Genomic DNA, 144179 nt, shown 5'->3' with positions numbered 1-144179 from the left:
AGGGCCTGGAGCAAGAAGGCCCTGGAGCAAGGGCTTGGTGTACGAGCTATAGTCAAAGACCCAGGCTCAGACATAATTGCACAGGCCTAAAAAGCATTGCATTTGTTTTATCGTGCACGGCTTGGCCGTGTTCATGATAGCTTCAGCCCTCTCTGGGGTTATCTTTTTCCCTTCATGAGAGATTAGTTGCCCTATGTACAGCACTTCCTGCTGACAGTATTGCAACTTTTCCTTATCAACTTTGTACCCCTTCTCAGACAGTATCGTTAGTAGCTGGACAGAGTCACTCCTGCATTGCTCTTTAGTGGTGCTGCAGATCAGAATGTCATCTACATACTGCAAAACAACACTGTCTACCGCAATATTGCTTAGGTCCATTTCAGGACTCCATGGATGGGGACTCACAATACCCCTGTGGCAGCCTTGTGCTTTTCAGGCACATTTGCCTGAACGTAAATGATGTCAAGTCTTGCGAGTCACGGTGCAACGGAATTGAGAACAACAAGTTACTTTCTCACCTGGTAACGTTCTTTCGATGGGATGGTCCGACGACGTATTCCATTTCTATGACAGGTAGTCACCACAGCTGTGCTGCTTTGGAAACTTTTTTCGGCGTCTGCGTCCTGCGTCGATGACGTTGATGCGCCGTCGCCGAGGACCTCCTCCGACGTCTGACGTCATCCGATGTGATAAGTAGGACGCACGACGCTCGTAGCCTCAGTTGTAGTTTTTTTCCCCCAGAACGTGTGACATTAGTCTACTGCCAGTCAGACACAAAGCCTTGCGGAACGTAAGCTGCAATCGCATAAGAAATTCTGCAGCGAATACGTCGTCGGACCATCCCATCGAAAGAACGTTACCAGGTAAGAAAGTAACTTGTTCTTCGAGGGGATTGGGTCCTCCGACGTATTCCATATCTATGACAGACTCCCAAAGCAGTACCAGAGCAAGGAGGAGGGAAAGAATTTAGAATTAAAATTTAGAATTGCCAATCAAATAGCAGAGCAAAGGAGCGCCTTGCCAAAGGCCAGATCCTGTCCTCGGATGGAATCGAGGGAATAGTGACGTACAAATGGATGTACTGAAGCCCAGGTGGCTGCATCACAGATGTTGCGAATAGGAACACCCCTCTGCAGGGCAGTATATGCAGCCATACTCCTGGTAGAATGGGCCCGCAAGCCAGCCGGCGGGTCCTTACCCGCCAAGCGGTAACACTCCGAGATGGCCAAAATAATCCAGCGAGACAAAGTCTGTTTCGTCACAGCTTGTCCCAAACGCTTTCCAACGTAACCAATAAAGAGTTGATCGTCCACTCTGACCCGGGACATGCGTGAAACATAAAAGCTTAAAGCTCTCCTAGGATCAAGCCTATGGAGCCTCTCCTCTTCCTTACCAGGATGCGGAGGAGGATAAAATGCCGGAAGAACAACCTTCTGGGCCAAATGTAATTCCGAAACCACCTTCGGAAGAAAAGAAGGACGAACTCGAAGGACAACCCTGTCCTTGTGAAATACAGTGAAGGGTGGCTTAACTGAAAGTGCCTGTAACTCACTCACTCTGCGAGTGGAAGTAACCGGAACTAAAAACACAGTTTTCAGAGTTGACAGCCTCAAAGGGCAAGAATGTAAAGGCTCAAACGGAGCACCCATAAGAAACTTAAGAACAAGGTTTAAATCCCAACCGGGCACCAGGAAAGGTGACGGAGGGAACACATTAGTGAGCCCTTTCAGAAACTGTGAAATTAAAGGGATTTTAAAGTAGGAACACTCTTCAGACGAGCGCTTAAAGATGGACAGCGCCACCAGGTAACCTTTAATGGTACCCACTTGCAAGCCCCTGTGGGCCAAAGAAAGTAAAAAGGACAGAACCATGGGGATGTCACATGCAAAAGGATCCACATTCTGAACTCTGCACCAGTCGCAGAATTTACGCCAACGGCAACGGTACAGAGACTTTGTTGCTGGCCGTCGGGCCGAGAGCAACACCTCCATCACGTCTTCAGGGAAGTCCCAATCCTTATACCTCAACCTTTCAGAAGCCAAGCGTGAAGGTTGAGGGATCTGACCTCTGGATAGAGAACCTGACCCCCCTCCCGTGAGAGCAGATCGTCTCGGTAGGGAAGACGATGTGGAGGGCAGATGGACAAGTCGAGAAGGTCCGGGTACCACGTCCTCCGAGCCCACGCCAGAGCAATGAGGATCATCCGGGAACCGAACTTCGGTAACCTCCGCAGCACTTGCGGGATGACGGGGACTGGAGGAAACACATACAGCAGCGGGAATGACCACTCCACCACAAACGCGTCTCCTAAGGCTCCTTTTGGAGGAAATTCCCGCGAGCAGAACCTCTCGCACTTCCGGGTTTACACTGGAGGCGAAGAGATCCACTTGAGGGGTCCCCCAAAGGGCAAAGATCTTCAGGAGAATCTCCTGAGCCAACTCCCACTCGTGAGAGATCGTGCTCTGCCTGCTCAGAGCGTCCGCCGTCACGTTTTCCTCTCTGGCCAGATGAACTGCCGAGATCGAAACTTCCTGCTGGATGGCCCAGAACTCGAGCTGCATCGCCTCCCTGCACAGAGGAAGTGACCCTGCCCCCCCCTTTTTGTTGAGGTAATGCATGGCCACTGTGTTGTCCGTCAGGATCAGGACTTTCTTTCCTCGCACAGTCGGCAGAAAAGCCTTCAGGGCTAGCCTGACTAGCCTGACGGCCCTCAGCTCCAACAGATTGATATGGAGTCTGGACTCCGACGGAGACCAACGACCGCTGACTGTCAGCTTGTTGGCATGAGCTCCCCATCCCGTGAGGGATGCATCCGTCACGATCGTCACCTCCGGCCAGGGAAGCCAAAATGGAGCCCCCTTCATCAAGTTGCCTTCGACGGCCCACCACAGAAGGTCCCGGGCGACCGAGGGCGGCACCTGAACCGAGTCAGACATCCTGCCGGAGGACTGCGACCATTGCATCTTGAGATCTCATCCGCAGGCGAGCCTCTGGCACCAGAAGAATACAGGATGCCATGAGGCCGAGCAACCTCAAGAACTCGAACGCTGGGAGCGTCTGGGCATGCTGAAACTTGTGCACCATCTGCTGAATGTGAAGAGCCCTCACCTGGGGAGGAAAACACTGCCCCAGGGAAGAGTCGAGCACTGCTCCGATGTACTGGAGCCGCTGTGTTGGCGTCAAATGGGACTTCTTTAATTTGAGGGAGAAGCCCAGCCTGTGAAGGGAGTGGCAGGTGACGGACAGATGATCCAGGACTTGCTCGGGAGAGCTCCCCCTGATCAACCAATCGTCCAGGTAGGGGTAGACGTGAATCCCCCCTTGCCTGAGATGCGCTGCCACCACCACCATGTGCTTGGTGAAAACCCTCGGGCGGAGGTCAATCCAAACGGCAGGACCCGAAAGTGCGAGTCGCCAACCACGAACCTCAGGTACTTCTTGTGCTTGGGATGGATTGGCACATGGAAGTAAGCATCCTTGAGGTCGAGAGACACCAACCAGTCCTGAAGCTGAAGGGCCTGGAGGACTTGAGAGAGAGTAACCATCTTGAACTTGTCCTTCCTGAGGAGTTTGTTCAAACCGCGCAAGTCCATGATGGGTCTCAATCCCCCGTCTTTCTTTGAAATCAAAAAACAAGGGGAATACCATCCCTCGTTCCTCTCCGCTACAGGCAACAGTTCTATGGCGCCTTTCTCCAGCAGGGCTTGAATTTCGTGCACAAGGAGCGGATCCGGACTCTGCAAAGAGAGGTTCCCCGGTGGATTGTCGTGAGGCCTCTGCCTGGGTTATGATCTCCAGAACCCACACATCTGAAGTAATGGCACGCCACTCTACAAGATGCTGCGCCAGCCTTCTCCCAACCTGCGAACCATGGGACATGGCCTCATGACTGAGTGGCAGCGGCTGCGGCGTTACCTGAGGGCAAAGAGGCAACTGCCCGAGCGGCCTTGGCACCACGGGTACCCTTTCGTCCACCTCTGGTACCCCTGCGTTGGCCTCTGACTGCCAGCTCCTTTCACTTTATTGAAGGACGAGTAATAGCGAAAGGAACCACCCCACCATTGCTCTCCCATAGGACGAAAAGGCGGAGGTTGGCGAACTGCAGCGCCCAACGACTTTGCCGCAGCTTTGGAGGTCTGCAACCTCTCAAGGCTCTCGTCAGCCTTGCTGCCAAAAAGGTGTTCACCGTCAAAGGGCATGTTGAGGAGCCGGGCTTGCACATCAGGAGCAAACCCCGACTTCCGCAACCACGCAAACCTGCGTATCACGGTGCTCGCCGCCATGGACCTGCTGATGCATTCAGCCATGTCCAAACCCGACTGAACACATGGCATCCTTACCATCCTGGACCATAGCAAGGAAACCATCCTGTTCGTCCCCTTCGGGAATATGTTCTACAGAGTGTGTGTGAAACGAGACAAGGCACAAATGGAGTTGGCCGCCTGAAGCGCCATACCACCTGAAGAAAACACTTTCTTCGCCCAGCCATCAAAACGTTTGTCGTCCCTATCAGGAGGGATGGTAGGGTACGACGCCTGCTTTGCTTAGGCCGTGGCCGCCTGCACCACCAAACTCTCCGGAGTGGGGTGCCTGGTCAAGTAGCAGGGGTCGCTACTGGCTGGACGGTATTTTCGCGACAAGGACCTGCCCACCGCCGGGAGACTCTCCGGAGAAGTCCAAGCCGCCGCCACCCTTCTCTGTAGAGCCATATGAAACGGCAGTACCGGGTCAGTTGGGAGACCAACATCAAGGATGTCCGTGAGATCATCCTACACAAATTCCCCTGGGGAAGCAGACCATCCCAAGTACTCGGAGACCCTAGCCATAAGGCGCCGTTACAAGGAATCGGCATGAGAGCCAGGCTCAGGCCTACAAAACTCTACCTCCGGAGAGGTGTCCTTTCCACTGGCATCATGCAGTGACTGCCTCAAATCGTCAAATTGGCTATGGCCCGAGACCATCTCATCTGGAACCTGACTAGGGACCAGGCCATCAGAATCCTCATCCACCTCCGAAATATATTCCAGGTGGCAAAAAGAAGGCACCCGAGAGTGCTTGCTCTTAACCAGAGCCTTCCTAGGGGGTTCCCCAGTGCCACGGGGTACCTCCGACACCCCGGCCTGGAAAGGCGTCGAGTGAATCGGCGCCGGCGTCGAGAGAACAGGCATCGGCGCCGAGAGGATCTGCGTCAACGTCGAGTAAATCGGTGTCGACGTCAGATGCAGCGCCGCCAGCATCGACGGCGTCGACACAGTCCTCGAAGCCGGAGCTCCGCGCGTGGCCTTCGACGACCGAAGCGTCGACGTCTTCGACGACTTCCTCGGAGCCGGAGTCTCGAGAAAGCCTGTCGACGCCCTCGACACCTCAGGTGTCAATGTCTTCCTCGAAGACATCACAGGTGCACACGGTCTCGAACGCGTCGGGGACCGGGACCTGGAACGGGTACGTCGAGAACGAGTCCCCTTGTCCGAACGGGACCTCTCCCGTTACTCGTGCCGACCACTCTTGCGAGCGGTGTCTCTCGACCTCTCACGGCCGACCCCACTCGGGGGCGCGGACGGCTTAGTACCCTGCGACTCGAGAATCGCCAGCATTTTCTTCCCGAAGGAAGCCCATTCCTCTGGCGTCGCACCGGCTGGTGGGGTAAGCGACGTGCCGGGCAGAGTCCTCAGAAGAGGACCTGGAAGACGACAGCTGTCGGCGCTTCCGAGAATGCCTCGAAGAGGCCGAGGAGTGGCGAGACCGACTCCTAGAAGGAGACCCAGGAGACTTCCGACAACGACGCGGAGAGTCACCTCTCGAATCATCCGTCGAAAGCCCTGCAGACTTCGACTTCCGGGGCTTGGACACCCGACCTACCGACAACTACTTCTTACGTTCCCGTAAGGCTTTGGACGTGAGCGACTGGCAGTCGATACAGTCATCTGTGTCGTGGGCCTCCCCGAGGCACCAGAGGCAGGCGTTGTGTGAGTCCGTCACCGACATCTTGGACCCACACTCCACGCACTTCTTGAAGCCCGGACGCGGGGTCGAAGACGAAGTAGAAGACATCTTCACACAAAGGATTTTGTCACAAAAACGAACAGGTTCGAAGAACCGAGAAGAACAGAACTCCAAAGAGTCGAGGCGTAACCGAGATTCACGAAGCAACACGTTCGCGGAAAAAACGGAACTGAGGCTACGGGCGTTGTGCGTCCTACTTATCACATTGGATGACGTCGGACGTCGGAGGAGGTCCTCGGCGACGGCGCAGGACGCAGAAAAAAGTTTCCGAAGCAGCACAGCTGTGGTGATTACCTGTCATAGATATGGAATACGTCGGAGGACCCAATCCCCTCGAAAAATGCATTTTTCAAATCGATCACCGTGAAATATTTTGCCTCAGTGGGTATGTTACACAGAATTGTAGATGGGTTAGGGACTAGAGGGAACTCGGCTTCGACAATGTCATTTAATGCCCTTAAATCTGGGATTAAACGCCAAGACCCTCCCTTCGATTTCTTGACGGGATAGATCACCGTGTTACAGGGCGATTCTGACGTCACTAGGATGCCCTGTTCCATCATGGCGGAAATTGTCTTGGCGATCCCCTCATCCGCTTCTCTGGACATGGGATATTGTCGCACTCTTGGTAAGATCGCTCCTGGCTTTAGTTTGATTCTCACCTCTCCCGCCCCTTTCAGGAGTCCTACGTCATAAGGCCCTGTTGTCCATACCGTGACAGGCACCTGGGCCATGTCATCCTCAAAGTATTCTGGGCGTACCATCGCCAACATCATTCTCTGCGGCACTTCTCGTTTGATAATTTTGACCCAGAATATGAGACTTACTTCCACTCTCGTCTCCTCTAAGTCAGGGTGTTCTTCTAACAGATCGTCATCTGTGACGTCAGTCACTCGATACCCTTCTTCAATGACGATAATAGCACACCATTGCCTTCCTTCGTTATCTTATCCTTCTACCAGGACAACCTTCCCCCTTACAGCGGCAGATTGTATTTCCAAGGGAAATATTTGTCCCTCTTCTTCATGCATGGGTATCCTTGGTCTAAATAGAAATTCGTCAGGGGTTCTCATAGTTTTGTCTGCAAGGCCTGGCAATCCCGCCATAAGCACTCGCACGCCATATGCAAAAATGTCTGGCCCCAGCGGTATAGCTCTCATGGCTGCACGTCCAGAGTATGCTCTGATCATATCACACACATTATAATAATGCGTTCCTGGTGTGGAGCACACTATACCATCCTCAGTAAATGAGATTGTCATTCAACTTTGTCATCAAATCTCGACCCATGATGTTCAATGGGGACTGACGTGAGTACAATAAGGGCACATTAATTTCACGCTCTCCCACTGAGACTGGGAGTGTGTCTGTAAAGGGAACTCTGCTATGAGCTCCAGTGAAACTGAGTATCTATAGCCTCGCCGGACAAGGAAAACTTGCCTTCTGTTATGCACGAATGCATCGCACCCGTGTCAACTAAGAAGGAATATCCTTTAACCCTATGGTGACATTTACCCTGGGTTCCATATTAGGGTCTGGTATCACTGATAGGATAGAGCACATCAGAGTTTCCAGTGAGCTGTCCTATTTTATGTATAGGTTCGGCCCACTGTAAGTTTGTGGACCAGCCCCATTCCCGGGGTTAGTTCCCCCTCCAGAGTTCATTCCTTGGCAGTGGTGCCTGTTGGGGCTGCCCCTGTTGCAAATTTCCCATATTCGAAGGTTGGAACCCTTGTTGTGCATCCTGAGGCAAGCCTATAGCCTGCTGTTGCACTGTGTACCCCTGTGCACCGCCTTGTTGTAAGACGGTAGGCTGATTAACCAAACCTGTCCCCATCCCTTGCCCATTTTGCCACTTGCATTGGTTTCTGCAGATGCGCGCCACATGTCTTGTTATTCTCCACAGCCAGCATACTGGGGGTGGTCGAACCATCTGCCCATCCGGCATGGCTTGACCGCCCATCTGTTCATTCTGAAATCCACCTTGGTTATTTTGAAAACCTCCCTGATTACCATGGAAAGCTCCCTGGCCACCTTGCCATCCTCTTCCTCTAAATCCTCTACCCCTCGGGTAATATCCCGTATTAGCTTGGTTATTTACTTGCTGCGTGCTGGGCTCGGCTGGGCTGGTCAACATGGCTCCCTCGAGAGTATACTTCGAGAGCTTCTTTTGCACCAGCTTCGCTTCCTCCCCTTTACGGGTTGCTTCCTTTTTTCGATTCTTTTCCTGTAACAATCTGCAGTAGTGTGCAATTGTCAATTTAATTTCGGCCCACGGTTTGGCTTCTATCCCTACCAATTTCTTGAGCTGTTTTTGCACCAGTTCAGGCAACCCTTGACACAGTATGTGGTGAAAGACAGGGATAGACTTTGATCAAGACTCATGCGTTTCGAGCACCCACGCGTCTTGAAAATTCTGGATATAAATCAACGGAACCTCTGACTCTTTCATTTTCCGAGGCATTATAGCTCCCATGTCTGATGTGTCTGGGTATAGCGTTTGCAGCGCTTTCCACACTGCTGCTCTACAATTGTTGAACGGGGCTCCGTCATGGGTAGTGTTAGTTATTGTTACCCTGGGATACCCGGCCCGTTTCCACACATTGTCAGCCCTTTCACCAAGTATGGCGATCAAGAGGCCCTTAATGTCCCCTATTGCTAAGGTGACTCCCCCGGTCATCTTTTCTAACCCGTGTATCCATTTCCCAGCCCCCGATGTCAGCATTGGAAGCTTATTTTGTAAGTTTTCTCGGTCCATGTGTGGCCATGGAATGTATTGTGGCCTCTCTCCCCCTTTTTCTAGCAGCGGGAATTGAAAGGCGCAGTCTTCCTTTTCTTTTTCCCCAGCGCTTCCATCTACTGGCAGGGCAGTATTACCGCCTTGCCGTCTACCCGGCAATGCCCTTAATTTGCCTGTATAGGTGGATGCTGGCTCCCCCCTCTGATAGTGGGGTGTTCCCTAAGTTTGCCATGTGCCTTGGTAGGCTTCGATGTCCTAGGTCCAGATTCACTGGCGTCGGACCATCGTACCCCTTGGCCTCGAGGCAGCGGCTTTTCGCATCGCCTCCCTTCCTCATGTGCCTCATCCTCCGTATCCCCACCGGAGTCGGATACTGAATGATCCCAGTTTATGCAACTCCTTGCATCCTCTTCGTTCTGCCTGATCTCCAGTCTGTCAAGGGTCAGTCCCCTGCTCCCACTATCTTAGGTGGTATCCTCAATGTCATGTCAATGTGCTCTCTAAACGCTCATCTTCCCTTCCCCCTTGGTAAGCTACTTCTAGTCCCATTTCATCATATATTTTATCAATCGTTTCCCCGATGCTTCTGGTATCGAAGTCATCGTCAATATTTATCCCGCTTGTACCTGGTACCGCATCGCTTGCAGGAAATAATTCTTCTATGTCTTCCCATTCTACTGTAGGATTGGGTTTAACGACTACCTGCTCCAAATACTCAAGATCTCGTGCCCTTTGTCTGCGTTTTTGTTCCAATTCCTCATCTATCGTTTTTCGCTTCTTTGCTTCTTCTCTAGCCTTCTCTACCTCTCTCATTCGTTCATTTCTACATTCCTTGGCACTTCTAATCTCATCTTCCTGCTTTTTTACCTTTCTTTCGTGTACTCTCCTTTCTTCCTCCAACTTTAACATGTTCAGCCTGTATTTTTCATAGGCTGCATACTGTGTGCGACTGAGCGACGGTCCTTGCTCCTCGCGATATAGTTGTTCTCGCCTTAATCTATCCTTCTTTCTTGTCCTTTCATCCCTTGCTTCCTTCTCCTTTCTTTGCTCCTCCTCAGACCTTTCTCTCGTCCTTACATCATCACTTCCTTTTCCATCTAGCTTTAATAGCATCTGTTCTCTCATCCCTTCGTCTTTCGCGAATGTGTCTCATCACTTCCCTTCCGCTTCTTTCCCTCTCTCTCTTTGTCGAGACGCACTAGTCTGTGCCTGATCCTTTCTTCCATCGCCGCGCCTCTCCTTGTCCCTCGGGACCGTGGAGGCCAAATCAATTTCCTGCTCCTGTTCTCTAGTCTCGACACTACTACATGTAGGTCACTCATATGTGGGGTTACTATACCCTGTGGCTGCTTTGAGTTCTCGTAAGGGGTAAAGACCCTCTGACCTGCTTCCCTCAATGACTGGCTCCGGTGGGGCTGGTGGCGCAGTAGGCGCCTCAACCCCCTCATTGCATACATTTAATATCCAGTCTGCAGGTGGTGGTTCTTCCTTCGTTTGCTCAAACATCTTCCAAAGTTCGAGAACAGCAAGGCGTTTCTCAAGCTTCTTGCCAGTATATGTGGCATGTAGGAAGGTTGTCATGTGCTGTAAAACAGTCTTAGACAATGACCCGTCTGGGGTCAAGGCATAAACATCTTATTGGCAGTACCCTTAACCCACTCCTGGCTATAGTTTTTCAATTTCACTGCATGCTTGGGCAGTTGCTTGCACAAATGCACAAGTGGGGTAACCTCTTCCATTCTTAATTTCAACACCAACAATGTTCACACAGTTTTTTAATCTCTCTGCTAGTATGAGCGAGCACCACATACGCAAGTTCGAATCCAATTTTTCCCAAAATGTATACTATCAATTTACTCACAAGAAACCATCAATTCACTGGCGATTCCCTCTTAGTTACAGAATCGAGTAAAGCCAAAAATGCATTTCAATCAATCATCACTACAGTTATTGTACATTTAACATACAGCAAGACACATGTGACAGACACTTGACAGACTAGACAGACACCAGCTGGTCATACATATACCTGCCTTCTAATTAATACCCCACCATGGAATTGGAACGAACCCCGTTAATTACGTCCTTAAACGTTATCGTAGCCTAAATTGTCCCTGCTCTGTGGGCTCTGGGTCCACGTTCCTTCTGACCACTCTTTAAAGCGCAGGAACAAGGCGAATTCTCGTTTTTTTCTCGCATGTCCCCATCCCCGGTAATCCTTACGTTTTTGCTCAGGTGTCCCCCTGGTATTCTTTACGTTTTAGCTCAGGTGCCCCCCTGGTATTCTTTTTATACTCAAGTCATTAACCCTCTAAATATATACAGTCTTCTCCACTTCTAACTGCTTTATTTTTTCTCCGCCACCCTCTGTTACCTTTCCCCTTCTTACTCTAAGGCATATGAGACATTTGCCAAGGTAACGAGTTTCGTTGTTTCACGCACCGATCGCCTCTTTTCCTCTCTGGCACTTCGGGATCACCGCCCCTTCCTTTCCTGCTTTTTAAAATTTTCGTCCGAACGGCTGCCTGTGGGAATGAGAAGGGTTATGCTTGGAAAGGCGGGTTCCTTCAGACCCACTGCAGATTTCTTAAAATTTTACTCTATCATTGTCTACGGGGCGCTTCTCACCCTACTCAGCCGGAATGGAGAAAGGACTCATGATGTAACCGAAGGCCCAGAGTTACTTCGTGCCGTCGGTCTAAAGGTGTCTTATAACTATATCAATCGATTATTAGTAATCGATGGCCGAAACCATCCTCACGCTACCAAGTGTTCACGAGGAGAGGAAATTACTGATGGACCCATTGGTCAGTACTCACCCTCGAGAACTTGTCATACAAGATAGCTGCACCATGTGAGGACAAGGTGCAGGATTCACATACTCCAGCACAACTCAATAACCAGGACTCAATAAGTTGGCAAAGGGAAGTCCGTTTAATGATACATACATCAGCATATAGATATCAGCAGCATCGCAAACACCTGTGTCGCCCCGACTTCCGCGAACTTCTGTCAAACAGCCGTTTTTATAGGCAAATCTCGTCATCGTTGACGTCTAACTCTACAAAAAATCATCATGCAATATAAATGGTTGGGAAAGGTAACTTAAGTATAGGTGTTATATCTGTATATGACAACAGAGCATGTGGATTGGTGAACTCTTATCAGGTGGGCGTCTGCGCCCATCCCTCTACATCACATGTGATTGACGTCACTATAAGTACAACGTCCTATTGGTTACAGTGTCTATAGGACCCTAGATTACATGGTCCATTTTGATTGGGCCAGTTACACCCTTAAACATAAATCTCTACTTTAATTAGCAGCATGCAGAATAGACACCCAGGTGCCTAGGGTCCCAAGATTCACCCTGCCTCCCTTCCATCAATCAGTGGTTTTAGGGCGATGTGTCAATTATTTGGCTAAGGAAGGCCTCGAAACTGTAGTCTCTTATCAGGAAAAGGTATGGCACCCCTGGATCTGGGCGACATCAGACGGTGGTACATCTTCGCACCTGGCTGGTCACGTGTTGGTTCACCGTGAATCTGCTTCAGTTTCCCGCTTTTCGTGTATTTAATTCTCTTTGTAGCCTCACCCCCAGCCAGGGCCTCCTTATCTTGACCTTCACAGGGCAGGCTGGTATGCTCTGAAGTTTCAATTCTCCGTAGCTGAGCTTGCCTCCCCCTCTTGGGTTGACCTCGATTTCCCAGGCCTGAGCCATTCTTTGTTAAGTTTCAATTCCGCTCCTTTCCTTCGGCTTGGGCCTGGATATGTAACTCGGCCAGTCAGGCCTTGGCCGCCTGGGCATACTTCTGCTTTTACGAAATGGATTTTCACGTGTACATTGTGCTGTATCGAGGTAGATGTAGATAGTTGGCGCTTGCCGCTCTATTCTTCTACTAAACATTGCAGGCAGTATCAATTTCTTAGCTTCTTGCGTTTCAAGCTTATTTACACACATTAGCTGGTTCGATTCTTTCATCTTGGTTCTTCAGCTATGACGTTCTTACATTTCAACACTGTGTTGTCCTTCGTGTCTCTTGCACCTGTTTTCGTGGATACACGCATTCGCGTGTTGCCTTTTCTCATGCGTTAATCTGTCCAGGCCCTCTCCTCATCACTGTTTGCTTTCCATCAGGGCTCTTTGTGTCTCCTCATGAACAGTCTGCAAGTACGCATCGTTTCGTATCAGCGGCTGGTATGGTTGTCTGATTGGGTACCGTGCTGCCCAGAGCTGTCTGGTTATGGGCGCTTCAACAGTTACTGATCTTCTAATGTACACAAGGCAGAGGCCCATTGCAGCTCTCTGTGAGTACTTTACTGGGACCTCCTCTACAGGTATATCTGATAAGTGCAGAAGAAGAGTGGGGGACTGTATGGGTACAGATACAGATCCCAGTGGTGGCCCGGAGGCAGTGCAGGAGGGAGGCAGGGTGAGCAGGTACCTGGGCCCGAAGGACAGAGGGTGGCCAGGTGCATGGTGCCGAGAGAGAGAAACAGATCAGCAGGGGACAGGAGGGGTAAAGGCAGAAGAGGAAGGTCTTGAGGTGCTTCCAGAACCGAAGATGATTCTCCTCAAGTCAACCATGTTGAATACATATTGGTAGAATACATATTGTTTTTCAAGAACTAACTTCTTAGCTTGTGAAGTGGAACAAGCAACAATCTAGCAGAAAGGAGCAATTCCCTGGATATTGGAACAGTGTGACTTTGAAAGAGAACATTTCCTTTTATTAATACAACCATTGACTTTTGGAAATTTCCTTTGATGAAGGAGCTTCAGCATCAGTTTGAGAAGAGAACATCGTTGCACTTTACATTTATGCTATTGGTATTAGGGTCAGATTATTATTATTTTTTTACACGACTGTGACCAACGTTTAATTTGGCATTCTGACAGTTTCAATAGTTTTCTTTGTGGCAGGGAATCCCCCACCGCATTTAGGGACGGGGAGGCATTTTTCCAACCCTTAATTTACTTTAATAAAAATGTATGACAACACTCATGTCACCTCGGTGTCAGATCCTTCCTTCTGCGCCCTTACACACACTATAAATAAAGTATGCAAATCAGCACAACAGAGCGAACAACAAGGGATTTTGGCGGCAGCAATGGAACTGGTAGAAGATGGGCAAATTTCTGAGAATCAGCAGAACGTGGAAACAGGAGTAGGTGGCTATCCAGTAGAAGGTCTTTTTGAGGCTGAAGCCCATAGGATCACACAACTTTAATCAGGCTCACTGGGGGGTTTCAAATAAGAAAGAAAACATATCAAGGCTAACTATGCACAATTTACAGAAAATAGAACCAGACACACTAATGAGCTTGACCAACAGTCACTAAATGGTGATTGTAACTGGTGGTAAAGGAGGAGCAATTTTTCTTTATGGGATATCCTATTTTATCAGCCAAAAACTCTTGGACAATGGGTAACACTATGAATTATTGAAGGATGACCAATTAACAAATTAGATCGGATTGTAGAGATTACAAATAAATGAATTTTCATGCTTGCAAGAGATATATGACCCTAATAACGTTTCCATTTGGCCAACCAATTTGGTGTTACAATGGGCAGGACAGATAGAGAATGATGCACCTTGTTTGCTTTCCGGGTAAACGCAATTCTGATAAGGCCATAATTTACGGCAAACGTTCTATAAGATCAAACAATCATGCAGTGTTTAAAGCTTCGAATATGGAACTGCACAATAAAATAATAGGCGTCAAATGAAATGGAGGAGCTTTAAAAAGATGGGACAAAGATGAGCTGGGAGACATCTTCAAAGAAGCCCCCCAAACTGTATACAAGTAACCGAGAAACCTAGCAGTCTCTGAATAGGAGTACATTTCCACAAAAGATGATCCCCCTGCCTCCTCTCTATCGTCCCATACCTTACTCCACCACTGCCTCCAGTGGCAGTTAATGTAATCTTGTATATTTAATTAGTATTAGCACACTGGCGAGGACAGCCAGCAAATCAGGTGGCTAGGATCGCGGGCTGCAACTGCAGGTAAAAGCAGACCTTCTATCCCACCTGACAGTCAGCTCCCCCGGCTGATATCTTCCCCCAACCTCTGTCCCTTTTTTTTTTTATTTCCCCTTTCAGACCCCCCCACATTTACTGTATTTTTACAGCGGCGGCACTCCCCGCCGCCACCGCACCTTCGTCTTCGCTCCTGCAGGCCACCATGGAAAGGGAGGAGAGGCTCCATACGCAGCTCTGCTTTCCTTTCCATGGCGGCCATCTTTGTAAAGGATTTTCCTTCATTCAACAGGACTCACGCGGCTTTGCCGTGAACAAAGGAAAATCCTTTTTTCATTTTAGCACCCCAGGTTACCGCTTTGGCAACCCCGGGTGCTAATAGCCTTAATCCCCCGTTCCAAGGGCTGGAACAGAGATTAACGGCCAGAGCCCTCAATAATTTGGGCTGCCAGGCCATTAACCCCTGTTCCAGCCCTTGGAACGGGGGATTAACGCCAGACTCATCCTTAGTTTAAAGCACGTCTTGTTAAGATGGATTTCTAAAATCAACCCGGGGGGCGGGGGGGAAGGTCAGGAAGTCAGAGTTTATCCAAAACCCAATCAATGTACATGGAAGAGCAGTCAAGGCTTAGTCTCAGGAATTAGTGATCTAGGGCCTCAGTGATTCCACACAGAATAACCCAATTCATCTTAGACAGTCAATGTATAAAAATACAAATATTTATTAGGACTTGAACACTAAAAAATGAAGCTAGCAGCTAGTATCATACAAAACTATATATCACAAATATATACCTTTATCAGTAGGTTCACTTACATTTCATCAATCAATAATTAACCAGGTAAGCCAAATTCGTAATCGGATGCAGATACAATGAATAGAACCAATACAATCCCAATTCCCTTTTACTTAATTAGTCCAGGCCTAAGACGTATGGGGCCTAGTGACAAAAGTAATAGGTTCAAATACAGGTTTCTCCAGGGAAGGTATTCTTACAAAGGATGCAATGGTGTTAATTTAAAATGGTGTTAATCTAAAATGGTTCCAAACTATTTAAAAGTTAGCTATGTCTTTGTCCAAAGACAGTTAAGTTCTCTCAATCCCAGTCCCAACGCTAGCCGGGGATAGGATACTGGACCAAGGTTCGACAACTAAAGGTAAGCCCAAAGGGAGTTAGGGTAACATTGGGTGCACAGCCCATTGTCCCCTATCGAGGACTGAGTTTACTTAGCCCCCCTGACTCAGATTTTCCCAGGTCAGCCTGTGGATCATAAGGGGTTAGCTGGAGACATGATCTTCTGTCCTTTGTTTGGGTGAGGGGTGCCCAAGTGTGGCATGCTTGAGTGATTCTTCCGGTCGGGTCCAACTGCAAGATACAAAATCAGAACATTGATGAATGCAGACTGTCATGGTACAGAACCCTTCACAGGATAGAGGTAGATCCAGCAGTGGTCACCACTTGCAAGCGGCAACAGGGAATCTTCCAGGCGTGGTCACAGAAGCAGCTCCAGTTCACTCTCCTTTGATGCAAGGGTGCTGAAATTTCAAGAGAAGGTGACTTGTGGGACAAGCTGGCGACCACTAAAGTTCTGAGGTTTAATGGAGAATGGCGACAGCTGCAGCGAGGTAGCACACAAGGAAGATGACCAGTCCATCAGGCAGTCCAGGGACATTTCCAAAAGCTTTTGGGGCATGCACATAGGCAAAGTTGGTCCCACTAGTCCAAGGACTGAAGCACAGGTGAAGGTCTTCGGTGATCAGGCAGAGGGGCTGGGCTTCACCGGGCCAATGACTGGATATGATACTGGTCCACTGTAGAAGTTGTCCTCACACGCACACCCACATACTGTGAAAACCCAAAAGTCTCCCTGGCTAGTCCCCAGGGATCTGTCATCCAGGTGGCCAGGACACGGCCATCGCTATGGGATCCAGTTCCTGGGGGTGGGCCAGTAAGGGAGGATCACCTGGCTGGGGGTCCTTGGGGAGTGGGAGACCAACAGGCAAAACATGCTATCCCCCTTCTTTTAACACCTGTTCCCCTATCCGACCACATAGGATATTCCAAAACACTGCCCCCCCCCCCCTATATCCACACAAACACTTTCGCACAACACGAACAACAACGGACTAACACCAGAGCCGTTTACCTGACGTGTCCCAATACCAGAGTCGGGCGAAGCCAGGCAACTGACCAGAATCACATACACCCGACGGCTCTTTCCCTTCCACACAGCAATAAAAGGTGGAGCACAAAAGCACAGGACGAGCAAGGCAGACCGCACAACGTGAGGGCTAACTCAGCATGGCAGTCCAAGAGGAGGAGAAAGACAGCACAGACCGAGAGGGTGACAAGAAAAGAATCCACCTCTCCCTTTCCATCCAAGGCCTGCGAGACCTTCGCAGGTGGAAACATAAGTCTGCGCACAAGGCCAGCATGTGTTGCAGCAGATCTCAACGGCACAAGAGACCCTCATATGCTGATTACCAAGCGGGTGAGAGACGCTTGTCTCAGTGGTACCAAACTTGACTCCAAGGAAAGAGAAAGCCAAGCGGTTCATCACAGCCGGTGAGTCGAGGGAAGTGTCGATAAGAAACTGAACTGTGTTGAAAAAAAAGTTTCCAGCGGCTAAAATTGAACTTTGAAATGCAAAAGGCATTAATGAAACAGGGGGAAAGCCAGCCTGATAGAGTCAAGCACCACGTGAGTGTTCAGTCAAGAAACTCTAGGCGATTACCCTACTTATGAAACTATAATAACCAGAATGCCTTGGAAGAAGGCGAAAAGGGCCTCAAAGTGGTAACACAGGGTTCTTGCATAATCCTCTATACCATCGAAAGTCGACAAATGATTCTGAAGTGAAAGGGAAGCGAATCCCGCTTGGTGAAAGTGTGCGCTTGAACTGTTTCGTAAAGGTTGGCAAGAGTGAACCCGGCAGAGAGATGCTAACAAGAAGGAAGGGGCGAAATCTAAAGTCCTGTAATGAACTGCTGGTAAAAGTTGGCGAGAGTGAACCTGGCAGAGGGAAGCCGACAACGCAAAGTGTGTGGGACGAAGTGAAGCCGAACAAGGGGTGTGCACAGCAAACTGTCTGTAAATGTTGGTGAGAGTGAGCCCAGCAGATGCATGCCGACAACCAGGGGCAAAGTCCAAAGAACTGTTTAAAAAGACATTGAGATTTCTGAAAGCAGAGTCCGGCTGAGGGAGATCCCGGGATGGAAAGTCACCACCCAAAGTTCACTAAGAAAGTAACTATCTTGTTAATTGGTTGAATACGACTTGTGAGGGGTCTGCGCCCAGATGAGTATTCGTAGAACAAGAACTTTATGTTTGTTTGTTGAGAATATCAGGCCTTGAAGGCAAGAGACTTGTATTGAAAAGAGACTTAACCATCGAAGAACCCAATAGCTGATACGGAACTGTTTGTTCGTGCTGGCACGGCTCAAGCGTGTACTGTGCTCGAAAGGCCCACCTTGTCCCGTGCTAAAAACATGGGCAAGGGCTCCTCAAGGCAGTCACATCCTAACTTATTATTTATGAACACCCTTTCCTTTATTTGAACACCGTATCCCACACTCTCTGTAATTTAGTTGTAAGGAATTGGCAATAGTTATTTTTTTAGTATAGGACTTTTTACTTTGACAAGACACCGCAAGGACTGCTTTATTTATATTTATAAACACCCTTGAACTGTGATCACTTGTGTTTGTCTTTACTGTTGTCACCATGAGTTCCTTACAACAGACATACACGGGCACAGGCACACGCACACACAGACACAAAGATACACTGACACAGACGCACACAGACTTTCCCTGGCAGGTGCATGAACTTATATAACAATTCCTGACCTGAGATGGCAGGAAGAAGTGCATGAACGGGGAAAGAAGATGGCTATACAACATGGCCGAAAAAACAAGCGAAAAAAACGTGTGACGTGGCTGTCTTAGGCATAGTAATTAAAAACCTACAATAACAAAAGTGCACTGCACATTAAGGTGCTGCATGCAATATACAAAAAACAGGAATCCAAATGAGAACGTTTCTTAGTACTCACAGTCTTAGGGACTAGTCTGTTTCCCCATAACTATTCTATTATTGCTCAACAGCTTACAAAAAAACGTGCTCATACACAATTACACAAACAAGTGCATGTACAACTTACTAAAACATACAGATCACTAGAAAGAAAACAGATTACTAAAGAAAAAGAATAAAAAAATCTAATGATAGCTAAAACTAATTAAATGTGGTTGCCCCCTAAAATCAGATTCCGAAATTCTCTTGTTGAAGTATATTGTTCACAATTCTTAAAGTGCAGTAATGTCAACATGGTCCTTTTTTCACAATCACTTCAACCCTACAAAATCTGCAAAATCTCAATGCACAATGATATATGATATGGCATTTCTAACTCGCCTATACACAAGTGTTTCAAGGCACGACGTGGCAAGGAAGGGGGAACAGCGGGAGGACAGAGACAGCGATTTTACTAGGCCAAGTGACATTGAGATCATGCAATTGCATGGGAGGGGAAAAATGCCAGGGGACTGGGGAGGGGGCAGTGCTGTACATGGGATCAAAACAATAACAAGCAGTGCAGACAGCAGGTGTCCAAAAGTGCAGGTAGGGGGAACTGTAGGGTTACAGACACAGACCCAAGTGCAAGGGTTGCCAGGAGGCAATGCGGGTGTGCAACTGGGCGGGCAGCGTCCTGGCCCTGAAATCAGAGGGTAGCCAGGTGACCAGTGCAGTATCAGACAGGAAATCAACAGGGGAGAGGAAAAGAGAAGGCAGAAGCAGCGGAAGGTCTTGAGGTGCTTCCGGAACCGGAGATGGTTCTCCTCAAGTTTCAGAGAGGCAGGGAGGCTGTTCTAGAGGGAGGCCCCAGCTGAAGTAAGATCTACCACCAACTTGTTGCTTGGAGAAGCGACTGGCCCTGGGGGAGTTAGAGTGAAGAGCTAGAGTAGGAAGGTATTTACGAAGAGAGATGGAGGTATTTAGGACCCAGGCCACAGACAGCCTTGTGGCCAAAGCAGCATGTCTTGAACTTAATCCTTGTAGCCACTGGGACCCAATACAGAGATTTCAGTGCTGGAGAGTTACGATCCCTGGGCTTGAGGCCAAGGACAAGTCTTGCAGTCCTGTTCTGGATGAGTTGCAGAAGGCGTAGAGTAGAATCAGGCAGATTTAGAAAGAGGCTGTTACAGTAGTCCAGACTACAGAGAACTAGAACTCTAGAGACAGTGAACTTCTGGGGGGAAGGAGAAGAAAGGAAGAACACCTCTGAGGAGGTGCAGTTGGTAGTTTGACTTCTTAGAGATGTCAGAGATGTGAGGAGAAAAGGAGAATGTGGAGTCGAAGATGTCCCAGAGGTTCTTAGGCTCACAGGTGGGACCAGTAAGGTTGCCAAGGGAGGCCAGCCAGAGAGTGACAGGAAAGGAGGGTGTAGGTGTGCCGATGAGGAGAATCTCCATCTTACTGGCATTAAGGCAGAGATCGTTGGCGGCACACCACTCCTGGATAGCACACTGACGGTCAGAGATGAGAGAAGGAGAAGAGGTGGCAGAGGGGAGCCTGAAAATGAGGTGAGTGTCATCCGCATAGCACTGAAAGTTGGAGCAGAGCACGGCAATGTGGTGGGCGCGAGGTGCCAGGTATTGGTTGAACAGCCAGGGAGAGAGGTTAGACCCCTGGGGAACACCGCAGGTAGAGAGTGAGATAGAGGAAAGGGAGGACCCATGTTGGACCTGGGAGGGTCGATCAGAGAGCAACGAGGTCAGCCAGGCCACAGCCTGATTGGTGATAACCAGGTCATCACAGAGGCGATTGAGCAGGATGGCATGGTTGACCGTGTCAAAGGTAGAAGAGAGATCGAGTAAGATGAAGACAGAGGGGAGATTAGAATCAAGGTTAGAGCAGGTCTTCATGGATGTTCAGGAGAGCAGTTTCCGTGCTTCTGGCTGCTCTGAAGCCAGACTGATGGTCACGGAGACAACCAACAGATTCAGTGTGAAGATTAAGCTGGGAGATGGCTAGCTTTTCCAGGAGATTGCCCAGGAAAGGAGTGATGGAGATCGGGCGATAGTTAGCCAGGCAGGAGGGGTTGGCTGAGGTTTTCTGAAGAGGGTGCACAAGAGTGCTTCAGGGGGGAATGGAAGGCTGCAGTGGTGAAGGAGTGGCTGCAGAAGTCAGCCAGTGGAGGAGCGATGGTGTCAATGTGGTCCTTGATTGTTTTGGAAGAACAGGGAAGAAACTGTTTTGACGAGACTTTCATAGATCGGACTTGTCTAGAAACCTCGCATGGGGAGAACACAGGAAAGGAAGAGAAAGAGGGAGAGGAGAGAGTAGGGGGAGGAGGATGTCCTGGGTTTTAGAGATGAAATAAGAAGCCAGGGCCGTGCAGAGGGCCTGGGAGGGGACAGTAGAGGTAGAGAATGCAGCAGGATTGGCCAGCTCCTTGCAGATTTTAAAGAATCTGGCCAAGTTGTCAGATACAGCAGAGACGCAGGCTTGGATGTGGGCTCTCTTCTTAGTGCAGACAGAGCTGGTGGCAGGCCAGTTTGTCAGAGGATGCGCAAGAAGTTAGCCATTTCCTCTCAGCCACCCTGCACTTGTGTTTAAGGGTGACTAGGTCAGTCATACCAGGAGTTGCACTTGGCTTTGGGCTTCAAGCGGATCCTCATGACAGGGGCAAGAACATCAAGAGTATCAGAGATAGAAGAGTGGAGCATGGAAAGGGCTGTGTCGGGATGCGAGTCAGCCAGAGGAAGAGGAGGGGGGATAGAAAGTGGCAGAGAAAGCCTCAACTGACACGCTTCATGGGTCGGATGACTGAGAAGGTAGGTGACAGTGCTGGAGTTGGCATTGCCTGAGGGTTAGAGAGGGAGAGATGGGAGGAAAGGAGAAAGTGATCACTCCAGGAGAGAGAGGCCGGGGTGTGGCGTGCTCTGTACTCTAAGTAGCTTGAGTGGGGTGGCCCTCAGCATGGTTCGCAGGGGGGCCCCCAAATGTTTTGCTACGCCACTAATTGGGCTCTGCTCACCTTGATCTCATCCAAGTGTGATGGGAATGGTTGAGAGGGGCCGCAAAGTGGACCAGGATCCTGCTCTGCTGCAACACTGTTTAAGAAAATAAATGTTGGACACTGAGTCTCAGAAGTGAGAGAGCCATGGAGTGACCCACTCCTCCCCATGCAAACTCCTGCTTGGAAAGGGCTTTGTGGAAGCTTAATTCACGGGCCAGTCCTGGGGGGTGAGGGGTCATTGAATAACGCACCTCGTACATGGATCTCTGAAAATCGTAGATACGTTAAGCCCCACTCTGGAGAGAAGTGCAGCCCCATGCCCCACCTAACCCCATTAGAAAAGATTGAAGACTCATGTATCATAATATAGGACATTATGGTGTTAAGTTCGGCTCTGGGTTGTGGGGGACAACATGTGGTTGCTTGTCACATAACTTAAACATAAATGCACACTGAGACAGATGGCCTCAGCTTAAACCTGCACAATAAGTGTCTTCTATCGTAGTGGTAGCTGACTCAGATACATTTATAACCAGGGAATTGTGTTGATACTAAATCCTGGTCAATTATTTAATTTTCAGGCCTTGCTCATGCAGCATTTTGCTCCTGGTTAAACAGACAGTGCACACCTCCCCATGTCAGTACTTTTTTGGCTTGTTTAACACATCAATGCCACAGATGAGTACTTCTGTGTCAATTGATCTATAGATGTTTCATACTCTAGCTGTAGTCTGCGTTACAGATTTTGGCTACCCTGTTACAAAGTACTGCATTTGTTTATTTGATATAGCGCAAAACCACTCCGGCAGGTAGCCTGTGCGCAAACATTACAAGGATACTTGAGAACTTAGTTACAATGGAAAACAGAATAGGCAGTGGGACAGTTCAGCAGCGTTACAGTCTGAATATGCTTATACAAATGATGCGAGGTGTCAGGAGCATAAAGTGCTAAGTAACAATCAGCCACAATTTTGTAGTCCCGGAAGGATCCAGTGAGATTCCTCGATACTAGCAGTAGTAGACGGAAGTCCCTATGGGTGGTCAGGTTTAACAAAGGGTATAGTCGGGGGGTGACACTCAGGACGAGTAGTTCTGGTGAGAGAGGGTGATTACGTTAGATGTCATTCGATCATATCCATGAAAGAACCTTGCGCCTAGAACTTAGATAAGGTTGGTCCTTTCTAAGTTCTAAGGGGAGTTCATTCCATGTTTGGGCTGCTATGACTGCAAAGCTAGCGCCACCAGCTGTACTCTTTTTGTATCTAGGCACCATCAGGGTATAAGCGTTAGTCATTCTTGTAGGGCGGTTTGAAATTCTCTTGTTAATTATATTTGCTAGGTAGGAAGGAGCTATATTGTTGAGGCCTTTGGACGTGAGTGATAGAGTTTTGACGGTAATTCTGTCTTTAATTTTAAGCCAGTGGATGTTCCTTCTGGAAGTAGACATGGACTCTGTTGGGAATGTTTAAGGCTACTCTAAGAGCGTTATTTTGGAGTGTTTGGAGTTTGTCAAGGATATACTTGTTAGATCCCGCATATAGTGCCTTGCAGTAGTCCAATCTGGATATGATAAGTGCATTCGCTAAGGTAATACAGCTAGCCTCTGTTAGGAATGGTCTACATGCTCGGATCAGTTTACAAGTATAAGCTGTGGAGGAGGCTAGGGAATTAATTTGTTTCTTAAAAGTGAGTGCTGAGTCCAGATAAACCCCCAGGGTTTTGACTGCAGGCATCACTTTGATGACATTGTTGTCAATGTTAAACGAGGCATAGTTCGGGTCCAGTTTTTTAATCACTGTCTCTGTGCCGAGGATCAGAATCTCCATTTTGTCATCATTCAGGCAGAGGCCGTGGGATGCCATCCATGCCTGAATGAGGAGATGTATCTTGTTTACCAAAGCTGAGTCTTCCAGAAGTTATCCGAAAGGGGATGAGGATCTGAGTGTCATCTGCATAGTTAGTGTAGATGACGCCCAGTCTGTCCAACTTGTCGAACAAAGGTTTGGTAAAGATGTTGTAGATCGTGGGAGACACACATGATCCCTGGGGGACACTGCAGGAGACTTGTATGGGATCAGCAACTGCTAGGGTATCTGGAAAATGACATTCCCCAAATGTGTTATCGTGGACAAATCTCGCCTCCCTCTCTGCATCGGTTCTTATATCTGGCTGAATTGAGAGTGCCTGGAAACACAGGTGTTAGACGCATCTGAAGGTCATGTGCCATCACTTCCTGTGATGTCACTTGGGGGGAGGCAGGGTCAAATGACATCACTTCCTGTGATGGCAGGTCAAAGGCCGTATGATGTCATTTCTGCTACATCTGGCATTTTGGTGAAATGGCTTCTCTGGTTTTATGCCAAACTATGTTCACCTTTGAGCCCAGATCCAGCAAAGAGGGGGAGAACAGCCCATTGGTCCTGCATTTCATGCAATGAGGGTAACATCAAAGGGTCAGAAACCATACCAGCTAACTTCTTCGGAACAATTATTCCATAGTTCTCCGGTGCCGTTCCCATAAAGCCACAAAAAACATTAGCTGTCTTGGACAAGGGGCGGGGGGATAAAACATCCTGGTTAAGGTATAGCCTGTTCTCTAAGGGGTCAGGGGGACAGGGTCACCCCCAGTGGGATCACGTTTGTCCTGTTCCCTAGGGGGTATGAAGTTTAGCAGGATCACCTCCCTTGTCCCAAAGGGGTTGGCTCACAGAGGATGAATTCACTGGATTCACCACAGCACCCTATTACACCTTGTTTCCAGCCTGGCGAAGGTGCAGCTTCTAGTAGTGTATTAAGTCTTGAATGTCTGTGCTTGAATGGGTCACAAGTACAGCTCCTTGAGGATGGGGGCAATGTGGCTGAATTTTCTTAGTCCTCTGATGAGGTATGCTGAAGCCAAGGTGGCACCTGGGACTTATGCAAGTAGCATGTTGCTACTGTCCAGGTGGGAGATGACCAGGGCTTGGACAACTGTTTGACACTCAGGGCAGGGATGAAAGGCTTGACTTTGCTCAGGAAAGCAAAGCGGGTTAAACGCTCCTTGAGCCTTCCTTGGTGATTTCAGCTTTGAATGAAAGGTCAATCGATAGAAAACCCAAGACATTTTGCGCTTGATACGAGTCGAGGGGTCAATCATAGAGCATCATATCACTCCGCTAATTCTGCACTTGGGCATGCTTATTGGGTTCCCATGTAGAGCTCTAAGGTGACAGGGGACAGGATGGAACCCTGTATGACTCTGTAAATTACAAGGCATTGCTGGTATCAGTTGTTGCCTGTTTGGATGAGTTGGTTTCTGTTGGAAAGATATGGGGCGAACCACTGCAGGACTGTTTTTATCTAAACCAATGAGCATGACAAGGACTTTGAGGGATTAATGGTCAACTGCATCGTAGGCAGCAGAGAGACTGAACAAGTAAGCAGTGGTCCCCTTTGTCCAGGATATGAAGGTTACCCGCATTTCCCATCTTGGCGTTAGCAGGTGAGTGTGACTTGGTGTTTGTCCCTCCTGGGACTTGATTTAAAAAAAATAATAATAACTTGAAGGTCAACTGGTGCCCCCAGCCCGACCATCTTCCTGCTTCCTCGCTCCCACTTCCTCGTTGCCTCCCTGCTGATGCCTCCCAGCCCGCCCCTCCACCTGATTGGCCAGCAGTTCCTCTGTTGCCTGGCTCTTGTGCCGACACCGCACCCTGCCCGCCTTTCCCATCATGGTATTAGCAGGTGAGTGTGGCTTGGTGTTTGTCCCTCCTGGGACTTGATTTAAAAAAAATAACTTGCGCGTCAACTGGTGCCCCCAGCCCCGACCGTCTTACCGATTACCGCTCCCAATTTCTCGTTGCTTCCCTACTCACGCCTCCCAGCCTGCCCCTCCACCTGATTGGTTCAATTGTTGGTCTTAACTGACCCTCCCTGGGCAGCCCTCTGCCCGTGCAGCTCTTGTGGCTAAGGTCCCCAAGGCAAATGGTGGCTCCTACAGAGACGGCTCCTACAGATGCGGCTCCAGCTAGTGTCTGCAGGTGTCAGCAGGGGAAGCCAGTGGCCAGCCGTCAACCAGCAGCGACTTGTAAGGTAGGAGTGGGCCGGGTGAGGAATAGAGTCATCACTGTACCCTGAAAACCTTACCTACACTAGAATAATATTGGGAGTATTAGCCTGTGCCATGCTGGAATAGCACTGTGACATTTGTGAAAGTATTTTTTCCCCACTTTACAGGACTCTCAGACCTACGTGTGTTGTCTCCAGTGTTCTTTGGTTTGCCTTCCTAGCAAAGCATTCATCTAGCAAACTGTTCTACTATTGTCTGAGCTCCTGTCATCTTGTTCAATTGTCTACTATTGTCTCGTCTGCCTGAGCCCCTCTGTGTCCTTCCCTAGTGTTCTCCTCACCTGCACCCACCTCCCCACCCGACCCCCTTCCTCTTCTCTCCTCTCCCTACCTACTCTATGGTGCTCTCTGTTTCTCCCATCTTTTCCAACTGTTTATCGACTATCCTGCTCTCCTCACTAAATGTGGTAGGAAAAAGTTTAAAAAGGACATCCTGGTCTCCAACCCAGGCCTCCCTATCGCTGACAAATATACCAGTGCTTCCTCCAGGCAAACCCTCACCGACATCCTCTTTGTTGTTCCTTCACCAGACCTACGGCTTCTGTGCTCTCTCCTTTCTCTTCTTCTCCTATTAATGGTGGCATTTGGTGGGAGGCTCTCCTGGCCTCCTTCCACTCTTCTAATGTCATCATTAATGTTTACCTGAATGGTACCGTCTCGGTCCAAGGCCCTCAGGCTAACCACCTCTTTGATAGACGCTTCCCGTGCCTCATCAATTTCCTTTGTTCTCCTGCTGTCCCCACTTCCCTCCATGGCTTCCTTGCCTCCCCCTGCTGTCTCTTCTTGGCTACCTTGCCCTCTCTCCTCCTTCCTCTTCTGCTCCCCTCAGGCATCTTCTACACCTCCACAGGGCGTACCTCTGATTTGTACCCGTCCCTGGAAGTCTTTCAAGGACAGAAACCTTCACCATATTGCCGCTCTAAACTCTCGCTTAGCTGTCAAACACTCCTCTGACATCTGCCGCCTCGAAGAACTTGACCTTGATGTCCTCGGTCTCACTGAGCCATGGTTCACGGCCAGCTACGTCACAAGCTGTGACACTCTTCTCCCTGACGGCTACAAGATCCTCTCCACGGCCAGGTCCAATCGTTCCGAAGGGGGTGCAGCCCTGATCTTCCCCGAGTGGTTTCCTGCCTCTGTCATTCCTACGCATACCTACTCCTCTTTCGAATGTCTCGTCTACAGGCTCTCTCTCTCCTAGCCATTCCCTCACTGTGGCTACCATCTATCGGCCACGTGATCAGATCTCTTTCCTCTCCGAGTGGGCAGACCTCTCCTCTTCCCTCCTGGTCTTGACCACTCGACTCCTCGTTCTTAGAGACTTTAACATCCACCTGGATACTTCCTGTCCTTCCTCAGGACTCTTTTGCAACCTTTGTGATTCTCACTCTATCCTCCCCTCTGGCCCGACTCACTCTGCAGGTTCTGATCCCTACAGACCTTCCCCCTTCTATCCCTCTCACCACTCCTCTCTCTTGGAGTGATCACTTTCTCATTTCCTCCCAGCTCACTCTCTCCACCCCTCCGGTGAAGCCAACTCCAGCACTGCCTACCTTCTCGGTTATCCGACCCATGAAGCGTGTCAGTTGAGGCTTTCGCTGCCACTTTCTGGCCCCCTCGCCCCTTTTGGCTGACTAACACCCTGACACAGCCCTTTCTATGCTCCACTCTGCTATATCTGATACTCTTGATGTTCTTGCCCATGTCATGAGGATCTGCTTGAAGCCTAAAGCGAAGTGAAACTCCTGGTACGATTCAGACCATGTCACCCTTGAGTGCAAGGGCAGGGTGGCTGCGAGGAAATGGCGTGCTTCCTGTACATCCTCTGAGAAACTGGCCTGCCGCCTGCTCCAAACAATACCAGCTCTCTGTCCGCACCAACAAGAGAGCTCTCATCCAAGCCTGTATCTCTGCGGCACCCAACAACTCGGCCGAACTCTTTAAAATCTGCAAGGAGCTGGCCAATCCTGCTGCAGTCTCTACCTATCCTGTTCCTTCACAGGCCCTCTGCACAGCTGTGGTTTCTCATTTCATCTTTAAACCTTAGGACATCTTGTCCTCTCCCTCTTCCTTTTCTCCTCCCTCTCTTCCTCTGGCCCTTCTGTAGCCGCCTCTCCTCCTTCCTTCTCTGCCTTTCCCATGTTCTCAACAAACAAGGTTTCTAGAGAAGTCTGATATATGAGTCTCATCAAAAGAGGTTCTCTCCTGTTCCTCTAAAACCATCGAAGACCACATTGACACCATGGATCCTTCTTTGGCTGACTTCTGCAACCACTCCTTCACCACTGGAGTCTTCCCTTCCCCCCTGAAGCACTCCCTTGTGCACCCTCTTCTTTGAAAACCCTAAGCCGACCCCTCCTGCCCTGCTAACTACCACCCAATCTCCATCAGTCCTTTCCTGGGCAAACTCCTGGAAAAGCTGGCCATCTCCCAGCTTAATCTCCACACTGAATTGGTTGGTTGTCTCTATGATCATCAGTCTGGCTTCAGAGCTGCCAGAAGCATGGGAACTGCTCCCCTGAACATCCGGGAAGACCTGCTCTCCAACCTTGACTCCAATACCCTATGTGTCCTCATTTTACTTGCTCTCTCTTCTAACTTTGACACAGTCAACCATGCCATCCTGCTCAACGGTCTGCGTGATAACCTGAATATCACCGATCAGGCCCTGACTTTGCTGACCACGTTCCTCTCTGATCGACCCTGCCAAGTCCAACTTGGGTCATTCCTCTCCTCTATCCATCTCTACCTGTGGTGTTCCCCAGGGTTCTAACCTCTCTCCCTGGCTGTTCAACTAATACCTGGCACTTCTTGCCCACCGCATTGCCGCTCTCTGCCCCAACGTTCAGTGCTATGCGGGCGACACTCAGCTCGTTTTCAGGCTCCCTTCCACCACCTCTTCTTCTCCAATCTGTCTGACTGTCCACTATGCAGGAGTGGTGTGCCGCCAATGATCTCTGCCTTAATGCCAGTAAGACTGAGATTCTATTCATAGGCACACCTGCTCCCTCCTTTCCTGTCGCTCTCTGGCCGGCCTCTCTTGGCCCTCTTCCTTCTCCCACCTGTGAGGCTTAAAACCTCGGGGTCATCTTCGACTCCACTCTCTCCTCACATCTCTGACATCTCTAAGAAGTCTCACTAGCAGCTGCACCTCCTCAGAGGTGTTAGGGAGGATTCTCATAAATTGCTAATTTCCCTTACCTACCGAGTCCCTCAGCAGCTTTGCTGGATTCCTAGGATTTCTTTTTTTCACCTGGTAAGAGTGTGAGCCTTTTTTCCCCACTCTTACATGTGTTTTGCTGTGTGTGTTTTCACTTTTTGTGTGATCTTGGGCACTGGAGCCTCACCTACTTCATGGCCTCATTATCCATGTGTGTTACACAGCACCTTCAGTACAATGACACAGGGTTGTCTAAGACTTCCCCCTGACTCCATTTTCTGGGGCCGACTACTGTCCCCCAGAAAAGGTAACGTTGCCATTAACTTTATTTTAGTCACTTTAAACCACAGACCCAGTACGCCCCATCTTACATGGAGTATTTGAAAGGGTTAACTCTTATCCCTTTTTGTCTGTCTCTTGGAGCATTGTTTCGCTCCCTTTACATTAAGACTTGGCTGGTGGCAGTGGTAACTACCCTAACTTTTCTACCAAGATTATCTTATATAAACGTGGTACTGTTTTAGGCTATTACATTAGCCTCGAACATAAACCCGCTTGACCAAATACATTTTATTTTGGCTCAGGCTGGGTTTATTCGCCATTTCTTTTTGTGAAAGTCTTTCTCGCGTTTTTCTCGGCGCGCCAAACTGGTGATTATTCCTTTGTTCGCTGTCTTTTCGCAGGCTTCTGCACAGAAGCCCTCCTTAAGGCACCTGAAAGTCTAGGTAGGCAGTATGTGAGGGAGGGATCTTCGGACCCCTGACATGGGTTCCCTTGGTAACCCAAGTTGCACTCCTGTTTGTTTGGCTGAGGGGACTGTCCTTGCCAGGACAGCCACCCTGATGTGTGATTGACAGCCAGGCTGTATGAAAGGGGGAAAACTGCATAAAAATCAGGTCTCTGGGACTGGAAAGACAGAGTCGCCACTGGAAAGAAAGAACCAACGAGGAACTGGCAGAAGAGGATCCCTACAATGACTGAACCGCCCGGTGAAGCCCTGCTGCAGCTCCGAATCTCCAGAATCCGACGACAGAGACAATCCTCCAGGAAACTACTTCCCTTGAGCTGGTGGGACCAACCAGTTCGCCCATACTACAAGCCAGGACCCCTCCTCTGGTCGAATTCGCTGTACAGAGCTACAGTGGGCCAGATAGCCAGGAAGGTGGGACCCTGCTTGGGTTTTAAGGAGCGCACCTTTTATGTGTTGCTTTGCTCTGCTGCTGGTTTCTTCCATGGGTGGCTCAGGACCCTCCAGTCTTCCTACTTCGTGTCAGTCCGACAGTCGCTTCAGGAACCGTGAGCCTGCAGGAACCACCTGGAACGTCCACTTCAGCTACAGTTCCCTCTCCGTTTTAAGGTACTGTGCAAATCCGGTTGTCCGTTTCGTTCAACCACGGTGAAAGTGTTTGAAATCTTTCTCCAATCCGAGGGCTTGTCCTTCTCTTCTGTTTGAACTAACTTTTGTATCAACCAACCCCGTCCAGAAACAGTACCACGAACTTTACTGCAAACTACCCTGAACTGTATTATCTTGAGCAAAAGACTTTTGACCTATTGACTTTGGCCCTAAGCCTTTTCTATCTGATTTTATCACTGTAGCTCCTCTTGTTCAATTGCCCTGTTGGTGTGACTTAATTTCTATTAACTTTGTCTTTCCCTCCCTTTTAAATTGCTGGAGTGCCATTTTGCTCCCACTTCATTTTGTGAGCTTAACTTGTCTGGAATTTAAGGGAAGTGGTGTGGTGTATTAAGAGTGTGATTTTTAAACTGCTTATGATAGTGTAATGTTATACAACTGAAGAGTGAAATAAATGTATATTCTTTTACTTGAAAACCTTGAGTCAGTGTTTGCCTGAATCATAGTAATTGCTGTCCTTTGTGTAACTATTTGATACTGCTCACTTACTATTTAGATGAGTCTGGCTGCTCCGCTACTGCTGCCACTATAACTGTGTAGTACAGGCTTGTACCAAAGGTGAATTTGTACTGTCACTTGTAGTCTTAATTGTGTGTGGTGTTCCCAAAGGGTACTGCATATAATTCTGCCTAACAAGAGGTATGCTTCCTTTCCTCTCCTTCCGCCAGAAGCTCACTGTCTCCAGAGCTCTAGTTCTCTTTAGGCTGGACTACTACAACAGCCTCTTTCTAAATCTACCTGCTTCTACTCTACGCCCTCTGCTACTCATCCAGAACAGGACTGCGAGACTTGTCCTTGGCTTCAAGCCCAGGGATCGCATCTCTCCAGCACTGAAATCTCTGCACTGGCTCCCAGTGGCTGCGAGGATTTGTATTTGGTTTATTTATATTGCGCACCTGGCCCTGGGGCATCTTGGCGCATTTCTTGCAAAGGTTATAGGTTGCATCCTCCAATTACAATTCTTGGGGGTACATGGTATATAGAGGAATTACACTGTACATAGATTACATAATTTACATGGGAGTATACATTTACGTATAGTATATAAAGGATGTCAGCATATGAGAGTCTTAGCAATAAAAAAGTTGCAGGAATGTGACAGGAATTTACAATTAATACAGTTGCGGCAGCTAAGTCCTGCTCAGTTCTGAGAGTGTTGGGGAGTGTGTTCCAAATTTAGAGGCAAGGACTGGGAAACTTGACCCCCCCTGTTTTCTGTAGTTTAAATCTAGGTTTAGCAACTGAGTGGGTTTGGGCAGATCTGCGTGGTCGGGTGGCTGTGTGTGCAGTGAAATGGTTGGCCAGATATTCTGGTGCTTGGTTGGCTAAACACTTGTTTAAGTGCAAGAGTTTTGTGTGATATTCTGAGTGCAACGGGGAGCCAGTGGAGACTCTGTCTTGTGTCAGAGATGTGCGATTTTCTAGGGATATTGAGGGCTGCTCGGATCGCATTATTCTAAGTTACTTGTAGTTTGTTGATGTTCTTCTGGCTAGTCCCCAAGTAGAGGCCATTGCGGTAGTCAATTTTAACCATGATGAGAGTTCTTGCCAGGATAATGCAATTTGAGGCAGTGATGAAAGGTCTGCAAGCTGTCACAAATTTGCATGTATATGCTGATGCTGAGACCACTGCATTGATTTGTCTCGTCAAGGAGAGGGTAGAGTCCAGATGGAAACCAAGAGTGTTAGTATCAATAGACACCTTAATTGTGTTCCCGTAAATGATAAAAGCTTTAAAGGCGGGATCCAGTTTGTTAAGTCTTAGGTGGGATCCTAAGATAAATACCTCTGTTTTATCATCGTTTAAGCATAGTCTGTGATGTGCCATCCAGGCTTGAAAGACTGTATAGACCTCGTTGAGAGCTTTTGAATCAGTTACATAGTCACCAGTGATGGGAATGAGTATCTGAGTGTCATCCACATAGTTAGTGTAGGTGACACCCAGATAGTCGAGAATATCAAATAGTGGTTTTGTAAACACATTATACAGTGTGGGGGATACACATGACCCTTGCGGGACCCCACACGTGACTGGTGATGGATCAGCCGAGGCAGACGGGTTGAAGACATGCATGGTTCTGTTTGCCAGGAAAGATCTGGTCCAAGAGGTGGCCTCGTCTGAGAAGTGTGCAGTAGTTTTTAGGTGATGGCAAAGAATTTGATGATTGTCCAGGTCAAAAGCTGCAGAGAGGTCTAGTAGGAGTAATAGAGCTAGCTTGCCCTTGTCTTTAAGGTCCTCAATTTGCATTTTTAGGTCAATGTGGGCTGTCTCTGTACCATGTCTGGGGTGGAAGACTGTCAAACAAGGTCTTCTGGGGCCTCAATACCTCCAACTCTCTTCCTAAATATCTTCCTTCTTGAGCTATTCGCACATCTGCCTCCAACTCTCTCAGGGTCAGTCGCTTCTCCAAGCAACAAGTTGGTGGTAGATCTTTTTTCGGCTGGGGCCTCCCCCTGGAACAGCCTCCCTGAAACTTTAGGAGAACCATCTCTGGTCCGGAAGCACCTCAAGACCTTCCTCTTTGCTTCCACTTTCTCTCCATCTCTCCCCTGCTGAACTCCCAACTGAAACTGCCCTGGTCACCAGGCTACCCTCTGATCTCGGTCCCAGGTCCCCTCCCCCGCCACCTGCACACCTGCACACCTGCACTGCCTCCCGGACAACCCCTGCACTTGGGGGCTGTTTCTGTATCCCTTACAGTCCCCCCAGCTCTTGACACTTGATGTTGTATTTACCCCTACACTTGCCACTTGCTGTTATTTATTTTATTTATTCTTTAATGTTGCTACTATGTATTGCATAATATACAGAAATTGGTACCAGGAGGTAAGGAAACACTATAGAAAGAGGGCAAATGGATGCATAAATCAAATTATCATTTTCATTTTATTTAGAATTATATAAAACACAATATTAGGAAAACATTTAGATCATTATAAAAAACACTTTGCTACTCAGACATTCAAAAACATTCATTCAAATTATTTGCACATCTAAATGTTTATATAAATATACTAAAGTGCCATAAGAAATGTCATTTATTTCATTGGTACATTTCTTTTCAATGTGAACATAATAATTCAGAAAAACGAAAATAACAAAATTGTGGTTCATTCCAGAAAAATATATATGGTTGGCTACTATGTATTGCACCGCCCCCTTTCCCTTCCGGGCACTTTCCCTTTCCCCCCTCCCCTGCACTTGCGTGATCTCAATGTCACCTGGCCTATTAAGATAGTTGTCTTTGTCTTCCCTCTGTTCCCCCTCCCTTGCTGCGTTGCGCCATGAAACACTTGTGTATATGCGCGTTATAAATGCCATATCATATTATTGACAGCTTGGATGGTGGCGGTCTGTGCTGCATCATGTTCAGAAACCCGATAGGTAGTCCTGTAAGTGATCATGCTGCAAGGAAGTGAAACGGCAATGGTCTTCTTAATCACTTTGCAGATCAAAGGAAGATGGGTGATAGCTGGTCAAATTAGTTGAGTGTTTCTTCAGCAGTCGGAGGATCCATCTCAATTCCAGTGCCTCTGAAAAAATGTGCATTGTGCGGGGGATGCCTTGATGAGAAGTGACGAGTGCTTTAGGTTTGATGACCTTCTCGATAGAGGAGGGAATGTCATCTTTGTAGTTGGCAGGTTTGTGGTTTGCAAGGGTGTTGGCCAGATCTACTGAAAAAATTGTTCTGAATTCGGTCATTCTGGATATGCTTCAGGCTGTCACGGGTGGGATATCTGTGCTGCGTTTGGAGCTCTCAATGTGTTGCCTCATCTTGTCTGTGAAGAATATGTTGATGGCATAACTTTCAGTGGCTTGTGGTATTGCAGGGTCTGGCCTTGGCTTGATGCAGGGATTCCCGTTTAAAAGGGTACTCTGATCTTCTTGGATGCATCCATGATTGTTGTGCAGTAGTTTGTTTTGGCTGTGGAGATTAATCTCCCGCATGCTGGTCAGAGGGTGCTCATGGTGATGGGGTCTTCTTAGTTGGCAAGTTTTTCTCCAGACCTTTTCTTTTGAAGATTTTTTTATCTTTATGCCATGCTTGCTGTAGGTTAGTTCCTGTGTGGAGTTGTCATGTCTGTTTAATCAAGGTTTCAGTGGAGCGTTGGTGTTGGGGTAGGATTGAGCGTGTTGAGCTGGGCATAAACATTTACCAAGGGGTCGGATGTGAAGGTGAAGGTGAAAGTTTCCTTTCAGTGCATCCACGAGAAAGTCCTTGAAATGAGAAAGTCCTTGAATAGTGGGGCACCTTGGTCAGTTTGGGTTGCTCCGATGGGGTTGGGGATTGGAGCAGGATAGTTATGGTTGTGTGGTAGGTCTATTCCAAAAGTAGGGAGGAAGACCTGGTTGGTGAGACTGTGAAAATCAGATTGAGTGTATTGTCTTTGTTGTGGGTTGGTTTTGTGACAAGTTGCTTGATGTCCATTGCATTAATAAGTTGAGTTTCTCTGGTTTTCTTGTGTTTTTTAGGTGGAATGTGGGTAGTGATGAAGTGTGTGGATTAGTTTCTGTGGGTTGGAAGAGCTTGAGAGCAAGGTGTGGACTGAGTGTTTGAATGAGGATGGGGATATGAAGGGGTGAGTAAGGTCGGAGCCACATTCTGCTGGCACACCTGGAATGTGCGGATCAGGGTTCTGGCTTTTTACCACCACAGAGGAAGTACCCTTTTCTTCATCTGCCTTTCTCTTTAGACGCCTGGGCGAGTGGTGGCTTGTGATCTAAGAGTTCAAGAAGGGATAGGGCTAAACAGGTTGGTGGGTCAGAGGTATGATGAATACAATTTAAGTACACCAAAATAATGAAGACATAGAAGTAGGGTGATGTTACCTGGAAAATGCACCACCATACCAATTGTCAGTCACAGAATGCTGTATATGGCATAGTCTTTCCAATCAAATTAATGTACATGGGTAGGACTATGAGAACAGTGACTAAGTATTAATGAGCACTGATACAGAATCTACTGAGAATGCCAGAACCTCGTGTGCCCATGTAGTGCCATGAATGCAAGGATGCAAACACCTGCTGGTGGGTAATGGAGGCAGTAAAACCAGAGTAGAGTGTAGAAGATAGGACTACAGAACTCTGAAGAGTTGAGGGTTTTAATTGTATTTATTTATTTATTGTTTGAATCAGTTGAAACAAACTTTACACAGTCAATCGAAATACAGAATAAAAAGAAACATAGCTAAGAAACATGGCTAACAGATTAATATCATACAATGTTGAGAGCATTTTCAGAGAATTCATTACTGTAATTAGCAGCCTATCATTAGGATTATTTAACAGAGTCCACCATAGATCTTCCCAGTGTAAAAATGGACGAATGATAAAATAGACTCTAAAAATCTCTACCTGGTGGACTGCTAAAATTGGACAGTAGGTAATAAGGTGCTTCAACGTTTCCACAAAGATCACAACAGCGACACTGATGTTCAATTAAAGGCACTCCAGCGCGACCACCTATGACATCGCTAGTAGGAAGGAGATTTAATTTGATACGTAGTCAAAGAGTTCTGAGAAAGTGAGAAGCATGCTGACATAGGTATTTCTGCAAAACATTCAGAGGCTTAATATCCATAGATAAATGGTCGAAAACTTTATACCAACAAAGAATCTCCCTATTCTTATTGCAATCAGCCTCGAAAAGTAACTTCTTCACTTTGCCTGGATTACGCTCCAGCTCCTCCAGAGAAATAAATTTGTCAGCCATTGTTGACAGCACTGAATTGACCCACTTTACAAGACTTGCACAATTAACCTGGTTAAGCAGAGTATTAAGTTGAACAGGGTAAACTTGGGAGCAAACAAAATGGAGCAAAGAAGAAGTACTCTTCTCCAATTGACCCTCGCACACAGTGAGGTGAGACCCAAGATGTGCGTTACCGGGGCGAAGGGAGTGCCAGTAGGAAGCTGCAGAAATCTTTTCCACACAAAAGCCTCCTGCCTGGCCCAATCAAGGTTGACATCCTTTACCTTAGCCCCGTAGGATAGTTTCGCCACGATCACCTGGTTATACAGTTTTAAGGCTGGTAACAATGAAAAGCAGCCATATTTCTTATTGATTACACTAAGTTGGGCAGCTGCTGAAATAGCTCCGAGTCTTCGTTCATCCTTTGCAGGTGGCAAAGCTTGTTTCGACCGAATAGTGATGCCCAAATATTAAAATTCAGCCACTACTTGTAATCTGGTACCATCAATGTGCCAACCAAAACTGTGTCACCCAAATAGGATCTTTCTAGGATTAAAAATCTGAATCATGGATTTTGGGACATTTAACGCAAGTCTCAAGTCTCCAAAAACATTCCAAGCCCGCAAGAGGGACCTTCTACAAACCAACTGCTGTGTAGTCAATCAAAACGAGGTCATCTGCATGAAGAAGATATTGGATGACCACATGGCCTAAATGCGTAGAATTAACCCCTGGGCCCTCCAATGCCGCCCTAATACCCAAGATGTAGAGATTAAAAAGAAACGGGGTCAAAACACAACCTTGGGGCAAACCACGGTCAGTATGATATGATATATGATAGGTTATTTATAACACGCTTATTACCCAGAAGTTTCTAAGCACGGACCCAGGGTTCGAATCTGTGGTGCTCAGCGTCGTCTTGCTTCCAAGGCGAGTACGTTACCCGTGAACAATCCTCCTGAGACTAATCTGAGAGACTAAGAGAGGTGCTGCAGTTACTGCACCCCATCCCCTATAATAAGTCTCCGAAAGATGGTCGTCTGATGGGAAGCCAAAGCCCTAAGCATCGATTCCGCGTCTGCTTGTAAAATCAAGTCTTGATGGCCCTTTGACCAATTCCTAGGAACGGTGTAAAACCCGGAAAAGACCAGAACGGGCCGCAACAGTACCCTAATACTTAAAACGGCAGCAAAACTCACCTGAAAACGATGCCAACACACATGAAGAACATTTTGGAAATGGGGAAGGTTGAACAATGCGCTGTCATTAACACATTACTGCCCAAAATCTACATTTTCACACAAAAAAGGACCCGGAACAGGCCGGAACGCTACCCTAATATATAAAACAGCAGCAAAACTCACCTGAAAATGATGCAAACACTCGTGATGAACATTTTGGAAATGGGGAAGGTTGAACAATGTGCTGTCATTAACCCATTACTGGCCAAAATGTACTTTCTCACAAAAAAGTACCCGGAACGGGCCGGAACGCTACCCTAATACATAAAACGGCAGCAAAACTCACCTGAATATGATGCAAACACACATGAAGAACATTTTGGAAATGGGGAAGGTTGAACAATGTGCTGTCATTAACCCCATTACTGGCCAAAATGTACTTTCTCACAAAAAAGTACCCAGAATGGGCCGGAACGCTACCCTAATACATAAAACGGCAGCAAAACTCACCTGAAAAGGATGCAAACACACACGAAGAACATTTTGGAAATGGGGAAGGTTGAACAATGTGCTGTCATTAACCCATTACTGCCCGAAATCTACATTTTCACACAAAAAAGTACCCGGAACGGGCCGGAACGCTACCCTAATATATAAAACGTCAGCAAAACTCACCTGAAAATGATGCAAACGCACATGAAGAACGTTTTGGAAATGGGGAAGGTTGAACAATGCGCTGTCATTAACCCATTACTGCCCAAAGTCTACATTTTCACACGTAAAAGTACCCGGAATGGGCCGGAACGCTACCCTAATATATAAAACGGCAGCAAAACTCACCTGAAAATGATGCAAACACACATGAAGAACATTTTGGAAATGGGGAAGGTTGAACAATGTGCTGTCATTAACCCATTACTGCCCAAAATCTACATTTTCACACGAAAATCGGATGGGAAGAGGGAGACTCACCCTAGCTTAATGCAAAGGATTACTGAGATGGAGGCAAAATCCCACTGTGGAACAAACACACACGGTACAGTTGTCAAGAAGCAATCCCAATCATAAAAAGGGAAGAGGGACTCAATGGTCAGTGGAATCCGCCCTGGAGGAGCAAGGAACAAGATGCTTGTTCTATGCCAGAGAATACAATGGCTAAGAGCTGAGACGCAGAGGCGTGTAGCAACGAGAGAGCTGTCCAAGCAAGGCGGACCTGGCCAGAGGCAGGGAGAAAGGAAGCCAAACTGCCAAAAGCAGACCGAGAACGAAGACACAGGCAGCCGGAGACACGTAAGAATCTGGAGCTGTGGAACCGCAGGAAAGAAAATGCCAAACGCAGCTGCAGCAGACAAACTATGCTCTGCCACCTGATGAGACTGGAGACCACCCAGATGATTCCCGAATGTAGGGAAAGGGTTGGGCTGGTGGTGAGGGCATTAAGGGAGCTAGAACAGCAGAAAAGCCATGCAGGCATATCACAAAGAGAACATAGGGATGCAAGTGGTACTATATTTGATACAAACTTTGTAAATCATGCAAAGATATTCCGAAGAGCACAAGGGGATACCAGTGGCATTATACGTGATACAGATTTGATAAATCACGCAAATACATCCTGGAGAGTACAAAGGGTTGAAAAAACGATGAGAATGTGGTAAAGCAAGGATGTCACCCTAAAGATTTCAAAAGGATAAAAGAGAAGATACTCAGACAAATGCCAACCTCAAGAAAATGCCTATTTGTGATAGTACCTGGCAGGAGAGTATACCAGGTCTGTCCGAGTGGTTGGTATGGGTTGTTGGGCTCAGCCATATGGGTAGTTAAGAGGGGTATGACAGTGGCCATCTAATGAAAGGAACAGGGCATGGATAGTCCACGACCAGATAGAGCACCACCTGAGCGACCACCGCAAGAACCGCAAGAGATGCCTCATGTGGACGATAATTAGAGAAATAAACTAGTCTAATGCAGCCAGATAACCGCCACAAGGAGAATACAGATGTACTGACATTCTTATATTTACTGTGCACTACTAACTTATCCTGTTTCCGCAAAGGCCGGCGGCCCACTGTAAGACGACCCCTTTTAATTACTTGAGAAAGGTGTAAGTGAAATAACTTAGTTGTCTCATAACATTGTTTCGAATGTTGGGTTGACGGTGATTAACGAGTGTTTGATTGATTGTTCAATAGTTTGTTTTTAGGTTGGGCGACAGATGCTTTAGTTGGGGTTGGAGTGTAGGGAGGGGTGAAAGAGGGGTTTGCTTGTTCCTGTATGTATGGGTCCACTGAGTACACCAAATACTTACCGATTGATGAAGGTTCAGAGCACGATTAATGAAATGCACGTTTCTTATGAGACACATCACTGCGAACAGCGATATGTACACAGATAACAATATCCCCAGCTAGAGTCGATACCAAACATTTAAGATTTCTGACATGGAATGTCAACGGTCTTCGCAACGGTATTAAAAGACGTTTGGTGACACCATTTATAAACAGACATACACCTGATATAGTGCTCCTTACTGAAACACACCAAGCGGGCACAACATGCAACCCCTTTAAAAGAACCAACTACCGCACTGTGGTGCATGCAGGATTTTCCATGGGATCTAGAGGTGTGTTAATTTTACTGCACAAGAAGCTCCCATTTATAATCTCCAGTGTGACACAAGACACGGGGGGGAAGATACATATGCATAACCGGCAAGATGTGGAACCAAACCCTTGCGATAATGGCGGTTTACTCACCGCCAGCGCTAATGTCTGCTTTAATAGAAGATATCACCCCTATCCTAACCACTACCGTAGCAGCTACCTGGATAATGGGAGGGGACTTCAATGAGGTCATGAATGTTGAAATAGACCACACACACATAAGAGGAAGAAACCCTGCAATCCACACCAAACTAGCTACCTTTGCCTGTGCACAGGAACTGAAAGATGTATGGCGAGATTTACACCCTAATGTGCCTAAGAACTCGTACCACTCGGGAGCGCACCCCTCACTATCAAGATTAGATTATTTCTTCCTGCCCGCAACAGATATTGACAAGGCCATTGCTGCAACACTGCTCCCCCGCGGTATCTCGGACCACTCCCCACTGCTGATGGATATTGAAACAGAAAGACCCCGCCCCGACCTGGCGTCTTAATAACTACTATTTAGGATTCCCTGATCTAGTATAGAAAATACGTACTGCCACATCCTCATATTTTGAGCTGAACACGAAGTCGGTAGATAACCCCGGAGTACTCTAGGAAGCCTATAATCCAGTCCTTAGAGGGGAGATTCTGGCTTGGACATCAGCACACAAATAGTCACACCAAAAAGCTGTAGAAGACTCTGAACAGGAGGTACAACAAACAAACACAATACGTAAACACCAAATCCCCGGAGGCAAACAGGGCCATGATTCTAGCACAGAAGAAACTACAAAACGTAGCACTAGATTGTGCCAAGCAAGCACATAGAGCAATGAGAGTGAGACTGTATGAGACCGGCGACAAACTGGCAAGCTGTTGGCATGGCTGGAGAAGCGGGATGAGGGACACCACCAGGTTAGGAGCATTGCAACAGAAAATGCAGCATTGGTAGCAAGTGACTGTGGTATTGCAGAGAGCTTTGCAACCTACTATGCAGAATTATAAAGCGCGCCCAATACTGCCATGGACACTGCAGTGTTGGACGAAATTGCTCTCCCCTTACTAGGCAGTAATAAGAAAGCACTATTGGAAAGGGATATTACGGAAGAGCTATTAGCCGCCATTTCGCAACTTTAAATGGGGAAAACCCCAGGACCAAACGGCTTCCCGATAGAAGTATGGAAGAAAATAGGATGGAGCGAGATAACCCCACATCTACTTCGTATGTACCTGCACTCAAAGGAACAAGGTATTCTCCCACTGGACCTGCGACGAGCTAGCATAATAGTGATACCGAAGGTGGGAAAGCCCTCAGATAAATGCAATTCCTTTAGACCGATTTCCCTTATAAATAGTGAAACAAAAATCTTAGCGAAAATACTCACCAATAGGCTGCAAGGGGTAAGAACCTCGCTGATCCATCCGGACCAATGTGGCTTTATGCCAAAGGATATCATTAATAAGATGAAGAGGAATAGGATCAAGAGGGGATGATGACCCGAGCTTAGTAACAGCAGTGGTCACCTCCAGAACAGAGAAAGTAGGAAACACAGACCAAGAAGCGGCCGGCGGAGGCTCACATGGCTCAATATCATTTGCTGCTATTTTAAAGTTAGCTATTAGTACCATTTGTTGCTTTTTTTACCTTGGCTGTGCCCAGTGACTACCCTGTGCTACCCCCATCCTGCCTTTCCCCATCCTGTCCCCGCCCCAACCTCCCTCCGCTACTCTCTCTTTTCTTCCCCCTCCTCCGCGACACCTATGGCACTCTCTGTCCCTCCTATTTTTTCTAACGGTTTCTCCATTGACTATGCTACCCTTCTCACTAAGTCTGGTAGGAAGAAGTTCAAAAAGGATATCTTGGCCTCTAACCCTGGTCTCCCTATTGCTGACACCTACTCCAGCGCTTCCTCCAGACAGATCGTCACCAACATCCTCTTTGTCGTTCCTTCACCAGACCTTTGGACTCCTCATATGGTCTCTGTACCCTCTCCCTTCTCTTCCCCACCCATTAATGGTGGCACCCGGTGGGAGGCACTCCTGGAACCCTTCCACTCCTCTAAGGTAATCATTAATGTCTACTTTAATGGCACCATCATGGTCCAAGGCCCTCAGGCCAACCTGCTCCTCTTTGATAGACACTTCCCACACCTCATCAATTAACTTTCTTCTCCTGCTGTCCCGTCTATCCCTTTAACAGCTTCCTTGCCCCCCCTCGGCCTCCTCCTTGGCTACCCTGCCATCTTCTTCTCTTCTGCCCCCCCTCAGGCTCCATATTGCCACTCTAAACCTTTGCTCAGCTGTCAAACACTCCTCTGACATCTGCCACCTCCTGGAAGAACTTGACGTAGATGTTGATGGTCTCACCGAGACATGGTTCACGGCCAGCTCTGTCACAAGCTTTGACACTCTCCTCCCCGATGGCTGTAAGATCCTCTCCGCGCCCAGATCCAACCGTTCTGGAGGGGGTGTAGCCTTGATCTTCCCAGAGTGGATTCCTGCCTCTGTCATTCCTATGAAGGCCTACTCCTCTTTCAAATGCCTGGTCTGAGGCTTTCTCTCTCTCCTGCCCACTCTCTTACCATGGCTACTATCTATCAGCCACCTGGTCAAATCACCTCCTTCCTCTCTGAGTGGCCGGACCTCACCTCCTCCCTCCTGGCCTCAAACACTCAACAACTCCTTCTTGGAGACTTCAACATCCATCTGGATGCTTCCTGTTCCTCCTCTGGACTCTTTTGCGACCTCAGTGTCTCTCTCTCTCTTTCTATTCTCCCCTCTGGCCCAACTCACTCTGCTGGGCACACTCTGGATGCTCTGATTTCTTCAGACCTCCCCCCTCTCTATCCCTCTGACCACTCATCTCTCCTGGAGTGATCACTCTCTCCTTTCCTCCCATCTCTCCCTCTCTACCCATCAGGCCAAGCCAACTCCAACACTGCCATGTACCTTCTCGGTCATCCGACCCATGAAGCGTGTGTCAGTTGAGGCTTTCACTTCCACTTTTTCTCCCCCTCCTCCTCCTCTGGCTGACTCACATCCTGACACAGCCGTTTCCATGCTCTACTCTTCTATCTCTGATACACTTGATGTTCTTGCCCCTGTCATGAACATCCGCTTGAAGCCCAAAACCAAGTGCAACTCTTGGTATGACACTGATCTAGTTACCCTTAAACACAAGTGTAGGGTGACTGAGAGGAAATGGCGGGCTTCTTGTGCATCCTCTGACAAACTGGCCTGCGCCTGCTTCAAAGGCAATACCAGCTCCTTGTCCGCACTAAGAAGGGAGCCCACATCCAAGCCTGCATCTTTGCGTCATCTAACAACTTGGCCGTACTCTTTTAAATCTGCAAGGAGCTGGCCAATCCTGCTGCAGTCTTTACCTCTCCTGTCACCTCCCATGCCATGCATGGCCTTTGCCTTTCATTTCATCTCAAAAACCCAAGACATCCTGTCCACCCTCTCGCACTCTCCTCCTGCTTCTCTCTCCACTACCTTTGGCCCCCCTGCAGCTGCCTCTCCTCCCTCTTTCTCATTTTTTCCTCTGTTCTCCCTTGACGAGATTTCCAGAAAGTCCAATCTATGAAAGCATTGTCAAAACAGGTTATTTCCTGTTCATCCAAAACCATTAAGGACCACATCGACACCCTTTTTCCTGCTCTGGCCGACTTCTGCAACCACTCCTTCGCCTCTGGAGCCTTCCCCTCCCCTCTGAAGCACTCTCTTGTGCACCCTCTTCTCAAGAAACCCATAGCCGACCCCTGTTGCCCGGCTAACTATCACCCGATCTCTATCACTCCTTTCCTGGGCAAACTCCTGGAAAATCTGGCTAACTCCCACCTTAATCTTCACTCCGATTCTGTTGGTTGTCTCCATGACCATCAGTCTGGCTTCAGAGCTGCCAGAAGCATGGAAAGTGCTCTCCTGAACATCCGTGAAGACCTTCTCTCCAAACTTCATTCTAATATCCCATCTGCCCTTATCCTACTCGATTTTTCTTCTGCCTTTCACACGGTCAACCATGCCATCCTGCTCAATCGCCTCTGTGATAACCTTGGTATCACTGATCAGGTGCTGGCCTGGCTGACCCCCTTTCTCTCCAACCGACCCTCCTAGGTCCAACTTGGGTCCTTCCTTTCCCCTCTCTCCCTTTCTACCTGTGATGTTCCCCAGAGGTCTCTCTCCCCTTGGCTTTTCAACCAATACCTGGCACCGCTCGCCCACTGCATTGCTGCTCTCTGCTCAAACTTTCAGTGCTATGCGGCTGACACCCAACTTGTTTTCAGGCTCCCCTCTGCCACCTCTTCTCCCTCTCTCATCTCTGACTGTGTGTCTGCAATCCAGGTGTGGTGCGCCAACGGCCTCTGCCTTAATGCCAGTAAGAGAGATCCTCCTCATCGGTACACCTGCTCCTTCCTTTCCTGTCACTCTCTGGCCAGTCTGCCTTGGCCCTCTCCCTGCTCCCACTTGCGAGGCTAAGAACCTCTGGGTCATCTTCGACTCCAACTTTCCTTTTCTCCACACATCTCTGACGTCTCAAAAAAGTCTAACTACCAACTGCACCTCCTCAGAGGTATTCTTCTTTGCCTCTCCTTCCCCCAGAAGCTCACTATTTCCAGAGCTCTGGTTCTCTCTAGGCTGGACTATTGCAACAGCCTCTGTCTAAATCTGCCTGCAATCGCTCTCCGCCCTCTGCAGCTCATCCAGAACAGGACTGCGAGACTTGTCCTTGGCCTCAAGCCCTGCAAATGTATCTCTCCAGCCCTGAAATCTCTTCATTGGCTCCCAGTGTCTGCAAGGATTAAATTCAAGACCCTTTGCATTGTCCACAAGGCTTTCTGGCGCCTAGTTCCACAATACCTTGAACTCTCCCTCCGTAAATACCTTCCTACTTGAGCTCTTCGCTCCATCACCTCCAACTCCCTCAGGGTCAGTCGCATCTCCAAGCAACGAGTTGGGGGTGATCCCATTCCTCTGCTGGGGCATCCATCTGGAAGAGCCTCCCTGCCTCTCTGAAACTTGAGGAGAACCATCTTTGGTTCTGGAAGCACCTCAAGACCTTCCTTTTTGCTTCTGCCTTCGCTCTTCCTCTCCCCTGCTAAACTGTCTGCTTTGGCAACGGGCACCTGGTTACCCTCCGATATAGGGCCCAGATCCCTGTCCTCCCAGAAACACACCCGCACTGCCTCCTGGCAACCCTTGCACTTGGGTCTGTATCTGCTACCCTACAGTACCCTCCGAGCACTTATAATAGACCCATTGTTTATACCTTATTTTCGCACTTACCACATGCTGGCCGCACTACCTGTTGTTGTTCTATCACGTGTTCAGCACTTTCCACTCCTCCCCTACCCCTCGCACTTCCCCCTTCCCTCTCCCCTGCACTCACACGTTCTTAATGTCACTGGGCCTAGTAAGATCATTGTTTTGTCCTCCCTTGTTTCCCCCCCTTGTCTCTTCGCGCTCTGAAACACTTGTGTATGGGCGCAATGCAAATAAAATATCATATCATATAAATATCAGTCTCAGAAGGTAGGTGAGTAACAGCAATATTCCATTGAATAGAAATGATTTCATCCATAAAACATGTGGACAAGGAATTACAGAGGGCCTGAGAAGAGGGAACAGGAACCGGTAAACTACTAACGATTAAAAGATTACGGACCACTTTGAATCACCCTGGGGTGATTCACAGAAGTTTCAACAATAGATTCAATGTAGACACGTTTGGCACACGAAATGGCAAGCTGATACTGGGAGGTGACCAGAGACAAGGCAAGCTTTTTCCTGGGGGTATAAGAGCACCTCCACTTAGTTCCATCTGCCTGCGTTGTAGCGAAGCGCACGCAGCTTGTCCATGAACCACTGTTGAGAGGGGCGTGAAGATAGCCTAGATGTCTTGAGCTGAGCAAGCAGTCTGCAACTGCGGTCAGAGTACTAGTTAAAGAATTCATGTCCACAGGGGACAGCCCTAAAAGTCGGGCAAGTATAAAAGAGGTCATATCAGATTTAGATACTGAGCGCCATCCACGTCGCTGGACTAATTTGGCTTGTGGAGCAGATGGCGGGCCCTTAATGCCCCAGGTGAAGGGAACACAGAAATGATCAGACCACAGGATTTGAAAGGCCGCGAAAAGAGTGATCTCAGCATCTGCTGAGAAAATCAGGTCCAAGGTGTTACCTAAGGAATGGGTCTGTTCATGAACCTACTGGTGGAGGGAGAGTTCTTTCATAGAGGACAGAAAGCTTTGAATCTTAAAGTTCTCCACCTCATTAACCTTAAGATTAAAGTCGCCCACAATTGAAATTGGTTATTTATAACGCTCTTAATACCCAGATGTTTCTAAGCGTGGACCCAGGCATCGAAGCTGTGTTGCTCCGCATCGTCTTGCTACCAAAGCGAGCATGTGGCCCCAGAGCTATCCTCCCAACACAATGGCATATCATCCTGCCAAAGTCAGTTGATGTTTACTTGAAGGAGATGAATGTAAATCCTGTTCTTACTCCAGGAGGAGTTGGAACCCATCACTTCTTTTCGTACATTGTTGATACAACTGAACTTTTTATTATCAAGTTTTGAATTCGAAAGAACTGTGTTGGAACTTTGTGCTCAAACCTGGGGAAGGGGAATTAACCTGGGTTATGAGAAGAGGCAGTAGCCACATTGTGAATGTGGTTTTATGTTATATATAAGTGTTGGATTAAACTGCCATACATTGCCTTATTGATTTATTGAGTGTACAAGTGTGAGAGACAGATATCCTTTTGTAAGAGTATTTTCTTTAGTTTATTCTAGGCAGGATAATCCTTGTCAGGGTAGGAATAGAGTGGCGTTTATCCTACCTTTTTATTTAATAAAATGCTAAAGTTGAAAACTCGTTACAAAGTTGTCCGCCTCACATTTCTTACCCCTCACAATAGGTTCTGAGATGCTGGATGGTTGGGGAAATCCAAGGTTCAAGGCACAGGCAAGAAGGATAATGGTACTCAACGAGAGCACTAGTGCTAGGTTAAAATCTGGGAAGGCCTTCTCACTGGAGTTGGTAACTGATGGAAAGAGCACCTAAAGGAAGGGCTTGACTTTATTCATATGAGGGGTTATTTAGTCCAGTGAGTTTCAGAAAAATTGGGCCGACTGATTGTGGAGGGTGACCAGAACATGGTCAGAGTATGAGGAGTCAGGGTGAAGACAGTGGCTGTAGTCATGTTTATGGCAGGTTGGATTGACAGGAGTTCAGTGCCAGAGATTTGATTAAGAGGTCTAAGGCATTGGAAAAGAGAGATTGAAGACTCAAGGAGGTCAATAGATGAGAATTATGCAAGAGGAGGTGGAGCAAGGAGCTGAATACAAACGTACTCAAAAGAAAATGAGATTAAGTAATTGGGGAGAGAGGTGGATGGCGTGTCTTTACGGATCAGAAGACCCCCCATCCTGCCACCCTTCTAGGATAATCAGTGAGAGTAGGGAAAGTTAGAGGAATCAGTGTGAAGGGCTTCCAGTGAGGCTGCTGAAGATATGGCGTTTACCCCATTGATACACACAGGTTACTGATTATCAGCACATAGAGACCCATTTTAGTATGTAGTGTGGAACTTAGGGCCCAATTCTGATAAAGGTGTAACACACCCATGGCCCTTACGGCCATATTCTGCCTGGGTTATAATTCATGGGTGAATTCCCCATTCAGAATGTACATTTGCTTTTTACACCAGTTTTCTATTTTTATAATGGGCCCTATTCTGCTAGAGGTGGAACAACCCCATGGGGATATTACACCTCTAGCAGAAAAGGCCCCATTATAAAGATAGGAAACAGGTGTACATTCCGAATGTAATCTGTAGACTATGGCTAGACTATGTTGATGATCACTGGACACTATGTAATAATGAAAGAACCAGATTCACAGAAGCCACTAACCTGTATTGCAGACTGTCCCAGTTGTCTGTGAAGACTTCCCTAGAAACCCTACCGCCCTCCGCCTGAAATAACAGGATGGATGCCAGCAAGCTTCCCAGGGAAACCCTCTGGGGAATAAAACCCTGGATCCGGACTCAGGTGCTGGATATCTGCGACTGGAGTAGTGAGCGAAGAACCCCGGCTAGAAGTCTTCAGTCGTGAGTCAGGCGGAATACTGAATGGAAACTCGAATTCTCTACTGAGATGAGTAGGAAAACAAGGTAAGTATACACAGAGGGAAGGTAGAAGAGCACAATGGATGGACTATGGTATACCTGTGATAGAAGGAGGGAGGCGTTTGGTGGTTCAACCAGAGGTAGAGATACTGGAATGGTCACAATGGTGTAGACAGGAGATCTGTATTGTAGAGGAGGTAGACTGAAAAGGTAAGTAAGAAATACCAGACTAGAACAATACCCCAAACTCTCCCTTCAAAACCCACCTCGGTGAAGTAAGCAACGGTAGGCTGAATACCGGGGGAGTAGAAATATCCGCAACACTCGCGGCAAAAAAGGCTAACATGTGATAGAATAACAGTTAGCCTAAGTCAGAATCGGCTAACAATATAACCCCAGAATACTATTTCCTACCCTATGGAAACTAATTCGGAATCGTGCTGGATCCGCGGTTTTGCATGGGGCAGAGAAGCCCGGATACCGAGTATCTACGATCGAGGTTTGGCGTGAGGAAGTCAAGGGAGGAGTGTCTGATAGGTGACTCTCTAAGAAAAAAACAGAGAACATGAGATACAGAGCAGGAGTAGTATAGAATCAATTCCCTAGGAAACAAATTTACGATGCGTCTTGCCAATGAGTAGTGATGCAACTGGGAGTCAGAATGCTGTGATGATATACGGTCACATGATTGCTGGAAAGCGGAGGATGCTGGAGAGAGAAAATAGACGAAGGCACAGGAAGAAAGCGGCAGGAAACCGCCGCCATCTTGGGAGAAGCCGCATCTCCCGGTCCATAAGGAAAAAGACCCTGGGCAGTAATGTAACAAAGGCGATTCCGACGTCATCAAGACCATCAGGTAAGAGGAGATGTGACACCGAATGGGGAATTCACCCATGAATTACACCTCTAGCATAATTACACCTCCATCATAATAGGCCACTAAGTCCAGACATGCTTCCTTTATCACCATGTCCCGACATCATCCCTTATCACTGTGTCCATTCTTGAGTAACAAACCCACTGCCTGCGTTTTTGTAATAATCTTAGGGTGTGCGGGGAACAGTGTTAATTTTTAATTTAATTCATATTTTTACTTTTTCCTCCAGAATGTGCAGCATAGTTTATGTGAACAAACAAACGCTGCTTTCACCACAAGAAGTATTCAACATTTTAAGGCATCACGTAAAAGGCAATATTTCCACACTTACAGCAACTAATCCAGAAAATGGTCAGGTGTTCCTATACAGTTATGAAGGACAAATCATAGAAAAGATGATTGGAGGTGTGATCAGTATAAATAGATTCAGAAAGGAAGGAAGGCATGCTCTGCCGAGGGCCAGTCCTCTGGTGTGGAAGACATACTTCCAAAGATTAATTGGTAGAGAGGAAATTACATTTTACAGATATGGCTATGAAGTTCTTGATGGAAGTGTTGAAAAAGTGATTGTCCATTATCTAGGCGAAGACAAAACACCTGAGCCATACTTGCCTCATGGAAATATGAGAAAATACCCCTTAAGAGCTCATGTTCGCACAATGCCATCTGTGCTTATAGAAATTGCTGAAAATAAAGATTTAGGTCCAACTTCAATTTACCAGAAAATAATTGCAGAATGTGATGCTTCCCCTACCCACAATAGAGATACAGTGCCAAAAAATACAGAGCAAATAAAAAATAAACTTAAGTATGGGAAACAGAAATGTAGTATCAGTCATGATGATTTATATAACATCTACGAGCCATTACTGTACTCCAGTAAAACACCACCACTCTTATAACCTAATATCATATATCTACCTGTGTTCCATCTTTTGCATTTAGCCTAACTATGTAAGTTAGACATGTGTTTCTTCTAACTAACCGTACTAAAAACTATCAAATTCTGCATACTCACCTGCAAACTCTGAACTGGACACCACCATACCTCTACCTCACCACAACCCGCATGCACTTCACAACACCCAACCCAGCATAAAACCAAACCATGCACAATCATACCTCAACACCAAATGACGGCTACCAACAAAATGCACCGGCGCTTAGGGACCGGTTTCTCCGAACTGAAGCTGCCAACAGTACATCAAAGCTCTCTTGCTCTGTTCTCTCTCAATCCCACTATCAACCCCCGCCCCAACACTCCTTACATTGCAGATCTGCCAGTATGCCAAGAGACTACACCAGTGGCAACAGTGTGCGGTACAAGATCTCATAACATTAACATCATTTGCCAGTGTTGGCATCAAATGCTCAGCTTCTTCCACCATATGCTCAAGCTCTTCTGTGATAAGATTGTGCTCTTCTACCATACAGCATACCCTCATACCTTTAAATGACAAGTTCTCCTCCAAATATCCAGCTACTGGCAGACACATCACTATAGACCATGTTTGTGAGTAATGGGTTAAGGACAGGCATCGTTTAACCTTTCTCAAATGTTCTTCATGTGTGTTTGCATCATTTGCAGTTGAGTTTCACTGCCGTTTTATATATTACAGTAGCGTTCCGGCCCGTTCCGGGTACTTTTTTGTGATAAAATGTAGGTTTTGGGCAGTAATGGGTTAATGACAGCATATTGCTGCACCTTTCTCATTTCAAAATGTTGTTCATGTGTGTTTGCAACATTTTCAGTTGAGTTTCGCTGCTGTTTTATATATTAGGGTAGCGTTCTGGCCCGTTCCGGGTACTTTTTCGTGATAAAATATAGGTTTTGGGCAGTAATGGGTTAATGACAGCGCATTGATGCACCTTTCTCATTTCAAAATGTTCTTCATGTGTGTTTGCAACATTTTCAGTTGAGTTTCGCTGCTGTTTTATATTTTAGGGTAGCGTTCCGGCCCGTTCCGGGTACTTTTTCGTGATAAAATATAGGTTTTGGGCAGTAAATGGTTAATGAGAGCATATTGATGCACCTTTCTCATTTCAAAATGTTCATGTGTGTTTGCATCATTTTCAGGTGAGTTTCACTGGCGTTTTATGTATTAGGGTAGCGTTCTGGGTACTTTTTCGTGATAAAATATAGATTTTGGGCTGTGATGGGCTAATGACAGCATATTGGTGTACTTTTCTCATTTTAAAATGTTCTTCATGTTTGTTTGCATCATTTTCAGGCGAGTTTAGCTGCCGTTTTATATTTTAGGGTACCGTTCCGGCTTTTACACACACCCCAATTCCTATGCGATTGCTTGAGCCTAGCAATAGTGTGCGTGCCACATTTGTGCCCGATTTTTCCCGTATCGCCCTTAACATTCTCTTCCTTTCACGCACTTCCTTGAGTGTTTTAATGCAACACCCCCAGACAGTGCCTGAATGAGCACCAGGAACGCAGTGCATTAACTTAAATCAATATTTACCATAAGACTATATAGAGGTGACTTTTGCTCATGAACGGTAAATAGCGTCGCCTGGGGAAGTTCATTTTAGTATCTCTGAAAAAGGATGATGTGAATGAATTGTGTTCAATCATTAGTGTGGCTGGTGCACATATTTCTTTGTCCGTTTGGGTTCCGCAAAACGTTTGGAAGCATTCATTATATAGGTCTGCCATTTTTGTTGCGCTTCTGTGTACAGAGTATCCGTTTGTCTATGGTAATCTCGCGAGCGGCTATGGTAATCTCGCGGGCGAAGGAGACTGTCTCTAGAGGTGCCCTTATAAGCCGATCAGTCTGTGCATACAGTGAGCCCATCACTGCGAAGACCCTGTGAAACCAGCCCTACTGTGACAAGACGACACAGACCAAGAAGAACAGAAACCCACGACTACATACTCAACCCAAGACGATGGAGTAATGAGGCTCAAGCCTCGGTATCCAAAAATCACAGCTGATGGATAAAATTCTATCAGCAAGAAGAAGGACAAGCGCATACAGTGAGCCAATCATTTGCGCTTCTCCTTTTCGAAGCCACTCATTAGCAGCCCTTCTGCAGCCTCCTTTGAAATGTTTCCATTCTACCTGTGTTGTCCCTCCAGTCTATGATAGGCTCCCTCTTAGGCTGGTTTATTTTTGTGTGCGCTCTTTCGGCTCCCCTGTCTGGATGACCTGCACAATACAAATCAATTAAATATCCCTGGGTATATGAAGGTACATGTCCAATAAATATATGCGTACTATCTATGGTGCTTTTTACATTCATTGTGAAATGGTGAGATAGTGGAGCCGAGACAAAAAGGATCCGAGAAATTGCCAATTTTGTAAACAAGATCAACAAGAAATGTGAAGCATTAAGTGATTAAACGCCCGGCTCTGTGTGTTATTAGAAAAATAAGTTTTGCAAAATGTGTGTTTTTGGAATCGTATGATGAATGGCAAACATGTCGCCTTGATAATTGCTTTAACCTTGTTTTTAATATATATTGGAGTCGTTAATTGTTATTATTGGTAAGAGAGACATAAGAGCATAGTACACGTTTTATGTGCGTTCCATAATGCGGAATAAACGTATGATAGGAAGGGTAGCTGTGCCAAAAATTGCATCTGTACTCCATTAATCGTTCCAATAAAACATTTGCCAGTGTTGCGAAATGTTTGGGAACCCCTTGAATGTTTGTATCCCCAGTCATTCCACTAATTTGGAACCATCAGACCCCTGTATTAAATCGGGAGGGGAAGATCCTAAACATACATGCATACAGTATCAGTCACCAGCAGCAGCACATCATGTGACGAGAGCCCGATGGCAGCTCTGCAGGTTCGGTTTCCTTTTCCCAGCACAGTAGCACACCTCTGTAACACGCCCACAGCCGCCAACCATGGAAACAGGTTTCGATTGAGAAGTCGCCAGAGTTATCGACACTCCCTTCCTTAGCAACAACGGTGTGTCATGGGGCGCAACTGTCCTGTTCCCCATCTCCATATCCCAGAAGCGCCCTCAAACTACTCTGCTGCGCACCCATGGCACGAGTTTTCTTTGGTAAATAGATCATTTTTCCATCTTTCAGGTCTGCTCATCTCTAGCAGTATCCATTTACTTGTGGTTAGTGGTGTTATAAGCCACATCTTTGCCCCGGGGGAGATGAATATAGTGGCTTATAATCTTTACAAAGAACATTCATGTAAAGGGAGCAATTTAAAACCGACGATGTTTATAAAGTCCATTTTTTTTTTCTTGCTTTTTCATCAGGGAACATACATCACCAGCCTTTGGAGGGTGTAATCCACAGTGGTCGTATTTTCACTTTCTCACCAAAGCTAATGCCTTCCACACACTTAAGGTCACTCTCCCAGCCAAACTTTCATCAACCTATACAAGCATTAGCAAAACTAACTGTTTGGGCTTTTGTGTAGGCATCAGATTGGCATTTGCCAGGCACTGCGGTAATGGTACTAACTAGCCATAAGGCTGCAACAACTGGAAAATTGTGCAAGTACCCAAGCATATGGTATCAGTGCCTAATGTGTCTCACCCGCTGGTCCCCAGAGATCTGTCGTCCAGGTGGCCAGGACACAGGCGCGCTTTGGATCCAGTTCCTGGGGGTGGACCAGTGGGGGAGGATCGTCTGGGCGAGGGGTCTTGAGGGAGGGGAAGTGGGACTTCGAGGGTTGAGACGCGGTATCCCTTTCCCTGTAACACCTTTTCTCCATCCTACCCTGTAGGATATTTTGAAGCTCTAACCCCCACGCCCCTTTCCAACACAAACACTTTTTTACATGGTAACAGACAACGGACAAACCCCAGAGCCGTTTACCTGACCTGTCCCAACACTCGGGTCAGGCAGAGTCAGGCAATTGACAACCACGCACACCTGACAGCCCTTTACCTTCCCCACAGGGCTAAAAGGCAGAGCACAAAAGCACACTTCAAGCATGATCCAAACCCAGGGAGGGAGATCCTAGGGGGCGAAGTGCAATCGGCAAAGGTGCACGATCATCGAGAGAACTTTTGTTCGTTTGTTATTTTGAAATCAGCAAACCTAAGGCAAGAGACTTTTGCACGAAAGAGACAGTCTCTGAAGGGGTTTTGATATCATTGAATTGGAACTGTGAACCTCGTGCTGATGAGGCCAAGGAGTGTGCTGTGCTCAAGAGTCCTGCCTTGTCCTGCGCTTTAAACGCTTTGAAGGGAGATCCAGCCATACCATCCTGACTTACCATTTTGTGAACACTTTATTTTCTACATTTTTTGTAATTTAGTAGTAAGGATTGGCAATCGTTTTTGTTTTAGTATAGGTCCTTTTTATTTGACAAGACACTACTGCGACTGCCTTATTATTTGATGGTCCTAGCTTGCTCCCATCTTAGATTTAGGTTTAGATTAGGCGTTTATCTCACCCATTATAAAGTTCAATAAACACCCTTGAACTGTGATCACTTGTGTCTGTCTTTACTGTTGCCACCATGAGTTCATTACAGTTCATAGATTTGTTCTGCTGAATTGGTGGCCTAGTAGAGGTGCTGGCAGACACCAGACTCACATCTCCCACATTCCAGGATGACTGAAAATGTGACCACGGCAGGTACAGTGATACGTGGGCCGCATTGAGACCCTTTTCCCGTGCCAACTGAGCTGCTGGAGCTGCAAGGATGAAATGTTGGTGGCATTATGGTGATAAAGCGGAGACCATCAGCAAGGAGGATTTTCTGCATTCAATTCCGCACTGTCCGTGTAAGATCCAGATCTGATATCTCATAGCTCTGCCATTTCTCCAGACAACTTGCTGCCACCTCTGACCACTTTAGGATTCGAGTTCTTTGCTGACTGATGTCTTGTTGGCTTTAATCAGAATGAAAGAGAACCTAGGTCCTCCAGATGCCAAGCAGTCCTGCATTCAGGTCAGGGTTTGGGGGGCTGAGAAAGGAGCAGCCTCTGTTCCAAGCTAGCCTGGCTAGGATCTTTTTTTTTTTTTTTTAAACTTTGTCTATTGGCAGAAAGTTAAGACAGGCTCAGTACAGGTTACACGGCAGCAATCAATCAAAATCGTATTACAAACAGTAGTGCACCACGGCTGGGTACTACCTCATCGGAAACGAACGAATAGTGTCTTGGAGTGGCCCAGACAGGGCGAAAGGAAAAAATGATTACAGTTTCATGGCGTAGTGGGCCGTATTTGGGGTGGGGAAACCACCCACTCTACTCCGTCTCCATTGTTCAGGTAGCTGCAGAATTCTGACCACACATTTTTGGGTTGTGATGTGGGTGGCAAGGATCCAATGTATTCCTCTTTGCACATTTGTATCCAGGTAAGGGCTTTGAGCCACATCGTGAGGGTGGGGGGGCTGTGACGCTTCCAGTTTTGCAATATACACCTTTTAGCAACAATGGCGCTAACATTAAAAAATTTAGACATTTGCTTTGCATTTTCACCCTCCCAGATACCAAACAGTAGGGCAAGTGGGTCCATATCCACCGGGGACTCTATTATTTCAGAGAGCGCCTCTTCCACAGCCACCCAGAATATGTTGATCGCAGGGCAGGCCCAGAACATGTGAATGTGATCTGCTTTGGAAGATTTGCATTTAGGGCATGTATGAGACAGGGAACCTGTAAATTTCGCCACTCTATACGGTGTGTAGTAGAGCCTGTTGAGGAACTTGAATTGTATGCAGCGGAATCTGGCGCTTAGGGAGACAGTGCGCGTATATGCACACATTTTACCCCACAGTCCATCGGTTAGTTCCATTTCGAGCTCCCTAGCCCACGCCTCGCGTGGTTTGAGGGACCCAATCACCTTTTTCCCCAGCTGCATTTTGTACAAATTGGATAACACCCCCTTGGAGCCCGCAGAGTTTGCTATGTACCGGAGTTCGGGTGATTCTGGGGGCTCGTCTGGATATGAGGGCCACATAGCACGAACTGCAGCTCGGAGCCTATAATACTGCAGCATCTCAAGCAGGGAGTTAGTGTGTTCTGGGCGCCATGTTTGAGGGGTGATAAACTTACCATCTGGGAAGAGGTCGGTCAGGCCTCGATAGCCGAGATATTCCCAGTGTCGTGAGAGGTGCTGGTCGTGTGTGGGGGAGAGTCCAAGAAATTGCCACAAGGGAAGCCACTTATAGTACGGGTAACACTCCTGTTCGAAATACAGAATAGCATTCCAAGCCCTTATCGTGGTGGTCACCGGGTCTGCCTGGGCGTCTGTTTGGAGCGTGCGGTGCAACAGTAGGGTCATGATGTTGGTCCCACCTCCCGCCATTTTCTCGCTGGCTAGGATTTTGTCTATGATAAGCCAACTTCTTTTAATATCTCTAGAATAAGGAGGCCGAACCAGACTCCCATCTCCCACATTGCTGTGATAATGGTGATCAAGAAACACTCTCCCCCTCACCCGTAGGAAAGAATCTAAAGCAACGGTATAATCCACAAGTGCGACTTAAAGGGCTAGTTCAATCTAAAATTGTATTGGCTGAAAAGATGGGCCATGATCAAAAATATATATAATAAATATTTTTTAAGAAAGTTCCAATGTAAACCTTTGAGCATATGAGGCCCAAAGTCACCTTTCAATCACTAGGAGGCATACATTTTGTGAAATGGATCAGCCTCCTGTGCTGGTGTTAATCTGTGCCTTTGCGGCACTAATGAAGCAAAAGTCAGCCAGCCGTAATAAACAAAATCTACCAGCAGGCGGCTTTTGCTTCATTATTGCCGGAGAGCAGGGAGAGCAGAGATTGACACAAGCTGCTGCTGGTAAGTGCTTTTAATTTCATTATTTTTTCAAAGCACTGCAATCATAAATACAACGTTGTTGAATTTAGAAATGCTGCAGTTTTCTTTCTAAGTTTCCCAGGCTCCTCCGAACCAGAGGCGCCTGGGAAACTTAGAAAGAAAACCGCAGCATTTATAACGTATTTATGTTTGCAGTGGCTTCAGCTTTGAGTCTCTTGGGCTCCCCTGGGTCGGGTGAGCCCAGGAGACTCAAAGCTGAAACCACATAAATACTGCAGTTTTCTTTCTATGTTTCCCAGACTCCTCCGAGGGAGGAGCCCGGGAAACGTAGAAAGAAAACCGCAGCATTTATAAATACAACAACATTGAATTTATGACTGCAGCGGCTTTCGCTTTGAGTCTCCTGGGCTACCCCGACCTGGGGGAGCCCAGGAGACTCAATGCTGAAGCCACCGCAATCATAAATACAACATTGTTGTATTTATGTTTTCCGTGGTTTTCTAACCACGGCAATCACAAATACAACAATATTGTATTTATGATTGCTGCGCCTTTGCTTGTAGGCAAGTCCTAACAATTATGAATACTTTGCCGGCTTCTGCCTTTCATTTTACGTTTTCTGTGCTTCCCTGGGCTTGGGGAGCACCGAAAACGTAAAATGAAAGTGAAGGCAACCTCCTCCATGTTCAACTCTGCTCTGGCTGCAGTAAGCAAAACCTCCCAGTAGGGGGCTTTTGCTGCTTGTTTAGTGCTGCCAGGGCAGAGCTCAACATGAACAGAGGAGGCTGCCTGAAATGACAAAATGGATGCGCCCATGTAAACGCTTTGAGCCTCATTTGCTCTAAAGTTTACAGAGGAACTTTCTTTAAAAAGATGTTTAATGTATGTTTTTTGATTATTGACCATCTTTTGGGACAATAACATTTTAGAGTGAACTATTCCTTTAACAAGCCATAAACCTGGAAGAAAGGCAGAGGTACTGACACATCTGAGAGGGAGCCAGGGCAAGCAAATATTCCTCCAGAGGTACTGGACACTGATGTTTAAATGATAGAGATACAGTCACCGCTCATCCCTAGGAGCTCATAAATCAACACTACTACTTCTGAAAGTACTTCCCTAAAGATGTCACTCAGTATATACTTGACCTTTGCCCTATTTGTCAAGCAATTATGGTTGCGAGTAATCACAGAGCATGCAAAGTTGACAATGATGGCAATAAGACCATAGAGCAACCTCCAGTACATTCATACAAACCTAAAAATGCTAGATCTCCATTGTGTTTACCACTCCTGTAAAACAAAAGTGGCAGCAACTAAATTACTGCACCTTTAACATTGCATCTACTTCCAAGTGATACAATTTAGGAGGTAAATTCCCCTGTGGTAATATTGCCATTTTTCTGAGCTCATTGCTCAGTCAGTGATTCTACCGGTGGTAATACCTCCAGAAGAATTACAGATGGTGGAATTATTCTTTAAAGTCATCAAGCACTGCAGCAACGCTCGGACCAACAAACCCGTACCGCACTCCATCGAAAAATCTATAGCCATCAACTCTTTGCCAACAAGATCAGCATTATCCGCCAACGGACACAAACCCCATAACTGACAGGATACTACATACCCCATCTTGCAAAACCACGATCACCTGGTCAACGTTAAAGACACTAACTATGCAAGACTTCACTGCCACCCTAGCATCACTCAAAGCCACATTGTATGCGGATGAAATTTTCCCTGCCTCTGTACTCAAGTCCCTTCTGACTGAAGCACGCCTCCTTTACCCGACAATCAACAGCTCCCTAACTCAAGGCACCTTCTGCTTGACCGGACAAATCCTTCCGCTTCTCAAGAAACCAATACTGTACCTGAAGACCTCAGAAGGTAAGATCCTTGAGAAAGCAGTAGACCCGCAACTCATCCAATACATTGAAAACAATCTCCTTCAATCCTACCAATCTGGCTTCAGAACAAGATTTATTTATTTTTTACATTTATATAGCGCACAGACAGCCCAGGGGCATTGTGGTACTGTTACTTGTAGGAAACTTAGTTACAGTAGGTACACGTTCAAAGCATTAGACAGCATGGATGTTATACATATTATGCATTGAAGGTCATTGGTAAGAGGACTATTTGCAATAGTGACACAATCGCAGTATCCCTGGGGAAGGGACGGTAGTCACGTCAGCAAGTAGTGTTGATCAAACAAACAAGGTAGTTTTCATGACCTTACGGAAGGCAGTGACTGATGGTTTGGCTCGCAGGGTAGTGGGGAGGGCGTTCCAGTGTAGGGAGGCAAGGTAGGGGAAGCTGGCACCACCAGCTCTAGCTCTTTTGACCCTGGGTACGGTGAGCCTATTGGCATAGGGTGTCCTGGTAGGTCTTGTGGAGGAGGAAGGGTGGATTCTTTGGTGCGGAGAGGTGGATACATTTGTGGATGCGGGTCAGGGCTTTGAAGATGATCCTCTCCTTTATGGGGAGCCAGTGGGATGCTCTTCTAGCGGCAGTGATGTGCTCTTTTGGAGATGCCTTGTGCTGCACGCAAGGCGCTGTTCTGAATTACCTGCAGTTTCTCAAAATTATTAGTGCCGGTCCCTAGGAAGAGAACAATACAGTAGTCCAGCCGGGATCCAGTGATGGCTCTAGCTATGTTGGTGCAGATGTCATTGGAGAGAAAGGGCCTGGCTGCATTGAGATGTTTTGCATGGTAGGCAGCAGAGGGAGCAATTGCATTTACTTGCCTAGTCATGGATAGGTTAGAATCTAAGTAGACACCTAGAGTTTTTACTGAGTCAGATACTGGAATTCTGATGGAGTCGATGGTGAAGTGGCTAAACTGGGCGTCAAGTTTTTTTGAGGGTGTCAGGGGAACCTACAAGTAGGAGTTCAGTTTTGTCCGAGTTGAGGCAGAGACCGTTGACAGCCATCCATGTTTGGATGGTGTTGTAGATAGTGTTGAGAGTCATGGAGTCAGTGTCATAGTCCCCCGTAAGTGTGAGAAGGATCGGCGTGGTTGGTGTAAGAGATGCCCATGGGGTCTAGGATGAGAAAGAGGGGGCGAGTAAAGGTGTTGTACAGGGTAGGAGAGAGGCAGGAGCCTTGAGGTACGCCACATAACATGATGGTAGGTGATGCAGTGGCTAGATCAGAGAAGACCTGCATGGTCCTACCTTCAGGAATGAGGTTATCCATGTGTTGGCTTCTGGGGAAAAGTTGGCTGTGGAGGTGAGGTGATGGCATAGGACATCATGATCTACAAGGTTGAATGCAGCAGAGAGATCGAGTAGAAGAAGCAGGACCCGTTTGCCTTGGTCTCTTGCGTTGTCCATCTGGTTTTTGAGGTTGAGCAGGGCGGTCTCAGTCCCGTGTTTGGGGCGAAAGCCGGATTGTCTCAGTCCCAAGAGTTTATTCTCCTCAAGGAAGTGCTGAACTTGCAGGTATGCTGCTTTGTCCAGAATTTTGAGTAAGACCGGGACGGTGGTAATGGGTCTGTAGTTGTTGGGTGAGGTCAAGTTGTTTTTTTTTATGAGAGGCCGGACCCATGCTTCCTTGAGGCATGAGGGGACTTTTTCTGTGGTGAAGGAGGGGTTGACAAAGGCCGTTAGGAATGGAGCAAGGGTGTCTGCACAGTCCTTGATAATAGCTGCGGGGCAGGGGTCTCCTTTACAATTGGAGGGTTTGATGCCTTTCATGAGGTTAACAATGTCTTTTTTTGGATGGTTTTGAATGAGAAGGTAGGGGACGCATCCGAGGGGGAGGATGTAGCGAGAGTGGGGGGAAGTAGGGAGCGTAAATCTGGTGTTCATACTTTTAGCTTGAAGCAGGTTAAGCTTGTTACGCATGGCTGTTTGGATGTCATCACACCAAGCCTTATCTTTAGTGAAGTTTTGGGGCATGGGTGTTTGGGTCTCGAGTTCTCTAAATACGGTAAACATTTCCTTGGTGTTGGATTTTGCTTCGGTGATTCTTGTTTCAAATGATTTAGCTTGGACTTGGATAATGGCCTTCTGATATTCTTTATAACATGATTTGAAGTCAAGTTTGTCTATCATCATGGGATGTCTGCCAGCGTGCTAGTGCAGCACGTTTGTCCGTACGGAGTTTGAGGAGGTTTTGGGTGAACCAGGTATTGGTGTGGCTTGTAGGTTTGGATTTGCGTGGTTTGAGAGGGGCAATGGAGTTAATTGCTGCAGAGATGGCTGTGTCATAGTTCTGAGTGAGGGTTTCTGGGTCATTGGAGAAGGGAGGTCTGAAGGCGGATCCCTGTAGAAATAGTAGGAGTCTCTCTTTGGTGAGTAGGCGGGCACTTCTTGTGAGGGTAGGTGGTAGAGGTTGAAGGGGGTGAGGTTAGGTTCTGGTGGTATGGATATTAAAGGTGATGATGTGGTGGTCAGACCAAGGGGTAGGAGTATTACCTGTGATTGTGAGAGGGCAGTTGTGTTGGGCGATCCAGTCTAGTGTTCTGCCTAGGGAATGGGTGGTGTCTGTGATGGTGTTTATAAATCCTAGAGTTTCAAGGGATGTATTGAGTGATTTGGAGGTACGATCTTTGGTGTCATTCAGGCCTAGGTTGACGTCACCGAGGAGAATGGCTTTGGTCGATTTCTTTAGATTATCTGCCAAAAGGGGGGTGAGGGAGGCCTGAAAGTCGCCTAGAGGGCCGGTGGGCGGTAGATAAGGTGTAGTGTGATGGTGCAGTGGTGAGAGATCGTGAGTTTGAGTTGGAGATAGTCACTGTTATCGTTAATAGTTTTGTCAATCTTTCTGATGGTGATGGAGTCTTTGGCTATTAGTGCAACTCCTCCACCTTTGGTAGGGCGGTCTTGTCTGGTGACAGCATAGCCAGGTGGGAGTGTGAGGGATGGTGCAGGGCCTGAGGCTTCCTGTATCCATGTTTCAGTGACCAGGAGGATGTCTAGGTCATTGGTGGTGATGAGGTCATGAATGTCTAAGGCATGGGCGTTGATGGGCTGGGTGTTGATCAAAGCGCATTTGAGGGGGGTGCGAGGAGTAGATACAGTGGCATTTGCATAAATACATTGGATGGTTGAGGTAGAAGAATTGGCAATAGTGGGGGTCCCATTTTCTGGGGTCACAGACATAGATACAGTGGCATTGCAGTCAATACATTCCTCCCTGGGGAGACTCATGTTCAGGGTGATGAACAGTTTGTTGGATACTATGGTAGCATTGCTGGGAGTGACTGGGCTGGGCGGGCGGGGGGGAGCCCTGAGAAGTTGGTGAGTAAGTTGTGACAATCCTCGAGAAATGTCTTATTTGTGGGTTTGAGGCAGCTGTGCAAGCGATGCAAATTGTTTTATTCGTTCTAGTTTGTAAGCGAGCATTACGTGTGCTCATGGGCGGAGGTAGAGCGTTTGGTGGGGCTGTGTATGTGCGTGATCGTAGACGTTCGCGTCTAGATGAGAGTGGGGCTGTAAAGGCAGGGATTCGGAAGTCTTCTTACCTTGGGGAACGGGCAGCATTTTACGGCAGGCGGCACGCGGCGAGCAGCCAAGAGGAGCGCTGGCCTTTTTTCTGAGGCCTTCTTCTCCCAGCTTCGCCTCACGGCCCACCCCACCTCCATTTAAAGCAGGAGGAGAGGGGCGGCTCTGGTTGCCATGGTGTCGGCGGCGGCCATCTTAGTTTCCTTGGAACACGCGGCAAATGTATTTGAATCGGAGGATCCGAAACGCAGACGAACAGCTGATTCAGCCTCAGCTTGCAGGTGCGCTCGTAGCGGAGCTGGTAAGAGGAGCGCTGGCCTTTTTCTGCGGCCTTCTCCCAGCTTGATGCAGCACAGCAACTGCTACCATCAAGGTGATAGACAATGCCCTTGAGCACTTAGCAGCATTTGACACAGTAAACCACCAGGCACTCACTGACAATCTACATCATTGCATGGGGTGATCAACGAGCTAGCCCTCAGGGATTAGCACAAGTTCATACAAATTGATTCCTCCAGATCACCAACTCTACCCATAACATGTGGAGTCGCGCAAGGGATCAATCCTGCCCCCCATGATTTTCAAACTTTACCTGGAACCGTTCGTAACCCTCCTCGCTTTAAACATCCACAAATATACAGATAACAAGCCTATCTACCTCAAGATATCCTCCATCAAAGACATCCACGGGCTCAAGGCCTGCCTCATTGATCCAGTCCTGGATGTCCAGTGCTTACCTCAAGCTCAACCCCTCCAAGACGGAATTCCCAACTGCTGACCAACACCAAACACCTTGACACCCACTTCATGGCTCTCTGCTATGAACCCTGAGGGTTTCACACTCCAGCTGGGCGCCTGCACCAAGTCCTTGGGGTCAACACGATCGACCTCATCCTCAAACATCACATAGCAACGAAGACACAAACAGCTTGGGATAGAATTTCTCTATAAAAAAAACAAGCCCGTCATCCCAGAAAACTACTTCAGATCCGCTGTCTGTGAGAAACCTGAGGGTATTCTCCTGAGAAGACCTCGAGAATCCCTTATTCAGGTGGCCACGGAAGGACTGGCGCTCTCAGATCCAAACCCTGGGGGTAGACGAGCGTGGGAGGATCACTTGGATGGGCGAACCTGGGGTTATGCTCAGGGAATGGCCCCAGGTGAGGCGCGGTATTACACCAGGCAGGAGGACAAAGTCCTCGAGGCCTTTATAGGCTATTCCAAAGTAAACCCACCCTCCCCCACAGTCCTTCCCCCCCTTATCAGAATCCAACAACACTTCCTTGTCTGTGAAACCAAGTAGGAACCTGAACAACGTTATTGTGGGGAACTACATCTCCCAGAGTCCCTAATTTACGGTTACCTACCAGAGTACTCCCAATCATTCTTCTCCCCGTCCCTCTGATTATCGTTTTCCAAACTCCCAGTCGATCGTGATAAAACACCAGCTCCCACAATCCCTCCTACTCATTTCACAAACCCTACACAATCTACCCTTCCGTTCCGAGTTCACCACACCCTCTAGGACGAGGGAGATAATTTCTTATGCCCCTTTTTCCCCATCCTGCCCAGCAGGATATTTAGAAACGAACTCCCCCCCGACCCCTTTCAGACATGAACATTTTCTCACACCGTGACAGACAACGGGTTAACACCAAAACCGTTTACCTGACATGTCCCAATACAAGGGTCAGGCAGAGTCAGGCAGTTGACAGTAACCAGCTACACTCGACAACCCTTTACTTTCCCCACGGGGATAAAAGGCAGGGCACGAGAACGCAATACGAGCAAGGCCAAACGCACAAGGAAGCTACACCGAACCGGCAGTTAAAACGGAGGAGAAAGGCACCGAGACCTGGAGGGACGACAAAGGGGGCACTGCCCGTGCCCTTTTCAACTCAGACCTGCATCCTCCCGAAGGGAAATGATACGACCGGGAGTTACAGCTGGCGTGTGGAGGAACAGATGTCAACGATGCACGGGGGCCTCCCACATTGATAACACAGGTGGGGAGGCACGCTGGCTACCGTGGTACTGTCCTCGACTCCAGAAGCAAAAGAAGCAAACTGGTTCAACACAACCGGTGAGTCGGAGGAAGCTGATAGCAAACCGAACTGTGTTGAGCCCATTGTTGCAAATAGCAACATTTCATGAACGCAAGGCACTTGAGAAGAAAGAACTTGTGTCTGTGTTTTAACTTTTGACAGACAAGGGCCAGCTGCAGAGTCGTCAGGTGCTGTAGGAGTGCTCATTCGAAGGACTCTGGCTGGCCCCTTTCATTTCGTATGAAAACTGCAAGTCCCAGGAGGCCCTAGGATAGGCGTGAGATTTCAGCGTGGTCCTACAGGGGTCACGTCAAATCCCTTGTAAATCTAAAGTCTCTGACCCATTGCCGAGAGAAAGCAAAGCAGAGTGAACTGTGTATTTGGCAAACGTGAACCCTGCTGAGGGATGCCTACGTGTTGGGGTGAAGAGTAATACACCCGGGAACATTGTGTCGACAAGTGAACGTGCTCGAGGGTTGTCCACAATGTTTGTTTAAAAAAGACATCAAGGATCCTGAATGTTACGAGCTATATTTGAAAGGCCGTAGTGAACCCGATGGAGGGAGGCCCATTTTGCAAGGAGGATCCGAACCCAATGGAGGAAGGTCCTAGCGGCGAAGAGAAATCGCCCAAGGTGGAAGACCACCAAAGGAACTTTTGTTTGTTGTTTTGATCCAGCAGGCCTTCGAAGGCAAGAGACTGAGGAACGAAAGGTTCTGTTATCGTGGAGTAGACTGGTGTTAGGAGGAAGGGCATTCAAAGGGTTCTTGTATAGTGGCGTGCCGGCAGAATAAACAAGACTACAATTCCCATCATGCTGTGGGAAAGGCTGCAGTTCTGTGCGCGCGTGTTGCCAGCTGCTATTGATGAGGCAGCATAAATGAAGCAACGGCGCACACGCAGGTGTGGCTTATTTTCGTTATTGAGTGCAGCACGAGCGGAGAGAGGGGACGCGGAAGAAATACTGCCAGCATGGACGGTGATTAAGGGTGGCTACCGTAGGTTCCCCTGTGTTATACGGCTGGAGCACAGAGGGAATGCGGTCATCGGCAGCAGCTCACGGCGGTTTACATTTCGTCCGAGAGGTCCCGCGGGCCTCTCAGATAAGTGCGCTCTGTGTTTTCTTATCAGTTAAGAACCTCCACAATGTTAATCCGTCATGAGAGAGGCATGATTTTGTGATGTGTTTTGTGTTGCTTCTACGCGCCCCGGGGCCATGTGTTCTGTTTCTTCATCCATGGAAAGATTTCCATTGTCATGTGTTCATACTGCTTATTGCTATGTATATGTTTGTTTCATGTACACACGTATCAAGGTGGGTTAAGGTCTGTGTAGGGCTGGTTCAGAACGGAACAGGTTACTGTAAGAGTCTGGTTAATATTTATGCAGGTTTTTCCCTGGTGCTTCCCTTTTCCCTATCCAATTTAGGTTTCCCTACACCTCTACTCGGTTTTCCTAACTTCCCCACACCCATCCACAACCTCTCCCTAACCCCTCTTCCCCCCATTGGCTGCCACGTGGTGTCCTGTGTACTGAAGTCAGGCGCCTTTGCCAACCACGGGTGGAGGGTAGATTCATTCGGCTTCTGTGGTTCGGGGGGAGGGTGTCGATTACTCTCCTCCATTATTGTGTGCACTCTGACAACTGGTGAACCTCGTGCTGGAGCGGCCCCAGGAGTGTGCTGAGCTCGGGAGTCCCGCCATGTCCTTAATACATGGGGAAGGGAGACCCTGCCATACTATCCTGACTTATCATTTTGTGAACACTTTTCTTTTCTGGTGAACATTATCTCACACTCTTTTTGTAATTTAGTGTTAAGGATTGGCAATCTTTTTTTAAAACATTTTTTACAAGACGCCACTAGGACTGCCTTATTATTTGAGGGTTATAGCTTGCTCCCATCTTAGCTTTGGGTTTGGATTAGGCATTTTTCTCAACCATGCACACAGTTTAATAAATACCCTTGAACTGTTATCACTTGTGTCTGTCTTTACTGTTGCCACCATGAGCTTCTTCCATCTCAGACTTGGTCCTCTCTCACCGGGAAACTGGCAGTGCCCTATTGGAAGGCCTTCCGGCTACTACTCTGGCACTCCAGAGATATGTCCTGCATGCTGCAGCAGAACTCAAAGGACTCGCCAAACCCAACCACATTACCCTGGCCCTCATTGAACTGCACTGGCTCCTGCTGTACACCTGTATCATCTTCAAACCCGGTCACCCAGAAGTCCCCAAGCTACATCACTGAGAAACATGCATCTCCGGAGGCCTGTGATCCACCAGAAGTAAGGGCATGTGCAGACTTGAACTCTACCGGAGCAGGAAGGAAAGAACCAAAAGACAGGCCTTCTCAGTCTACGCCCTCTACCTCTCTCTGGAACCTCCTTCCCATCAACACCAAACTCGCCCCATTGCACAAGAAATTAAGAAAAGAGCTCAAGACCTTCCTCTGCCAGGCTGTTCTCGAACACCTAGGTCCACACACCCTCGACTCCCCACCCTACCCTACCTCAGTCTGATCTACTCCCCACCATTTACTCCCCCGGTTACTTATAGATCCCTTGTTGCCAATTGCCCACCCTCCACAGTTAGCTCATCACTCCCTTTTTCCCTGCTTACCTCATTGTGCTCCCCCCCCCCATGATTATAAAGCGCTCTGTTGCTTCCTGAAGCTAGGTCTGCACTTAGCAAGTACCCCAATAATAACAAAATGTTATTCTAAATATTAGTCATACCACCAAAGTAGGCCGTAAATCGTCCAAAAAAGGGTACATATACCTTCACCTAAAAGGTGGAGGTAAATGCATCCTGGTGACGAAGATGAACCTACAGGTGCAGCCAATTGTTTCCAAAAGGGCATACCGGGATAGCACACTCAAACACTTCAGCACCTTGCAGCCCCTTGCGGTTACAAAACTTGACATACAGAATCTCCTATTCACTGACCTGCAAAAGCTTGTGCAGCAGCAAAATCCCACCAGCGCATAAAGAGAAAATGTGTGGTGAAGTTGCCCAGTCCTCATGTTGGGCTATCACCTTGGGCATTCTCAGTTGTCCCAATTACTCCAGAAGTCTGCAACATTTGGCTTGCCAGATGTTTTGGACTACAACTATCAGCTCTGGTCATCATACTCTATGGTGAGAGATCAAAGGTGTTGTACCGCACAACACGAGAAAGGTAATGGTTGCAGAAGCATGAGTTACACCATCACCTGAACTCGGAGACCATAGCAGACCTATTTACCCTCATTCTCATTCGGGCAGACTGCTATAGTGGGCTTAATATTCAAATAGCCATACCACCAAAGCTCAAGATGGTATCTGTTCTGCACATTTCCACACATTGTCGCTATGCTGCATTGCAAGTCGCAGCCAATATTCTCAAAAGCCCTGAGACGATGTTTGATGCACTTTTGCAACATGCTCACCATCACATATCACTGTCTACCACCCTGGCTGAGGTATATGCCTCAAGGGAAAGGTTCTATGCCACAGCCCACATTCGTACATTATGGACTGCACACGTGGCATTGGTTGCCCCAAAGACATCAGCGCAGGTTTTCCGTAACAGAAAATGGTACCCTTCCATGAACGTTCAGATGATATGGGAAGCTGTACTCACTGTGAGCCGCGACCATGCCCATTTCAGTCAACGCATGATGCCCTGCTCCTACAAAATGGCAAACAACCAGGATAGAAGGACAACCACTTAGATTTGGGGCATGGACCTAAAAGGGTGAGGGGCAGCATAGAAATCCACATGGCATTCCTGTATACGCTCCCATTGTGCTCTGGATGGTCCACATGCCCATAATATCACTCAGTTTCATGTGTCACCCTTTCACAGTTTCCAGAGCTAAACCATTGCTGCAATGAATTTCAGGCTCATTTCCACACTGCATGATGGACCTACAGGAACCAGAATGCATAGAGAAGGAACTCAAACAGTCCATATCTTATGTCAAAAACGTCCCAAACCCCTAAGCAAAGTATAAGTATAGGTCACAGCATAACGGGAAATCGGGAATGTATTCACCCCATTCCTAGTATTTCACAAGATCCGAGTGACATTTGGAAAGGCAGTCAAGAATACAGAACTATTCAGGCATGCCATTGAGCATATCTTAATCAACCCATCAACCAGGACAGGTCCTATTCGACAAGGACCATGAGGGATGTATTAGCAGGAGTAGCAATGCTGTATATGGATATACACATATGGCATAGAGCTGTATCTGGCCTTCTGAAATCTGTAACGTTCCCATAACGTAACTGCATAAATATAGCCATAGGTACTTTGGGGAGTTTGGGGGGGGTTAGGGAAGGGGGGAAGGGTGTAGAAAATAACAGCAGTATGCTACAATTGACACGCACCTCCAAGACCACAACTCGGGTCATTCTAGGTTTCCATTTACAGGGTACTTTGGGTAGTGTAAGGAAGGCATGGTATAAAACAGTAAGACAGACATGTGATCACAGTTCACGGGTGTTTATTGAACTTCAATTGGGTTTGAAAAACGCCCATCTAATCCTAAATATAAAGCTGGGAGCAAGCTACGATCAAATAACGCAGTCCTAGTGGTGTCTTGTCAAAATAAAAGGACCTATACTAATAAACCTATTGCCAATCCTTACCTCTAAATACAAAGAGTGTGGGAAACAATGCAATACAAAAGAAGTGTTCAAGAAATGATATGTCAGGATATTCAGCATGGGAAAACGCAGTACCCTCGAGCTTAGCACAGTCTCTGGCTTCTGTAGCACAAGGATGTAGTTCAAAACCTCAGCATCAGGACCTTCTGGGCCAAAGTCTAATTTCAGAGGGCATTAACATTAAAGTTCCTTTCTTCTTAAGATTTCACATATACACAATTTCTCAGGTGATTCACTATTCAGCGGGCTCAGACCACGGGACCCCCCCTCGTCCGGGCTCAGACCCCTTTTCTACAATGTTCACAATTTGGTCTCCCTCATCCGGGTTTGGATCACGGATCCCCCTCTACCGGGCTCAAACCCACTTTGACACAATGTTCTCAGGATTTTCACATATCCAACTTCTCAGGTGGCTCACTGTTCTCCCTGGGTCCCCCTCCGCCGGGCACAGACCAATTTATCAACTTTAACACCAACTTTCTTTACTGTATCAACATCAAAGACTGTCGACTGGGCGCAGAATTTTGCTTGACTCGTCACAGGACCACTTCGATTCAGAATCCGTCAACTGTTCAACTGTCACTTGCCACTTCTCAGCTGAATACCTTACAGAGACCTTCGATTGAGAACACGCGTGGTGCCGGACCACACTGTCAAAAGGTATCGTATCTTGGTTTCAAAGTTCAATCACTCATCAGCAGTTCAACTTTACTTGCAGCTTCTCACACGTGTTTTAACAATGTTTGTTCCAGCGCTCACCATACAATGTTGCCGCTTGCAACCTTAGCTTTAACACAAACCAGTCTTGTATCAGTCTCCCCAACTCAACGGCTGCGTTTATTCCACGGATGCTGCATTTTCTTAGAGTCAAGGACTGTACCACAGTGACTGCTTCTTCCCGACTTGATTGACACGGGAGGGCCCCAGGTATCTCAGAGACACAATGCAGGATTCTTCAGCCTGGTTTCCTGGTCTTACGCTTTCTAATCTCAAGGATTCTGTAAAGTAATGGTTCCTTGTTGGAATTTCCCTCCTTGCGATCCCCTCCTGTTTTGCTGCCTTCCTTCTCTCATCCAGCTGCGGTCTCAAAACTGCTGTTTCCTTGTGTGCTTTGCTTCGCTAAGAGTTTGCATTCGTGCTCCACCTTTTATCAGTGTCGGGAAGCTTAATGGGAGTCGGGTGTGTGTGTGATGGTCAATAATTTCCTGACCTCACCTGACCATTGCATTGGGAAACATCAGGTATACTGCTTGGGTGTTACTCTGCTTTCTCCCATAACGGGCTGTCTGTGTGAAAGTGTTTGTGTTGTAAAAGAAGGGAGGGTAGAGTTCCCAGGTATCCTAGCAGGAAGCATGGGGTAAAGGTGTTACAGGAAAGGGGATACTGCTTCTCACCATCCGGTGTCCCACTCCCACAAGACACCTCACCCAGGTGATCCTCCCGCACTGGTCCATCCCCAGGAACCGGATCCAAAAACGATGGCAGTGTCATGGCCACCTGGATGACAGATCCCTGAGGACCAGTGGCTGAAACACCTTCTGGTTTCTCACAGTACCCACTTCTATTGAGGCTCTCAATTCCCCTCAGGAACCTCGGAAGAGTACAGGAGATGGGTTAGGAGGCAAACATTGGAGTGACCACTGAATGCTCACTCCCAACTGAAGGGAATATTCAGGTGTCCCCACAGACGGGGAGGGTACTCACTTGTACCGCTCAGAGAAAGTGGGAGAGATTGTGCTAACAAGTGCATATGCATTGGTCGGAATGTTCCCATGCCAACAGAGGAAACCACACCACAGATTTCAAGCAAAATGCAGATTTATGGGACAGCAATCCACCACAGTGTGGCCGTGTGGAAAGAAGGGACTGACAACTAAGCTGTTAAGAATGGAGATTTATTTCTGATTAAATGCATGCGCAAAAAATGTTTAGTGAGGCGTGATGGAACAGCGACAACCAGAATAATCACTTGAATAATTTGTCCAGATGCCAAAGTGACTATTGAATGTAACATACCCATTCCTACCTATCGCCCTCTCAACATGGCACCCATGCTCTCCCATCGCCCTCCTACCTGTCAAAGTGTACCAAGTGGGGAACAAAAGAGAAAACTAGGCTTGTGTCCAACTATAGTGCATTATTAGGGGTGTTTTTCAGGAAATAATGCAAATTAGATGAGTTATCTGAGGACAACTGAAAAAGTGAAACGTGTAGCAATAAAGAAACCAGCATCGAGCTTTCTTCAGTGGGAACCCCTTCCTGAGACTGTTGGGCTCTTCGTGACAGTATAAGGGAAAGTCAAGACAATAGAGTCCTTTACAAAGTTCCAATGGTAAATTGTGAGCTTGGCCTGCATGCACATTCAATTGACAACCCAGGTCTTTGTAACCCTGTTAAACCCACAACATGAAGACAGTGTCATGGCCGATAGTGCTCAGAGCTTCCACTGCAAACACATCTTAAACTTGGGAAAAGCCAAAGAAGATTTCCAGAAGGCCTTGGCAGTCGTTGTTGCTCTATAGTTTAGGGCTTGTGGTCTCATATCTGTTGGGAAGCTGCCCTTTCTGGGGTTTTGGTAAACCGGTCAGCTTCTCTGATCACTCCTATGATGCACTGGCTCACCACTCATGAGATTGCACAATCTCATATCACCACCCATCACTTATAGGTTCTGCCAGGAACCAACCCGCTATGCCAGAACCTCCAGATTATCCCTGCCAAGAAGGGGCCCTTGATAGTCTACCTCCGCGTCTCAGGAATTGTGGTTGACTCTGCCCTGGTTGTTCTCCCTCTGACACTGGCATTAAGAGTTTCACCACTGCCTTCCGTCTCATCTGCAGATTCTGGTTTCCTTTCCTCCAACCTTCTCATCCTTTCTTCTTAGTTTATCATAGGCCTCCTCAGAGCTCTCGTCTTCACAATAACAAATCCCCTCTTGTTATAAGCCTCTCCCTCCAACCACCTTAATTTACTTCCTCAAACCTCATCCCAACTCTTTCCCCCATGATGATTTTCCTCCTCTTCTGTGTAAGGAATTCATGGTGGCAATAGTGAAGACAGACACAAATGGTACACGGCTCAAGGAGATTTATTGAACTTCAATGGGTTGGATGAATGCCCATCTAACCCCAAATCTACAGATGGAAGCAAGCTATGACCAAAGTAAAGATAACAATCCTAGTGGAGCCTATACTAATAAACCTATTGCCAATCCTTACTTCTAAATACAAATGGTGTGGGAAAATGGTGTATGCAAAAGAAGAACAAGTTATTTAACCGTGGTTACGTTCTTTCAATTGGATGTTCCTCCCATTTTATGATATCTCAATACTCAGCTTCAGCTTCTCTAGAAAATAAATTACAGCAGGGGGCGCTGCACGTCGATGCCTGTCATCTCGATGTCCCTCGAGGGCCTCTGTCTCGGTGTCAACATCATCGATGGTACATAGTGTGCGCAGCGACTGTTGGCTTAAGTTCTGATTTTTACGTGAGTTGGTTTATCCTACGCCTGACAGCTACTCACCCTGAGCGTAAACTAATAACATGAAAATTCAACTGCGGGGTAGGCTGGGAGAGGCATTAAGGAATACGTGGGAGGATCACCCATCGAAAAAAAAATTACCACAGGTAAGTAACTTGTTCTTTGAATTAATGGTGTCCTCCCACGTATTCCTCATTTTATGGTGGACTCCCAGAGCAGTACTTGTATTTCTGGAGGAGGGGGGTCTGAATTTTCTGTTTCAAATTAGAATTTGGGAGTTCCTATTGGCCTGTGTGTACAGAATGTAACACTGCCTTCCCAAAAGCAACTTCCCAGCCTGAGGATGAGTCCAGCCTACAGTGTTTGGTGAATGTGTGGACTGACGGCCATGTTGCTGCTGCACAAATATCCTTAATTGGGACTCCCCTCTGTAAGGCAGAGGAAGTAGCCATGCCCCTGGTCGAAGGTGCTCTGAGATGCTCGGGTGATCTTTTCCAGCTAACCTGTAGCATTCAGAGATTGCAAGTGTGATCCACCTAGATGAGGTTTATTTTGAAACTGCCATACCCAATTTATGGCCCATATATCCAATAAAAAGTTGATAGTTTCTATATTTCCAGGATGTCTAAATTGAGATAAGACTAAGTGCAAGCCTGGATAGCCTCTCCTTTTCCTTTCCAGGATGTGGTGGGGGATAGAAAGAAGGTAGAATTATCTTTTGAGTTAAATAAAACTCAGACAATTTTAGGTTAAAATGTGGGTTTGACTTTAAGGACTACTCTATCCTTAAAGAAGACTGTGTAAGGAGGCTTGCAGGACAAGGCTTGAAGTTCACTCACCCTACAGGCTGATATAAGGGCCACTAATAGATTGGTCTTTCAAGTCAACAACTTTAAAGGACAGGAGTGGATAGGCTCAAATGGAGCACACATTAGGAATTTTAGAACTAGGATGAGATCCCAACCCGGGACTTGAAAGGGGACCGGAGGAAAGACATTTGTCAATCCTTTCAAGAATTGTATAACCAGTGGGATCTTGAAGAAAGATACCTCCTCAGAGGAGCGCTTAAAAATACATAGTGTTGCCAGATAACCTTGAACTGTGCCAACCTGGAGCCCCAGATTAGCCAGGTTTAACAAGAAAGAAAACACCATAGGTGTGCTGCATGTAAAAGAGTCCACATTTTTTTCCCTGCAACAGCTGCAGAACGTGCTCCAACAGCAGCAGTACAAGGATTTTGTTGCTGGACTTCTAGCCGAAAGCAAAAATAATCGCCATTATGTCATCCTGGCGGTCCAATCCTATCTCAACCTCTCAGTGTGCATCAGCTAAAGATGGATGGGGGAAGGATTATTACGCATGGTTTCTAAGAGCAAGTAATAGATTGCAATTAACATGATTTGTGTCCTTTTATAAAGCATCAAGAATAGAAAGCACATTTGCATGAGTCCAATATCCGTTTTTGGATATTCACTAGCACAATTTGAGGATATACACCAACTCTGGTGGTCAGACGCTTTTCCAAGCAGAAAGTTGGGGGAAGATCTCTTTCTTCGGCTGGGGCCTCCCTCTGGAACAGCCTCCCTGCCCCTCTCAAACTTGAGCTGAACCACCTCCGGTTCCGGAAGCAACTCAAGACCTTCCTTTTCGCTCTCCCTCTTCCACTCCCCTGCTGATGTCCCAACTGCTCCACACACTAGTCACCTGGCTACCCTCTGAACTCGGGCCCAGGTTCCTGCATATCGAGTTGCCCTCCGGGATCCGCCAGCACTTATCGTCTGCATCTGCAATACTAAAGTCCCTCTCTCTACATTTATGAGCCACCCGCTGGCTGCACTTACTGAGTTAACTGCACATCTCCCATAACCCCACCCCCTCTCAGTACGTCTCGCCCTCCACTTCCTTGCACTTGCGTGACCTGAAGGGCACAGTCTAGTAAGATCATTGTTCTTTGTCCTCCGTCTGTTTCCCCTCCTTGTCTTGCCCCTTGAAACACACGTGTATACAGATGTGTGATAAATGCCATATCATAATCATACCAATAAATAACGTACACAAGAAATTGTATACTGTATCCCAAAAATTCACGAAAGTAACGTTTTCAATACATAATTGGTGGTCTCGTTAGATGATCCAACTTACACAGATGACAGTCTGTATATAGCCAACATTATATTCTTATTACCAAAGACTCATCTGGATCTTGAGAATCTCATCTATATGGACAAAGCCAACAAGAGATGATAAGAGAGGCTGTCAATACCAACAAAAACACAGCCTGTTAGGTGACCTATAATAATATTTTACAATATTTAGCCATACTCCAAAGTACAAATTGACCTTTAGCTAATAAATGCTAAACACATTTATAGTATTTGCAGCCATGAAGAATGTTTCCCAACACAGCCAACTCCAATAAATAGCAACTAATGGCTATAATTGTTAGCCATCATAATTATCACCAACACAGGTGAGATGAACCTTTACCAAGTAAGTAAATCTAGACTTTAGCATTAAATACAAACTTAAACTGAAACACTCGAATAAACTAATTTGTTTCTTTCCTTCTCCCAGCCCCCTTTCTCTTTTCTTGTCTGCATAACAATGATTTCCAATGTACTGATGCTTTGCCTACTAATGTGGATCTATGTTGTATGATGTTATATGCAGTTAATACATGTTTTCTGTAATTGGTGTTTCTGCACAAGCTGACACCGTTACACCTTGATAAAGCTGAGAGGTCGAACCATTATGTTGGTTCATTAGCAACATAAATACATAAAAACATGCAAGTGGAAACCCATTAATGTGAATGTTACCTCTTTAGGAGCGCAACAAATAGGTTCTGGAATTACTAAAGCAGTGTTTTCACCCTCCAACGAAATGCATATTCAATGCTGACAAATTGACTTTTTACTAACCATTTAATTGGCCACAGGACTACACAAAACTATTGTTGTGACCACAGATACCTATTTCACACTATGAATTCTTACAAAGGAAACCATTACTGTGTTATCAGCTTCAATGCTGACTACAGGTCTAGTTTTCAGTCAAAAACATATTTACACTTACATCTGAATTAGATCTAATTCTCCATGTACGGCACTAGCTGGCTGCCTTTTGGACAAATCTGTAGAGCACAGTGGTTCAAGGAGTGGAATATTAGCCCCATAAATGGGTGTTAAATACCTACATCGGCCTGGAACTTGGAATTGTGTACCCCAGGTCTGTTTTTCTCCATGCTTACTTGATTTCAGAAGAGATGCTAGATGGGTCTCAGCACTAGCGTATATTTAAGAGTGCAAGTTAACTCACTGAGCAACAAATTGGGATGATATCCTTTCCTGAAAAGGGCCTGAAGGGTCCAGGAAGAATTTGTAGATCAGGGGTTTTAACACATGCTACTAAATCTGTAGTCAATATACATGTTGAATGTTTAAATGCTGGCAGTGCCAAGACTGCCTTGCAACCTTCCTGAAATAAATGTACAGGATTTGTTTTGTTGAGTGCTGCGTTTCGGACTTGTATGGCAACTAGACATGTGGAAGTCAAGCAAGGTGCTACATGGCTTGAACTCATGAAAGTTAAGCAGGTCTACCTTCAGAAATTGGTTTTGGTGTTAAAGCACTCTATGCGTGTGTGTTATTGTGCCCATGATTTTAATTATCTACCAAATATTGAAAGTGCTTAAGAGAAAGCAAGGCAGGATTGAATATGTAAAACAATGCTGGGGTACATTAATCACTCTGCGGTTAAAATAACACCTATGTTGGCAAAATCTTTCCAAGAATGAGATGTATGGAGAAGCAATGTTAAAAACATTGATGAGAATGTGTGGTTAAGTGAAAACCATTGACTATTTCTACTTTTCTTGAATTTGAGATCCAACAATTTAAAGTACTCTTATAGGGAGATTACTCAAACCATTTGGTGAAAGGCTGCGAGACGCTAATTGAAATTCTGGTTTATATGGTTGATTAAAACAAATTGAATTGACACCACAGCACCATGATCAGTTGCCAGTGATAGTCCACCGAGGGTGGTGATCTGTTGTGCCTTGGCGATATATATATGTATAAATACACATGTGTGAAGGAAAGTTGTAACACTTAAAAAAACCCAACCACATCATTTAGAAAATAGACCCTGCACACACGACCAAACCGCTTGCTACAAAAAACGTCTTTTATTGCATTTCAAAAAATCTCGTGCAACCAACACTGCCTAATGGCTTAAAAGGGGCAGACATAATTACCATGCCTCCCTTGCTGACAATCATGTAAAAAGAACACTCACCCCACCAGGGTGGAAACCGCCACGAGTTCCGCTTGATTAACAAGCTTCCTCAGGCTATTTACTTCCCAAATACGTGAAAACACATTACTTTTATAAACAGGAAACGGGTCAGCATCGGCATTAAGCTCCTCCCATTTGCTCTTAAGTTCCCGATCATGTGATCGCAAAGGCTGTGGTGGTAAACTCACAAAATTTGCAGCCATATTAGAATGAGTTCAAAGTGATTAAATTTTCGATTGGCGCTAATCCCATATCAGCAAATGCTATGATGGAAAATGAATAGAAAGCGCAGGAGAAGGCGCATACCAGATGCCATACCCTCTTTCCTGACAAAACATTAAAAACAATAATGATGTGTTACTGAGCGCCAGTGCGCTAAAATATCATTAAATGGTTTGGTTTCATGCTACATGATGAAAACCACAAACCATTGCACTCCATGGTGTGGAGTGTCCTCAACTGAAGCCAGAGAAAAGTGCAGCGCATTCCTCTGTTCGTTCAAATTATGTCACATGACCTTCCTATACACGTACGTTGCTTAAACAGAACTGTACGCTAATAGTACACATGCAGCGCAAACTGTAATAGTTTTCAAAGAACTCAACTGGTTTAAACTCACATGTGCAAAATGAATGCCCAAGTAAACAGCAAATCGGAAAGTGCATGGTGCATATCTAGCAGCAATGACTCCCCCCTTAAAGGACGAATACTCTTAATAAAGTGCCAATGCATCATCATAAAGTCACGACATGTCACATAAACATATTTAGTAGCCCAGGTCAGCAGTAAAAAATGTATATATATAGAAAATATATATATAAAATCGAAAAGTGCATGGTGCATGTACAACAGCAATTACTCAGAGAACAGATCTTGCTTAATAAAGTGCCAGTGCATCTTCATCATACAAATATCATACAAATATCATCATATGCAGTTGTTATAAAAACACAAACATCTCCGGGTCAATTTTTAGTCCCAAGGGCCTCAGTGTGTCAAATTTACAGATTAATTTGGCTTCTAACTGCCGTAGTTTTAGCTCTCGATTCCCCAGTCTTTTGTGTACTGGGATATGGGCCAGCACCACAAATGTCATAGCATTGACATCACCTTTATGTTTTTCAATAAAGTGCCCCGTAAGGGGATTAGTGAGGTCCCTGTTTTTGATGGCTCTATAGTGTTGAAGTATGCGCAGTTTAAGTGCTCCTATAGTTGATCCAATGTAGTGTAACCCGCATTCACATGTGATTGCATAAACTACAAATTTTGTAGTGCAGGTAATTTTATGTTTATGTCTCCATTTCAGACCATTACAGCTAATAAATGTTTTTTTTGAGACAAAATTGCACATTTTACAGTTAGCACATTTGCGGAACCCGCCAACCTCTTGTGTCATGAAGTGACTTCCAATCATGTTAGTGTCTGCGATGACCATGCTAGGAGATAGAATGGTTTTGAGAGTAGGGGCTTTGCGATAAGCAACACTGGGACGAGTGCCTAATACTTTGGTATGGTCTGGATCTGATAGAAGTACCTTCCAGTGTTTTCTCATTATCTGTTTAATATTGTTAGCCTGATGGTTAAAATTAGTTATGAATCGGATATCATCATTCTTCTTGATTACTTGCTTTTTAAACAGATCCATTCTGTTGGTCTGTTTAGCTTTGTCAAAGCAATCAGCTACAACCTTCCTTTTGTAACCACGATTTACAAATCTTTGGCCTATTTGTAGGGCTTCTTCATTGTAATTTAATTCTGTACTACACGCTCTCTTCGCTCTCAAGAATTCTCCATAGGGAATCGAGTTTTTGAGGGTAGTGGGGTGATGGCTCCGAGCATGGAGCGTAGAGTTAGAGCTAGTTTCTTTACGAAACAGTTTAGTAGTCAGTGTGTTGTTCATCACAGTAAATCTAACATCTAGAAAGACCAATTCCTTTTTGTTAAGCACAGATGTAAGTTCAAGATTCAAATTGTTCTCATTAAGTATATTGACATAGGTGAGTAATAGATCTTCAGTCCCATCCCATATCAAGAAGAGGTTGTCTATAAATCGGTACCACACCACTATATGTTCAGTGAATCTTTCTTTTTCTTCAGCCCATGCTATCTGCGACTCCCACCACCCCATATATAGGTTGGCGTATGTCGGTGCCATACACAAACCCATGGCCGTGCCTTGAGTTTGCTTATATATGGAGGCCTCGTGCAGAAAATAATTATGTTCTAAACAAAACCGCAGCATGTTCAAAAGCATATCATTATGTTGTTTGTAGCTAATGGATCTCGTGTCTAGGTAGAATTTACATGCCTGAATACCTGCCTCATGTTTGATAGACGTATACAATGAAACCACATCCAGGGATACCAGCAAATACCCTGGTTCCCAATTAATGTCATGTAGTTTCATAAGCAGGTCTGAGGAATCTTGTATATGTGAACTAAGGCTGATCACAAATGGCTGCAAGAAATGGTCTAAAAATTTCGAGGTGTTTTCGAGAAGGCTACCCACTGAGGATACTATGGGACGACCTGGGGGGTCTACAAGACTCTTATGAATTTTGGGATTAAAATACATTAATGGGGTAAATGGAAACGGGTTTTTAAGATACCAGTATTCCTCATCACTGATCAGTTCATCATCACACCATTTACGTAGCATAGAAAAATATATGGTCTGTGTTTCCATTAGTACTCGGTTATCTACCACCACATAGTTCTCAGTCATATTCAGTTGCCTATTGGCTTCTCTCTTATAGTTAACACTGTCCATGATGACTATTCCACCCCCCTTATCGGAGGGGCGTATGACTATGGAATGGTCAGTTTTCAAGTTCTCCAGCGCTTTGTATTGCATGAATTTCAAATTTCTGGAGGCTGGCAGTATATTACCGGACAATTTTTTCAAGTCTTGCATAACAAGATTCTCAAACGTGTCTATCGGCCCACATGCAATATTGGGGCAGAAGATCGATTTAGGTTTGAGATGACTGGGGCAGTGTTATGACCCGGTCTGGGTCATAGTGATATAATCAGGATACAGTTGCAGGTATGCTTAATGGTTGCTTTATTCAGGTTCTTCAGTTACAGGTACAAAATCAGGTCTCATCAAGTCCATAAGGAGATAGGAGGAAATCATGAGGGAAACCCACTGGCTCCCACCACCCAGGCTTCCTTAGATCAACTCCCTGGGTTAGAACCCATTCATACACAAACACTCCAAGATACCTCATACATTCCACAAATGACATCATCACATACATACAGCATTCAGTAAGAGAAACCATAAGAAAGGAAGGCTGCTTCCTTAGATCAACTCCCTGGGTTAGAACCCATTCATACACAAACACTCCAAGATACCTCATACATTCCACAAATGACATCATCACATACATACAGCATTCAGTAAGAGAAACCATAAGAAAGGAAGGCTGATCCTAACACCTCCTTCCCTTATAAACCATAGAAGGGAAGGCTAATCCTAACTCACACCTCAAACACACCATGACCTGAAGCCGTCATCACACCTAACCATCACAAGGCCTCAAGCACAAATACTCTGCCAGTCACTCTAAAAGACCAAGAATATAACAGCTGGACAACCAGGCGTAACTAACAATCCAGTAACGGCACCCCACCATCTAAACAACAACAACTTCTGTCCTTCAAAAAATCACGCATCACCTTCCACCCGTCGCCGTCACCAGCCTGCCACGCTGGAGCACAGACCTGCCCCTCTGGGCTACTAACCAGCATGCCATACACAACCTGAGGAAAACAAACCACCTCCCGTCCACCACTGCCACTGGTAGACCTCAGGGCTGCCACACCTGAGCACAAACAGCCACCTATACGGGCTGGCACGAAGTCCGCTACACACCTACAAGGAACATGTCTAACCTACTACACCAGACCGTAGACTCATGGCAACTGAAGAGACAGGCGCCTCCAATCAAATAAAACACACTCACCTGACTCATCCTCAACCACTCAACATTCATAGCAACACTCACAACAGAGGCAACTGGTGGGGAACCAGTCAACCATACCACCGTACTTCCTCGATGTGTTGGCCAGACACCTCGAGCCCTCATAGCTACTAAAAACCACCAGGTAACCCCACTACCAAGAGGTTCTGTTGCCAAGCTCCCAGAACCACCCAGAAGGAACTCCTGGATGACCCCAGAAACAACACTTAAAGTAAAAACAAGAATAATGAATCACTCACCATCATGGCTCAGCACAAAACACTATACTGACTCCTCTGAGCCACACAAAACACTATACTGACTCCTCTGAGCCACACAATTCACTACCATGACTCCTCCGAGCCGCTTGACCAGATTACCACTGGTCACACAATTCACTACCATGACTCCGCAGAGCCCGCAGAGCCTCTTGACTAGCCACAACCAGTCAGTGCACGCACACGTCACACTGGTTACATGCACCCCATGCAACTTCTCACAGTCGTGTAACTTAATCACTCAAACAATCAAGCAACAACATCTTAGTTACAACGGAAGTAACTTGAGGGGTGTGGGCAGGGCCCTACCCACACTCCAAATCAAATCACGTGCTTAATAAATCAGATAACAATATAACATTTCAATAATGACATGCCTCTGAAACAACTGTAGAGACACCATCTAAAAGTTCATGCTGCCTTTTCATGTACAACTTTACAAGCTGCAAATCCTCAAGATGGTTAAAAACTAAAACAAGTCAGAAAGCATGAAATGAAAATGAATATCACCAAAAATGGAATCAGATCATGCTGCACACAACTCCATTCATCCCGTGTGTAAACATCGCTGTAAATATAACCCTGTAATAAAAACTTCTTGTAGCATTCTAAAAGTTTCTGTTGCCGCATTGCAACATAACCTTCCTGCAACTTCAAAAGGTTATACTAATGGCTTTTTAAATCAAGATGTTAACACTCCATCACTGCCTTGCCTTATATCATTCATCCATCCATCCATCCTTGCTGTTTCACCATGCATTTATGTACGAATTTATGTACCCATTAATCTTTGTTGTTTGAAATTTAGTACACAGACTGAACATATTTGCAAAATGCATAATGCCAAGATAAACAGCAGGCTAATGTGAACAACCCATGTCCATTTTTTTTTTTTCTTACATTCAATGCAATGGTTGCTTTAAATTCTCTATCTCAGCGCAGCCATGCTCACTATTTTCTGCAGCTCCGTGCTTGACCTACATAAAATACGAAAAACTATGAATACACGCACATATATTGCGCGCCATACCAATGAAGCTGGCACTGAGACACGAGTCACACACTATCAAAAAACAAAAACCAGCGCTATGAAAACTTCAAACGCTGCGTGTGAAATGAAAACTTTTCCTCTTCTTCTTTCTTCTTCATGGACACATCCATCACAATACCGAAGCCTGAGCAGTGTAAACACAGGATATTCCGCAGTCCAATGACATCATCAGTGCCACTACGAGCTCAGGAGCACCCGGACCTCTCCGGCCAACTGTCACTTCAGCTAACTGAGGTCATTGCCCAAAGCGGCGCTGCACAACACCCATTGTGAAGCACTCCCAATGCTTCACTCGAAAATCATAATGACAGAATTCCTTCTATCAGCTGGAGTAGTGTAGCTCAGGCGACCCCTGGGACTTCACATATATGGCGAGCCAACAACTCACTCTAGATTAGTCTTTGGGCACATCGAGAACCTCGATGAGGTCCTCTCTTTCTCAGACCATACCATGTTAAAGCACATCCATGAATGCATAGGCGAGCTGCCTCACAGAACTGTCTCTCTGGATTCTCTCTGGGTGTCACCTTGTTGCCCCTGCGTGCCTCAGCAGGCAGCCTTCTGTACCCCGCACGGGGTCCTTCGCCTTGCTCCTCCCAGTGCACCAACAGTTCCTCAGCCCTGGATGCCTGTCCTTGCGCCTACCAAGGCACTGTCACTTTCTCAGCCCTGGGTGGTGGGACTCTTCCTGGACCATGGGGGGCAGTGGGTTCCCTCTCCTTGTACAGTCTCTCACTTGAGCTTCGCTCCTGCTCTGCACCCCCCGCAGCAGTATCTCCTTACTCCTTATCCTGGACCACTCCTTACACACCACACACACAGGTACCTGTTGCCTTGTAGCCTTCAGGGTCCATCCAACCAGTCCTGTTGGAGACCAGTCCTCGTCGCCAATTGTTATGACCCGGTCTGGGTCATAGTGATATAATCAGGATACAGTTGCAGGTATGCTTAATGGTTGCTTTATTCAGGTTCTTCAGTTACAGGTACAAAATCAGGTCTCATCAAGTCCATAAGGAGATAGGAGGAAATCATGAGGGAAACCCACTGGCTCCCACCACCCAGGCTTCCTTAGATCAACTCCCTGGGTTAGAACCCATTCATACACAAACACTCCAAGATACCTCATACATTCCACAAATGACATCATCACATACATACAGCATTCAGTAAGAGAAACCATAAGAAAGGAAGGCTGATCCTAACAGGCAGGTCATATCCGTGGTTATCCCAAATTGCTCTTCTAATATAGAGTTGCCATAAATCTGTGTCATCTCTATTTCCAATCCCATTGGCTGTTCCAAGTTGGCTAGACAGATTAAGCTGGTCATATCTTTGCCTGTTAAGGGAGATACTTCTTCTCTCGGCATGTCCTTATATTTCGGTCCCTCATTGACCCTGGTTGCATAAAATTTAGTCAGTTTAAGTTTTCTGAGGAATTTATAGAGGTCCACCCTAGTAGCCGTATAGTCGTAGCTGTATGTGGGGCTGAAGGACAGGCCTAGAGATAGTACTGCTGTTTCTTCCTTAGATAGAGTTCTGTTCGCGATGTTGAAGATTTTTATTTGTAGGTTTTCTGGCCTCTCGGCCTCCCCCTCCGTTTGTTTCCAGAGCGTGTGATCACGCTGGGAGGGTTGTTTGTGTTGGCATCCCCTCCTTGTTTTGTTTTTCCTGCTTTGCCCATGGTACCTCTTCCTTGTCCGGACGGCTGGCCTCTCCCTCTCTTTTCCATTCTGCTGTCTAGGTGCAGTAGTTTGAATTCTTCTAAAAAGTTGAGCCTTTTTGATAAAGACCCCTCTGTTTCTGAAATTTCCACATCGGAACTACTTGGTTCTTCTGATGCGATAGCTGTAGGATGCTTATTTGTGGCAATTTGTTCCAGTCTACTTTTGATGGGGGCATCAAAGCGTTTGGCAAACGTGTATATTCTACCTTGTTCATAGTCCAACCGGTCACGTTTAAATTTATGTTGCTTTCTCATCCGGATTTCCCCCTCATGCCTTTCCAAATTTTCTTCAACTCTAGACATATGTTTTTTACATTCATTTCCATCTTCTCATAAAAAGAGATGCTCTTCCATTTCTTCTATGTCTTTCAGGAGCTTGATTCTGTCCAATTTGGCATATTTTATAAGGCTTTCAATCATTTTAAAGGAACACTGATTAGTATGTTGCGTCCATTCCTCTATCAGCCTAGGATCAATGTCCTCAAAAGTGGGGATCGTGAGGATTCTCAGCCCTCTCGGAATGCGCTGAACCTCCAAATAGGTTTGAAGTGTCATTGCCTCCCACCATTTGGAAATTTCTTTTTTCTTTATTTTTTCAAGTTTGTCCATTTTTTGCTGTACCATAAGGCTTGCCGGCAGGCTATTATCTTCAATTGCCACAGTGGCTGCTTGATCATGTTTGAACAGGATTTGCGCTGCTGCTCTTCTCTTGGCTTCAACCTGATCTGCCATTGTGCCTCTTCTACAAGTTGTAGGGCTGGCACAATCATAGGGGTTGGTTGCAGAGGCAAGCGGTTATAAAACAGGGCTGGGTAGGATGAGATGTATATGAGATGTATATAGTCCTCCCAAAAACAGTCGAGCAAGATCTGTTCTCTGAGTAATTGCTGTTGTACATGCACCATGCACTTTTCGATTTTATATATATATTTTCTATATATATACATTTTTTACTGCTGACCTGGGCTACTAAATATGTTTATGTGACATGTCGTGACTCTATGATGATGCATTGGCACTTTATTAAGAGTATTCGTCCTTTAAGGGGGGAGTCATTGCTGCTATATATGCACCATGCACTTTCCGATTTGCTGTTTACTTGGGCATTCATTTTGCACATGTGAGTTTAAACCAGTTGAGTTCTTTGAAAACTATTACAGTTTGCGCTGCACGTGTACTATTAGCGTACAGTTCTGTTTAAGCAACGTTACGTGTATAGGAAGGTCATGTGACATAATTTGAACGAACAGAGGAATGCGCTGCACTTTTCTCTGGCTTCAGTTGAGGACACTCCACACCATGGAGTGCAATGGTTTGTGGTTTTCATCATGTAGCATGAAACCAAACCATTTAATGATATTTTAGCGCACTGGCGCTCAGTAACACATCATTATTGTTTTTAATGTTTTGTCAGGAAAGAGGGTATGGCATCTGGTATGCGCCTTCTCCTGCGCTTTCTATTCATTTTCCATCATAGCATTTGCTGATATGGGATTAGCGCCAATCGAAATTTAATCACTTTGAACTCATTCTAATATGGCTGCAAATTTTGTGAGTTTACCACCACAACCTTTGCGATCACATGGTCGGGAACTTAAAAGCAAATGGGAGGAGCTTAATGCCGATGCTGACCCGTTTCCTGTTTATAAAAGTAATGTGTTTTCACGTATTTGGGAAGTAAATAGCATGAGGAAGCTTGTTAATCAAGCGGAATGTGTGGCGGTTTCCACCCTGGTGGGGTGAGTGTTATTTTTACCTGATTGTCAGCAAGGGAGGCATGGTAATTATGTCTGCCCCTTTTAAGCCATTAGGCAGTGTTGGTTGCACGAGATTTTTTGTAATGCAATAAAAGACGTTTTTTGTAGCAAGCGGTTTGGTCGTGTGTGCAGGGTCTATTTTCTACATGATGTGGTTGGTTTTTTTTTTGAAGTGTTACAACTTTCCTTCACACATGTGTATTTATACATATTTAGAAATCCGGCCAAGATTTCTGTCCCCAGCACCAGCTACGTGAAGGCTGAGCACTATTTTTGGCATATCAGTTGTTATATATATATATATATATAATACATTACTCACCGTAATCTTATTTCTGATGCTTGTATCTGCTTAGATTCACATGCTGTGCATAGGCCGACATCTAGTGGAAGCTGCGGAGTATTACAGTTTGTTTTTGAAACTCGAAAAGGGGCATCGAGCTAGGGCGTGCCAGTAATACTATCCCTAGTGTGAAATCCCATGTACCCATGATCCCTCACGCGTGTAGGGCCCTCAGATTTGATTTTTTATGACATGAGGTAGCATGAGGAGTAGCGCGAGTACAGAGCATCCAAGCAGATCAGATAGATAAGACTACAAGCATCCATGCGCCTTCTCTCCTCTGAGAGGAGGTGTGGGTGCATGGGAATCTAAGCAGATACAAGCATCAGAAATACGATGACGGTGAGTAATGTATCCCTTCTGAGGCTTGTGGAACCTGCTTAGATCACATGCTGTGCATAGATTGGCGAGCATTGTTAGAAGGAGGTGGGATGTGATAAGGGTCATGAGCAAATACATGTCTTAGAACCACTTGTCCCACTTGAGTCTCCGTCTTGGAATGAGTGTCAATGCAGTAGTGCTGAGTAATGGTGTGAATAGAGCTCCATGTAGATGCTTTGCAAATGCTGTCAAGGGGTACATTTGCAATGAAAGCCAGAGTAGCTCCAGTACCTCTTGTAGAGTGGGCCCTTGGCGTAAAAGGCAGTGTTTTGTCTGAGAGGGAATAGCACAGTTGGATACATATGACTATGCATCTAGAGATGGCATTCTTTGAGACGCGATCTCCTTCTCTGCATAGAGCTACAGAGACAAACAGTTGATCTGTCTTTCTTAGCGGTCTGGTCTTGTCTACATAGTAGAGGACCGCTCTCCTTACATCTAGTGTGTGGAGTTTCACCTCAGCAGAGCTTTTGGGTTCCTGGAAGAAGGCTGGTAGCTCAATGGACTGGTTAACATGCAATTTGGAAATAAACTTAGGTGAAAACCTAGGGGGAGTGCGTAAAACCAGTTTACCCTTATGTACTGTAAAGACAGGATCCTGCACTGACAGAGCTTGAATTTCACTGACCCTTCTTATGGATGTAATGGCTACTAAGAAGGCAGTTTTAGAAGTCAGGTGTTTGAGACTACATTTGTGCATGGGCTCAAAGGGAGGTCCCATGAGCTTAGCAAGTACCACATTAAGGTCCCACACTGGTGGTGGGTTAGAGATTGGACGGTGGAGTCTCTTTACCCCTTCCATAAATCCTTTGACAACTGGCACTTTCCACCATGACACCTTGTTATGGGAAGTGGTGTAAACTGATAAAGCTGCCAGGTGCACTTTAATCGAGTTAAACACTAACCCTGCATCCAGTAAGTGAAGCATATAGGTGACAATATTGGAAGGAGTACAATCAACTGGGTTGATTTGCTTATTCTGGCACCAAATAACGAATCTTTTCCACTTTTCATAGTAACAGTGCCTCGTGTTAGGTTTTCTTGATTCTTTTAGGATATCCATACATCTCTGAGGTCGATTGAGATGTCCGAACTCTATGACTTTAGGAGCCATGCTGCGAAGTTAATCGAGTTGGGCTGAGGATGCACTGTTATACCCTCATGCTGGGATTGTAGGTTGTACCGGCACAGGAGTTTGATGGGGGTCACACACAGCCAGTTTGCGTAGGTGTGGTTACCATAGTTGTCTCGCCCACATAGGAGCAACTAGGATGAGCGTCATCGATTCCCTGTGCATCTTGTTGACCACTTTCCTCATCAGAGGGATTCGTGGAAAAGCGTAGGCAAACATCCCTGACCAATTGATCCATAGGGCATACTCCCGGGAGCCTGGCTGGGGGAACCTGGATGCGAATTCTGGGCATTGCCTGTTTTCGCCTGTGGCGAATAGGTCTATAGTGAGGAAACCCCACTGAGAGAAAAGGTCTCCTACGACTTCTTCGTTTAGTCGACACTCGTGTTCCTCTGGGAGGGGATCCCTGCTCAGAGCGTCTGCCAGTGAATTGAGATCCCCTGGAACATGTTGGGATGACAGGTAAATCTTCCGTTTGAGTGTCCATTTCCAAATTTTCTGAGCAAGCTTGGACAGATTTGGCGAACGAGTGCCCCCTTGTTTAAGTAAAACATCGCTGTAGTGCTGTCTGTTAGGATCTGCACTGACAGGTTGGGTAGGAGGTGTTCGAACGCCCGAAGAGGTCAGAAGGCTGCCAGATGTTCTAGCATGTTTCTGAGCCATTGTGTGAGACCAGAGACCCTGAGCTGTATGGTGCAGGTAGTAGGCTCCCCACCGTGCTAGGGAGGCGTCTGTTCTAACAACGGCCTGTATCTGTGGATCGCAAAAGGGTTTCCCCTTTGTCAGGTTCTCTCTTGTCCACCAGTAAAGACTTTGTACTAGTGTTGGCGAAATAAGCATTAGATCATCCCACTGACCACTTGCTTGAGACCACTGTTTCGCCAACCATTCCTGCATGGGTCGTATACACAGGCACACATGGGGAACCAGGTAAATGCAAGAGGCCATCATGCCTAGCAAACGCATCGCTTTGCACACCCTTATTTGGCGATCAGCTTGGTATTGAGGAATTTGCAGTAACAGATTTCGATTTCTTTGCTCTGATGGAAAGGCCAACCCCTCTTGCGTGTTTAGGATAGCTCCTAGGAACCGTTTTGAAGTGCTTGGCACCAGGCTTGATTTTTTCTCGTTGATCGAGAAGCCCAATTGGAAGAGGCGGTTGATAGTTCTTTGAATGTTTAGTCTGCAAATCAGGGAGGACTCCCCTGTGATGAGCCAGTCGTCCAGGTAAAGGTAAGGGTACACTGGGATTGCCTCCCTGTGTAGGTGTGCTGCCAACACCGCCAGTACCTTGGTGAATACCCTTGGAGCCGAGGCTATTCCGAAGGGTAGCACCTTGAATTGGTAATGCTGGTTGTCTATTTGAAGCACAAGAATCTTCTGTGTGCTGGGAACGGTTTATAGTCATAATGTCGAAAAAAAAATGTTGACAAACAAAAATGTCGAAAAAAAAATGTTGAATACAATAATCTCGACATCCCATACATATAATGGAGAAAGTCAATTTTTCTGAAAAAAAAATGTCGACAAAAAATGATCAATTAACGTAGGCAATAACACGAACTAAATAAACATAACAAAACTAGCGTTTATTATTGGGGGGGGTTCCCCCCCCAACCTCACCCTACATCACGAACCATCCCAGCACCCCCTCCCCTCCCCCTCGCCTGTAATCACCCACTTGTCTAACACACTAGAGAAAAGTAGGTTACGAAATAGTTAACACAATAGATGACATTCCTGAGTAAAGCACCTTGTTTTGGTAGCAGGAAACCAGTAACGGCTGTGGAAAACCGTCATTACCTGACTGAGCATCTCGTGAGAGCGTACTTCAGGCAATAGATTAAAATTCATTCATACTCAGAACAGGAGAACGGGTAAGACACACAAACATTATAATAAAATAAAATGTACTATACAACACATAGGCCCTCATTACGACCCTGGCGGAAAGTTACTGACCTGACCGCCATAGCGTAAATAGCGTTTCCGCCAGGCACGACGGAGTAAAGTGCGGCCAATTCTGACCCATCGGGCACGAGCACTACGCCATGGCGGAAGTGCAAAGTCCGCGATGGCGGAAATGTCCCCAAAACGCCCCTCACCGCCGTCGTACGGCGCCCTAGGTGCAATTCCGCCACCCATCATAGCGGTCACCGTAATGAGCGGCAATCGGAAAATACGGTGACCGTAAATATACGGAAACGGAAGTAAAAACATGGTCCCGGAACGGGAAACAGCACGCCGTACACCTACAAAATCAGAATTCCCACACAACCATTAAAAATACTACCCTGAGACACTAACAAACCGTCATCCACCCTAGTGAAAACAATAAAAATGGGAAAAGTAGCGAAAAAAGCGTGCGACCGCAAGCGGCAGGTCCACTTCTCCCCTGAGGAACTCACCGTGCTCACAGAGACCCTCCAGGAGAATGCTGCCGTCGTCTTCTCGACGCAAATGACCAGGACCGCACTTGCGAACAAGAAGGCCATATGGGCCCTGGTGGCACAGCGGGTAAGTGCGGTGGGGACCGCACCCCGCAACCCACAGCAATGCAGAAAGCGATGGGACGACTTGCGGATACGCGTACGGAGCATACTATCCGCCAACCGTAACATTGCCACAGCTACCGGGGGAGGATCGGAATCACCCATCAAGTTGACCCCCTGGGAAGAAATCTGTGCCTCCACCATTGGAATGGAGAGTATAGAGGGAGTCGGAGGGATGGAGAAAGGAGTGCAGACATCCGAAGAATCAGGTAGGTGGGCCAAATAAAACAATGCTAAATCCACAATGTCCAATCATGTGAAGTACCATGTGTCCACATAGTGCAACAGAAACACATGTCCAGGATAACGTCCACATACATTGGCCTGATAGCGCACTTTAAAAGTCACATTAAATACATAAATAATTAAAAATCCTAAAAACACCCTCTACACGTGCAGCAGGCACACCCTAACTGCAGGATGCAAAACAACTGCATCCTCAATCCACACAAAAATGAAACCACCTCCAAGGCCCTCACCCAAATCACCCTCAGGTACCACCCCAATGCATGTGATACATTGCCATTCCAATTTCCACAGACCCATTAATAACGCTCGCCCTCCTTTACTCCACCACAGGGTCCGATTCAAACGACGAGCTCCAGGACACCCCTACCAGCACACCTGCAAAGAGGGCCAAGACCAACGGCCAAAGACCCTCCACCTCAGCTGCACGGATCAAGACACGGCAGCAGCACAAATCAAGTGGCAGCATACAGGAGGGCACTTCCACAGGCACCCCAGCAGCCAGCATGCCCACAACAGCACCACCACAGGTCCCCCCAATGGATGCCACAGAAGGCACTGCTTCTGGTGGCAGCAGCACCATAGGTGACACTGCATTAATGGCAGCATGCTCCGACACAGAAAACGGTGATGTCGATGTAGGATCCATCCATGACCTGTCTCAATCCCCCTGTTTGTTTCATCCCGTACACCATGAGGATACCACGCAGGGGCACCCACAAGACGACGACTGGCCATCCCCCACAAGCCCTGTGTCAAGGCAACATGAGGTGATCAGCCCCTCTGTGACACCACCGCAAATGGCCATGGCCCAGCAGAGGCAACAGTCCCTCGACCAGGTGATCGTGCAACAGCAGCAACTGGCCACGCTCCTCAAGGACCATGCTGATGAATGTGGGGGTACTAAGGCAGCCATAGAAACATCTACTGAGACACTTAGGGCAGAAATGGAGAGAAGTACAGAGACACTAAGGGCACAAATGGAGAGAAGCACCGAGAGCCTGAGGGGGGAACTGCATGCGACGTCCAAAGACGTATGTGCTGAACTTGCCGCTGTGCGCCGTGTGCTCACTGAGCTCTCACAAACCCTTAGGGACATGCATGGACGTGAGCAGGCAGAGACATCATCCGTTGCAAGTTCCGTCCAGGGCAGCCCCCAACGTAGATCTGGGAGGAACCTGCGCTCCACAGGCAGGGGTGCCCCTGATACCCGGAGAGGGGGCTTGCAATAGCGTCTGCCCACTGACAATGAGCATCTTTGGACACTGGTGTTCGGGGGGGAGGTAGGAGAGTGGAGGGGTGTGTTGGGCTTACTTGGGTGGCGGGTCGATGGGGTGTGTAACATAATTTCACATATGCTATAAACATTTCACAATCATCCAATGAGATGTGTGGACATTGATCTTTGTGTAGGAGGCCTTTTTAGGCGTACAGTCCATATTGTGCATGTTCCAGACACACACAGTGCCACAAGTCCCGTGTCCATGTATCAGCCATCGGGCGTGAGTGCTAGAAGCATGAATCTATGATAATCTGACGAATTTCACGGCCCTCCTGTGCCTCGCGGACTCCTTGAGGTGCTGCCACATCCCCACCCTCATCATGACCATCTTCAGGTGCTTGCAGTTCTGCGTCAGGGGGCATGGGCACATTTCTACGTACGCACATGTTGTGTAGCATGACACATGCCATGACCATCTTTGCAACCTTCTCATGGCGGTACAGGAGTGCCCCGCCAGACCTGCTGAGGCAGCGGAAACGACCCTTCAGTAGGCCGAATGCCTGTTCTATGACTACACGGGTACGTGAGTGGGCATGGTTGTAGTCCTTCTCATGCTGGTTCTGTGGGTTCCGGAGTGGTGTAAGGAGCCATCTCTTCAGTGGATACCCGGCATCACCTGTATGTGGACAATAAAGGATGTTTGTGGAATGACATTGCTATGTACGCATCCCCCCCCCTTCCTGCCAGGTCATTGCCGCATCACATACCCCACATTATCATGCATGAAATGAGACTCACCGAGTAGCCAGGATCTGTTCCCTGCGTGTCGCTCCATGTAGCGTGGTATTGCAGAGTTCCTCAAGACCATAGAATCATGGGTTGATCCAGGAAATCGGGCACAACAATGTGTAATGATCCTGTTGGAGTCACACACCATTTGTACATTAAGAGAATGATATTGTTTTCGGTTGCGGTACTGGGCCTCCATGGCATGTGGGACAACCAATTCCACATGGGTGCAGTCGATGGCACCAATGCAACCCGGTATGCCGTCAAGTGCATGGAATCCCACTTTTGTGTTCGTAATTTCCTGCTCCGAGCGTGGTAGAGAGATGCAGTCGTCTGCGTGCTTCAGGAGGGCATCGAGCACTTGCAATAGTGTCCGTGACAACAGTGGCTGTGAAATGCCATGCAACTGTCCGACTGTGTGCTGGTAGGTGCCTGTGGCCAGGAAGTGGAGTACAGACACCACCTTCAGTAGGGGTGGGATGGCGGTTGGGCTATCTATCATGCTGACAAGGTCAGCGTGTGTCATGTCCACAATGGCGGTTATGGTGTCCCGGTCCAAACGGTAGAGGGTGTGGATCTGCTCATCAGTGAGGTTGAACGGATGTGCTCGGAGGCGTGGGATTGCGGGCTGCCTGCGTGGTGGTAGTGGCTGTGCTGGTGGGCCTTGCTGGCCCTGCCTTGCCCTCCTCCTCCTGCGTCTCCTCTGTGCGGCCGGTTGTTGTAGTAGTTGGTGTTCGTCTTCTTCTTGAAGTTGGAGTACTTGCAGTGCTATCAGGTCCCCCAGGGCCAACATCGCTAGTCCTGCCGGTAGCATTTTGGAGTGGGTGTGGTTGTGGGAGGGGGTTGGGTGTGCAATTTATGTGTTTTCAGGCTGTATAGCCTCCACCTGTGGTGATTCATTCCACCTGTGCAAGCTGAAATCCCCTTTGGGCGAGCACGTCCCGCACACAACGCTGCAATTCGACGCATGGCATCTTGCTATTACAATCATGTATTTAATCCCGATGGCAGTGAAATATTGGTTCATATGTTCATTCTGCTATGGTCCCATTGTTTCACATACTATCTTTGCAGTCGCGAACAAACTTGTGAAGGGTCAGTGGAATGTAGTACTCGATTAACGGTGGACCCTCATACAGCACTGTACCGCGGTTCACCGACGGGCGGGGCGTCCCATTTGTGAGTGAAGCCAGTTGCCATTTTCACACACTGCCGCACTACATGGATGGATTTGTGATTTCAAGCGGTCACAGATGCCTTTTCGACGTGATGTTGCAAATGAGGAATTCGAAGGACAGCACTTTCGGTTTTCAGCTAGCGGCGAGGAGACGCCCACAGGTCTGACTGCAGATATAAAGTTCTATTGTTTAATGTCCTTCGGACAGGGGCCATGGCGAGAATGCAATGATTGATATGAATAGTATGGGATGCGCAATAGCCTAGTGGACGATAAGGCCGGACGTTCCCAAATACATGTTACTTCACAACACTGGAATTCCGGGCTGGAGCACAGTGGATTTTGCAGACTGTATTACGCACAGACTCAATGGAAATTTCACATGTTATGTGAGTAAATAATCAGGCGTTTTCATACCGGGATGAGGGAATGATGTATGGATGCATGGACAGATGATTTAATAGAGAGTTTGCCATGTACATGGCTTTTTGGAATCTATCCACTTCCCCTGCGCTATGTGATGCAGGGCTGCCATAGTGGGACCATCGTCTATGTGCCCTTGTTGAACCCTCCCTTTCTCGACGCGCCTTCAAACACTTGTGTCTATGCACGTTACTAATCCCATCTAATGGAATCTGTTTTAACAGACGCATGCACACAAACACTCGTTTGTAATAGTGTTGTCACCTCGATTTATATAGTTATGATTCGCAAGTGATTTTTGGGTGGGAATAATCCTTTTGAGTGGGCTAGCATGCATATGGCTGTGGATTTAGTGTGATCATTGAAGTGAGTAATTCAAATGAAGTTCTGATGCCCATACTATTCTTTTTCATTTCATTTGGGTGACAGGTATCTCCTCCCCTTTTGCCGCTGCCATCTGTATGCCACTCCTGCAGATGGCTTTTACTCCCGACACCTGCTGCTTCGTGTTAATCAGTGGAGCACCATTACGATCTTATGGGACGATCGCCAATGGGCCACATGCCCTTACGCAGTACTAGTGGCTAGGAGCAACATATCGACCTTTCAGCTGGACTAGTGCCTACCTAATGGGACGGCCCTGCGGTTCTAGGCGCGTCCATGTTGCCTTTTTGAACGTGAATGTAGCCCCTGTGTACCATGAAGGAACAGGGCGTCACACAAGAAGAGGCTGGTCATTTATTGCGGATGCAGCCCACAATGATGAAATATATTTTGGAGTTCATGACCTAATGGCTGTATGGGCTTGGTGATTTTGTTGTGTATTAAATTTTGATTATGATATTGACCGTGTAGCGTTATTCTTTGCAAGTAATGTGGCATATTCCTATTTGTGGAGCGATGTATTGTGAGAAGATCTGCATTGGGTTCCGGCTTCTGAGTATAGTTGCGTGGTACTGTACTGGGCGCGTTTGCCTACAAAGCCCAGTGAGGTCAGGGATAGGGGCTGCCATTATGACTGTTTTAATGATGTCATGCTCAGGGGCGGGGGATTAGCTTTTGTGTAACAGATGCCGGTCAGCCAGGTGGATTGGTGGAATGATGTGATTATCAGAATATGGCTGGTCACAGGTGCCTGTGTTTGCGTGCGTTTCTTGGAGGGAGACTGAGGTCATGTCCATTGGAATAGCTTCTGTATTCGTGCCATCTGTGCCCTGCAGCTCCCATTGGCCCCTCTTGAGATGAGCCTGGCTGCTCAGTCACTCTGCCAACTTGTGTGGTACATGATTATGCTGATGGTTGGTTTGTTTACTGGCAGGAGTACAGGGCTGGTGCAGTCTCACTCAAGATACTGCTTTGAATGTTGCCTTACACTGGTGTCAAGCGATGGGGGGCCTGTTTTTGTTTGTCTCATATTTCAGTTCATGTTGCTGTACTTGAACCTTCACATGCCTGTGCTGCATCAGTACGGCAATGGTGCCATGGCAAATATGGATGGCCACTCACAAGGCACTTGGAGCCCCTACATTCTTTTGTTCGTTGACATGCATGGGTGACTTGTACATTTCACTGGTTGCATTGTGTGACTTCATTGCACCTACGAGGAGTTGTGCAATGTGGCCAGGGAGTGGTGTACGGGCACTCAGTAGGGCCTTTTACGGTTGGTTCGCGATGCCGTACTTCTCACCATGGTGGAATGGTACTTTCCGCCATGCTTGATGGCGTTAGGTAAATGTCCGCTAGGGTCGGAATTCGCGTACCGTTGCGCCATGGTGGTAATTACGGTTTCGCATGGCGCGCGTGCGCGTACTTGGTGCAGTTAGCGTTGGCGTTCACTACGGTGTCGCTAATGGCATCGTACTTTACGGTGACGGGTCATAATCGCACCGAGCGCTATTCAATGGCGGTATTGCATTTCCGCCATCGTTTTTCGATTTCCGCCAGGGTCGTAATGAGGGCCATAGTATGAAATAACACAAAAAATAATTTTATGTATCGTTTCAGGTGATAAAATGGAAAACAAAGTGGAATTCATAAGCAGTCAAAAAGGAGGAAAGCAGTTAATTTGGAATGGTTACATGTTCTATAAGGAACTTCAGAGAAAAGAACGTATTTACTAGCGCTGCGCGGAATATACAAAAAATAAATGTACAGCACGCGCAATAACAATCGGAACAGACGTACAAGATAAACAAGAACACAATCATATGCCTGATCAGACTAATATAATCATCAAGAAAACCTTGACGGAACTAAAAAGAAAAGCAATTGAACATCAGGGGGAAGCTAGCGGATCTGTGCTCAGAGAAGTTTGTGGCCAGTTACCAACACATATAACAGCTCAGTTGCCGGCTGAAAAATTAATACAGCGCACTATTAACCGAACAAAACATGCGAATGAAAACCTGCCACCACCACCAATATCCTTTGAAAATATAACAATTCCGGACATTTTTAGGGTTACTGCAAGAGGAGAGAATTTTTACTGTGGCACAATTGAAATGAACACTGACAAAATCTTAGTGTTCGCTACCGCAAATAACTTTGAGCATCTGAGTCGAAGCAAACAATGGCAGAGTGACGCAACTTTTAAAGTATGCCCTCACCCGTTTTTTTCAGTTTTATACAGTACATGGGACAATAAATGACAAAATAATACCGCTAGTATACTTTTTGATGCCAAAAAAAACAGAGGAAACATACAAAATCATATACAATAAAATTAAGGAAACAGCACCAGAATCGAAACCAGAGACAATAATCATGGATTACGAAACAGCTCAGATCAAGGGATTTTCTACCGTGTACAGAGAAACTAAAGTAAAAGGATGTTTTTTTCATTTTACACAGAGTGTTTGGAGAAAGATACAAAAATTAGGTTTGCGATCAAAATATACAGAGGACAGTTGCTTTCAATTTAACATTAAGAAACTTTTTGCTTTAGCTTTTGTACCAGAAAATCATGTCATTACTTTTTACGAACATTTAATAGAAAGTCAATACTATAAAAATCATGAGGATGAGTGTACAAATTTACTGGACTACTTTGAGAACACCTGGATAGGCCAATTAACGAGAAGTGGAAACAGACGCAGACCAAAATACCCAATAGAATTGTGGAACTGCTACCAGGCTACCATGGAAAACACACCAAGAACGAATAACGCATTAGAAGGCTGGCATAGCCGCATAAATAAAAATTTCAACACACAGCATCCAAATTTATGGCATTTTTTAAAGGACTTAAAATTAGAGGAACAGCACCAGGAATTACGTATTTCACAAACAATATCATTGGCAAACCAAGCGCCGAAACGAAAAAAGTACAGAGATTATGACAATAAATTAATGCAAAAAGTACACGAATTCAGCATGGAGAACAAGGAAAGTTACTTAGATTCCCTGGCATTTAACTTAAAATGTTGAAAAACACTTACAGTTAATGGTCATCAAGATTCCTCGGTGAAAAAGGTGAAAACTCCAAGAAAATCCCATAAATCCTGGTGTAAAACGAAATTCCAGTGAACACAAAAAAGTGCTGATAACAGACGAAAATCCACACCAGTAGAAAAAAAAAATATCCGAAGTCCAAGGAAATAATCCGTAAATCCGAATGATAAATTGCAATCCAAATGTCTGTTCCAAGAAAACACCATGATCCAGGAAAAAAACATAATAATCCGTAGGCGAAATCCACCGCTCGAATGTCTGTTCCACGAAAACACCTTGATCCAGGAAAAAAGCATAATAATCCGTAGGCGAAATCCACCGCTCGAAAAAAACAATAATCCAAAAAAAATGGAAGCATCCAAGAAGACACAGTCCGAGGCATCCAAGTAGACCCAGTCCATCCGATGAAAAATGCAAGAAAAAATAATGAAAACAAGAAAAAATCCGAAAATTCCGAGGACCGAACTAACGAAGACGCGACCGCGGGAGAAGCTTATCGAGAGTGGGCTTGAGCTTTAAAAATGGCGCTTACGGTTACGTGGAAGTACGTACCGTGCGTAAGAAACCAAAACAAAGATATGTTACTATTAATAGACATGCATTTTTAGCACACTAGCACCATCAAATGGCCATTTAGTATATTACATGTTCAACTTAAATGTAAACTTAAGTTAAAGTTATTTATTTATTTACGTAGAAACATGCATCTAAAAGTTTTATTTAAAAACAATTATATTTAGAACGTTGTTTATTTTAGAAATAAGCTATAGTGAACTATTTACTATTTGGATATTATACTGTGTTAATAAAAAATGAAACTAACTTACCTGAGATGAGAGATGAGTGCTTTACTTATTATTGAATGTATGTTATTTTAGTAATTTCGAAAAATTAATGTCGAAAAAAAATAATGTCGACATTTTTGTACGTCGACATTATTATTTTCGACATTAATTTTTCGACATTTTGACTGTCGACATTATTGGTGTCGAAATTATGACTGCCCACCGCTAGGAACATTGAAATATGAAAATAGGCATCTTTCATATCCAATGTTGCCATGTAATCCCCCATTTTTAGTAGTGGGATTACCTCTTACAATGTAGTCATGCAGAATATTTGTGGTTGACATACTTGTTTGCAGGGCGCAAGTCCAATACTGGGCGCATTGTCAGATCTTTTTTTGGAACAAGGAAGTAGGTTGAATAAATACCCTGGTTTACCTGGCTGCCCAGGACGATTTCTATGGCGTCCTTTGCCAGCAGAAGAACAAGTTACTTACCTTATCGGGTAACGTTCTTTCAATGGGATGTTCCTCCGACGTATTCCATATCTATGACAGGTAATCGGCACAGCTGTGCTGCTCCGGAAAATTTTCAGCATAAGGCGTCCTGTGTCAATGACGTTGATACGTTGTTCCTCGAGAGCCTACGTCGAGGTTCGACGTCACCGGATGTTATATATAGGACGCCTCAGTTGTAGTTTTTCCCCAGAATGTGTGGCACCAATCTCCTGCCAGTATGACTGCAGAAAGCCTTGCGGAAAAGTAAGCTGCAATCGCATAAGAAATTCTAAAGAGGGGCAGGCTGGGAGGGTGCGATGTGGAATACGTCAGAAGAACATCCCATCGAAAGAATGTTACCAGATAAGGTAAGTAACTTGTTCTTCGAGGGGATTGAGTCCTCTGATGTATTCCACATCTATGACAGACTCCCAAAGCAGTACGTTGGTATGGAGGTGGGAAAAGAATTTACAATTTTAGAATGCCCAATCAAATGGCTATATAGAGGACTGCCTTACCAAAGGCCAAATCCTGCCCATGGATGGAGTCCAAGGAATAGGGTCTCACAAAAGTATTGACAGAGGCCCATGTGGCTGCTTCGCAAATATTGCAAATCGGAACACCCCTCTGTAGAGCTGTGGAGGCAGCCACACCTAGTAGAGTGAGCCCATAAGCCTACTGGAGAGTCCTTTCCCGCCAAACGGTAACACTCCGAGATCGTCAAAATGATCCATCTAGACAAAGTCTGTTTGGAAACAGCCTGACCCAAGCGCCTTCCAGCATAACCAACAAAGAGCGGATCATCCACTCTGACCCGGGACATCCGTGATAGATAGAAACTCAAAGCTCTTCTAGGAGCCAACCTATGGAGCCTCTCCTCTTCCTCACCAGGATGTGGAGGAGGATAAAACGCTGGAAGAATCACCTTCTGGCTCAAATGGAATTCCGACACAACCTTCGGAAGAAAAGAAGGCCGCACCCGCAGGACAACCCTGTCCTTATGGAACACAGTAAAGGGTGGCTTGGCGGAAAGTGCCTGCAACTCACTCACTCTGCGTGCAGAAGTAAACGCAATTAAAAATACAGTTTTAAAGGACAACAGTGGCAACTGACAAGAATGTAAGGGCTCAAACGGAGCTCTGATTAGGAACTTTAAAACCAAATTCAAATCCCACCCCGGCACCTGGAAAGGCGACTGTGGAAACACATTAGTTGGCCCTTTTAGAAACGGAGAAATCAAAGGGATCTTAAAATAGGAACATTCCTCAGACAGCGCTGCCAGGTAACCCTTAATGGTACCGACTTGCAGGCCCTTGTAGGCTAAACATACCAGAAAAACGCAAAACCAAAGGAATGGAACATTAGAAAGGATCCACATTCTGTACCCTGCAGCAGTCGCAGAACTTTCTCCAACGGTAACGGTACAGTGATTTTGTTGCGGGCCTTCTGGACAAAAGCAACACCTCCATCACGTATTCGGGGAGGTCCCAATCCTTATACCTGTCACGACCCTCAAACATGATCCCCACTGGCAAGCCCACTGCCCAGGTGGAATCAGGGCTCGGATCACGAATAAGGCCTGGCACCCACTCCTCAGGCCCTCTTGGGGCATCAGTATGGAAAGACATCTACTTGAGGAACTACTTTATTTAGGCTTTCACCAACATGGAGGCATCCACATAGCTTGGTTCTCATCCACATAGCTTGATTCCTAGAACCAAGCTATGTGGCCTAGTGTTTTGGGTGTGGTGGCCTAGGGACTACTTTACCTGGACTACTTTACAGTGGCTATTTAAACCACACCCGAACAAGACAACATGCTTTGCGTTACTTTGCTTCTAGTAACGTGACGCTCAACGTGTCCAGCTTTCTCTCAAACCTGGCGAATTCCGGACCTGCAGAAAACAAAGAACATCGTTAGCAGCAGAATCTTACCTGCAATCTTTATCCTTCTCTGCTCGCAGCCCCTGGGCAGCTCTTTTGGAGGAGTTCGCCGCCCAGATCGAAGGGACCTGAGAAAAGGAGAAAGACATCATTCACGGAGGTACCAGATACATTACAACCATAAAAGCGCTTAAAGACTTACCTGGCTGGTTGCTTTTCAACCGGCACTGCTCCAGAAACTCCATCTGCGCTGGGTACTCTCCGCGACTTACGAAAAGAGAAAAGCACAGGTCAGTGAGGACAAGGCATCACTGCACTACGCAAAGGACCTCCTCACCGCATCATAGCGCTATAGCGCGCCACCATCTCCCGGTGAGAACCAGCACATCCCGTTCTCCAAGCGGACACTTCGCGCTCCTAGAGGAGATAAAAAGACATTAGAACAGACAAAAGGAATGCAAGAATTACGACGCCATCAATCGCAATAAGACCTACCTGAAAGACACTACAAGGGCTGCAGTCAGTGAAGTAACTGGGCCGCCAGTGCCCACAAAAGCCAACGCCCCCCTGCCCAGAGAGCAGGACGGAGAGCCCACCGATTCTGGCAACCAGGCGGAATTCCCTCGACACCAAGACCACCAGGGAACCATTGGGAAGGGCATCAACGACCAGCTGGCTGGGTGGCGTCCCCGTGGATACCAGGTGAGCGTAACAATACCTCAACCTTTCAGATACCAAGCATGAAGGCTGAGAGACTTGATGTCTGGATGGAGAACCCAACCCCCCTCCCATGAGAGCAGATCGTCTTGGTAGGGAAGACGGTGTGGAGGGCAGATGGACATGTCTAGAAGGTCCGGGTACCACGCTCTCCTGGCCCATGCCGGAGCAATGAGGATCATCCGGGAACTGAACCTCCGTAACCTCCGCAACACTTGCGGAATGACGGGGACAAGAGGAAAGGGGTACACCACACCACTACAAGCGTGTCCCCTAAGGCTCCTCTTGGAGGAAATTCCCGCAAGCAGAATCTTTCGCACTTCTGGTTGACACTGGTGGCAAAGAGATCCACTTGTGGGGCTCCCCAAAGGGCGAAGATCTCCAAAATAACTTCCTGAGCCAGCTCCCACTCGTGAGAGACCGTGCTCTGCCTGCTCAGAGCGTCCGCCGCTGCGTTTTCGTCTCCGGCCAGATGAACTGCTGAGATCGAAATTCCCTGCTGGGTGGCCCAGAACCAGAGCTGCATTGCCTCCCTGCACAACGGGAGTGACCCTGCCCCCCCCTTTTTTGTTGAGGTAGTGCATGGCCACCATATTGTCAGTCATAATCAGGACATTCTTCCCCAGCACAGAAGGCAGAAAAGCCTTCAGGGCAAGCCTGACAGCCCGCAGCTGGAACAGATTGATGTGGAGTCTGGACTCCGACGGAGACCAACAGCCGCTGGCTGTCAACTTGTTGGCATGAGCTCCCCAACCCGTGAGAGATGTGTTTGTCATGATCGTCGCCTCTGGCCATGGTTGCCAAAATGGAGCTCCCTTCATCAGATTGCCGTCGACAGCCCACCACAGAAGATCCTGTGCAACCGAGGACTGAATCGAAACGGGGTCTGACATCCTGCCGGAGAACTGCGACCACTGCATCTTGAGAGCCCACTGCAGAGATCTCATCCGCAGCCTGGCCTCTGGCACCAGGAAAATGCAGGAGGCCATGAAGCCGAGCAACCTCAAGAACTCGAACGCTGGGAGACTCTGGGCACGTTGAAACTTGTCCACCATCTGCAGAATGTGATGAGCCCTCAACTGGGGAGGCGAACACTGCCCCAGCGATGTGTCGAGCACTGCTCCAATGTATTGGAGCTGCTGGGTAGGTGTCAAATGGGACTTCTTTAAATTGAGGGAGAAGCCCAGCTTGTGAAGGGAGTGGCAGGTGACAGACGGATGATCTAGGGCTTGCTCGGGAGAGCGTGCCCTGATCAACCAATCGTCCAGGTAGGGGTAGACGTGAAACCCCCCTTTCCTGAGATACTCTGCCACCACCACCATCAGCTTGGTGAAGACCCTCGGGCGGAGGCCAAACCGAACGGCAGGATCGAAACTGAAAATGTGAGTCTCCAACCACGAACCTTAGGTACTTCCTGTGCTTGGGATGAATCGGCACATGGAAGTAAGCATCCTTGAGGTCGAGAGACACCAACCAATCCTGAAGTTGAAGGGCCTGAAGGACGTGAGAAAGAGTTACCATCTTGAACTTGTCCTTCTTAAGGAGCTTGTCAAGCCAACGCAAGTCCATGATGGGTCTCAATCCCCAGTCTTTTTTCGGGATCAAAAAATAAGGGGAATAACATCCCTTGTTCCTCTCCACTACAGGCACCAGTTCTATGGCGCCTTTCTCCAGCAGGGATAGGATTTCCTGCGCAAGGAGTGGATCCGGATGCTTCAAAGAGAGCTTCCCCGGTGGATTGTCGTGAGGCCTCTGCCGGAAGGGAAGACAGTAGCTGTGGGCTATGATCTCCAGAACCCACACATCTGAAGTAATGGCTCGCCATTCTCCAAGATGCTGTGCAAGTCTGCCCCCAATCGGCGAACCATGGGACATGGGCTCATGACTGAGCGGACGCGGCAGTGCCTGAGGGCAAAGAGGCAACTGCCCAAGCGGCTTTGGCACCTCGGGTACCTTGCTTTCCACCTGTGATACTCCTACAGCGTCCCCTTTGACTGGCAGCTCCTCTCGATCTACCAAAAGTAGAGTAGTACCGAAAGGAACCTCCCCTCCATTGCTGTCCCCTAGGACGAAAAGGCGGAGGTTGACGTACTGCAGCGCTCAAAGACTTTGTTGCAGCTTTGGAGGTCTGCAAACTCTCAAGTCTCTCGTCAGCCTTGCTGCCAAACAGATGAACTCCATCAAAGGGCATGTTGGGAAGCCGGGATTGCACATCAGGAGCAAACCCCGTCGTCTGCAACCACGCAAACCTGCGTATCACGTTGCTCGCAGCCATGGACCGGCTCACACAGTCTGCCATGTCCAAACCAGACTGAACGGATTCACACATGGCATCCTTGCCGTCTTGCACGAGGGCTAAAAAACCATCCCGTTCTTCCCCTTTGAGAATATGCTCAGCCGCCAAAGAAACAATTCCACAGAGTGTGAGTGAATCTTGCCAAGGCACAAACAGAGTTGGCTGCCTTCAAAGCTATACCCCCAGACGAAAATACCTTCTTCGCCCAACCATCAAAGCTCTTATTGTCCCCATCAGGAGGGATGGTAGGGTACGCAGCCTGCTTCGCGGGGGCCGTAGCCGCCTGAACCACCAAACTCTCCAGAGTACGGTGCGTCGACAAGTAGCAGGGGTCACTACTGGCCAGGTGGTATTTTTTCAGAAGCGACGTATTCACTGCCGGGAGACTCTCCGGAGCAGGCCAAGCCGCCGCCGCCACCCTTCTTTGCAAAGCCATGTGAAATGGCAACACCGGGTCAGTGGGCGGACCATGGTCCAGGATGTCCGTCAGATCATCCTGATCAAAATCAACAGGTGGAGCAGACCACCCCAAGTATTCAGTCACCCTTGACATAAGACGCCTATGGGAGGATTCAGTATGCGTCCCAGGCTCAGGTCTGCCAAACTCCACCTCTGGAGAGGTGTCAAGACCACTAGCGTCATGCAAGGACTGGCGGAGTTCCTCCATCTGACTGTGCCCCGACAAAAGGTCATCAGGGACATCAGGAGGCACAACCATCTCAACATCATACCCTTCCTCCACCTCTGAAATATACTCCAAAGGTTGGAACAAATCCAATCTGGGAGGAGGAACAGAGTAGGGCTCAAAAACAGGCCTCACAGACTGAGAGCCTTCCTCGGAGCTTCCACAGCCTCCCGGGGCACCTCCGGCAAATCCTCCACAAACGGCATCGAGGGCACTGAGGGAATCTGCATTGAACGAGGCACCAACGGCATCGACAACTTCTTTGAGGGCGGAGCCTCGAGAGAGCCCCTCGACGGACACCGCACCGATACCTTCTTCGAAGGCTTCACAGGTTCCGACGGTCTCGATGGCGTCGAGGACCAGGACCTGGCACGGCTAAGGCGGTCTCCGTTGTCTGAGCGTACCTCAACGGCTCCCGATTATCGCGTCGACCACCTGAGCCTGAAGGCGTGCAAGTGGTGGACCGAGCCTGTTCCCTGCCGGCTTCTTTCAAAGGCTCAGCCGGAACGGTGCTTCGTGATTCGAAAATTGCCATCATCTGCTGGCGGAATGCATCCCATTCGGCCCACGATGAAGACTTGGTGGGACAAGTCAACCATCTGCCGGAGTCCCCCGAAGAAGACGGGGAAGGTGACCGATGACAGCGCTTCCTAGAATGCCTCGATGAGGCAGAGGAATGGCGGAACCACTCCAAGACCGAAATCCCCTGGACTTTCGCCAAAGCGGAGAGTCGCCCCTCGAGTCATCGGTCGAAAGCCCAGCGGACTTCGATTTATGGGGCTTAGACACCCTACCTACGTTTAATTTCTTCTTACGTTCCAGCAAGGCCTTGGACGTCAGGGACTGGCAATCATCGCAGTCGTCGGTGGTGTGGCTTTTGCCGAGGCACAAGAGGCAGATGTCATGCAGGTCCATGATGGACACCTTTGAACTGCAGTCCCGACATTTTTGAAAGCCTGACTTCGGTGTAGTAGAAGAAGAAATCACTATCGAAGAGAAGAATCGAGCGTGCCGAGATTCCGAAGCAAACACGTTTGCGGAAAAAACGGAACTGATATATAACGTCCTATATATAACATCCGGTGACGTTGACCCTCGACGGAGGCCCTCGAGGAACAACGTATCGACGTCATCGACACAGGACGCCATCTGCCGAAAATGTTCCGAAGCAGCACAGCTGTGGTCATTACCTGTCATAGATGTGGAATACGTTGGAGGACACAATCCCCTTGAATGGTGATTTCCTCAAGAAGGATTTTCTGGTGTTCCAATAAGTGTACCTTCTGTCTTGGAGGATGGTCGTGGGGTGCCCTAGTAGTTCTATACAGTACCCTGCGGACACTGTGGACAGCACCCATCTGTCCGAAGTGATCCCCTCCCATGCGTGGGTGAAGGTGGAAACGCGCCCCCCTACTGGGGATGCATGGGAGGGAACCCGAAAGCGGAACGTCACTGTTTTGCAGGTGGTGCACCACCTCTGGCAGGGCTGCCTCTGCCTCTACAGCGGCCCCTACGTTGACCTCTGGGGGAGCCCTGAGAAGTCTGGAACTGATTATTGCCCCACAAGGTTCCATGATTTTGATAGTAGTTGGAGCCCCTCTGGGAGCTTTGGCCACGAAAGTGATTAAAATTATTTCCCCTTTGACCTGGGGGTTTATTTGTGAGTAGTCAGAGATTTCAGGGTCTCGTGCTCGTTAGCTGTCTTTAGCGCCTCTTCCACTGCCTTGCCGAATAGAACGTTATGCTCTACCGGCATGTCTATAAGCGTGGCTTGGGTCTCGGGTTTAAACCCAGACTGCCTGAGCCAAGCGTGGCACTTTATTACTGTGCCTTCTGCTATTAATCTTCCTGCATTATCTGCTGCATCGAAGTTTGCTTTAAGGATGCATCCAGACACAGACCTTTCGTCTGATGCAATTTGGGCCAACTGGCCCTTTAGTGGTTCAGGTGCAGAGGCTATTAGAGTAGCTACTTGTTCCCACTGGTGGCAGTTATAGCTTGCTAACAGAGTGGTAGTCTTAGCAACAAGTGCCCGATATGCGGACGTGCATGCCACCTTCCTCCCTAGAGCATATATCCTTTTGCTCTATTTATCGGGGGGTGCTTCTGAAGAAGCTAGTGGTGTGCCCGCCCTCTTTCTGGTGGTTCTTACTACCAATGAGTCGGGTTTTAACTGACCCCTTATGTATATGGAATTGGAGGGAGCGGGCCGGAATAATTTTTCCGCTTGTGGATTAGGGGTTACCAGCGAGGGATCAATTGTGCGCTGGATTGATTTTAATATGGGTATAGCTTGGGCAATGGCTCTCTTGTCCCCTAGGACAAAATCTCTATCTTCTTGGACACCCTGTGTGTCTATTTGAAAATGGGCTGCAGCTTTAGCTAGTACCTCATTGGTAGTGGTTGATTATCAACTGGTGAGTCATTCACCGGGAGATCTTTCGGAATAGGGGAGTCAAGACTGTAGGCTTCCGCCTCATCTTCCTCTTCCTCTTCCTGGTCCGCATCATCCCCATAGTAAGCAACCCCTGTCTGGTCGTCCAGCATCTGTGTGTCATGCCTGTGCCACTGGCGTACATATTGGCAACCATCATGGACTATTTGGAAATCATTTATCTTCATAATACTCTTTGAACAACCCCTATTCACACTTTGGTCCTTAATTTCCATAATGCACCTTGCTACAGTTATCCATTCGTGGTTATTCCCATTCATCAGTATTGGAACCACAATCCCCAGAAGCCCTAGCAATCAGTGCTGCTTCCACCTTCTCAGGACCAGAGAGGGAGGAGGCAGATTACCTTCAGGTGTGCAGCTCCAGGTGCTGCCAATTAGCCTGCCTAAGTTCAGGGCAGGGCTGTATTTAAGCAGCTGCCTGCAGGAGCTCAGTCTCTTGCATTTAGAGTTCTCCCAGTACCTTTTTGCCTTGAGCCACGAATTGTATGCTGTTCCTGTTGCCGTATTATCCTGCTTTTGATCCAGTGCCCTTTGCCGGCTCATCTGGGCTCCCTGCCTTGCAGCCTGCTACACTCCTCTGCCTGCAGCCCTGGTCCTCTGGGCTCCCTGCCTCGCTGCCCTGCTCCTCTGGGCTCTCTCCTTGCTGCCCTGCTCCTCTGGGCGCTCTGTCTGCAGCCTACTACAGCGCTCTGTCCTGCTCCTCTGGGCTCCCTACCTCGCTGCCCTGCTCCTCTGGGCTCGCTGCCCTGCTCCTCTGGGCTCGCTCCTTGCTGCCCTGCTCATCTGGGCTCTCTGTCCGCAGCCTACTACAGCTCTCTGTCCTGCTCCTCTGGACTCCCTACCTTGCAGCCTACTACAGTCCTCTGCAGTCCTCAACAGTTTGCCTGCACCTTGTGCCATCCGTTACCCCAGCCCTGCTTCCTTGTTTGCAGCTGCCCTGTTTCCTGGTTACTGCTCCCTTGCTCTCTTCCTTGTTTGCAACCCCTGTTCTTGATCCCTGTCCTTCTCTTCCTCGAGTCTTCTGTCCTTCCCTTAGGTTATCCATTTCAGTTATAGTGTTTCTGCACAGACACCCACAGCTGATGTTCCCAGCCATGAGCATACAGAGTGGGCTCCTGTAATATCAATCTGTGCAGAAGGCTGGAGTTTCCAAAGGTCTGTGGAACACTCTTTCCCATTTCTGCATACACCCCAAGAGGGAATCCAGTTTGTTTGTACCTTTGTATTCCCTGCCCCTTTTTTGTTCACAGCTACTGTTAACTATTTTGCTTTCTTGTTGAGCTTCCCGTGTGGCACAGCCACCCAAAACCTACCTGGGTGCCCGGTGCCACTCTTGACAGAGTGCCATCCTTGACACGGTTTCTGTCTCCTCACCATATGACTCTGGATGGTAAGGCTGAATTATTAAAGGGTCTGAAACCAATCCTTGCGCTGGAGTCTCAGAACGGAGCCTTTTAGTAGGTTGAGTCTTCTTGGATCCCGAAGGGGCAGAGGTAGCTGGTGTATTTTGATATCTATGGAAATAATTAGGATCCTTTTCGTAGAAGTCTACAAAAAAGGACACTCTTCTCATTACCCTATCAATGTCCTCCGAGTTTCATTCCTTGGAACTTGGAATAACCCTCTCTTGTTGTGGTTCCTCATCCATGCCCATTTCATGAGGAGTGGGAGGGACAATTTTACCCCTAGGAGTAGTGTCAGGGACCTTGGACTTTCCAGGGACCTTCTGTTTTTCTGTAGGGTGTTGTGAAGGTTTCTTGTGCTGTTTATCCCCCTTCCCATGACTAGAGGAATGTTTTCCTGAGGTTTTAGGGGTTTCCGAGTGTTTCGACGCACTGCGTCGAGATTCGGAGGTGGTAGAGGGGTGTTGAATCTCGGGAGTAGACGCTACAAGCTTGGGAGCATAGTGGTCGGCATCGTCTTCCAACGCCCGAACCTCTACAAGTATTGGTAGTGGACGGTTGGTCTTTGTCATGTGGCGATCTTGAACGTGAACGCCCAGAGGACTCAGATTAGTTCGACCGCTCTCTCGGTGCCTTCCGTTGCCTGTTGCTCGACACGCATGTTGAGTCACGGCTAGGGCTGATGGGCTTAGTGGAAGTGGTGTGAGCTGCGCTTTTGCCGCCGGGTGTTGTCCCCATAACTGGGCCGCTGGCCAGTCCTCCGATGTCGGGGCTTGCGCGTGGGTGTCTAAAGTCACCCTTCTGCTCTCGCCTTCTGATACGTCTGCGTTGCTGCCATCGCTAAAGGTCCCTTCGGCATCCATGGCCTCTCAATGCCTGGCGTAGTGGGCCCAGCATTTAGTGTAGCGGTCTTTAAGTGTTTTGGGCTTGAAGAGCTTACAAGCTCTACAGGTAGCCCCGGGATGGTCTCGAGGGAGACAAAAATTGCACGTATTGTGCTCATCTACCCAGGGGAACTTCCTGTTACACTTCGGGCAGAATTTAAAGGGAGTACTCTCCATATGTATTAATATGGCGTGCGAGTATATGTAGGAAATAAATGTGGGAGCCTGTATGACCACCCCCCACTCTCCCTACTTGTACAGGGCCGAGGCCAGAGGCCTTTCTAAGGCCCAAAGTCTGTTGTGGAGTCTCGACGGTGGTTGTCCTCGATCTTGACCAGTGTCGATCTTCGGCATAGGGTGGAAAGAGACGGCGAATTTTAACAATAATATATGTATAATTGGCTAATGCCAATGGAACTCTGCAATATGTGTCCCAAATCAGAATGGCAGAAAAAAACAATCTGAGGGTCCTACACGCGCGAGGGTCATGGGTACATGGGACTTCACACTAGGGATAGTATTACTGGCACGCCCTAGCTCGACGCCCCTTTTCGAGTTTCAAAAAACAAACTAATACTCTTCAGCTTCCACTAGATGTCGGCCTAAGCACAGCATGTGATCTAAGCAGATTCCACATGCCTCAGACATTTTCTTTCCCTTACAAACTAAACAAAAAAAAAAAGTACTATATGCATCAGGTTTTCAGAGTGTCTTAGTTAAACTGTTATTTGAAATTATGTTACCTGGAATGTTTTACCAGTAGCAAGTTTGCTCCCTTTTTCCCTTTACATAATCAAAGCAGACGCCCTTTGCGTAGGAAGATGTATTATTCGTTTGTAATACGACCAAACGCATGCTGAGGGTTTGGTCACAAGTACAGACCTGAACAGTGACACTATCTGGTGTCTTTTCATGCAACTCTTGTCTTTATTTGGTCGGCCTGCAGTCAAGTCGCATTTAAATATGCCTTCAATTAGGATTACAAGATTGTCTATATTGGACGAGCCTCAGATAGTGCATAATTTTGACATATACTGCCATCCTTTGTCTTTTCAGTACCCTTGCTATTTTTATTTTTTGAGATCTGAATTAATCTTACGATTCAGGCCTTTGGGGTCTTAATGTGTGGTTATTAACAGCATTTATTTAATTTTCGAATGCTACGATTATTGGTATTATACAAGACTGCCCTTTTTAAGTTCCCACTTATGGCATGTAAGGCTGTTGAACTTCTAGTTCGCCCCTTACATTCCTTTCCAATTACTTCAATTTCTCCTGTTGCCAGGCACTTGTGACTTGCAGACCCATTATGCGCTAATTCAAAGTTGGTCTATTTTTTTAATTCGCTGGGAATATTCAGGATCAACGACATAGGTAGTTTTTCTGTTAATTGTGCTTTATTTACTTTCTGCAGAGGCATTTTGCTTGCTGATTTCAGTCAGCACTCCAAAGACCACTTGCTTGGTTGGCAATGGCGTTTGCTGAATCATTTTACAGTTTCAAGTTTGCAAGTACGTCTTTGTTTAAGTACGTCTCAGCTTGCACTGTTGGCTCATTCTGCTTTGCATTTCATTTCCATAATAGGACTAACTTCCTCCTGTGGTGCAACTTTGAGCAAATTATGTGCATTCATTGAGGCGAAGCAGGATCTGCAGTTATCTGCCCTTGAATTGGTGGCCCAGAGGCTCCCAGCTGGCCCGTTTATTCTTCAGAACAAACCCTGACAACACGCATCCTTGATATGCCATTACCGTCCATCGAGGGGCTGCTTAGACATCCCTCCATTCATTATGGGAAAGTTGTCATTTTTACTGCCCTGATGAACAAACCTAAACCCTTCATCTTCCCATTTGAAATTAGAACATCCGAGAGGTCGTCTCAAAATTCAAATATCAGGGAAATTTCCTATTTTCTGGCATTCGGACAGTGAGGATCAATTTCCCAGTTGTCTAGCCTGGCTTTGTTTGTTATCAGAGTCTGCATTTAAGTTCCAACAAGGTGTCTGGGCTGTTGTCTTCCAGGTGCCCGGATTTGAAGACGTTGTGGCTGTGAAGCAGACAAAATGTAATGGATGCATTCGAAATATTCACACCATGTTGTCCATAGTTGTACCAGATTGCACAGTATTAAAAAGGGGCCCAGTCCCTACGAAAGGACACTCTTATATGCTGTTCAGTTAGAGGAGACAGGTGGCTTCCTATGAGTTCCATGCAGTAGCTTCAAGGGCCTCTGTAGCTCTCGGTTGCTGATCACACAGCTCAAGAAATAGTTGACATTTTCAGAGGTATTAAGTGGAGATGCTCTGGGCTTCTGTTTATCTTCTGAAAAAGTTAGATGGCTATCACAGCACGAATGTCAAAGCAAAATCTGCATTTTCCTTCTTTGATTATATATTGGGAAGGATTCCAGCTTGGCACATCCTCACAATAAGGACTGATGAGGTGGAGTGACAAGGAGGTCAAAACCCTGATTACTTACCAGTAATTTTCATTACTCCAAGTCGTCCTCTCCACAGTCCTTAACTTTGCTCCCTCCGAGATACATTGTGGTTTTAAATCGCATTGTAATCAAACAGGAAGTCTTGATGAGTCAAAGGTGCTTTTATACCCAGATTAAGGGAAGAGTAAATATATAATATATATAAAATCCCTGCAGAGCTACTTAGACATCCAACGTATACCAAGAGGGCTGAGATTCTAGCTATCCCTACCTATGAAGACCCGGACCCAGATATGTTGCAAGAAGGGGGCGAAGCCACGAATGATAGTTAATTTAGAATGCGGAGCAGCCTAGTTAAATACGCCAATAGTGACAGGGATAAAGCTCTGGTGGAAATTAAGGACCTAGAAGCTTCAGTATATACAGGGGCAGACGCCTCTTCTGCTAGAAATATGAAAATCCAAACAGACAAAAACAAATATGAAAACGAAATTAAAGATAGGAAACAAAGGACATTCCTAAGAAACAAGGATGACTATGCAACAGGCAGAATTTACACCTTCACCAGAAAATATGACGAGGTCAAAAAGTGTACATACAACACAAACAACCATAGCCTTTTCCAATGTCTCAGAAGTGGATTTAGAAACAGAAGATGGAGCGGGTACATCGACCGAGACCTCCATCAGCAGCAGTGAAGAGACCCCAATTAGGCTGAATTTTTTAGAAGAAATGAGGCTCATACACCAAGTGGGCAAAACAATATCCAGAAAAAATCAGAGCATGGGCAAAACACAGGAATGTGGCGGATAAACAAGAGGAAGAACAGAAGAGGCAGGAGGTGAAAATGGAATCAAAGTGATCAATCAGGAGGCCGTCAGATGCACTCTGGCAAGGGGTGCAAGATATAGAAACGGACAACACCATGCAAGTGGTTAACCTCTCAGACAGAATAGTAACAAAAATCGAGGTTGAAGTAATAATGAAGGGACTTGCATACTCTCTCACGTCCGGATTGGACTATCCACAGTCATGGATTGATTTATACTGTTTCATACGGAAAATAAGACTTCCCAAGTATTTTGAGAATACCGAGCCTTGCAAAGAAAAGAAAAAAACCCTTGAGAAACCCTCCAACGTAACTATCAAAGAAATACCAGCTCTACATGCTCTAGACATTACGTAATGAGGCAGAACCAGATCTGGATGAGGAAAATGGCAGAGAAGAATGAAATCCAATCCTTCCAGATGCCATTAACACTAAGATGACAGTAGACAGTAAAATAAAGAGTACATCGAATTTTAGCCCTATGGCTCCAAATTGCCCCAATATCAATCGGTTTGAAGATTTGGTAATTGAGGACTTAAACAGTTTGGCTTCCAAATCTAACCTTGCAAAAAAAAGCACAATTTGACAGCCAACCAATGGAGAGCCATGGAAGACTTAAGAATTGATAAATCCATAGTCATCAAGGGCGCCGATAAGGGAGGCAATGTTGTAATCCTTAATGCAAAAAATTACAAGATGGGAGCAATGTAACAACTTGGAGATGAAAGCAATTATGAAAACCTTGCCACCAATCCCTAACCGAAATATTAGATCGAATATGACAACAAACTTAAAGATTGGTTTGATCAAGGTCTACTTGAATAGGATGAAAAAAAGTGTCTAACAAAGAACTTTCCAACAAAGCCTATTATACATTTCATGCCTAAAACACACAAGCTCAAGAACCCGGGCAGACCCATAGTGGCCTTCATAGATTCTCTTCTAGAAAACACCTCGAAATTAATAGAGATTTATTTTTCCTTTTGTTGAGAGGTTACCCTCCTATACCAGCGATACAACTGATTTCCTAAATCAAATGGATAATGCCACGTGGAATGAAGACAACTTACTAATGCCTTTAGATGTTGTATCTCTTTATACATGTATTACACACCAACTAGGAATGGGGGTAGCCAAACAGTACCTGTAGACAAGATCCCCGAGTTACAGAGAGCATTCTCATATGATTTTGGACATGCTATACTTTTACCGAACACATAATTCCTTCATGTTTGATGGTGAATATTACAACCAGATATGTGGCACAGAGATGGGCACATCAGTGGCCCCGACATATGCCAATCTGTTCATGGTGGCATGGGAAGAAGACATCTTTGCCTCGGAAGAAATTACAGTTTACACCAACAAAGTAACACTATGGAGAAGATACATAGATTACCTCTTTATCCTTTGGGACGGTACTGCAAATGAGTGGATGGAATTCTTGGAACTACTTAACATCAATGATAAGAATTTTAAAATCACGGATCACAGCAAAGAAGACATTTTCTTGGACATTAAGATCAGAATAGTGCAAGGGAAAATAACAGAATTGCATCGTAAAAAAACAGTCCTACATGCAACAAGTACACATCCCTTGAATCTTAAGAACAGTATTCCATATGGGGAATTCCTCAGAACAAAGCGAAATTGCAGTGAAATAAATGTCTAAACAGAAAACCAGAGAAGTCGCAGCCCGGTTTCTAGAAAGGGGTTATTCTAAAGAAATAATCAGCCAAACGTATGACAAAGTCCACATGCAGGCCAGAAGTAATATACTAACAAACAATACGAATAAGGATCTGCATAATAAAAATACCAACCACAATATCAGATTTATTACTACCTACAGTGAAGGAGCAAAAGACATGAAGACTTTGGCAAAACACTGGCACCTCTTCACCAGAGATGAGGCTATTCATCGACAAATACAAGCCAATGCGAGTGACATTCAGAAAGGCAGCATCCGTGCAGTCCAAGTTATGACCAAGTCTCTTCTCACTTATTAATCATGTGAAAAATACAGGATGGTTATCGGTCAAGCCCATGGGCTTCTATAAATGCACCAAATGCAAGGCCTGTCACTATGGAATTAATGTCCAAAGTTATATCCATCCACGAACAGGACGCAAAAAATAACAATCAAGAAACCTATCACATGTATGACCAAGTATTTAGTCTATGTGATTATGTGCAATTGCAAATTATGGTACATTGGCAGCACTAAACTGGAAGTGAAGATAAGGATTTTACAACATAATAGAGCGATATAAAATGGAGACACGGCATATCCCGTGGGAAACATTTCAGAGAGAAGCAGCTACAGTACAGGACCTCATTTAGCTATTCCACACTCAACACCATAACTCAACACTCCACGGGATGAGACTGCGAGAAAAGACAGACAAATGGAATCTAGATATATGATAGACTTCCACACCAAGTATCCCAAAGGCCACAATAAAGATGAAGTACTGTATATGTTTGTAGGAGCGTAACTACCAACCGTAGGTTAGAAATCGATTGGAATGAGACTCTCAACACAAGATATATATAGCATCACGGACATGCAGTAAAGGGACCATCTGCGACAGTGGTTTCAGGGTTGATTTTAACATTTTAGGTTTTAATGGTTGCACGTTTGTACACAATTGTTTGTAAGCACCTTACCAAGCATGGACATTTTATTATGCACGTTTATTTTGCGACCCTCCAATGATATATTGGCCTAAGAATTGGCATGATCGGTATGGATAGCAATTTGTTCACGATAAAGTCACACTACTTAAAAATGAGGGTAAGTTTCATATAACCTGGCATTCAGAACATCCCATGTCAGATATTCCATGTATGCACGAATCAGGCTAAATGGTGTATACCCGTTGGGTACCTGCTATAAAACACAATAGGACCATCTCAAAATAGATGTGTATTAAAGGTGGCGTCACAGAGTAGATTTCCATGGCCTAATCCACAAGTCTTTGGAGCAGCCCAGGGCCATTACGCCCGGGACAAACTGTGCAATATTCAAGTCATGACCAATTAGGCAACAAACATCATCCATGTCATTTTAATCTGCAATTCTAACCAATATTCAATTTGGCAAGCCCCTATCTTTTAGATACTTCCGGCGTGTCCATACCCCCACCCTTTCATCAATAATAATCGTGGCGTCTTTAAATGATTCAATGTGCGACTAGTACTACACATTTTGTAGTCTATCCCATAGATGGGGACACATCCGTTTGCACAATTATGGTGCACTTTCGCATTCCCTACGAGAAATGCGATGCTTATGCACTAAGCACGTGGCACTTTAAACAGATGGATATGCCCAATTTATATTTAAATTCGATGCACCTCCATATCTAATGTTGTTACATGACCAAAACAGGACCATTAGAATGGCCATACTGTCAAACATGGGCTACTGATAGGGATCTGAAACGTAGCAGAGCGTAACATATTTCACCTATATAACAAGTCATGACATAATTCACAATATGATAGGCTGGCCACCATCAGACTCAAGCTCCAGCTCAGTATCCGTAATACTGACTAGGCACATTTTTGCCAAATCAAATATTTAGGCCTAAGACCTCTTCCCCTGACACCATGGCTATCATAGCACTGTATACTATTAAGCATACATGAAGCATTAAGCACTTAACAGTTCATCTCTTTTTGGATAGGGATTCCTCCCTTGCACAACCATGGCTTTTTATATCTCTTAATACCTATTGAGCATCAAGTACCTTACAGCCTAGCACTTTGACAGGGATCTTTTCGCTTGCACATCTACGGAGCAATCTCGAAACCATAAATTGGAAATATGATCCTTGTACACTAAGCACTTTAAAGGACATACATGTCCAGTTTATATTTAAAATGGATATATGGCAAAATATAATACAGCCATGAGCTGGGGGAAGAGCTAAAATATTACACCCATATGAATATTAAACAGAATATATATATATATATATATTTTTTTTTATTTGATTTAATTGTAATACAATTTTACAATTTTTACAAAACAAACAAGCAGATGAAGGTTCATCCCTCCAAATTAGATTAAATTGCATTCCATCCAAGTTAAATTCAAGAGTTCCTAGCTTAAGAGAGCAAGAGTTTAGGCTTCAGCTTACGCCTGTCTCCATTACTGCGTTACTGTCCTTTTCGCACCTGAACAGTTTTTGTACTCCTGTACTAGTCCAATTTTTTTAAAGAACAAAGTCACTGCCACTGACCATTCGGTCCCCCCCCCTCCCAGTAAGCCGTTCCACCAGTCCTCTTCGTCAGCTGTAGTTACACTGCTCAGGTGTTTCATTAAATATATTTCTCTTGCCTTGTGGGTACCCTTGCACTTTAACAGATGGTGTCTGATGGATTCCACCTGCTGGGTATTACAATACCAGCACTTATCCCTGGTTACCTCTCCTCTTCTGGCCAAGATCTCATTTGTTTTGATTCCTCCTTTCTTGCACATATATATATATATATATATATATATATATATATATATATATATACATATATGATACATTATTCACCATAATCTTATTTGTGATGCTTGTATCTGCTTAGATTCACATGCTATGCATAGGCTGACATCTAGTGGAAGCTGCAGAGTATTACAGTTGTTTTCAAAACTCAAAAAGGGACATCAAAAAGGTGCGACAGTAATACTATCCCTAGTGTGATGGCCACTGTACCCATGGTGCTTCACGCATTAAGGTCCCTCAGATTGTTTTGTTTCTGACATGAGGTTTCATGAAGTGTAGCGTGAGTACAGGTGTAGTAAAGCAGATTATGTATCAGATAAAGCTGAGAAACATCTATTCACCTTCTCCAAGTGGAGGAAGAGCGGGCGCTTGTGAATCTAAGCAGATACAAGCATCATAAATACAATTATGGTGAGTAATGTATCCTTTCTGAGGCTTGTGGAATCTGCTTAGATCACATGCTATGCATAGATTATCGAGCTGTGTTTGGAGAAGGTGGTGGGTTGTGAGGAGGTACAGCAGCAAATAGATGTTTTAGCACCGCTTGTCCCACCTGTGAATCTGCTTTAGAGAGTGCCAATGCAGTAGTGCTGAGTAAAGTGTAGACAGAGCTCGAGGTAGCTGCTTTGCAAATGGTGTCTAGTGGGACGTTTGCGATAAAAGCCAAGGTAGCTCCTGTACCCCTAGTGGAGCAAGCTCTTGGTCGGAGAGGCAGTGTTTTATTTGATAGGGAGTAGCAGAGCTGTATGCCTATCCATCTGGAGATGGCGTTTTTTTAAATGCGGTTTTCTGCCCTGCCTGGAGCTATGGAGACAAACAGTTGGTTTGTTTTCCTTAGCGGTCTGGTCTTGTTTACATAGTCAAGGACCGCCCTCCTTACATCTAGTGTATGGAGTTTTTTCTCAGCTGAGCTTGATGGATTTTGAAAATAAAACTGATCTTCGATGGCCTGATTGACATGGAACTTTGAAATGAACTTAGGTGAAAACCTAGGGTGAGTGCTTAATACCAATTTGGCTTTGTGGATAACAAAGAAAGGGTTTTGCAGGGGCAGAGCTTGCAGTTCACCGACTCTCCTTATGGAGGCGTCAGCCACCTTGTATGTGAAGTGTTTAAGGCTGGACTTATGCATAGGCTCAAAGGGGTGCCCCATGAGCTACGTACTACATTGAGGTCCCAACCTGGCGGCGGGATTGAAATAGGAGGATGGAGTCTTTTTACTCCCTCCATGAAGGCCTTAATGATTGGGATCTTCCACCAGGACACCTTACTTTGAGAAGTGGTGTACGCGGATAGAGCTGCTGGTGAACACTGAGTTCAATACTAGACCCAAGTCTAGTAAATGAAGCATGAAATGAAGAATGTGTGATGGAGTACATTCTATTGGGTTTATTTGTTTTGACTGGCACCAAATTACAAACCTCTTCCATTTGTTAAGGTAACAGGGTCTAGTGTTTGGTTTACATGCCTCTGAGGATTTCCATACACCATTGAGGTAGATTTAAACGTCCAAACTCTAGGACTTCAGGAGCCAAGCTGCCAAGTTCATAGACTGAGGTTGAGGGTGTACTGTCGTGCCCCTGTGCTGTGTGAGCATGTTGAATGGGCACTGCAGTTTAAATCGGGTTGCACATCGCTGGTTTGCGCAGATGTGGATATCAAGGTTGTCTCAGCCCCATAGGAGCAACCTGTTCCTTGTGAATCTTGTTAATCTCTTTGCTCATTAGAGGAGTTAGGGGTCGGAGTGGGGGGACAGCATAGGCAAATTTCACTGACCAGTTTATCCACAGGGCGTTCCCCTTTGAGTCGTGTTGGGGAAACTTGGACGCAAAGTCTGGGCATTGTTCGTTTTCTCTTGTTGCGAACAAGTCTAACAGGGGTAGCCCATTTTGTGAAAATGTAGTCTACGATCTCTGTCGAGTTACCACTCGTGCTCTTCTGGATGCTAGAGAATGGAGTTCCCCTGGAACATGTTGCTATGTTAGTAACATGCCCCGCTTGAGTGTCCAATTCCATATTTTTTGTGGTAGCTTGGATAGACTTGGAGAATGTGTGCTCCCCTGCTTGTTTATGTAAAGCATTGCACTGGTGCTGTCTGTGTATTTTTACTGTATGTTGGTGTGCTTGGAAGGCTTGCAATGCCTTGAGCACTGCCAGGAGTTCCAGAAGGTTGATGTGATTTTGGGCTCTGATTTGAGTCCATAAACCATGCGCCGTCAGATGAAGGTAATGGGCCCCCAATCCGGTAAATGATGCGTCTGTTGTGACAACCGGTTGTAGTGCCGGGTCATGGAAGGGTTTTCCCTTCATCAGGTTCTCCTTCGTCCAACAAGCGTAGAGCTTGTACTAGGGTTGGTGAAATGACCACTTGAACGTCCCACCGACCGCTTGCCTGAGACCAACCAATCTTGCATTAGGTGCATGCGTAATCGTGCGTGTGGGACCAGGCAAATGCACGATGCCATCATCCCGAGCAGGTGCATTGCTTTGCGTATGGTTATCTGGCGACCGGCTAGATAATGAGGTATTTGCAGCAGAACATTTTGTACTCTTTCCTTTGACTGAAAGCCTAGACCACCTTCTGTTTTTATGACACCTCCTAGGAACTGTTTGGTCTTGTTTGGTACAAGGCTTGACTTTTTCTTGTTGATTGAAAACCCCAATTGAAAAAGTAGTTTGATCATTCTTTGGGTATTTTGCTTGCAAATTTGGGGATTTTCCCCTGTGATCAGCCAGTAGTCCAGATAAGGGTACACCGGAATTGACTCCATCCAAAGGTGTGCCGCCACTACTGCCAGTACCTTGGTGAATACCCTTAGAGTGAATGCTGTGCTGAAGGGTAGCACCTTGAATTGGTAGTGCTGGTTCGCTATTTTGAAACGCAAGAATCTTCTGTGCGCTGGGGATATTGAAATATGAAAGTATGCATCTTTCATATCCAAGGTTGTCATGTAGTCCCGCCGCTTTAGCAGTGGGATTACTTCCTGTAGCATTGTCATGATGAATTTCTGTGGCTTGACATAGATGTTTGCAGGGCGCCGATCTAAAACCGGGCGCATCGTGCGGTCCTTTTTTGGCACAAGGAAGTACATTGAATAAATCCCCTTGTTTATCTGGTTCGATGGGACGACTTCTACGGCGTCCTTTAAGAGCAGCGCTGTCACCTCTTCCAATAGGATGCGCTGTTCTTCCTTCGAGGTGTTGCTTTGTCTTGGTGGATGATTGGTGGGTTGCTGTAGCAGTTCTATACAATAAACGCCCACCACGGTTGAAAGTACCCACTTGTCAGAGGCGATTCCTTCCCATACGTGGGTAAAGTATGCAATGCGGCCTCCTGCTGAAGTGGCATAGGAGGGAACCTGCAGCGGGTGGTCATTCTTTGGGGGGCAATGAGCCGCCTCTGGAAGAGTAGGATCTACCCCTGCTGCGATACCTTCTCTGGCCTCTTTGAACGCCTTGCAAGGACCGCCCCTGTGATGTGCACCAGGACAAGCTTTGACCCCGGTTGTAACCTGATCCCCATTGCGGGTCTTGCCCTCTGAAGCGGCGAAGGTTGTAGCTCCCTGGTTTATTGGGACGTTTTCAAAATGCTCAGATTATAAGACAGTGCCAAAACTAGTTCCAAAAAACAAAAGATTTTAATATTTTATTGAAGTTGCCCTTGCTGATGACACGTGTTTCGGCTATCACTAATTAGCCTTTTTCAAATCAGGGCTTAGTCACTCGTTACTTATACATGCTTCTGAATGCATGTTCTCATAGTTCCATTAATCTGTTGGTCATAAATTCATGGGTTCAATCCCTGCTGCATTTAATGAAAACGCTTTCAACAGACAGACTTTTGTTTTTTGGAACTAGTTTTGGCGCAGTCTTATAATCTGAGCATTTTGTAAACAATCTAATATTTGGAGTGGTTTAATTGGCTTTTTTTAACCACAACTCAGTGAGACGCGACACATGATTTACTTGGACAGAACATAAGTGGAACTAGAACTTATATGTCGCCTGTTAGGGAGAATTCTCAGTTTAGGCTGAATTTCCTAACCTAGTGAGTCCCCCAGCAACTTTGCTGGATTTTTGGGGTTTATTTTTTTCTCCTGCCAAGAGTGAGACTCTTTTACCCTCAGTCTTGGACATGATTTGAGTGTGTTTCTTTGAATCTAGATGTGTTTAATGGGCTATGGGGTCTTTTACTCCATAGGGCTTCATGTGTTTTTGTGATGTGTGTTACACAGCACCCTCAGTGCAGTAACAGAGGGGTGTCATAGTGACCCCCCAGTATAGACTCCATACCCTGGGACTGACTACTGTCTCCCAGGGCATGTAAACTCACCATTGACTTTACTAGTCTTAAATTCTGAACAGAACCAGTACAAACCATCATATTGTGGACGTACTGGCTGGGGCAATTCAATTGCCCCAGGGTCTGTTAGTCGAGCGGGCACGTCTCCGTCCCCCCTGATCGAGTTTTGGCTGGTGGCAGTGGATACTACTTTTTATATTCAACCGCGAATATTTTTCCTATGGGATTTCCCATTGTTTAGGCTACTATCTTTATTTAATTATTTACGGTAGCCTCGAACATACCGCCGGTTTATTTAATTAATATTAATTCTCTGGTTGGTATTTTTTGCCAAAACTTGATTCTAAAATGGCGTTTGTGTTCTCTTCTGTGACTCCAACCCAAGTCGAGCCCTTTGTTCCACTTTTTTGGCGGGCTTCTCCACAGAAGCCCTCCAAAGTGGTGCCACTATGTCTGGGGTACTTAGGAGGGGTGGAGGGGGATTTAGGCACCCTGGACTGAGTTGCCTAGGCAACTCAAGTCGCACTCCGTCCTGATTGGCCCAAGTGGTGAGCCGGCCGGCTCACCACTTAGCATGTTTGAGTGACAGCTAGGCTGAGTGAATGGGGGTTTTCGGCATAAAAGCAGGGCTTTGGGGACTGGAACTTCAGAAGTCGCCACAGGACCCAAGAATCCGACGAGGGAGAAGCTGATCCGACCTGCCACGACGACACCACCGGTGGAGCCCTGCTGGACCGTCTCACCACTTTTCCCAACGACAGAGGAGATCACCCGCCGGAGAGTCTTCTTCCTTTGACTGGTGGGGATAACCAGTTTCACTGTCTTTTCGCCTTCCCGACGTATCTCGTGGCCGCCTTGCCTGTGCCAAGCACCCCGGCAACCGGGATACCACGTTTTACCACGACCGCGAAACAAAGGTACCACCTTTAACCGGAAAACTATGCGGCTGGTTTCTTCCCTGGCAGTGCAACGACCTTCATCTTTCCCCAAGTCCAGATCTTCTCTTCCCCTGGACGATGAGGCAACTTGCACCCACTGCCAGGAACATCTGCCACCGCTGGAGGATCCTTCCCACTTAAGGTACCGTGTACAGCCTGGCTTCCGTTGCTACCGACTGTACGGGGTAGATTTAGCCCCCGGCTTTCGAACCTGGGTTAGCCTGGGACACCCTGGCTAAACTTTTCTAAGCCTCTCTAAACTCTTTTTGAACTCTCTGCAAGACTTTCTAAGCCTAGTGTAACTGTGTGATCTTGGGCGCATTTGTTCTCTGCTCTCTCTAAGAGTGGGCCAAGCGTGAAGGTTGAGGGATCTGACCTCTGGATGGAGAACCTGACCCCCCTCCTGTGAGAGAAGATCATCTCAGTAGAGAAGACGACGTGGAGGGCAGATGGACAAGTCGAGTAGGTCCGGGTACCACGTCCTCCGGGCCCACGCCGGAGCAGTGAGGATCATCCGGGAACCGAACCTCCGTAACCTCCGCAGCACTTGCGGGATGACAGGGACTGGAGGAAACCTGTACAGAAGTGGGAAGGACCACTCCACCACAAACGCGTCCCCTAAGGCTCCTCTTGGAGGAAATTCCCGCAAGCAAAACCTTTCGCACTTCCGGTTGACACTGGAGGCGAAGAAATCCACTTGAGGGGTCCCCCAAAGGGCGAAGATCTCCAGGAGAATCTCCTGAGCCAGCTCCCACTCGTGAGAGATCATGCTCTGCCTGCTCAGAGCATTCGCCGTCTCGTTTTCTTCTCCGGCCAGATGGACTGCCGAGAACGAAATTTCCTGCTGAATGGCCCAGAACCAGAGCTGCATCGCCTCCCTGCACAGAGGAAGTGACCCTGCACCCCCCCCTTTTTGTAGATGTAGTGCATGGCCACCGTGTTGTCTGTCAGGATCAGGACATTCTTTCCTCGTACAGCAGGCAGAAATGCCTTCAGGGCAAGCCTGACGGCCCTCATCTCCAACAGATTGATATGGAGTCTGGACTCCGACGGAGACCAACGACCGCTGACTGTCAGCTTTTTGGCATGAGCTCCCCATCCCGTGAGGGATGCCTCCGTCACGATCGTCACCTCTGGCCAGGGTAGCCAAAATGGCGCCCCCCTCATCAGATTGCCTTTGTCGACCCACCAGAGAAGGTCCTGGGCGACCGAGGGCGGCACCTGAACGGGGTCCGACATCCTGCCGGAGGACTGTGACCGCTGCATCTTGAGGGCCCACTGCAAAGATCTCATCCGCAGTCTAGCCTCTGGCACCAGAAGAATGCAGGATGCCATGAGACCGAGCAGCCTCAAGAACTCAAACGCTGGGAGACTCTGGGCATGTCGAAACTTAAGTACCATCTGCTGAATGTGATGATCCCTCACCTGGGGAGGAAAACACTGCCCCAGGGAAGTGTCAAGCACTGCTCCAATGTACTGGAGCCGCTGAGTTGGCGTCAAGTGGGACTTCTTTAAATTGAGGGAGAAGCCCAGCCTGCGGAGGGAGCGGCAGGTGACAGACAGATGATCCTGGACTTGCTCGGGAGAGCTCGCCCTGATCAACCAATCGTCCAGGTAGGGTTGTAACGCTCACCTGATTCCCGCAGAGGCGCCGGTCTTGACTGGGTGAATGCCGTATCTTCAAAGGTGATGTGTAACACACGGTTGGCTCTTTGGGCTGGACCTCTGTGCACTGTATGTCTGACTCGAAGAGTAAGATGTCTTAGGTAAGTGAACGCCGAGCTCTCCATCTGCCTTGGGGCAGGGTGCCGTAACCAGTTTCTTCACTGGATAAGGGTGCAGGCCTCTTGACCTCAGAGGACTGCTGTCCGTCGTTAACTGCACGAACGGTAAGTTCTGGGCACTTCAAATGTCTTAAAAGTCTTTTGTAATGATATCTCTTGTTTTGCAGGGTTCCGGCGATGGCGGATGGCGGGCTGATGAGAGTTGAGGATCGAACCCGCGTGAGGAATAGAAGCGCCTGGAAGCACGTAAGTAAGCGCTTGTAGCCTGCTTCACGATGCGCACTAACTGTCCCTTTTATCTTGCAGGTACAAGTTCGGAGCTTTAGAGAAGCTGAAGGGTGCTGGAATACCCACTGGATTCGGCGTGGGAAGGAGTAATGGCACGTGAGTAATAAAGTTGCCCAATGTCTTTAAATGCACCTTCTTTTGTCTTTCAGATGCGGGATGCAGCGCCGAAGGCCTCCGGAGCGTGCAAAGAGCTGGTAAGCTTTTGTCTTTCAGATGCCGGAATGCAGTGCGAAGACCTCCGGAGCATGCGAAGAGTAGGTAAGCCTTTGTCTTTCAGATGCCGGAATGCAGCGCGAGGCGTTGGTGACAGCCGATGGACCAGGTAAGAGATGCGCTGCCACTGAAGACCGTAGTGCTAACCTGTTCTTTCTTTGTCTTTACAGGTGCTGCTGAAGACTGGATTCCAGGATCGTAAGCCTTTGTTCCCTTAGGGCCAGGATCAGAAGCAGAAGGCACGATGAGCGTTCTGCTGCAGAGAATGCAGAATAACGCAAAGCAAGATTCATCCATCGGGTGTGGTTTAAATAGCCTCCTGTAGTGCTTAGGTGTCTGCTTCCACAGCCACGCCTAGGTAAGAAAATAGTTCCTGCTTTCCAGAAGAGTTCCAGTGTTCTGAACCTAGGGAGTGGCTCCTGCTCCACCCAACAGGAAAAGTAGTCCCAAACAGAAGAGGATCAGGGGTTCAACTGGCAGGTAATTAAGCAGCATGGTCTGCTGCAGGTAAGTCCACCCAAGCATTATGAGCCCGGCGCTTCCAGCGCTGGGACTGGGCATCTTTATGAGCCTGGTGCCACTGGCGCCAGGTCAGGGTCCAAAAGGTCCCAATTGGGACTGGCTGGAACTCGGAACCCGGGTTATGGGTCTGCTTCCAAGGGAGTCGGGCAAGTCCTGATCTTTTGGAAGCAGAGATCATGACAGCACCCCCCCTCAAGGCCCCTCCCAAACCGGGCTTCTCCGGGGGTTTGGGCTTGTTAGGAAATGTTCGATGAAATCTTTTGATTAGACGAGGCGCGTGGACATATTCTGCAGGTTCCCAGGATCTTTCTTGGGGACCGTAGCCTTTCCAGTCAATCAGGTAAAATAGTTTAGATTTGGAGATCTTGGAATCCAGGATGCTTTTGACTTCAAACTCGAGTTCTCCATCAACTAGAATAGGTTTTGGAGATGTAGTTAGTCTGGTTTGAGGTTGCACGGGTTTTAATAGAGAGACGTGGAAGACCGGATGTATCTTCATGTGAGGGGGCAAGTCCAACTTGACCGCTACTGGATTTACTATGGTAGTGATGGAATAGGGACCAAGGTATCTTGGGTTGAATGTGCGTGGTCCTTTTAGAGGTAGATATTTGGTGGATCACCAGACTTGATCTCCTACTTGATATTGGGGGGCTTCCTTCCGATGTTGGTCTACTCCTTTCTTGTATTGTTCTTTAGCCCTTTGAAGGTGAGAAACGGCTTCCTTAAAGGCTTGGGTGATTGTAGAATGCAGGTGGTCTACTGCTGGCGTTCCAAGATCTTGGAGTGGATCCAACTCCGAGGTTCGAGGGTGACTACCGTATAAAAGAAAAAAACGGGGTCTTCCCAGTTCCCGAGTGGACAGAGTTATTGTAGGCATATTCGGCTATCCAAAGGATATCGTTCCAAGTTGTTTCAGTTTGTTGTAGCATGCAGCGTAAATACTGTTCCAGAGTTTGATTGGTCCTCTCGGTTTGTCCGTCGGTTTGAGGGTGGTGGCTGGTCGAAAGTCTCACATCAATTTGAGCCGACCGACAGCAACTTCGCCAAAAATGAGAAATAAATTGACTACCTCGATCCGAAATTAGAACTGAAGGAAAACCGTGCAGTCGGACGATGTTTTCGAGAAATTCTCGGGCCAGAGTTGCTGCTGTTGGTAAGCCTTTGAGTGGAATGAAATGCGCCATCTTGGAGAATAGGTCCACGATTACTAGGATCGTATTGTATCCGGAGCATGGAGGTAGATCGGTGATGAAGTCCATAGAAAGCGTATGCCAAGGGCGAGGCGGGATGTCAATAGGGCGTAAGAGGCCGGCTGGTTTTTCCTTTTGACTCTTGTTTTGGGCGCATACTCCACAGGACATTATAAAGTCTCTGATATCTTTTTTCCAAGACGGCCACCAGAAGTAGCGCTTGATCTTTTCCGAGGTCTTGGTCATACCGGGATGTCCTTCCATTAAAGAATCGTGATAACAAGAGATTACCTTTTTCTGTAAATCTGTGCTGGGCAGGTATAACCGTTCTTGGAAATATAATAGGTTGTCCTTCACCGTAAAGTCCTTTCCCTGCAGATGCCAATTCTGTATGTCTGCTGGAGTTACCAGTAGCCTGGCTTTATCCTTAACTTCCTCTATGGATTGTGTGGCGATTACACCTAGAATTCTTTGTTCGGGAATGATAGGTACAGGTTTAGGATTGATCAAATGTTCTTCCACTCCCATCCGAGAAAGGGCATCAGCTTTACCGTTTTTTGTACCAGGTCGATAGGTAATTATGAAGTCAAACTCGGCAAAGAATAGTGCCCAACGGAGTTGCCTAGAGGATTGAGCTTTTGCGGTTTTCAAATATTGCAGGTTTCGGTGATCTGTAATCACAGTAACGGTGTGTCGGGCCCCCAGAAGATAATCCCGCCAAGCCTTAAAGGCGGACTTGATAGCTAGAAATTCCTTATCAGTAATAGTGTAATTGATTTCAGGAGGCGAGAATTTGCGGGACCAAAATGCCACGGGATGCAACTGATTGGTTACTGGGTCCTTTTGTGATAGAACTGCCCCCATGGCAAGGCTCGAAGCATCAGTTTCAACGATGTAGGGGAGTTCTGGGCGAGGATGTTTTAAGACCGGTGCAGAGATAAATCTAGTCTTCAAATTCTGGAAAGCTTGTTCCGCCTCGGTAGACCATTCAAAACGTTTGTTTTTCTTTAACAAGGCGGTGATGGGCTGGACTATTCGAGAGAATTCGGGGATAAACCTGCGGTAAAAGTTAGCGAAGCCTAACATGCTTTGAACACCTTTTACGGAGGATGGCAATGGCCATTTGAGAATTGCATCAACCTTCTTTGAATCCATACGCACTCCGCTAGGTGATAATATGAATCCCAAGAATTCAACTTCAGTCACGTTGAAAACACATTTTTCCAACTTAGCGAAAAGTTTGTGTTGACGCAATCTCTCGAGGACCATTTTCACGTGTTTCCGATGTTCAGTTTCCGATGAAGAATAAACGAGGATGTCGTCAATGTAAACAACAACACACACATCTATGAGCTCTCTGAGGACATCGTTCATAAAATATTGAAAGGCGGCCGGGGCATTGCAAAGTCCGAAGGGCATGACCTGATATTCAAATAGCCCATACTTGGTGCAGAAGGCCGTCTTCCATTCATCGCCCTCTTTTACTCGTACCAAGTGGTAGGCTCCTCTAAGATCCAGCTTTGTATATATGCATGCTTTTCTGACTTGGTCCAGGAGTTCAGGGATCAAAGGTAACGGATATCTATTCTTAACGGTGATCTGGTTCAGGGCGCGATAATCTATACAAGTTCTAAGGTCCCCTTCTTTTTTTGGAACGAAGAACAAAGCTGAGGAAGCAGGGGACTTGGAAGGACGAATAAACCCATTCGCTAGGTATTGATCCAGGTATTGTCGGAGGTGAAGATTCTCAGGCTCGGTGAGGGCATAAATTCTACTACAAGGAGGAGTAGATCCAGGTATCAGGTCTATCTGGCAGTCATAAGACCTATGAGGAAGTAGAGAGTTAGCCTGGTCCTTCCGGAAAACATCTTGGAATTCTAGGTATTCAGGAGGTAACTGAGGAGCCTCTGAGGAAATTGCTGCCAGAGCAACACCAGGTCGAGGGTGACAAGTAGAGACACATTCTGGAAACTGAACCGTTCTTGCTCGCCAATCGATCTGAGGATTGTGCTTCTCTAACCAAGGAATTCCTAGAATAATCTGGAACTGAGGGGCCTTGATCACATCGAACACGATCTTCTCATGGTGTCCATCTTGACTTACTAGCGTCACTTCTTGGGTGGTATGCGTTACTGGTCCGGAGGCTATCTCCGTACCATCCACCGTAGTAATGACGTCCTTTACAGCCTTTGGACAAAGTCAGATTCATCCTCAAAACCATTTCATGATCCACATAATTGCCGATGGCAGCGCTGTCGACGTAAGCTTCAATCGCATGTAATCGATCCGGATGTTCAGGGCTAATGAGGACCATAGGTATCACGAAATGCGAGGTCACGGAACTGGTTTTAACGCTCGGCAAGAGGACCTCTATTCTTGTCGGGCGAGGTCGTTTCCCTGCTCAGAGTTTGTGACCCTGGTAACTGCAGCTCCTACTGCCTTCTTGGCTGGTTTCACCGGACAGTCTCGAAGAAAGTGCCCCGAGTTTCCGCAATAGAGGCATAATTGCAGCTGTTTTCTCCTTTCCCGCTCCTTTTGTGTTAGTGGTCCTTTCAGGCCCCCTATTTGCATGGGTTCCCCGGAGTCTACTCCTTTGGTAGGAGTTGGTGGTTTGGAAAATACTCGAGCATCAAACTTGGAACGATCGGCCTTCCTGTTCTGCAGTCTGTGGTCAATTTGAACGACTAAGTCAATGTAGTCTGAACAGTCTTGCGGGGGATTCACTACGTGGGCTAACACATCTTTGAGCTCTCCACGTAGACCTCTATAAAACAGCGTAATCCTTTTGTCCTCAGGCCATCGAGTTTCCACTATCAGTCTGTTGAAAGACGCAATATAAGCCAAAAGGTCTTGATTACCCTGTCGCAATGAAAGGAGCTCATTGTCCAAGGCCTGCCCCTGTGAATGTCTTGCAAACAGTTTTTCCATACTGAGCTGAAAAGCTTGAAAATCATGGAGAACCGGATCATCTTGATTAACTAGAGGGATCGACCAGTCTGCCGCATTGCCACTAAGGTACGAAAGCACGAAAGCTACCTTAGCTTGATCAGTTGGAAAGGCTGCTGGCCGGCATAAGAAGTGCAACCGGCACTGATTAATAAATACTGCAAACCTCTTTGGGTCACCAGAAAATCGTTCGGGCGGAGCCAGAGGTACATTCCCAGGTAGGTTGATCTGCACTGGGTTCGTAGAGGATGTTGAAGGAAGATTTGCCCCTGATGCGGGTAACGGAGTTTGTCCGGCTTGTGACTGTAGCAATTGTCTAGCGAGATCGTCTGTTCGCTCCTTGGAAATAATCAGTTCCCTTCTTAGAGCATTCGTTTCCTGACGGGCTGCATGCACTTCTGCTCTTAGTTCCCCAAGTAACTGGGCTAGCTGGTCGGTATCCGAGGTTTCCATAGCGCCTGGGTGGGAGTTTTGCGATAGTCTTTGCGTTCTGTAACGCTCACCTGATTCCCGCAGAGGCGCCGGTCTTGACTGGGTGAATGCCGTATCTTCAAAGGTGATGTGTAACACACGGTTGGCTCTTTGGGCTGGACCTCTGTGCACTGTATGTCTGACTCAAAGAGTAAGATGTCTTAGGTAAGTGAACGCCGAGCTCTCCATCTGCCTCGGGGCAGGGTGCCGTAACCAGTTTCTTCACTGGCTAAGGGTGCAGGCCTCTTGACCTCAGAGGACTGCTGTCCGTCGTTAACTGCACGAACGGTAAGTTCTGGGCACTTCAAATGTCTTAAAAGTCTTTTGTAATGATATCTCTTGTTTTGCAGGGTTCCGGCGATGGCGGATGGCGGGCTGATGAGAGTTGAGGATCGAACCCGCGTGAGGAATAGAAGCGCCTGGAAGCACGTAAGTAAGCGCTTGTAGCCTGCTTCACGATGCGCACTAACTGTCCCTTTTATCTTGCAGGTACAAGTTCGGAGCTTTAGAGAAGCTGAAGGGTGCTGGAATACCCACTGGATTCGGCGTGGGAAGGAGTAATGGCACGTGAGTAATAAAGTTGCCCAATGTCTTTAAACGCACCTTCTTTTGTCTTTCAGATGCGGGATGCAGCGCCGAAGGCCTCCGGAGCGTGCGAAGAGCTGGTAAGCTTTTGTCTTTCAGATGCCGGAATGCAGTGCGAAGACCTCCGGAGCATGCGAAGAGTAGGTAAGCCTTTGTCTTTCAGATGCCGGAATGCAGCGCGAGGCGTTGGTGACAGCCGATGGACCAGGTAAGAGATGCGCTGCCACTGAAGACCGTAGTGCTAACCTGTTCTTTCTTTGTCTTTACAGGTGCTGCTGAAGACTGGATTCCAGGATGGTAAGCCTTTGTTCCCTTAGGCCCAGGATCAGAAGCAGAAGGCACGATGAGCGTTCTGCTGCAGAGAATGCAGAATAACGCAAAGCAAGATTCATCCATCGGGTGTGGTTTAAATAGCCTCCTGTAGTGCTTAGGTGTCTCCTTCCACAGCCACGCCTAGGTAAGAAAAGAGTTCCTGCTTTCCAGAAGAGTTCCAGTGTTCTGAACCTAGGGAGTGGCTCCTGCCACACCCAACAGGAAAAGTAGTCCCAAACAGAAGAGGATCAGGGGTTCAACTGGCAGGTAAGTAAGCAGCATGGTCTGCTGCAGGTAAGTCCACCCAAGCATTATGAGACCGGCGCTTCCAGCGCTGGGACTGGGCATCTTTATGAGCCTGGTGCCACTGGCGCCAGGACAGGGTCCAAAAGGTCCCAATTGGGACTGGCTGGCACTCGGAACCGGGGTTATGGGTCTGCTTCCAAGGGAGTCGGGCAAGTCCTGATCCTTTGGAAGCAGAGATCATGACACCTTGTTCCTCTCCACTGCAGGCACCAGTTCTATGGTGCCATTCTCCAGCAGGGATTTGATTTCCAGCGCAAGGAGCGGATCCGGACTCTTGAAAGAGATTCCCTGGTGGATTGTCGTGAGGCCTCTGCCGGAAAGGAAGACAGTAGCCGTGGGCTATGATCTCCAGAACCCACACATCTGAAGTAATGGCACGCTATTCTACAAGATGCTGCGCCAGCCTTCCCCCAACCGGCGAACCATGGGACATGGCCTCATGACTAAGCTGAAGCGGCTGCGGCAGTGCCTGAGGGCAAAGAGGCAACTGCTCGAGTGGCCTTGGCACCTCGAGTACCCTGTTTTCCACCTCTGGTAATCCTACGTTGGCCCCTTTACCTTTGGTAGATCGAGGGGCGCTGCAAGTCAGAGTAGTATCGAAAGGAACCTCCCCTCAATTGCTGTCCCCTAGGACGAAAAGGTGGAGGTTGGCGGACTGCAACGCTCAACGACTTCGCTGCAGCCTTGGATGTCTGCAACCTCTCAAGTCTCTCGTCAGCCTTGCTGCCAAAAAGATGTTCACCATCAAAGGGCATGTTAAGAAGCCGGGCTTGTACATCAGGAGCAAACCCCGATTTCCGCAACCAGGCAAATCTGTGCTTCACGGTGCTCGCCGCCATGGACCGACTGACAGTCTGCCACATCCAGACCGATTGAACAGATTCAAACATGGCATCCTTGCCAACCTGTACAAGGGCAAGAAAGCCATCCCGTTCCTCCCCTTCGGGAATATATTCAGCCACTAACGAAACAATTCCACAGAGTGTGAGTGAAACGTACTAAGGCACACACAGAGTTGGCTGCTTTCAAAGCCATACCCCCAGAAGAAAAGACTTTCTTCGCCCAACCGTCAAAACGTTTGTCGTCCCTATCAGGAGGGACGGTAGGGTAAGATGCCCGTTTTGCTGGGGCCATAGCCGCCTGCACCACCAAACTCTCCGGAGTAGGATGCAAGGACAAGTAGCCGGGGTCGCCACTGGCTGGGCGGTATTTTTTTGGCAATGACTTACCCACTGCCGGGAGACTTTCTGGAGCAGTCCAAGCCGCCGCCACCCTTCTTTGCAAGGCCATATGGAATGGCAGTACCAGGTCAGTTGGTGGACCTTGGTCCAAGATATCTGTCAGGTCATCTTGCATAAAATCCAATAGTGGCGCAGACCACCCCAAGTACTCCGTCACCCTCGACATGAGCCGCCGGTACGAAGGCTCGGCATGCGTGCCAGGCTCAGGCCTACCGAACTCAACCTCCGGAGAAGTGTCCAGACCACTAGCGTCGTGCAAAGACTGACGCAGGTCTTCCATCTGGTTATGACCAAATAAGAGATCGTCAGGAACCTCATCAGGAACCAAACCTTCCACAGACCCTTCATCCACCTCAGAAATATAATCAAGAGGCTGGAATAAATCCCTGGATGAGGGTACAGAAAAAGGCACAACCACATTTGACTTGGCCAGAGCCTTCCTAAGGGTTTCAACCGGTCTCCGGGGCACCTCCCATAAAGCCTCCTCTTAAGGCGTCGACGGAATCGGCGTCGAGCGTGGCGCTGATTGCTTCGACACAAGCTTCGAGGGCGGTGCAGAGAGCTTGTCCTTCGACGGCCTCGGCGTCGATGGCTTCCTCGGAGGCGGAGCCTCGAGAGTGTCCCTCGACGGACATGGCGCCGATGGCGTCACCGTCTTCTTCTAAGACCTCACAGGCTACAGCGGTCTCGAGGGCCCAAAAATCCCCACCATATCCCCATCATCTCCTTATGAAAATTATCTCATTCCGCAGAGAGGAATGCTTGTTGGGACAAGCAACCCGCCGACGGGTGGATTCCTCGGACGAGGAAGGCGACCGGTGACTGCGCTCCCGCGAGTGCCTCGAAGAGGCAGAGGAATGGCGGGACCCACTCCAGGACCGAGACCCCTTGGACTTATGCCGACGACGCGGAGTGTCGCCTCTCGAATCATCGGTTGAAAGCCCAGCGGATTTCGACTTTCGGGGCTTGGACACCCTACCGTACAGAAAGCTGCTTCTTACGCTCCCGCAAGGCCTTCGATGTTAGCGACTGGCAATCGTCACAGTCATCCGTGGCGTGGTCCTCACCGAGGCACCAGAGGCAGGCGTTGTGCGGGTCTGTAAGTGACATCTTGGAACAGCAGTCCCAACACTTCTTGAATCCCGACCGCGGGGTAGAAGACAAAGACATGATATCTTCACAAACAAAGTTCGAAGAACCAATAGAAATACTCAGAAGAACCGAGGGGTGCCGAGATCTCCGAAGCGAACACGTTCGCAGAAAAAGCTGAACTGAGGCTACAGGTGTCGTGCGTCCTACTTAAAGCATCCGGTGACGTTGGCTCGACGGAAGCCCTCGAGGACAGCGTATCGACGTCATCGGCGCAGGAGCCAAAAATTTTCCGAAGCAGCACAGCTGTGGTGATTACCTGTCATAGATGTGGAATACGTCGGAGGAACCAATCCCCTCGAAAGAGTATACTAGATTTAATATTTTTTTGTAATTAAAGTGGATAGCCAGAAGGAACTCTGCTATGAGCGACTTACAATGATGGCGGAAAAAAAACAACTATTTGAGGCACCTCGATGCGTGAAGCACCATGGGTACAGTGGCCGCCAAACTAGGTATCTAGGGATAGTATTACTGGTACGCCCTGTCCCTGTACATTTTCGAGTTTAAAAAACTGCAATATTCCGCAGCATATTATATATATAGCAACGCTTTTAAAAAAAAACATTTAAGGGTTTGTGAAGCACCCATCTCCCGGGTGAGAACTCCCCTCAAATCCGAGTAAGGACTGTCAAGAGGAAGAATTGGATTAACTAAGATTATCATTAAGCAATCTAGCCATTTTCAATCTTGTGCAGGAGAATGCCTCCCCCAACCACCGAACACTGTTGGTTCAGGCTCCCTCGCTACGCTAAGCCACTTATGCACATCAGAGGGGAACATGAACGCCCTTCCAAAATAAATGTTTGCGAATGCCATGCAATCCAGTACAGACGGAAGCCAGTTGAGTCTCTACTCAATAGAACCTTCTTTCCATCTTTGAAGGATGGAAGGATGCAGTGAGGCCCCATCATTAGCAAAGCCCTTTTCTGGAGAAGTCATGCATGCAATCACTAAAGTAAAAAAGATTCAGCACAAAAGATTGGGCACAAAGCCTATTCCATGCATTACTAAAGCCAACTCCCATAAGAAATATCTGCTGCTAAGGCAGTGTGCGTAATAACGCAAGGTGAGAGATGTCCATTGTTAAAAAGATTGTATTTAAAAAACATGTAGTACCAAAACAGCAAGGACTTTTGTAGAAATAAAATGTTATTTTTTTGGTCGTGTATAGTTACAGAAGTAGAAGTGAATTTAGAAAAAGAAGTGGAGCAAAGAAAACAACACAAATGTGAAGACAATGGTTTTAAAGTAAATACAAAAAACACAAACTCCAAAAGTATTAACTGCTGGAAAATAAGGGCTAGGAAATGCCCAGCAGTACACTGTGGGGGAACCTAAACTGGTATCCCGTTGTTAAAAAGTGAGCTAAAATGTGCTACGTTCATAGGTGTGATTTGTGAAAGGTCTTTAAAAACATAAATTAAAAAAAAGCTATATTTTCTTTTGAAAAGCTGCATATTGCTTGTCCATTTTTTGTAGCTTCGACCAAATAAATTTACATGTGCATGTCATTGTGGCAGTAGGGGTGTAGGGAGGTTGGGATTTGGGATACAGAAGGGAGCCATGCCCCCACCCTGCCCTCATAATAAAGCAAAATTTAAATTGAATACAAGTCAACCAAAATGCAGACTTTCAAAAGCTAAGTCTTATTAATAACGTAGAACCCCAATACTTTGACAAGGCAATGCCACACAATGGTCACACGTTTCAGGTACAGCGTAGCCAAGTATTAACCACCTATATATCCGGGTATCAGCATTCTAAATCGCGCTGAATCGGGACATACATGCCTTGCTAAAAAGCAGTGGTTGGCAGGTAAGGTGCGTGAAGGTGGTAAATGAGAAAGGAGCTACAATAATCCAAAGAGCGCAAAAGTACTGTTATAGCAATGTTTCAGTAAAACTCACATTGGCCGATTTCCAATAATTTGGTATTTCACCCTAAATGGGGAAATCCAGACTTCGACCCTTTGCTCCCTGGGCCTAGAGGTAGCTGCACCTCACTGACGCCCAACGAAGTGGCAGATATAAATGTCTGTGGGTCACTGCTGATAACCTTGCTAAGAGAACATTTTGGGCTGAACGGACTGGAAGGTTGTGGTCAAACTATATGAAAATGGCAATTTCTAGTCTAGTACAAAATAATTGAAATGTATAAAGCGCAACTTAGACCCAGGGTATCTCCAGCTTGTGAGTGGGTTACAGCCATAGAACAAGCTTGATTTTTAAATGTTTTGAGTAGAGGATTTCTGACACCTCTCGTACAAACCAACCCTCCTACCCCCTCCCCCACAGTCCAACCTATGCTCAGGACCACCCCAAACGGTGAATCAACCTCCACCCCCCGAGCTACATACCCTTCAGTCACAACTCGCGCATGCTGACCATCTTGCATTGGTTGATACAATTATGCAGAGCATTTCCACTCACTGGAGGTGCATCTCTAACTAAATACTACATCTACTGGCCCAGAAGCAGGGTGTTCCTGGGAGAACAAGGTTGTGGTGCAGGTTTCTAGCATACACAACAGTACTCCCTTTCACCATCTCTTTTAGCCATTGCCAGTGGAGTATCCTCAAGTGGGAAGGTCTGTGTACAGACACTGCAGAGAATAAGGAGAGAATGAACTGTGTATCTGGCACTACCTATACAGGTATTTCTGTGTGTTTATTGGAAGAGGTATATGGTGATGGCCAGGAGAAACTGTCTTTCAACCCACTATCTGGCACAAACTGTCATGAGAGGACAAAGGCAGTGGATATGACAAGGGAGATTTGCACAGGATCACACTGTGAATAGCTTTGAATGAAATATGCACTCAGAAACAGAGATACATATACACTAAAACCCAGGATGTGCAAGTCGAGCATGATAAGAATACAAATACATAAGGGCAGTGGAGTAAGCACTTAGAAGCTCATTATGCTTACAAAAAGTCGGCAAGCTCCTCACCCACAATTGCTGTTACAGGTTCGGTCAGCACTAAGCCGACATACAGGACAAGCAAGGACAGGATCTGTAAACACCACCATCAAGGGTGTTGGCTCAAAGCCACTTAAAGACAATACTCACGAGGACGAGAATCACCACCTGGAATGTCAGCAAAGCCCCCAAGCCCTGCTGATCAGGGACGCAGAAAGGCAATAACAGCAAAGGGAAGATAACTTCATACATAAGACTCCTGGCAAGGGACACACACGTAGGAATAGTACTTACAGAATAGCGAGGAAAACATGGGCATGCACAAAAGAGCTTGATACAACAGCACACTACACCTATCAATCAAAAGGGAACAAAGGGAGAAGTGCAAGGAAAAACCAGGAACAGACTCCAAGAGAAAGTAAAGTAATTTTGTTTCCCCAGCTCCTGTTCCAAGGGCAAATACCCCCCCCCACCTTCCCAACCAGGGAAGAAAGGGCAAACTGGGCCAAAATGCTGAATCTATAAATGAGGAGTGACTAAAGGATCAGGACTTCACTGCAGAATACGGCAAAGTCAAAGGAACAAAGAAAACAACCAAACTAGGCTGCACAAGAAAAGGAAAGCACTGGACAGTGCCGACTGCAAAAACAGAGCAGACAGAAAGGGAATCCAGGAAGCAGAAAATACTAATAGGCACACTAAATTCGAATTCCAGGGAACACGAAATAAGGAAGTAGGCACTAAACTAAGAACCAGGAACAAGGAACCTCAAACAAACAAACACTGCATCAATGACCAGCGCTGGACTGAGGCTTTTAAAGCTGGCTAGCGAGCAAGCAGTTCAGGTTTATGTTTATTCATTTATATTGCGTGCCAGACCCGAAGGTATGAGGGCGCAGAAGCAGTAAGGTTATTCTCAGCTTGGTTACAGTGTTGTACAGTAATTAACAGTGAATGCATAGGTTGATACGGTTGCGATGGATACGGTGATATACAGTTTACAAATATACATATTTACATAGAAGCATAGAATGCCCAGGCAGGTCAGTTATTGGTCGTTATTTTTTAACCACTGAATGTAGTTACGTCTAAAGAGGGGGTAGGTTTGGGATGTCCTTAGCGTGAGTGGTAGGGAGCTCCAGTGTTGGACTGCTTTCACCTGGAAACTTTTACTGCCCATTTTGGATCGATTGAACCTAGGAACTGTAAGCAAATTGGCATTGGAGGTTCTGGTGGGTCTGTTGGGGGTGTATCTTTTTATTCTGTCAGCTAGGTAGTGGGGGGCTGCATTATTGAGGCATGTGTGTTAAGGAGGCTACTTTGAGCCAGATTTTGTCAGTAGTGGTGAGCCAGTTATGAGATAAATTTACATGTGCATGTCATTGTGGCAGTAGGGGTGTAGGGAGGTTGGGATTTGGGATACAGAAGGGAGCCATGCCCCCACCCTGCCCTCATAATAAAGCAAAATTTAAATTGAATACAAGTCAACCAAAATGCAGACTTTCAAAAGCTAAGTCTTATTAATAACGTAGAACCCCAATACTTTGACAAGGCAATGCCACACAATGGTCACACGTTTCAGGTACAGCGTAGCCAAGTATTAACCACCTATATATCCGGGTATCAGCATTCTAAATCGCGCTGAATCGGGACATACATGCCTTGCTAAAAAGCAGTGGTTGGCAGGTAAGGTGCGTGAAGGTGGTAAATGAGAAAGGAGCTACAATAATCCAAAGAGCGCAAAAGTACTGTTATAGCAATGTTTCAGTAAAACTCACATTGGCCGATTTCCAATAATTTGGTATTTCACCCTAAATGGGGAAATCCAGACTTCGACCCTTTGCTCTCTGGGCCTAGAGGTAGCTGCACCTCACTGACGCCCAACGAAGTGGCAGATATAAATGTCTGTGGGTCACTGCTGATAACCTTGCTAAGAGAACATTTTGGGCTGAACGGACTGGAAGGTTGTGGTCAAACTATATGAAAATGGCAATTTCTAGTCTAGTACAAAATAATTGAAATGTATAAAGCGCAACTTAGACCCAGGGTATCTCCAGCTTGTGAGTGGGTTACAGCCATAGAACAAGCTTGATTTTTAAATGTTTTGAGTAGAGGATTTCTGACACCTCTCGTACAAACCAACCCTCCTACCCCCTCCCCCACAGTCCAACCTATGCTCAGGACCACCCCAAACGGTGAATCAACCTCCACCCCCCGAGCTACATACCCTTCAGTCACAACTCGCGCATGCTGACCATCTTGCATTGGTTGATACAATTATGCAGAGCATTTCCACTCACTGGAGGTGCATCTCTAACTAAATACTACATCTACTGGCCCAGAAGCAGGGTGTTCCTGGGAGAACAAGGTTGTGGTGCAGGTTTCTAGCATACACAACAGTACTCCCTTTCACCATCTCTTTTAGCCATTGCCAGTGGAGTATCCTCAAGTGGGAAGGTCTGTGTACAGACACTGCAGAGAATAAGGAGAGAATGAACTGTGTATCTGGCACTACCTATACAGGTATTTCTGTGTGTTTATTGGAAGAGGTATATGGTGATGGCCAGGAGAAACTGTCTTTCAACCCACTATCTGGCACAAACTGTCATGAGAGGACAAAGGCAGTGGATATGACAAGGGAGATTTGCACAGGATCACACTGTGAATAGCTTTGAATGAAATATGCACTCAGAAACAGAGATACATATACACTAAAACCCAGGATGTGCAAGTCGAGCATGATAAGAATACAAATACATAAGGGCAGTGGAGTAAGCACTTAGAAGCTCATTATGCTTACAAAAAGTCGGCAAGCTCCTCACCCACAATTGCTGTTACAGGTTCGGTCAGCACTAAGCCGACATACAGGACAAGCAAGGACAGGATCTGTAAACACCACCATCAAGGGTGTTGGCTCAAAGCCACTTAAAGACAATACTCACGAGGACGAGAATCACCACCTGGAATGTCAGCAAAGCCCCCAAGCCCTGCTGATCAGGGACGCAGAAAGGCAATAACAGCAAAGGGAAGATAACTTCATACATAAGACTCCTGGCAAGGGACACACACGTAGGAATAGTACTTACAGAATAGCGAGGAAAACATGGGCATGCACAAAAGAGCTTGATACAACAGCACACTACACCTATCAATCAAAAGGGAACAAAGGGAGAAGTGCAAGGAAAAACCAGGAACAGACTCCAAGAGAAAGTAAAGTAATTTTGTTTCCCCAGCTCCTGTTCCAAGGGCAAATACCCCCCCCCACCTTCCCAACCAGGGAAGAAAGGGCAAACTGGGCCAAAATGCTGAATCTATAAATGAGGAGTGACTAAAGGATCAGGACTTCACTGCAGAATACGGCAAAGTCAAAGGAACAAAGAAAACAACCAAACTAGGCTGCACAAGAAAAGGAAAGCACTGGACAGTGCCGACTGCAAAAACAGAGCAGACAGAAAGGGAATCCAGGAAGCAGAAAATACTAATAGGCACACTAAATTCGAATTCCAGGGAACACGAAATAAGGAAGTAGGCACTAAACTAAGAACCAGGAACAAGGAACCTCAAACAAACAAACACTGCATCAATGACCAGCGCTGGACTGAGGCTTTTAAAGCTGGCTAGCGAGCAAGCAGTTCAGGTTTATGTTTATTCATTTATATTGCGTGCCAGACCCGAAGGTATGAGGGCGCAGAAGCAGTAAGGTTATTCTCAGCTTGGTTACAGTGTTGTACAGTAATTAACAGTGAATGCATAGGTTGATACGGTTGCGATGGATACGGTGATATACAGTTTACAAATATACATATTTACATAGAAGCATAGAATGCCCAGGCAGGTCAGTTATTGGTCGTTATTTTTTAACCACTGAATGTAGTTACGTCTAAAGAGGGGGTAGGTTTGGGATGTCCTTAGCGTGAGTGGTAGGGAGCTCCAGTGTTGGACTGCTTTCACCTGGAAACTTTTACTGCCCATTTTGGATCGATTGAACCTAGGAACTGTAAGCAAATTGGCATTGGAGGTTCTGGTGGGTCTGTTGGGGGTGTATCTTTTTATTCTGTCAGCTAGGTAGTGGGGGGCTGCATTATTGAGGCATGTGTGTTAAGGAGGCTACTTTGAGCCAGATTTTGTCAGTAGTGGTGAGCCAGTTATGAGATCTCCTGATACTGGAGATGTGTGCTCTCTTGGGAGTGCTGAGCGCTGCTCTGAGAGCATTATTTCGCAAGGTCTGAATTTTATTAGTTATCGGTTTGTTGGCTCCAACGTAAAGAGCGTTACAATAGTCAAGTTTTGATAAAACAAGGGCTCTGGCTAGGGTAATGCAGTTCTGGGTGGATAGGAAGGGTTTGGCTGCTCTTATAAGCTTACATGTGTAGGCTGTGGAAGAGTCCATGGAGCTAACCTGTTTATGGAAGGGAAGGGCATAGTTGAGGAAGATTCCTAGGATTTTCACTACTTTGGCTACCTTGATGGGGTTGCCGTCTATGATGAAGCTCGAGTAATTGTGGTCCAGTTTGTTTAGATTTGGGGTGGTTCAGTCTTGTCATCATTCAGGCATAGACTGTGGGAGGCCATACATGCCTGGATGATGAGGTACACCCTGTTCACCAAGGTCAAATCCTTGTTGTAATCCCCCGTCAACGGGATGAGGATCTGGGTATCATCAGCGTAATTAGTGTAGGTGATACCCAGACCATCAAGATCATCAAACAGGGGCTTTGTGAACACGTTGTAGAGTATAGGGGAGACACATGAACCCTGAGGGACCCTGCATGTGATGGGGATGGGGTCGGCGGAGACTGAGGTGGAGAAGACACGCATAGATCTGTTGCTCAGGAATTACTCAATTCAGCCGATGGCTTCTTGGGAGAAATGGGCAGCCGAGTCTAGGTGGTTACAAAGAATTTTGTGATCAACTAGATCGAATGCTGCAGAGAGGTCTAGAAGGAGTAGTAAAGGCTTTTTCCATTTTCTCTCAGAGTGTCGATTTGGGCCTTAAGGTCAATGAGAGCTGTCTCTGTCCCATGTTGGGGTCTAAAGCCTGATTACCGGATTCCCAGGAGGTGGTTTTGCTCAAGGTATTTTTGTATTTGTTGATAGGCTGTCTTATCTAATATTTTGAGCAAGAAGGGGACGGTGGTATTGGGTCTGTAATTAGTGGGTATCGTTGGGTCCTCCCTCTACTCCAAAATCCCTCCCTAGATCCAAGATTATTTAAGGTTGTTGGGGATGGAACCTGATGAGAAGGAGGCATTAATAAGTTTGGTGATGAATGGTGAGAGGTCTCTTGCTGCATCTTTGATGATTTGTGCCGGGCAAGGGTCGCCCTGGCAGTTTGATGGTTTAAGGCGAAGGATGATTTTTTCCACTTCTAACGTAGAAACTTTGGAAAAGCTGAAGCGGGAGAGTGAGTTAGGTATCGGATTCTGAGGCGTGGGGGAGTGTTAGTGCAGTTGGTAGAGTTAGGGATTCTTTCTTGTTGGAGATTTTGATTTGAAGTCCTGCTACTTTGTTAGATAGGGCATTTTGGACACTGGTGCACCATTGTTTATCTTTCACACATGTGTCTGGGACTAGGACAGGTGTTTCCAGCTCTTTGATGATAGTGAACAGTTCCTTACTACTGGATTTGGCTTGTGATATTCTTTGGTTGTAGGATTCCTGTTTAGCGGTGATGATTTCCTTTTTGTAGGAAGAGACTATTTTGTTGAGGATCTGCTTATTGATGTCTGTGGGAGATTGTCTCCAGGTTTGTTCCTTTATGCACTTTTCTAACCTGAGGGCTTTTAGTTGGGGAGAGAACCATGTGTTAAAATGTTTTTTCGGCTTACTTTTTCTCAGTATTAGGGGTGCGATAGAGTCTAAGGCTGAGCGCATGCTATTGTTGTAGCTTTCTACTAGGTAGTGCTGGTTGCAGGTAGCTGAGAGTTGGGAGGATAAGGGGGATGAGTTTTTCAACTGAGACTATTCTTGCTTCTCGTAGGGATAGCTGTGGCTATAAGGTTGTTAGTAATAGGGCAAGCTGCCTCCAGGTTGAAGGTGAGGAGATGGTGGTCGGACCATGGTTGGGGGGTGTTGGCAGTGATGGTGGCCACACAGCTGTGGTCAGCTACCCAGACTAGGGTTCTCCCTTTGTTGTGGGTAGGGGTGGAAACTCTGGGTAAAGCCTAATTCTAACAGGGTATTGTTAATGAGGGTAGCCTGGGGGTCTTTGAGGCCAAGCAGCACCTGCCAGCCACAGGTGCCGCTTATCCTCCACCGAACCTGGTCTTGCAAGGGTGAAGATAAAGCAGTGGGCCAGGCATTCTGGGAAGCACAGTCTTGATTAAAGCAGCATACTGGCTGCCAAAAACCTGGAATGGATCTGGAAGGGAAGCAACATTGAAAATAAGGATTTATCACTCCCAAATCACCACAACACTGTTGGTTTGGAAGGAAAGTCCAATAGGGAATAAAGCCCAAATCAGGCCAACAAGTGGCTGGAACCAGAGCGAAGGGAGCGAATCATGTCACAAACTCCTCTTCTGTTAGATATATTGTCATGTCCCCACGCAACATAACTTGTCTGTGTTCTGCCAAGGCACACACATGTTGAAACCTTAAATTGCGGGAACCAATCCAGCGTACAACAGAATAATCTATACTGTGCTCAAAAAACCACCACCACCAGTCTCTGCAGACCATTCCAAAAAAACAGCACAACAGGAGCAATAGAAAATGTGCAAGGTTTACAGCATTGCTTCAACCATTATTGCCATCACTTCAGCAGTCACAAGGCCTGCTCTAGCGCAAAAGCAATACTATTCCGCCACAATTAATGGTGCCACAAGCAGGCATCATCAAGCTTGCCCAACAAGCAGCAAACTTGGTCTAATAGGTACAGAGTGTGAGGGGATTTCAGTTGATCTGGAGCACCCAAATTCATAGCTATGGCATCAGACGTAATGCTCCTAAATCACTGAGCTTAAGAGAAGAGGTTGGATGCGCAGGAGTATGTCACAATGTTTAACAACGTGTGAGACTAGATGCACGCATGGCACTTAATATGCTAAAGTTTCAAGCGACTCACAATTTTTAGAAACCTTATAATATATGTGGAAAGCAGTACTGCTAAATGGCTGGCAGGGGTATTTAATGATGTCCATGCAACTGAGGTATTGATTTAAAAATGCTGTGTGAATTATTGAGATACAGATTGGTGTATTTGCCATTAACTTCCTATGGTAATTGGCAAAAAAAGGGGAACTGAACTGCCGTAGAGAAAACCGGTGAGCCAGGATATTCCCCATCAACATTCTAGTGACCACCTCCAATTTATGATTCCCAGCAACAATAAAGCCAAAAAAAGACAATCTGTGCTCAGCCTTGCAAGGAGCAAAAGCAACAAAATATATAGCCTGGGCCTTGCAGGCAAGACAAGAAACAGAGGTTGGTGATGAAATATCAGAGGCGAATCAGCCTTGAGCGCAAAATATGTTTGTTAGGGGGAACTAAGCAAGAACATGATTTAACAAGTGCCTTTAAATAATTCAACCATATCAGAATTGACTCAGAAAACTAACTGGGTGATGGCTGGTGCAGTTCCGCTGTAAACAAAGAGAAGATACTCTGCTCCAAAAAGTGTGTAATGACATTGCCTAAATAACAGAAAATGATCGTGTCAAAGGAGAATCTAGTGCAAAAGGCAGACACTGAGGTTCCAAGGGCTGTAAGAAGGTTAAAAGCCTAGTTCTCGGGTTCATGAGCAGAGTTTTCTTCCAGTGGATGCAGGAGGATAGCTGGAGAAAGGTGCTTAGAGTAGCTGTTGAATAATAGGTGTGTACCATGGGCTGCCAGATGTGGTCAGGTGACAATCTTGAAGCTGAAGAATGAGACGACGTCTCACAAGGTAAGCACATTCTGTTTGAGTCTACTAGTCCGTGGGAGGCAGTCCATAGGAAAGTCAATTAGGACTGCAATGGTTTTCTTTCATCGCCTCCTCCTTCTAGCAAACTTAATGGGGCGTGGCACAGCGGGACGTCTGCTGCCAGTGGAATCAGTCTGTGCTTCTGGACTTGGAGACATCCCCGAAAGATTTAAGGGGAAACCAGTATCATCGTCTTTTTCTTCTGTGTGTCCACTTGTTGTAAGAATCTGCAATAAAAATTACATCGTAGAGGCTATCAAAGATTAATTTTAAGTAGTAATTTTGTTCCCCCAAAGTTTACTTGAAAAAAATATGAAACACCAACAACAAGTATCTGCTAATGCAGCTCTTTCCTGTGCATGACTTTTTAGTCTGGTTATACTATGTGCACTTACATAGGCCCAGTGAATGAGTTTTCCTACAAGAACACCATCTACAAATTTGGAATGCCTCACACGTTCAGTTTTATTGTTGATTTAACCCTTGCCATAAATGGACTGTCACCCCACAGTTCTCAAAACAATTTGTTGCAATGTTAATGGTGATCCAGTCTTGGATGTCCAGTGCATATTTGAAGCTCATACCCTCCAAGACCGAAGTCCT

Source organism: Ambystoma mexicanum, chromosome 3p (genome assembly GCF_040938575.1).
Source record: "Ambystoma mexicanum isolate Mex_15411 chromosome 3p, UKY_AmexF1_1, whole genome shotgun sequence".
Taxonomy (NCBI): domain Eukaryota; kingdom Metazoa; phylum Chordata; class Amphibia; order Caudata; family Ambystomatidae; genus Ambystoma; species Ambystoma mexicanum.
This window is presented reverse-complemented; position numbering follows the sequence as displayed.